Raw genomic sequence first — 144179 nt, forward strand, 5'->3', positions numbered from 1 at the left:
TAATTGTCAAAGTTCACAACGTACAAATAATCCACTTTTAGTCTACGGAGCTCATGTTTCATTATTGTCATAGCTAATTGTCAATTTTCACAAGGTACAAATAGAGCCCCTTTTAGCCTAAGTAGCTATGATTATTACTACTTACCACTTTTAATATCATTGGTACAGTATGCCAAAAAGGATATATTTTTCTACATGCACCCTTAATGCTTAATGGTATTTCTAGTTTACTTATATCATCAATACTTGTACTGTAATTTGCAAGGTAAGACACCTTGTCTATGGAAAATTCAGCCATTAATAGAGGTTGCTTTGTAATTATTATTCTTTTGTAAACTTTAATTATATTTACATTGTTTTTTGGATCATTTTATGCAAGCTTGCTCATTAAGATAAGTTTTCTTATTTTATTCACTATAATAAGCTAAGAATTAGGCTAGTTGAAAGAAAAATATTCTGGCCTTGTTTGGGAGAAAGCTGAAAGTTGAAACTGATTGAGTTAGCTGAGTTTGACTAGCTGATTTTATTAACTGATTTGACTAACTTATTGTATTAACTGGTTATATAAAAGTGTTTGGTAAATAGCTGATAGCTTAAAGGTGATTGAGTATGTGAAATGACCAATAAGCTAATTGTGGGGTAGGTAGTTTAGATAGGATTTTAAATTAAATGATATTATAAGTGTCATTTCACAATAATTAATGAATAAGCTAATTGAATAAGCTCCTAAAATGAGATTTTTCAAAAAGAGCTTATTTAGTGGAATAAGCTCTTTGAATAAGCTTTCTACCAAACACTTATATTAGCTTGTTTGACTAGTCAATCAGCTAAAGTTAGTCAAATAAGCTAATATACCCCCAATAAGCTTACTACCAAACAAGGCCTAACTTTTTGTGTACTTTTCCTTACAAAAAAATGTCTAAATTGAGAAAATTTATAACATCAATTTCAATTCATAATCACACAAACACTTGATGTATTTAGTTAGAAATTCACCTTATAAGTCAAATCCTCCTAACTCCATCTTCGTTTGTTCTTGGATGTGAGGATTTCTTACCCTTCTCCTCACATTTAAATACATATTATTCTACCTCACAAATATTGAACAAAAAAAAATCATAAGAGTTGAGGTTTGATTAGAATCCTTCTTCTTGCCATTTACGAAGTGCTAATGAGATTGATAGCCGATCGGGCGACTAAGGCCCTGTTTAATTCACCTGATTTTAGCTGATCTGGTTTGGTCTGGTCTGATCTTATCTTATCTTATCTGATCCGAACTTATATTTTCTGATCTGATCTGATCTGAACTTATTTTTTCTGATCTGATCTGAACTGAACTTAATTTTTCTGATCTGATTTGAACTTATCTTTTCTGATCTGATCTGAACTTATTTTGATTATTTCAATATTTTACTTTTATTTTAATCAATATTAATGTTGTTGTTATTATTATTATTATTATTATTATTTATTATTATTATTATTTATTATTATTATTATTTATTATTATTATTATTATTGTTGTTGTTGTTGTTGTTGTTAGGAAAATTATTATTATTATTATTATTATTATTATTATTATTATTATTATTATTATTATTATAAAATATTTTAGATCCCTTACAAATATTTTAAAAGAAACCTAAAGGTATTAATATTATCATATAGTATAAGGTAATATACTTGTAATATTTGATAATTTTATTATTTACAATATCCAACATCATAAATGAATTTGTTTATAAGAAAGTATTAAAATGGGATCCTAAAAAACCTAAATTGCAAATTAAATTTGTCATAGCTTTATAGGGAATTTTACAAATTTTTTGGTAATGTAAAATGGTTGACTAAATAATTGAATTGAAAATTATCATTTCATATTTCAATATTCCGAACAACTATGGGTAGCACCTCTATTTTCCTATATAAAACAACATCTTATTGTCATAATTTTCACACTCTAAATCAATCTCCTAAAATATTTTTCTATTCATTTGTTCAATAGGTTGTTTGTCTTTTATCTCCATCATAGGTAAATACTTCAACACTCTATGTCATTAATTTTATCATTTGTCCATTGTTTTTTTTTTTTTTGATAATGTAGGAAAATATACATTTATTTGATTTCATGAATTTTACATTTGACCTAATGCAAGTAATATCGATGAAAATGTAAAGCACAATTAATATTTTATCTTCAGTTCATTTATTTCAAAAGAATCCTTTTGATTATAATCCTGGTGCCAATTCAACATTAATGTCTATAATTTATGCATGAAATATTGATTCCAAAGTGCTCTTTATCATAGTGTAATGGCTGGTAGGGTAGCATGGTCTGAAGAATGTACGGAGATATTATTGGACATATGCTTGGAGCTGAGATGAAAGAATTTGGATATTTAAAGCTTAATTGGGATAGAATAGTGAGTACTTTGATCGTAAAATGTGGAAAGCAATTCAATATCAAACTAGTAACAAATCAATGGAATGATTTGAGATGTTTTGGAAAATTCAAATCTCAATGGAAAATACTCACAATGATGCCAAATAAACATCAATTGGCGATTATGGTTGTTGCATTCACACTTCACATAATTTTATTCGATTACATGAGTTGGATATACCCATTGATAGTGGTATAGAAATCGAACCAAGAGCAAATTATGATTTGTTTAACGAGAATCGTAAGGCTGTAATGAACGAAGTACAACTTAATATAGCGAAGGAAATTTGGAACTTCTTATGATGGAAATTATATTTGTAAACGTTTATGGTTTGGAGCTTATAATGAAAATTTAATTATTATCGTTTATTGTGTGAACAATAATAATAATAATAGTAATAATAATAATAATAATAATAATAATAATAATAATAATTTGTATTTAATTTGAACTTATCTGATCTGATCTGAACTTATTTTTTCTGATCTGATCTGATCTGAACTTATTTTTCCTGATATGATCTGATCTGAACTTATTTTTTCTTATCTGAACTTATTTTTCCTGATCTAATCTGATCTAAACTTATTTTTTTCTGATATGATCTGATCTAAACTTATTTTTTCTGAAATAAGTAAAAATAAGGTGAACTAAACAAGGCCTAAAACTAAAGTCATTGGCGCGACGCTGGCTTGACTTAAAATTCAATTGACATGATCACACACCATGTTGAAAGGTCTCCTTATCTTGAAAATGTACCCTCCTCCATCCATTCATAGTGATGATCATCATCAAATAAAAACTCATCAAGATGACATATGACATATGGCATTGCTTGTATGAACAGACTATTGATGTAAAAAAATCATGCCCACATGCACATGGGACGGTATGTGGGGGCTATGCCCTTAACTTGTAGGTCTTCTGGTATATGTCCACATCTTTCCTATACCTTACCTTATGCCTGCATACTCCAATTATATGTGCACAAATTTCCTTTCTTTGGCTAAGCATTCCTTTTGGATCATCTATTCTTGTTGCATCTTATGTTCATTTTCATTGGTATATGTTTTCACACCATATCATTTTTACTTCCATCTTTCTCTATCCTAGAAGATTGGAAAAGATATCAACTATTGGCTTAATGGAGTCACTATCTATATAGTTTTCCGGTTTGTTTCCTAAGCAACCATTATAGTTCATTTGAATTATTTATTCTTAAAAAGTGTAATATATATAAATGTTTGCAAGGCAAGTTGTATGTTTATTTAGTCATTTAGAGTCTTTGGCCTATATCCAAGTTAAATGTAGTACGAACGAGGTGAAAATTGAAAAACTTCAAATCAACGACCCAAGCTATAAAAAGGTGAAATCCAATTATATTTCACCTCTTATTATATTGTAATGTATTCACTTCTAAAGGTGGACCTTTTTTTTTCGAGCTATAAAAAGGTGAACATTTCGGTTTATCTCTTCTCACAACTTTATGCATTGATTTCTATGCTACCTTTTGATTTCACTTTTATTATTTAAATACTAAAAGAAAAAAAAATTTATTGTGAAAGGAAATATATTTACATATTTATCTTAGAGATAAACTTGAATTTTTTTTTCTCTTTTACCCTCTATCTCTCATTCAATCGACTTATTCACTTATAGAATAAGAGTTTATATTAAGTAAATACATTTTTATTTTTATTTAATTGAAAGAGTAAGTGAATACATTTAAAAAAGAAAGGAGTAACAAATAAGGTGACATGACTACATGAGTAATAATTACTAAAATTGATTTATTTGCAACACTAGTAATAAACTACTTTGAAATTAAAAAAAAAAAAAAAAAAAAAAAAAAAAAAAGGACAAACAAATTCGGCAGTTGTAAAAAAATGTAGTACATATAAAATGGACGTTGCTATCTAAACCCACCAACTTAACACCAACATGTGTGGCTAAGCCCTTCCTCTATTACGGCCTAGTCGGTTGTTAGAGTGACACCCACTGAAATATGGGCCCTCATTTGTTGTCATGGGCTTGGGCCCGCACCACCACCCATTTTATTAGGGTCGTGTTCAATTTACAAATGGGTTAGGTTAGATTTATATGGGTATAGTACTATGTTTGAGAGTGAAAATAATTAGCTTTGTGTGAAATATGCTTGTCTTCTTCAATGGATATTATGGAGAAAAGAATACTATAATTAGCCAATTTAAGAAGTTACTATCAATGACTTTTTTAATTTTGGATGTTTTCTCTCTTAAAAATATTTGAGGTTGATTATATGGTGTATTTATCAATAGTGACTCATCGTTTTTGTATTTTTTTTGCTCTTAGGCCGGATAAAAAATTTACATTTTGTATGCATGCATGTTTAAAGCAAAACAATAATTTGGTAACACTTTATAAATAAAGGACATCCGTACACTTAATTGATAAATATACTTGTTTGATGTTAGATTGGATTACTAAAAATTACAATGTTCATTTAATAGGTGGTATTGAGTGATGATAATGAAAATAAATTCTAAGATTATATATTTATATTTTGCAACACCAATAATTGAAAAAGAGCTTATAGTTAGGGTAATGTTATATGTAGCCCTAAGGGCTATATGTAAGCATTAAATATACTCTTGGAAATTGTATAAAATTAGAAATTCATGATAAAAACACGCGTAAATCAGTGTTATTAGTGTTTATATTTTGATGATTTCTTAACTTTTTACGGTTTTCAAGTGTAAATTGAAATTGACAATGTAATTGTTTAAGTGTACCAGTTGCGGAAACTAATAAGATTGATGTTTTTTTTAAATAGAAATAAGCTTGATGATTGTGTGACTTGTGTGGGTATTATTTAACTATTTGAGTAGGTAGCTGAATTTTTTATTTGTAATGACTTTTTTGAATAAAAAAGTTTTAAATACGACCAAAAATATAGTTAATTGCCTATAATTAATCCCATCCTAAGTTCTTATTTTGAAATGAAACTTACATTATTATCTAACTAGCACTATATGCATTGATGTAGTAAAGTCAACATTTTTAGCAAAACTGCCGTTATGGCTTTGATGTTTTTCCACACGTACAAAGTATAATTGCTTTTACACCTCCCGCGTCTTGTTTAATGTTTCAAATTTGTTTTTGAAGTTTAAAACCCTTTTGATTATTTGTAATCTAATATCTCTAGGTCACGTTTAGCTACGGAGTATGAATGAAAATTCTTAATTACATAGAAGTTAATATTACGTCGTAGTACTTTATTTGATTTGACTTTGTTCTCTTAATATGTTGAGTTGCCCTTTAAGACAATTTTTATTTTGAAAAGTTATAAATTATGGTTAAATTTAGGAAACTGACATTATTTCATAGAATATTATTGTATTCTTTAATTATTATTAAAAAGTTTTTAGGGGCAATTTGGAAAAATGAAAAGTTAGACACCAACTTTTTACCCCCCCAACTTATATGCGGAATAATAAAGATTTAAGTAATTTTAATTAAGATCCCTACATTTGTCAAATGAAATTGAGTATCAAGTTAATTTATCTCGATGCATTCAAATTTCAGCACTTAATCATTTAAGTTTCTTCTTAGTTGCATCTTAGTAATAAAAGATACAGAGTATCATCTTAGTTGCATATAATGTGTAATTGAGTGTGTAACCATATGTAGATTAAGGGTCTGTTCTATTACGTTGAAATTCAGTTCAGTTCAGTTCAGTTCAGTTCAATTTAGCTCAGTTCAGTTCAGCTCCTAATTTCATTCTCTTATAAAATATTCAGTTCAATTCAGTTCAGCTCCTAATTTCATTATCTTATAAAATATTCATTTTAGTTCAGTTCAATTCTGTTTAGCTCAGTTTAGTTCAGTTCAGTTCAGCTGAGCTCAGTCAATGAGAACAGGCCCTAAGTTTATGTAAGGAATTTATCATCTTTATGACCACACCATACATGCATGCATGGCCATGGACCAATGGTATGTACCATATCCCCAAACTTGTGTTTAATTATCTTTGTAAATTTTCACTACCACCCAATACTACCTTTTAAGCTGTAGTACGTGATAATTAAAAAAAATGAAAGAAAAAAGTTATTTTGAAATGAGTTAGCATTGATATAAATTAAATTAACTACGTAATTTTATTTTATTTTTTAAAATAAAACATTAGACTTTTTTTTTCCTTACAAATATGCATACAAATCATTTTCATAAACTTTAGTTAGCTTGCATGATCAATATAATTAGTGAATTAGTTGATGCAACTTCCTGTCTTCAAAAAAAAAAAAAAAAAAAAAAAGTTGATGCAACTTCCTAGTCGGTTATTTAGTTGGTGCAACTTATTAGCTTGAGATGTCGGGCTCACCATGGTCCACTCACTCAGTTTGTAAAATTAATTTTTACAGACACGTGTGAAATTCATGTCACCCACTCTTTATCTTTTTTTCATTAAAAAAAAAAAAAACCTAGTTGTAGACTTATAGTGTCGTAGTGATACTCTCTTCGTCGGAACTTAGAGATAGGTTATATGTTACAATGAAGTAAGTATTTTTTAACACAAAACACATTATTAGATGTTAAATTTTCTAGATTTTTTCATTATTATAAATTTTTTAATATAAAAGGATATGACTTATGACTTTATCGCTTTGTTTGGATAGCAAAAAAGGAAGGAAAAAAAAGGGGAGGGAAAATGGAGGAAGGGAAGGGAAAAGAAAGGGAGGGGGAGGTGAGCTCCATTTTCCCTCCAAATCTCTCGAATTTTGGAGAGATTATGGTTATTAATTATTATAGAGAGAGGAAAAATGAATCCCTCCCTCTCCTTCCCCCAATCTTTTACCCAAATAAGAGATTTTGTTCCCCTCCATTTCTCTTCTCTTCTTTTCTTTCCATTTCTTCCTATCCAAACAAAGTGTATGAGTGATAGTTACAAAATAACCACTATATGGAATCATTTGAAGTATGTAAATGACAAAAGCTGAAAATAAAAATATAATATCAATATTTCATGGGTCATGCGATGTTAATGTTTCTCTAATATAACAATACAAATTTATGAAAAATATTGTTAGCCTCATCATATCATACAAACAAATACTTGTAAAAATCATGATGAAAAATAACGTTTTTTGTGGAAAAGATGACAAAGAAGCAAAAATGTCCTTTTGTTGATACCAACTTCAGTTGTCACGATCTTTGACAAGTATAATAGCGATAATCAAAGTGCTATCAAAGCTAATTTCAATCTCTTGCCAAACTTTAACATTTATAATTTTCTCACAAATATCATGGCCTTTTGACCTACATTAATCCACATTGCGTCCAAATTTCAAAATTTTCTAATGATAATATATATTTCCTCCGTTTTTTATTAAATACATTACTTTATATACAGTATGTATAGAAGTTTTAATTTAGATGCATCATTTTTTCTTTTTATAGCAATAAATTATCTCTCTCATATCACATGGGCTCTCTTTATTTTTTTCCTCTTTGTCTCTCTAATTGTCTAGCAAATCCACAATTTCAAAAGTGATGCATCTAAAAAAACACGGAGGAAGTACATATATATAAAAAATTAAAGTCATGAAGATTTCAACCAATTCGAGGGACATACAAATATATTGTTTAATATTTAAAACTATTGTGTTGACCCAGGCGTTGTCCCAAGATGTTGCTTAGAGTTATTATTATTTATTTTTTAAAAAATGTTTGAGTTTTTTTATTATTAATAATTTAGAATATAATGTTAAAATATTGAAAAGAATTGAAAGAGTAATATGAGTTTCATTTTATTTTAGTTTGGGTGTTTTTTTTTTATTATTATTATACATTTATGTGGATAAAATGGAGCATAAATTATTGCTACTTAAAATGGCAAGACGTTAGTATTCATTCTATGAGGTTAAAGGTTCAAACCTCTTTTTATGCGTTTTTTAGTTACCATTCTCATGAAATGTTGAAATGTGACGTGGCACGTTGCCATTGATTATTGAGCACACGTGACACACAAACGTTTTTATGAACACTTTTTAATAGATGTTGAGATACACGAAATATATTATTGTTTGCATATTAAAGATTATGAGTGTAAATAAAGTGATTATACATTTATACTTAAGCTAAATGTATTATGAGATATTATTGATAATTACATAAGAGGAGAATGATAAAACTTTGTATTCGTAAACTTTATTAGAGACATACATGTATGAAAAAAGTTGATCCATGTAGTGTTATTGTACTCTATATTTGTTTATTGATAGATATACTATTTTGACTTTTATACCATTTCTTCCGTGGAATTTGGGTGAGGTTACTTATTTACACATATATATATATACTAGTTTTGTGCCCGTGCAATGCCCGGGTTGTTTATTAAAGATAAATTTTTAATCTATATGTCAAAATTTTAAATATATCATTGATACAAAATTAGTTAGGAATTGAGGTGCTTTTATAACGATTTGCTATATTTTATCGAAAATTTTGTAACAACATTTTAATTCAATTTGTACCTCTGAAATATTGGTATTTTATAGAAAATAAAACACTAAACTAACAATTTTATCCTAAAATTATATCCCAATATAATTTTAAATTAACTTTTTAATCTTATAAAGTTTATTTAAATCTATCCAACGTGGCGCGACACTTGGCGAAAAATTAAAGAGTTAAAACGCCAAGTGTCGATGCCTCGTGACCTGTCTAAAAGTTTAGCTTTATATATTAGTTAATATTTTAGCTTTATATATTAGTTTTATGATATGATTTTTTAAAATAATAATCTAATAATTTTTGTAATTAAAATTATAATTCAATTTGTACATTTGAAATATTGGTATTTTATCGAAAATAAAACTCTAAACTAATAATTTTATCTTAAAATTATATCCAAATAGAATTCTAAACTAATATTTTTTTTTATCTTATAATGTCTATTTAAATATATCCAATGTGGCACGACACTTGGCGAAAAGTTAGAACGCCAAGTGTCGCTGCCTCGTGACCTGGCTAAAAGTTTAGCTTTATATATATATATATATATATATATATATATATATATATATATATATATATTAGTGTCAATTTGAAACACCAAAAGATTTTATGCATTTGTGCAAGAAGGATTTAAGGAAAACGTCCACACGAATTGAAAGAAAATGTCTGCGCAAGGGGGTGAATTGAAGGAAAGCGTCCGCACACGCTATGGTGGCACGTCCATGCACTAGGCTTAATTGCTCACATTTGTGACGCGTGTCTTCTTCTTTGTCGTTCATTGTTTTATGTGATTAATTATTATCATATTTACCGAATTCTTATAACGACTATAAGCATATTGTTTGGAGAGAAGGGGGTATTAGAGTTTCCTTATTATTGTATATTATAAAAGGACTACTGGGATAGGTAGGTTAATTAGGTTGTTAAGCCATTAAAAGAGTACTCCTTATATATTCCTCTTGTTTTCTCTATTACAGACTTACAATGAAGAAAAACTATTGAATCCCCTCATCAGTGGAATAGGTTTGTCTAGTTGACCAAACCATAGAAAGGTAATTTTGTGAACAAATGCCATTTAAATGTTCACTTTTGAGAACAACTACAATTTAATTTTTTCTTTTGAAAAAACTACCACAAAACCTAAGCAACTTTGAGTAGCACTACCACATTTAATTTTCCGACAAGAATCTCCGGTTGAGGGAGTTTAATTTATAAGATTTCAACCAATTGTGGTAGAGAAAACAAGGGAATTCGGAAGTCAAACATTATTATATGTAGATTTTCTTTAATTTCGTATTGTAATTGTTTTAATTTCTCAATTGAATATTAAAATTAGGATTTATAGGCAAAAAATTGAATTTTGGGTTTTGAAAAAATGGGAAGTTTGGGGAAATTGATGTATAATACCTGATTTAGAGTTAATTTAGACCTATATTGTCACTTAATTTGGGTTTTTTGGATGGAAATTTTACAAAATACGCCCCTAAAACGGAGATTCTTACTGGAAAAACAAAATGTGGTAGTGCTACTCAAACTTTTTGTATTTTTGTGGTAGTTTTTCCAATATATATATATATGGTAGTTGTTTCCAAAAGTCGTCATTTAAATGGTAATTGTTAACAAAATTACCCCATGTAAATCCTTGTGTATTTTTATCATCTTCTTTATATCTTCCTCAGCCGTTAATTTATTCATTGACTATTGCTCGACTGGTTCCTTTTTGATTAAAGCCTTTTCTACATTATTCAAACGCAACACTGCCTATTTTATAACAGATATTCATCATTTTCACCCACTTACTCTAGTATAGTATCCTTAATTTTTTAGGAAAAAATAAGGATTGACTGTTCAATTTTCTTGTTTATGGTTACAAATCTTTTATTTGGAAAAAAGATAATTGAGGAGGAAGTGAAAAGACTAAGGGGTCGTTTGGTTTACACGGGGTAAACGGAATGGAATGAACAAAGGGAAAGAAAGAGAATGGAATGAAATTACCCAAAATTATGTAAGTTGTTTGTTTTAAAAACAAAGGGAAACACTATCACCACCACACAACCACCTTATTTCTTCAATTCCCACATTTCCCCGCCACCACCCAGCCCCCACCAACTCGCCGCACATCCCCAACCACCACTCACCGCCCTTCGCCCCCACCAAATGCTCCCCCTGCTCGTCGCCGTTGCTCGCTGCTGCTCTCGGCGAGGGTGTTAGCAGTGGTGGGTTTGGGTTGTAGTGGTCTCGGGGATGGTGAGTCGATCCGGGGTGTCGACGATGGTGAGCTTTGATCAGCGATGGTGGGTTTGGGTTTGTGAAATTATGAGGGTGTCAGATCTGGGTCTTATCGGTGGGCGGCGGTGGTCGGGGAAGGGGTGGAGGTGGTCGGGGAAAGGGCAGCGATGGCGGTGGAGGTGTGACTGGTGGCAGTTGGGTGGTGAGGGTAAGGTAAAAGGGTGGTGGCTAGTGTGGGTGTGGTGGTGGATGGGTGGCTAAGGAAAGGGAATAGGAAAGTCTAGGGGGGATGGAAAATGAAGTTAGAAGGATTTGGGGTAATGGAGGGGGTAAAGGGAATGAAAGAAAGTGTCTAACAAACAACAACAAAGGGAATTAGGTCAGTTGATTCTCATTCCCTTTGATGAATACCCCCAACCAAACGACCCCTAAAATGTCATCTATGAGGAAAAATCAAAGATGGATATAAAAAGGGTAAAACTTGATTGCATGCATTGGCCCGATCCACGACTTAACCGCTAGCTATGTTTTAAAAAGAAAAGCTCTAAGGCACCAAGTTCGATTCACGTATTATCGAGCCATGCATGTATATACATATTGAAGCCAAAACCTTATTTTATCATGTTTTGTTGTACTTTACTGAAAAAGGTAGCCTAAAGCCCTAAACTCAACCCACGATGTAATACCCCGTAGTTTTGAGAAATATTTTCTAATAAAATGATTAATTATTTCTAAAAAGTGTATATTTTATATATCATTTAATTATTTGAATTTTAATTTTGAGCTAAAACGATATTCAATATTTAAATTCATCTCAATTTATAACATCAACTTTTTATATAATTTTAATAAGTAATCGTGTGTAATTATAATATCAACTGTTTATGATTTTTGTATATAAATAAATAAATACAGTAGCCCTTAGGGCTATTTATAAACATTAAATATACTTCCCAAAATAGAATTAAAATAGGAATTGATGCCAAAATCACCCAAAAATCGGTGTAATTAATGTTAAGTTATTCTCGATATTTTGTTTTCTTAGTTTCTTATACAAGGGCTATGTTTATCCTTTTCCACTAAAAATAAAAAGAAAAAGATATAAGAAGCTAAAAGTGGAAAGAATAGTCAATAAATGAACATTTATTACACCGATTTACTCGTAAGTTGTCGATAAATTTCCAACTTAATACTCCATTCGTTTTTAATATTTGCTCCACTTTCCATTTACGGCCGTTTTAAATACTTGCTCCATTTCCTTATTTGGAATGCTTTTACAATAGTTAATTCATTTATCTCAACTAATGAACCTAACATAAATAACATTTTATTAATTTCATATTCTCTTTTCTGCAATTCTCTCAACTAATTTTGCTTTTTATAATTATTTACTAGATATATCCCATGCGTTGCACGGTTTAAATAGATTTTATTTGTTTAAAATAGTTGTCAATATTTTTTATTCGAAATAGTGTAATCATAATCTTATTTATTAATTTTGAAAGAAATATTGTAATTGTTATTTTTTGACAAAAAAAAAGAAATATTGTAATTGTTAAGTTTTAGAACTTAGGGGAAAAAAATAGAGAAAAAAATTATGATGTCAAAAATAGTTTTGGCGGGAAACATAAGAAATTGACAAGTGTTCTCTAATAATGTCAGCATGCTTTGTTTCAGTAATAGTTAATAGATTTTTCTACCTACTTCACTACTTATATATTTTATTATTTTCTCTAAGTTATCCCAAAACTCTACACATAAAGAAATATAACAAGTACTTAAAAACGTAAGGTTAAAAAGTAAAGTATCTTAAATGTTTATATGCAGCCCTAGCAACACTCAAAAGAGAGAAGAAAGGGGGAAAAAAAAAACCTCACAAATTCACAATTTGAAATGCAAAGAGAGGGAGTGAGGAAAAAAAAAAAATAAAAAAATAAAGAGGGGCAATTGAGTAAAGTGTAGGAGTGTTTCTTATTTCTGAATCAAACTCTTCTTCCTCACTCAATCGACGGCGGAAGATTCTTCTTCTTCGATCTTCATCCGACACTCAAATTTCAAATCAACTCACTCTTACTCACTTCACTCACTCACTTCACTCACGCAGTGACTCACTGACTTCATCCCCAAATTTCGAGGAGAGAGAAAATGTATTCAGGAAGAAGAGGACCAGAAGAACAAGACTACGTGGAAATGGATGAGAGGTCTTCGGCCAGTTTCAATGGCGACCACCCGAATAATAAATCCGGGTTCAGCGACAATTTGGATCGGGTTTTGTACAATGATCTTGTTGAAATCGTTCCTCTCGTTCAATCCCTTATCGTAATTTTCTCTCTTTCTCTCTCCTCTTTTTTTTTTTTCTTCTTCCCCAAATTTTTAATTTTGAATGTTGATTTTTTGAATCCGCGAAATGTGGAAGAAGAAGAGGAAATTATTATTATGGGGAAAATTTCGAGATTTTGTCTCGCTTTCTGTGGCAATAGTTCTTCTTCGGTCTCTTTCTTTGATTTGGGATTAATTCATTCTACATTGCCCTAATTTCTGGTTTAATTATGTAAAATAATTTGATTTTGATTTGAATTATATAGGATCGGAACGCTACCAGCTCATTTACCAGACGGGGTTCCATGATTTATACCAAGACACCTTCTAGAGATTCCAAGAAGGTAAAATTTTGAGTTTTTCGGCATATAGCATGTTGTTAAGGGCAGTTATATTGATCCCGGGACGTTGGGTACCACCCCAAAGACTTTCACGAACTAAGCTAGTTGACATCGATATTTTTTAAAATTGTAACCTTTGTGTATTGGGTTGTACATGTTTAACCTGGCATATGGAACCTGGCATATGGGGTTGTAGCCTTGTAGGGGGGAGGGGGGGGGGGGGAAGATGAAACAGCCAAATGTGTATGTTAAAGGATATTTTGTGGAAAATGCAAATGCAAGTGCAAGGATGACATCATAATTGTGCAATGTATGAACAAATGAATGAAGAAGTTGGAATATGAGAAATTGAAGAAAATGTACCAACATTGATAAGTTTTTAAGCCTGCTTAATATTCTGTAAAAAGTAGATTGATAGCACTTTAGAGAGTCTCATTGCTTGCATTCTCTTTGAATTTTATCCACTTGAAGTCATTCTATTGCGTAATTAAGTGATTGCATTTTGGTCTATGGGGTTTAAGTAATGCCATGGAGTATGAAGTTGATGTAACTCAATTTGTGACAATGATGGCAAAAGTTATGTGCTTGAGACAATTTTTAAAATAGGTTTTATTTTGCTTTCATCAGAATAATAGGAATGGAGTTAAGTCTAAGCATGCAGACAAAGTACAAGACAAGTATTCTAAGAATGATACAGATGGATCTCCAGATGATCAATCAGTTTCCTCAGCAACTATGGCTGCAGAAAAAGAAGAGTTGAACTCTCTTCGGGAGCAGGTAGAGGATCTACGACGGCAATTGGCGGAAAAGGATGAACTCTTAAAAGCAGCAGAGAAGTCTAAGAGTCAAATTAATTTAATTCAGTCACAAGTAAATGAGTTGAAGCAATTCGCCTCTGAAAAGGATTCTCTGGTTAAGTCAAGTGTATCACAACTAAATGATGCCAAGGTATTACTCTGCCTGATTTATATACTGTGTCTTGATGTCTTTGCTATTTTCTTGTATAAAATTATACTTCATCCGTTCTGTTAATATTGCAACAATGGACTTTTTGCACTATTTATCACTCTTGTTTGACCATATAATATGATTATACATTAAGCAAAATATAGTCATGTGAGATCTTATTGGATTCGTCTCATAAAACACTTTCGCAAAATCAAATTTTTATAATTTTTACTCTTACACAATTATAGATATTTAGCATATAAAATATGCATTGGGATGTGTGATTTCCTCCTTGTTGCAATATTAATAGAACGGAGGAAGTATCTATTAGGTATTCTTGCTTTTCTGCATGTTGCTAATAGATTATGCAGCTCTTGTGGACCAGTTGCTAAAAATTATTACATAATGCTACTCTCATAGTTGTGACTGGCATAAATTTAAATTGCTTGAAATTTTATAAAGTGTGCAGTTTACCTGGTTCTGCTTGAACTTATGAGCTGTAAAATCTTGGGATTCTCTGAGAACTAATAATGTAGACATTATGAACATACGTGACAAGTAGCCTTGAATGCTTGATATCTTTGGAAAAGGTTCTGTTAGACATCTTTAAGCACTGGGGCAATGGCAGGACTGCTCTCTCGTCTGTTATGTGAGACAGTTGCAGCTTCTCGTATCATTGCCCTTCAAACTCTAGCATAGTCCATGTTTAATGTTTTGTATCAATTTTCTTGTCTGTTGCCATTGTTCTGCTGTGTCTGTGTATTCTGCATCAACCTTTTTATTTGGGTACTGGCAGTGTATACTGCATCAATGCATTTACATGGCCCATCTAGACCCAAGGTATAATTGCTTGTATTTTAACCTGTATAAACTCACACAGGGCCATAGTCGGTAGACAGGTAGTCTTGTGGCTGGGTCTTTCTTTCTTCCTAACAGAAGACTTCTTTTCATTAACTACATATTGCCAACTGCCAAGATTATAAAGGGCTTAATTGTCACCAATTTGCTGGAGTTGGAAGTATGGGGAATTATGGGTGTTGTTACATTAGAAGTTAAAGTAATTATTGAATCTTGGTGGGGGGAATCTATTAATGGAAAATTGCAAGCATCAGTATAATAGAGGGGGAGGCTGGTGAGGGTTTGTCTTGTATCTGAACTTTCAGCCTTTTCATTTGAAAAATTGTCTGTGTTGAAAAAATTTCTTTCTATAATATATATATTGGAGTTAAGAACATGATGAAGTTGGGTTTGCAGGAACATTTAACATTGGACAGAGTGGGATTTAAGTAGAGGATCATTGTTAATGAGTATAGGAGATAAAATTTTGGTTCATGTAGCTGACCCTATCTTTTGGATTAAGGATTCGCTTGATGTTATTGTTCAAAGATTTGTTCATCTAGCATTTTATGTAAGTGCAGGTATGCATTTGAATACATAATATGGCGTTGTGGATAGGAAAGGGGTGTTGTTCATAGAATTTACTTGTTGCTCTAGTTATAATCTGATCAGAGCACAAGGAGAAATTACCAGGGCCCTAAAAGGCTAATTCTAAACAAGTGTCTAGTTGGAGTGATTCATATGAAAAATTATTGTAGGAGTCTTGACACTCTTAACTCTGGATACTGTTGATTGTTACTGAACTGTTTTTCTGTAGAGATATCCTTGGTCTTTCTTTTGTGAAGGGATTGATAAGTGTTTGAAAGATGAGTTAATGTTGAAGTTCATGAGGATCTCAAAGCTGTATTTGTCTTATTTGATCATCGAGTGTTGTCCTGAATTTGAACAGTTAATGCTCTTGAGACTTGAGGACACTAGGGATCTAAGCATTTACTTGCTGAATGGCTATGGTTTGTTAACATAAAGTCATTAGTCCTACCCATTTACTATTCACAAGATCATTTTTTTTACCATGTCTAATAGTGTATACGAAGTATATAAGAAAAAAAACATTATCAAGTTGAATCTTATTAGATTCATATTGTTTTGAATTTTCAATATCAACTTTGTATGACTATTAATACTCAAATTAAGGATATTAATGGCCAAAGTAGTGCATTGGAAATGGTGTAAAATGCAAAAAATGCAAGTGAGTATAACGTAGGAAATTCTATTGCTTCAATTATGCGTTTCATATATCATCAATCAATCTTCATACTCTATACTGCTAGAATTTAATTAGAAAAAAAAACCTTTAGGGTCATGTGTCGCCTCCTCCTTTAATCTTCCCCCCCCCCCTTCCCATGACTTTTTTGAGTCTTTTCCTGATCTCCTCGCCTCTTACTCTTTTTCATATCCTAATAAGAGCCAATTCTCAATTTATAGACTTCACTTAGAATCACTCACCCAACCCCCCCCCCCCCCCCCCCCCCCCCCCCATTTTTCAGGACTCTTTGATAAAGCCAATTCTCAATTTATAGACTTCCGTCAGTCTCTAATCGATGAAAGAGGCTTATTTTACCCATAGTCTCTAATCGATGGTAAAAGCGTATCTTCAGCTTTGCCATATTTTAATGCAATCAATTGTTTTTTTTATGAATATTGTCTTGTTATTTTTGCTCAGATAAAGCTGGCAGACAAACAAGCAGCTGTCGAGAAGTTACAGTGGGAAGCAAAGACGTCCAATCAGAAGGCAGAGAGGCTCCAAGAAGAGTTAGATGCCCTGCAATTGCAGATTTCATCATTAATGCATATATTTGAAGGATTGTCAAAGGACGACGCATTCACACCGAGTGAGGATTATGACACTTCACCATACTATGTTGATAATCTCCCTGACATAGTAAGTCTTCAATTTCCCACAGTAGTACAGTACTAATTAACATATATCCTGTTCTGTCATACTCGTATTTTATAGGTAGATGCTGTAGAACTGAACCCTAAAGATCTAAACAATATCAACTTTATTCAAGCATTTTAGAAGCTGTATACTAAGACCGAAATTACATGACTTGATCTTAACCCAACCTGATTTACAATTAAATATATTGATTTCAATAGGACAATGTCGATGAAACTGATCTGCAAAAGATGGAGGAGGCAAGGGAAGCTTATGTTGCAGCGGTCGCTATGGCTAAAGAGAGGCAAGACGAGGAATCACTTCTTGCCGCAGCTAGAGCAAGGTTACATCTTCAGTCGATTGTTTTCAGTGCCAATGCTGAGTCTTAACGCCCAGCCACTACTGTAATATAAAATTATGCAGGCAAGCTTGTGGTGATCACATCTTTATCATGCAAGGCAGTTCGTTCATGGAGACTCATTTGACGTCTTCAGGATTTGCTGTCACCATCACAAAATAAGATCAGGCAGCCCTCTTTGTTTGGCTTTTGAACCACATTGTTTATATGTTTAAAAAGAAAGTAAAGAGGTACGGAGTAGCACTTTTGTTTAGGAATGACCAACTCTCATGTTTCATCTGTGTGAGAGTTATTTAACTGTATGAACTGCGCGCAATGTGAATGGTGAAAAAGTTGCTAGATTTGGATTTCAATGTCTCTGATCCCCTGTATTGAATTATTCCTAAGATTTGTTTGCAAAAATTGTACTTCAGTTAAATGAAATTATCAACACCATGAAGGAGGCTTAATTTTCCAGCGATAATCTCCTAATTTGGGGTGGGAGGTTTTGAGGAAAAAGGGGGGGGGGGGTGGGGGATGTAAATTCGGGAAAATTTTCAGAATTTACAGCATCTGAGACACGCTGGGCGAGATTTGTATTTTCTGAACCCTGCCCTCCCTGATCTTGGCCATGTAACTGGACTACCCATCCACGCCCATTCCAATCTGCAAAAACATGACCAACATTCATATTGTCAGCATATATCAGTAACCAGACCTCAAATTTTTTCTTCTTTTGAATCTGAAAATTAACTTACACAGGGAATTCGAAAGAGGTTGAGCTGGTATTTGATATATTCGATGTGCTTGATTTAGCAGACTCTGAAGCCAGTTCTTCATTCCCCTCGAGTTGATCGTCTTGATCACCCCTAGAATCAGGTCCACTGAAGCCACTGGATTGATCAGACTCTATGCTTGACATATCATTATCTCCCCTCAACAGGTCATCAATCCTTATCATAACTCCCATTTTAGATTTTGGACTCAAAAAGATATCTTCCTCGTCAATCTGAAAATTGACAGAAACACACAAAATATATTGATGATTAGGGGCCAAAGAAGTTGAATTCTTGTAAGAAAATAGTTATTTATACCTCTGTGTTCGGTAACAAACAGTCTCTCCTAAAAGCTAGAAGAGCATTGACATTGTTGCCGTCTTGGTCTATCACGTTCCAGGGGGATGATGAAAGTTCTACTTCAGTGTTATGTTCAATCTGAAACTGCTCTTCATAATCCAATTTACTAGACGCTGTTGATTCAACTGATCCGTTTCTGCATTCCATTGATTCAGTCGATTCAATATCATGTACGAATTTGTTATTTTCCAACAAATGATCACTAATATCAGTTCCATTGTGGTGCAGCTTAGGACTCATCTCTTCCTCAGCCTGCAGCCAATCACCAATGTCATCATCAGATCAGTACATAACCTGCATTATCAACTAAGGTAAAACTTACTCCTAACATGTTTTAAGGGATTCATATCTAACCTCTTTATTTGGTAAGAAACAGTCTCTTCTATTTATAAGGCTCAGGTGGTTTACATCCTTGTTCTCGTCCCTACAAATGCAGGCGACGCTCCCATGTTCTTCACATTGAAGCTGTTAAAACCCCATTTTCCCATAAAAAATATTAGATCAGTCTCATCAAACACCCTCTTGTAATAACATTACTATGACTAGTCTGCTACTATGTTCCTGTGAACGTTCTCTTTCGTTATTAGACCATTCAGACACCCTCTTGGAATAAGATTGAATAAGGTTTAAAGGAAGAGGATCTCGTTCAACTATGTTCAATTGTTCACGAATCACACACAAACAATCTGTAAAAAGATTCATGTAACTTTACCTTTGGACTGTTAGCCATTGGACTATCCTCTATAACATGAAATGCACCGTCCTCTTCGAAGCAGAAAACAATGTAGTCTTCATCAGCAAAGGGAGGCCAATCAGCTTCCTCTACATCACCTGAACCACTGCTATTAGACTGTGTCGAGCCAATATTAATGCGCCTTTTAAGCTTCCTTGGCTTGAGTTTTGAGAGGAATAGTCTAGGGGTGTTGTTACCACCACTCCTAGCCTCATCCTTGGCTATCCAAGTCGTTGATTTGGCTTCCAGTGCTTCTGATTGTTGCGGTGATGATGAGCTTCTAGGAGTGTTATTAGCCCTTGACCTTGGTGATGATGCTCTTGGTGAAGAGATGAATGTAGTAGTGAAAATCTCTCTTTGTGAAGCTGATGATGAAGGGGATGAAACCGGGTTTGTAGGTGTCGTGATTCGAGAGGATGAAGCAGAGGAAGGAAGAGCAACTCTGTTTCGCCGGTTATTCAAATCTTTGTCATTGATATATGAACATTTGCACATCACTGAAAAAAGAAAAGAATGGTAATGCATTCAGAGAAATAATGGACTCTATTTTTTCACAAGTATATTGACTTATTGAGGATGAATTTACAGAATCTATCATCAATATTTTTGCTGTCTTTTCTTTCTTTGCCTTAGCTTTGAGTTGTGGGTGGCATGTTTAGAATAATGGTGTTCATAATTTCAGTTGAATTCTATTTAAAGATTGTTTAAATGAATTATAATGTATTCATCAGAATAATTTAAAGTATAATTCCTTTATAATAATAAGGTAGAAGAAATGGTTGAGGACCATAATAGTAGACTATTAAAACCCATGATGACTAAATCCTAAGTAGCAAGTATACTATCAACATTATAAAAATCCAGTTTCAAATAAAATAAACAACTACATTTTCTGCCCCTTTTACGACAATTTTCTATGTATATTCCGGTTGTTGCTTGTGTTTGGTACTTTGGTACAACCAGGTATATAAATGTTCATGTGTTTGTACCTTGTATGCATACGAGAAATATTGTACTAAGTGAAAACTCTTGCCTTTACGACTTCATTCAAATATTGTAGTTAAACAATGATTTCGTAGATAAAAATACATATGTGACATAAACAAATGGAAGTATTACAATCATATAATGCGAAAATGGAAAAGAAACTTGAATGCACATACCTTTGCCTTGCAACTTTGCTAACTTCTTGATCATCCAATGTTTGCACATTATTATTCATCATTCATTGGTTTAATTTGGTGCAATGTTGAAGAGGAAGAAAACAAAAAGTGAATATAGGAAATGGGGTTTAATTTGATTCAAACGGTAAATGCACGTGATTAAGAGGGCATGAATATTTGAATTTAAATACAAATTCATATAATTATTAGTTGGTTTTAATAGCTAATATATAATGTGTGCTTTTATATGGCCTCCATCATTACTGGGCTAAGATCTTAATTGGTAGGGAAAGAGCAAATCAAGGACTTAAATTAAGTGATTAGTGTGACATGAACATGAATTTGAATATCACCCAATCGATCACCCACTGTGAAAATTATTTGTGGGTACATAATTACTTGCAACATCTACTATTGATTTTGTGATTTTTTTTATTTATTTTTTTTAATAGCACAATCAAATTAATTAACCATAAACTTTTGTGACTTTTAATAAATTTTAACATTGTTTTCCTTTATAACGTAGAAATATAAAATATCCTACGTGTTAACTCGAGTAGATTCTAGATTTTTAAATTATGTAATTCGACGTGGAACATCTGCTGCCTGCTGGTTAAAGTGTAAAAGTACGGAGTAGTGGTGTAGTCCGACCTAATAAGGAGTTTAAGTTTCAAGCACTGGTATAATAGTGCATAGCCTTTGTTTTCTCTACTTTTCTAGTGTAATGCTCATCATAATGCAATCAAATAATTTCAACTTTGAGACTGTATGAGTACTGATGTTGGTTATTCTTATTTATTGAAATTATTTTAGGCTACATGCATGAATATATATAATATAATACTTCCTTCGTAATTTTTAGTTGACTCGTTTTAGTTACGTTTGTCAATGCTTCTTAAATTCAACCATTAATATCTTTAATTACCGATAAGTAAAAATTCCACATGACTATATTTTTCATTAGCCATAAATCACAAAACACGCTTAAAGAAAAAAGCGTAAGTAGTGCTAAAATAAAAAAATGTGTCAACTTAAAAAAAAACCATAGGACTAAGTAATAAAAATCCAAATTGTAAAGAAATGATTCTTGTTGATAATTATTCCTTCCCCTCGGAATGATGCTAACAAAGATTCTATATTATGTAACTTAAAAACAAATCCAATCATTGCATAGAAATAACGGCTTAAGATTACAATAATAAATAGATCTTTAGAATATAATTATAATTTTGGAATGGAATTTGGTATTATGTGAGCTCCTATATCATTATTCTATGGTAATGTTTGGCCTGTTTTCTTTAGCTTATTTTCAGTTCAGTTTAGTTCAGCTTCAATCAGTTCAGTTCAGTTCCTAATTTCCTTCTTTCATAAAATATTTAGTTTACTTCAGCTCCCAATGTCTTTCTCTCATAAGGTATTCAGTTCAGTTTAGTTCAGCTCCAATCAGTTCGATTCAGCTCAATTCAGTAAATGAGAACATACCCTTAAAATGTCAAAACCTTACCTGACACAATCTGGCTCGAAATTGGAAAAAAAAAACTTGATTTAGATTTTGAGTTACATTGATACATTTTATTTTTGAGGACCTTTGATACAATAATATATATATATATTTTTTAGGACCATTGATACAATAATATAGATTTGAAATACACCCAATTTGACCATAAATGAAAAAAAGCTCCATGAATCAAAGCAAATGAGAGGACTTCATTTATATAATGATAGAGGTTCTTTAAGGAAATTCTGCAAAGAACTACCTTTTAAATCTTATTTTTTTTTGCATATAACCACCTTTTAAAAAAAAAAAAAAAATTTTGTCAGATAACACCTTTTAAGTGTGATTTGTTGTGAGAAAATACCTTATAAATTTTTTGATATTGCTAAGATTAATTGACCCCCAAATAAAAAACCCTAATTCCAATTTAAAACCCTAACTTACGATGATTCACAAAATCAACAAAATTAATGGGATAAGTCTTTAATTAATGCTACTTACCTAGCTGTCTCGTGATTATGCCAATTGAGTATATTTGCAGAAATTGGAGCTCAAATTTGGAGTTCACCTTCTTCAAAGGGGGACAATGGAGTTTGGATGGAAGAGGAGGGGGGTTAATTGGGGAAGAAATTGAGAGGAGAGAGAAAATAAAGTTAGAGGGAAAGAAAGGGCAAAAAATTAGAAGGGAGGGGGGTAAGTCGGTGCACGTGACTCCCACGTGGTAGTCAACACCGTAAAACCAAGTCAACATGTCGGAAACCGCCTTAAGGTGTTATTTCACAAATAATTTCTGGTATTAGGTGTGTTTTCCCAAAAAATATTTTATAAGGTGTTTTCTCACAACAAAACACACTTAAAAGGTGTTATCTGACAAAATTTCCTAAAAAAAATGTTGTAAAAGACCACTAATTTTAAAATTTTTGTTGCAAATTACCACCATTTCAATGTAAAACAATTGATAAATTTGGCTTAAAAAGTGGTATTTTGCAATAAAATTTTTAAAATTGGTGGTCTTTTGCAACATTTTTTTTAAATGGTGGTTATATGCAAAAAAAAAAAAAAAAAAATAAAAATAAAAATTAAAAGGTGGTTTTTTGCAAAATTTCCTTACTTTAAATATTGGAGGGAAATTAAGGAGGGAAAAAAGAAGGGAGTCAAAATTGGTCAAAATTTCAAGTCATTAATCTATTACTAACATATAAATTATATAATTAATGAAATTCTTACTATATACTTTAGTTCACACCAATTGACTGTTGGTGTAGTGGTGATTGAGACTACACTTGGTAGGGAGGACCCGTATTCGATCCCGCTCAACAACACTTGGTAGAGTGAAACACCAAAAAAATATACTTAAATAGAACAGAGTTGAACTGAAATTATTTTTTATTTAATATTACTAAACTCAACTACTGTATCATTTTTTCATCGTTTGGCAGAGAAAAAAAAAAATGGAGGAGAGAGAAATTTCAGTACGTAGTCTAAGCGGAGAATCCATCACCATTTCAATTTCATCGACCAAAACAATCGCAGACCTCAAACTCATTTTGAAGAACCGCTTTCCTCCTGCCTCTTCTTCATCCGACTTTCATCTTTTTCTGAGAGTACGAATTTTTTCACTATTTTGTAATTGTTAATTCTTATTCTTATTGTTGTTGTTGTTGATATCATGTTACTTTCAATTTTAATTGGTTTATATTGAAACTATTGATTTATATGTTGTTATCAATGGTATGATAGGTTAATTGTGTGACATTGTGCTAATGTGGTGAATTTTAGTCATTTTATTGATTTATATATTTGTCAAAATTAGCATACTTGTTTGGGATTGAATGTGAATTTGCTAATGGCTAATGAAACTCGGGTTAGTTTAGGATTAGGACCTAATCCTTGATTGTGAACCGTTGTTCGGAAAAAAAACAAACAATGATTGGTTATTGAATTGGATGTTGATCCCCTGTCTAAGGGTTAGGGTATTTACACTATTGTGATGACATTATGAGCTTGATCAGTTGATTCCGTGGATTACCTATCATACCTTATACTACCGCGGTTTCATTTTTTTTAGGAAACGTTATGTATAATCAAAGATGTTTATAGCAAAGAAGGAAGTTAAGGTCGGACTGTTAGAATGGGACTTAACGAGTACTATGTTGTTTATGTATTGGATGTGTTGCTCATTTCTGTTGGGTTGCTTTGTGTTTCTCAGGGTATGAAACTAGGTGTTAAGAGTTTAATAGGAAGTCACTCCATAAACTGTGGAGAATTTGTTGCTCTTATGCCGTTTACAAAGAAAGCTAAATCCCAAAATATACACTCTGAGGAATCTGGAGTATCCTCGCAGACTACTCCACAAAGTGAACCTTCACACGTAGCAGAATCAGCTTGGCGTGATATGATGGAAGATTTGTCTTATCTAAATAACACAATGAGTTCTGAAGAACATTCTGGCTGTTTGCCAGATCATTTTGATAAAAGTAAAGGTGTCATGATAAACGAGAATCTCTCAAGTAATTATGCAAGAAAGCGTAGAAAGATATCCCAAGTTGAAAGTAAGGCAGGGCTTGCTGATGATCTTATATCTAGTTTACTGCGTTTTTCTAATAGGCATGTTCTTGATCAAGAAGTTTGTGAAAGTTTTCTCAAGATATTGGAGTCTGTGCATTGTTTATCGGATGCAGAAACTGGGAACTGTATGTTGTCTAGCAAGTTTAATATGCAGGGGAATGGCCAACCGGCCCAGCCCTCTTGTTGCCTTTGCCCAACATGGTTAACGATAATGATGCAGTCCTTTGCGTTCTTGAACATTTTTGCTGGATTTCTTCAAGTGAATCACGAAGCTGTTACATTTGACCTTGTCAAGAATTCACTTAATAAACTTCGTGAACTTGGTTTCTGTGCTAGTGTGGAAGACTTGAAGCGTCTGCCAGATCTCTGCCCTAAGGTTCCTTACCAAACTTAATTGCTTCTGATGCCAATTTAATTATGTGTTCCGTGATACATCCCCTGCTAATTTTATTTTTCTTGTTACAGAAGTGTGTCCTGGTTGATTTACCTCGTGTTTACATGTCTTTCACAGCCCACTTTAATTGCTCTCTTAGTTTGTTTATTGGCTACAGAAGGACAAGCTATAGTATGATAGCTCAAGTTCTCAACTAAGGAACTTTTGTTAAATTTTGATTTTTGAGTTAAATCAAAATGTTTATTGTGCTATACTACAATCAATGCTGTCCAAGCTGCAGGCAAATCATAGCTCTTCTGTAGATTTTATATGTATGGTCATTCTCCAAGAGGTTTGACATGAGGCTGAGGGCTTGGTGTTCTTGTTACTTTCAATATGAGTTTTATATAGTCTTCGTTGTTCACTTTACACTCTTTTTCCAACTTTGTTTTATTGACGGTTCCTTATGATGATCTATGTTAACGATTATTTTTGCTGTTGTTGTTGCTGAACATGAACATTCTGCTGTTGGATATAAAATTGTATTATATCTCTTCATTTGATCTTTCATGCATAAGTATGGACTATGGATAAATAAGTGACATATGCATTAGTTACAATGACATGGACTTTGATGCCCGACACAAGGTCTGTCTTGCTATGATGTTCTTTATAGTGTGCGCCAATTTGTTTGTTTATGATACACATTAGTACAGGATGCAGGTAGGTTTAGACCATATCTCTATTACTACCCTGGAAATTTAATACTCCAAGCTAACTTTTTGGTTGCTGTGTTGACGATCTTTAAATTTAAATTGAATTTGTTGTTTGATCCCAGGTTGTGCATTTTATTGACCAAGAAACAAAAAGTAAGATGTCACTTGATGTTATTGTAGTAAATAATTTCTCAAGGGAACAGTCTGACCATATTAAAAGTAATGTCAAAGGTAAAGTGCTGGAACATTGAGATCCTTGTCTTTTGTTTTCGTGAGTGATGTGTGTTTTTACATATCCCTAACTCCTCCTTTATGCTCTGGACTTTTGGAATGTTGTCTTTATGTGATTTTACAAGATATTTCATTGCTGTATATTTTCATGTTTACAGCTCGAAAATGGGTTCCTGTGTTAAAGATTATTAGTTCGATAAATAGAAGACAAATACTTTTCAGAACAACTTTAGAGGAAGGTTTCAGATTACTTTTGGTATGTAAGTATCAGATCCATTCCATTGCTCAATTATTTTGGTCCTGGATGTGTGTGTGTGAGTTTTTTTTTTCGTGAAACATTTTAAAAATTTAGTGTGGTATTCCTGACCAAAGAAATACTATTCATTTAATTTAGGAAAAATTGTCAAGAACTACTCACTTAATATGTTAATTTGTGAATAACTACTACGAGTAGCTAAAAAGTTTTATAAAAAAAACTACCCCAAATTTTAAAAGTTTGGGTAGCACTACCCTTTTTCATTTTCCGGCAACTAATGGCGAGTGGGGCCCATTTGTTATTTTCCCTCCAAAAAAAAATCCTCAGACTTGTTTATAATAACCAAGCCTCCTCTTTTTTGCAAAAATTAAACCCAAAAAACCAAATCGTTTTTCCTTCTTTAATTGGCGATTTTCACAAAGATTTGGTTTTTTGGATTGAGATTTTGCAAAGAAGAGGAGGGTTGGTTAATATATACAAAGGGTAAGGATGTTTTTTTAAAGGAAAAATAACAAATGAGCCCTACTCGCCAGAAGTAGTTGCTGGAAAATGAAAAAAGGTAGTGCTACCCACACTTTTTAAACTTGGAGGGTAGTTTTTTTAATAAAACTTTTTAGTGAGTAGTATTTCACAAATTGACCTATTAAGCATTTAACCGAGTGGTTCCTACCAATTTTTCCTTTAATTTAACTTGGAGGGTAGTTTTTTATGGTCCTCAATAACAGAGTTTCATATGGTACTATGGTATATGAATATTATTGTTTTTCTTGTGTTATTGTTATACTGCATACTATATGCTTTTATCCCTATAATGTTACTTTTGATCTTATATTTCTTTACAAATATAATGGCCCTTTTCCTACATCCAACCAAATTAACCATTTACATGGTTTGTTTATTAACTAACACCTTGTTCTTTTTACCTTTGAATCATAATATTCTGTAAAAAATAACTTTTAGTCAGTAACCAATAACTTTAAGTTTGAAAGCTTTTTATAAGTATAATTCAGTTTGTTCAGCAAAGTTCTGTAACTTTATACACCAAAATGGCAAAATATACATGTGATTCACAAAAAATTAGTGTAAATCAATAAAATGAATTTCTTCTCATTAAAAGTTGCATTCAATAAAAAATCAGTTTTGATTAGTAATCTTATTGTAATTGGTTAAAATATTTTTTTATAAGTAGAAATTATGCGAAAAGAACAAGGCCTAATTGGTGGATGGTTTGAGATCTATCTTTAAATTATTGAATAGTTGGGGAAGAGAGCTTTTTGCAAAGTTGTGGATTATGAATTTTGAGCATAGGAGACAAGATATAATTGGAGGGAAATGAGATGGACCATGACTATAATTTGGAGGATTTTTCCTTAGAGCCTTGGAGGAAGTTGGAGTTAGATGTGTTAGAGTTGGAGATGTTTTGTTGCTTGGTAGGAGCTTAATAATATTCCCTCCCATCCTTTTTATTTTTCCCACTTTAACTTTTTTTGTCTCACAAAAAGATTCCAATTGGGAAGAACAAAAGGGTAGTTGGGATTAATCATATAAAAAAGTAAGAGATTATGAGATCTTTTTATTGTTTTGGATTGAAGTCCTTTTTGCAATGAGCATTGTGACTGGATTTAGTTAATGAAGATAAATGAGATGGTATGATGATATTAGGATACGTGAGACCCTAATGCTTTATCCTTCCTGGAGTTTCATAATGTTGTTTAGGGTAGTTTATTTTATATGAGTTTACTATTTGTCCTTGACTTTTTTTTTTTTTCTTCTCATTTTGAATCTACATATATACTAGAGATTCAACACCCATCTGTGTACTCAGTAAGCTTTTGCACTTTAACATGATCATTATCATAAATCTACTGCTTGTTATATCTCTATTAAGATAATCAAAATCCTTGGCTACGGGGTTTATTTTGTGTAAATTATCATTAATGACATTTGATGCAGGCCACCTCTTGTTGTTTTGTGTTCTAAGTGTGTGTGAAAATTTTATCAATTGTTTTTATTACTGAATTTGAATGCTATCCTATGATACCAATTTTCTTATTATTAGAGTTATAACTCTGTTACAATCTTGTTATGCAGCCTGATGGAATCTATGTGAAAGCTATTTCACTGGAGGAGCTTATCACTTCTGTAAAGAAAACTGATCCAACCTCTTATGGAATCGCTGCAGAAAAAAGTAGGAGCTCTATTGAAGTGCGGTGTTGTGTATGTTTTTCCTCTTGTTTTTCTTTAAGGAGAACACTATGTGTACTTCTGCTGTCTTGTTTTAATTTATTCAGTTATAGGGCAGGGATTGTTTTACGAGGGGTATGAGGAGAAGCCCCTTAGAGTGTTTGATTGGGCACATGAGTCATATGCAGGTATCTTGAGAATTGGAGTGGGTGTTCCATCACTGTCTGACCCCCTTTTTCCTCTCTTTAGTGTTCTTGGATACTTCTATTCTAAGTTTAAGTAGTCTTAGAGGGATAATTAATAGTACTTCCTCCGTTTCTTTTTAGTTGATGGATTTGATTTAGGCACACATATTTAGGAGAAGTAAGATAAAAATGTTAAGGACAATAATGTCCATCACACCCCAACTTCATCTCTTGATTCTTTTCCATCACCACATTGATCTACTTTTCCGATACCACCATCCCACCTTTGTCAACACCTTCTACCTCACATAAAACCCACAAAATGCTCAACATTAACAAATTCCAAAAATGTTTACAACCCCAACTTTCAATTTGTGACCGACTGACCGCCCCTACTTTTGGAGTTGGAATTGGAAAAGAAGACAACGACAAAGGATGAAAGAACATCAACGCTTCAATCAATTTAGCGTTGAGTGATGGAGGATTGTTGCTACAGTGAAGAAAGATTGACAAAAAGTCAAAATTTTAAAGTTGAGATTTAATATGCTAAAACTTCTTGTGAACATCCATTAATGATGGTCAAGTAGTTAGGCGAAATTATTAATGGTGAAGAACAGCCAATTTGGGGCTTTGGAGGTGAATTCGTTGAAGGATATGATGGTCAAGGCTTTTATGGAGGCAGCCTTGGTGGTGAGGATCTAGCGGAGAATAAGGTTCTATGTGTAGCAGAATGGAGGCCAAGGTGGAAATTTCTGATGAGGACTCTGATGAGGGAGGAAAGAGAAAAAAGATGTTGCCATGGTTAAGGAGTATGTGGGTTACGGAGAAGAGAGATGAAGGAGGGGGTCTGTAAGGAGGAGGAAAGAGAAGAGGGATAAGGGCAAACTTGACAATATTGTACAAGACATATCTCAAATAGATACATGTCAACTATAAAACTTCCCAAAAAGAAATACGTTTCAACTAAAGACTATCTCAAATAGTCTTTTTTAGTCTGTTGCTTTTCTCATTCCCCATTTTAGATGTGCTAGTGTTTATGGAGATTTAGCTTCATAAATCTTTTGGTGGATCTTTATTCTTGTTTCTCATGCTCCTTATCACCTTCTTGACAAAGAGCTATCTTGATCAAAGGTTTGCTGTTGACTAGTTACGTCATCATAAGGGATTAAGGGCTATAAATGTTTTTTCTGGCATTTACCCGTGGTACATGTTAAATGTAACCAACTGTTTCCTTTCATCAGCTATTACAAGGTGTTTTCCGTATACTTGTTCTTCCATGACTTGTGGCTTTGTCTTAGAAAGCTTCAAGGAGAAATTAATGTGTGAACAAGTGTGATTTTGTTGTTTTGGTGCAATTGAGCAAGAAAGGTCTTTATGGCAGATTTTTTCATCAAAATTTTTCCAGTGATTTTGGTAGAGAGATGTAGGGTAGCATGTGCTGTTTTTCAATTTGCATCCACATCTGTGATAGAATTGCACTCTCGCATTCTTGATTTTTATTTGTGTTTCCAAGGAAAATTATAACTGCTTTAAGTTTCAGATCGTTCAATACTTTTTTAGAAGATTTGGTTTTAAATTTACTTCTTATGCTTGGATGCTTTTCAATTGTCACTTCTAGACCTTTCTCATCCCTAGCCTTCTCAGTTATCACTCTTGTATTTTCTTTTGTGTAAAAAGAGCTCAAAAGCCCACCCCCCACAAATTCCGCTGTTATAAGATCTTTTTAATTTTTTGGGAAATTCTTATTGGTAGCCTCGTACTTTTGCATATTTCCATTGGTAGCCACTTTTTATATGAATTATCTTTGGTAGCCGCCAACTCTTAAGAAATTACTTCCATAACCTTATTGAGCTAAAACCGTTAGTTGATTGTTAAATTTAACCGAGGTTAGTTTTATAATAATTTAAAAATACTTAACTAAGGTTAGTTATATCATAATTTAATTAATCTTACAAAAAATAAAAATAACAACCCTTCCCCTAACCAGCTAGCCACCCCCTGCCATCTCCACCTCCATCGATGGCGCCGGCGCCCACTTCCCGATACCGACCCCAATTCCCGACACCCCCCGCCCTAATTCCTAAAAACCTCAGCCCCAATTCTCAAACACCCAAGCTCCTGCACCCTTGCGCATCAAATCGGGAAACCTCAGAGCACCCTCTAGCAAACGGCCAAGGTTTTGATCTTTTGATGATAATGCTGACTAATGGAGATGGTTGGTGAGGACGAATGAAGATGGTTAAATGGGGGTAGATTGTGAGCAGGCAATGAAAGGAAAGAAGAACATGGTTGGTTTGAGGGTTTTCATGGAAAGAGGGAAAGAGAAAAGATGTGATTTCGTGGTGGATTAGAGGGGACGGGGAGGATGACTGAAGGTGGGGGACGGCAGCGGAAGCCGGAACGGTGGCAACCGGAGCGGCGGCGCCGGCAGAAGGGGAGAGGGGACTAGGTGAGGGAGGTGGCTGGGCTAGTGCGTGGGGGAGGGGTTTTTAATTTTTTTTTTTTAAAAAAATTAATTAAATTAAAATTAATACAGTTAAATTTTAACACCCACTTAACGGTTTATGTTAAATATGGTTACGGAAATGAAAATGTTAACAGTTTGAGGCTACCAAAGATAATTCATATAAAAAGTGGCTACTAATGGAAATACGCAAAAGTACGAGGCTACCAATGAGAATTTACCTAATTTTTATTAATAATCAGCTTACTTGGTTGTGTAGGTGACTCATCCACTTTCACCCATGTTGATGCTTGAACATCTTAGGAAGGGCATCGGCTCTCGTGGACAGGTACTTTCATAATGTATGAAGTTACTCTTTGTAAGAAGCTTGTAAAGCCCTTAGTTTTAACAATTGCGAGTTAGGTGTACGTAGGCACAAGGTGCAAGAGCTGGTGTCTTAGCTCTGTGAAGTACAAAGACCTACAAAAGGCTCAAACCTATGCGCTTTTTTCTAGGCTGCTTCTTGCACCTTGCGCTGTAAGGCTGTAAATAGCTAATGCGTTGGATTTTTTTATTTTATTTTATTTTTTACAAAAACACCATGTGACTTTGCGATGGTCAGTCTAGAGGAGAGAGTATCTCTATATCCCCCAGTTCAATTGGAAGACTCCTAGCTATTGATCACATAGCCTTTTCAACTTTTCTCATAATTCTTTTTTAGACTTATCTAATAGATGTTATTATAATTTTTAATATAAATAAAGGGCGCTTTACCTACAAAAAGTGCCCGCCTTGCGCCTAGGCCCTAAGGACTTTTGTGCCTTGTTGCACCTTGCACCCTTTAAAATTAAGGTTGAGCCTAAAGCCCTGCTGAGTGGGCACTTTGATGGAAAGTTTGTTACTTTCCATCTTCACTGTTTCCGGTGCTCATTCCCCCCTGCCATCCCTATTCCCCGACCACAATATTCTTAATCATTTGACCAAAAAGCATAATGAGCCAATATTTGTAGAACAAAGTGCCTATGGAAAATATTGGATTAGAAGGGTTCTTGTAAATGCTTTGGGCTATTATTTGGATGCAGATAGTACATATAGAAGAAGTTAAGGCAAGAGTTGCAGTCTACACTGATATCCCTGATGAATTATCCGAAAATGCGAAGAGTGCTCTAAAGACTCTAGAGATTACTAAGTTGTATAGCCACCAGGTCCGTATCACCGTATGTATCTTATATTTTTTTGCTTATTATTATAGCCATAAACCTAATGTGGATTAAGTTTACCTTTCTGCAGGCTGAGTCTATAAAGGCTTCTTTGTGTGGCAAAAATGTCGTGGTAGCCACCATGACATCTAGCGGGAAATCTCTTTGCTATAATATACCAATACTAGAAGCATTATCCCAAAACTGGCTATCATGTGCTCTATATCTGTTTCCTACTAAGGTGAATGTACTGTTTTTCATGTATTAACAAGCATGCACCCACTTATACACCCACATGGCCTGACTTGTGCACATACATTCACATATATGGAATTTATTTTGATATTTCCTTTTAATCAGGCATGCATATGTAAGGGAATTGGATGAATCACTGGCCTTACTTATCTTCTTGTTTTTTTCTACTGAATTGTGCTTGGCAAGATTGTGTGGACAATTAAGAAGTTTTTTCTATTTTCTTATAAAACTTCATTTCAGATGCATTTGATGGTAGACTCTCCATAATAATTGTTTGTGATTCGAGAGATTATGAATTACGTTTTCTATCTACTCCTTTTCTCTATCAACTTTCCCTTAAGATTCATATGAATATGTTACTTGGCTGCAGTGGCGGACCTAGAAATTTGACAATGGGGGGACAATTTCGATAATTCAACTAACATCAACCTTTTTTTAAAAAACGAGTACAAAATATAAATAATTCGGGTACATACTTGTTTAATACTAAAAAGTTACAATCCCAAAATCTATTGAATAATACAATTTGGTTACATACTACTAAAATATTCTCCAATCTTCATTTTTTGAAATCGATCAATGATATCTTCATCAGGGACTTGCAAAAACACTTCTTTCTCAATGTAAGTAACCAAACAATCATTCATAAGTTGATCACCCATACTATTTCTCAATTTACTTTTGATGTATGTCATTGCCGAAAAGACTCTTTCAACACTTGCTGTAGCAACGGAAAGAATCAACATTAACTTGATAAGCAAATGAATAAGAGGATAAGTCTCATGCAACTTGGTTTTGACAAGCATCTTTGAAAGAGAATTAATGTCATGCAAATCTCGAAAATTTTCATCATCTAACATGATTTGCTTGAACACTTCAAGTTGATCATCAAGACTCAACAACTCATTATGTGAAAAGTCTTCAGGGTACAAAGAAGCAAGTTTAAGCACCTTGTAAAAAAAAATAGACAAGTATTAATATATAATAACAATAAGACAAGTATCTTGTATATATGAGGTTAGCTTTTGTACCTTTTCTTTGTCAAATGACGAAAAATTATCCTTAGGACTTAAGCTAGCCATGCAAGTAAGTAGTTCCATGTTCTTCTCATTAAACCGATTATCAAGTTCTTGAAGATGCAAATCAATCACTTCCAAGAAAATTCCAACACGAAAATGATGTTCATTTGTAGCTTTCTCAACAAAACGCCTTGATCTTCCATGTGGAACATAATTAGCCTCCATATTGGGAACATCAATTTTGTGTTTATTGCAAAATGAAGTTACTTTTTTCAAGAGAATATCCCAACCTTGTTCCCTCATTTTTTGTAACACTTTCGTTGTAGAAGAAACAAGTCTCATGGCATTAACAATATCTTGTTCTTTTCTTTGCAAAGCAATACAAAATCATTCGTGTATCCAAAAATAGTCAACATCAAGTGAGCCATGAAAATAAAATCAAATGATTCTAATGAACCCAGCACAATTTGAGGTTTGAATTTATCCTCCGATGAACCATGTTTTCCAATGTGCACAAGTACCTCAACAATTGAAGGAAACAAGAAGATAATGTTTAGAACACATTTGTAATGTGATCCCCAACGTGTATCTCCGGGTCTTTTCAAACCAACTTCTTGATTCAATCCCGAACCACTATCAATTTCCCCCACTTCTAATGCTTGAGCAACCTTTTGAGCTTGACTTTTTCGAATCATTTCTCTTCTTTTACAAGAAGCCCCAATTACATTCAACAAGTTTGTAGTAATTTCAAACACCCAACCACAATTATCATTTTTTTAGTAACGGCAACGAGAGTCAATTGAAGTTGATGTGCAAAGCAATGAATGTAATAAGCTCTAGGAGTGTCATTCATAATCAAAGTCTTAAGCCCATTTATCTCACCTTTCATGTAACTAGCACCATCATATCCTTGCCCTCTAATCATTGGTGGACTCAAGTTGTGTTCCATAAGCAAAGAGATTATTGCATTTTTTAAAGATAAAGCGGTAGTATCACACATGAACAATGCCTAAAAATATTTCCATCACCGCTCCACTTTTTCTATCAACAAAACGCAAAACAAGAGCTAATTGTTCTTTTTGGGACACATCACTTGGCTCATCCGCCAATATTGTAAAGTATTCATCACCAACCTCTTCTACTATACGCCTAGTTGTTTCTTTTGCACAACAAGTTATAATGTCCTTTTGAATCTTAGTGTTTTCTTTTTTTTTTTTTTTTTAATTCTTTGATTTTTTTTGAAAGTGGGGGGACAATGGTCCCCACTTGTCCTCACGTGGGTCCGCCCCTGCTTGGCTGTCCTTATGATGTTCTCTTATGCTTAGCTGATTTAAAAATTTCTGTTTAAAATATCACCACATTAGTGGTCCCTTGTTGGATTAGGGATTTCAATAAGCTATATTCTATGCTCTTTTTATTGTCCGAGGTGAGTTGGTTGATGACGAGACAATTTTTGACATGAATCTAAGATTAGAATGGGTTCAAGCTTTATAAGGGCTAGCCTTTTTTTACAGTAATGAAGCAGTGATGTTGGGGGTGGATAACACCTTAGTTTTTGGTGTGGATGCAAGTAGGTGGAGTTAAACCTGGGCACCGTGCCGGGCCGTGCCTGGCGGGCCACGGGCTGGTTCGTGCCGTGCCGGTCGTGCCGGCGGGCCCAGGATTTCGTGCCGTGCCGTGCCCGCCATTTTCACAGTCCAGCCCACGGCACGGCACGACCCTCGTGCCTGGCGGGCTCGTGCCGTGCCGGCCTGCGGGCTGGTGCAGTTTTCAATTTTTTTTTTTTTTATTATTTTTTTTTTTATTTTTTATATGACAACATTATAAATTAATAAGTTTATAATGTATATAAGTTATAAAATTATAATTATAAGTTTTATAAGGTTATAACTTATAAGTTTATAACTTATAAGTTATAAGTTATTAAGTTATGAATTTTATAATTATAAGTTGAATATTTATGTTTTATAATTTGTATATTCAATATTTATATTTATATATTTACTTTATACTATTACTTTAAAATTTAATGTTTATGATTTATTAGTAATTGGTATAATTTTTTTTTTTTTTTTAATATGAATTTACAAATTGTAACAAAACGGGAAAAAAGGCAAATTGGACTTTGGATGTGAATAATGCGTACTTTATATTATTATTACTTGAGTTGAGAAAATTGTACAATGATAACAATGATAAAAATCATACAATGATGGTATTAAACAAAAATTGGAAAATGATAAAATTGATATTTTTAAAATCGTACAATATACAATAATTGTCTATTCTTCTTCTCCTTCTTCTTGCTCGTCTTCGTCTTCGTCTTCGTCTTCGCCTTCGCCTTCAAGGTCATCGGCTAGTTGCATAGATTGGGAACTAGCTGAACCCGAACCGGAAGCGGAGGTTCCTTCTTCGTTGTCGTTGTGGTCGTAAGAACGGTCTTGTGAGCGATTTTCCGCATCCAACCAATCTTTGAAACACACGCACATTTCTAGTGTTTCGGGTTTTAGACTTGTTCTTCTATCGTCTAAAACCCTTCCGGATGCGCTGAAAGCTCGTTCGGAGGCGACGGAGGAAACTTGGATAGCAAGAATGTCTCGTACCATTGCCGCCAAAGTTGGATGCTTCGAGCTTTGTTGTTTCCACCATGCAAGGAGGTCGAGGCTGTTTATCTCATCGTTGTCCATGCCTTTGGTGAAGTCGTAACTCAGGTACATCTGCAACTCCGAGACGTCGCTTTGCTTTCTCCTGATTGATGAATCACCTGAAAACCTTGAAATCAAGTTAGTAGCTTGTGAAATTTGGCCTTCTTACTTACGTTTTTGGATGGTTGGGAAGACCCTGAGCGAGGAACGGTGCCATATTTGGCTTCATAGACTCTATATAAAGCAAAAAACTGATCCTTCACATTAGTCTTATAGTTTTCTACATCATCGTCAAGAAACATGCATTGAAAGTAAATGTCAACTAACATAAATGTGTTTTCATACTTTTGCCTAGGATCTAATATGGAAGCAAAAATATAAATCAAAGGAATCTCACTATAATATTTACGCCACTTTTTTTCCATTGCTGGAAGATACTGATCATAATCACTTTGATGGCGATGATCAGCGAAAAGTTGGGCGAGTAAGCATGCATTAGAAAGAAAGTTTTGAGCACAAGGATTGTAAACAGTAGAAAAACAATACGTCATGTTATATAATAACTGTAAAAATTGCATATATCTTTCACAGTTATTCCAATCATCATCATACAAAGCATTTTGTGGAAATTTTTGGTTGTAAAATAATGTTAACGGGCCCTTGTACTCAATTGCCTTTGTTAACATGTCATAGGTGGAATTCCACCTAGTTGGGCAATCGGTTCTAATTTTTATTACCCTTATCTTTTGTTGTTTTAGAAAACTCTTCCATTCTTGGTATCTCATGTTAGAGCTATTAATAGACATAATAGCATCTCTGATTTTGCTGTAGTATGGGCCAATTGCCCGAACTCCATCCTGTACACATAAGTTAAGTACATGGCAAACACATCTAGTATGAAGAGCTTCACCGTCTAATAGTACATCGGTTAAGTTTTGTTTGATAAGATTAGCTGTGTATGTCATAGAGGTTGCATTATCAAAAGTCATAGACATCATTTTATCTCGAAGGTTGTATTCGTCTATTGCTTGCATTAAATGGTGAGCAATGTTAATGCCGGTGTGTGGGTATTCCAGCATTTTGAAATGTATTATTCTTTTTTGTAACATCCATTGATCATCTACCCAATGGCAAGTCACACATAAATAGTGATATTTATAACCACTATCCCAAGAATCGGCTGTTAAAGATACTCTACAGTTAAGGTTACTCAATTCGGCTTGTAACCGGACTTTGTACTCTAGGAAATTTTTCATTGCGGCGGAACGAACGGTTTTCCTAGAGATTCTTTTATGTTGGGGTTGTAGTGCTTTGTTAATGTAGGTGTTGAATGCGTCACTTTCCGAGAAAAGAAAAGGTTGTTCGGCGTGTACTATCATTTTTCCTAGTTCATCCCTATCCCTCTCATAGTTGTATGTAAAGCCGTATGGATGGAATTGGGAAATTTTGGGCTGGATTGGATCACTAGCTGGTTTTGCACAAGCTTTCATGTGTCTAGATAAGTGTCCCGTCCCGTTTTTGGTAACTGCCGTGAATACACTATTACATGTTTTACATTTTGCCCATTGTTCACCATCTTTACTTAGGACAAAATAACGCCATACCTCACTCCTTCGGTTTTTCAAAAGTAGCATCTCAGTTTTGGTTAACCATTCATGATGTGTGTGATGGTTAGTAGTGGGACTAGTGGGAGTGGCAGTAGAAGGGGTAGAACCGGAGGGAATTCGGGTACTTTCTTGGCTACCTTGGCTAGAACAATAGTTTTGTTGATCACCGATATAATTAGGTGGAAATTGGTATGGTGGTAGTGGAAATTGGTTTAGTGGTGGTGCTGGAAATCCCGACGTATTATATGGCTCATAGCCCGGGGGGAAGTAAATGGGGTCATTGGTTTGACTCGTAATTTGGGGGCTCGTTGTATGGTGGTTCCCTAGAACTACTACTACGGATAAGTCGGCCTTTTCCCCCTAGACCTAGATGATGGGTTGTTCGATGCCATAATTAACAATTAATTTTTTAATAAAAAGTGGTTAACTATAATAATAATAATTAATAACAACAATTTTAACAATAAAAATATCAATAATAATAATTAATAACAACAACTATAACAATAACAATAACAATAACAACAAAAATAAATAATAACAACAATTGTAACAATAATAATAATTAATAACAACAATTATAATAACAACAATTATAACAACAACAATAACAATTAACAACAATAATAATTAAACAAGATTATTCTAATAATAACAATAAAACAATAATAAATTTAAGATTAGTTTAGATCTTACAACCGTGCTTCAACGCTCCACTAATTACGATTACGAACTTTTTAATTTTTTCCGATATTAGGAAAATAATTAGAGAATTTAAGAGAATAATTAGAGAATTTAAGAAAATAAGGATTATTAGAGATTTAGAGAATATAAGAGATAAGAAGAAGAGATTGTGATTTTGTGATTTGGGAATGAAATGGAGGTGAGTATTTATAGAATTTTTGGGGAGCAAATTGGCAAAAAACTAGCCGTTTTTTTGGCTTATTAAGGAGCTAGAATAAACGGTAACATTACCGTTGGCCCGCGGGCCGGCACGACGGGCCAGCATGGCGGGCCATGGTCGTGCTCGTGCCGGGCCGTGCCTGGGAATTCTCGTGGCACGGGAGTTGAACTTCGTGCCGTGCCGTGCTTGAATTCGGGCCGTGCCGGGCTGCGCCGAACGGCGGGCCGTCCCGGGCGGCACGCGGGCCAATACGGCCCGTGCCCAGGTTTAGGTGGAGTTCTCCAAAGTTCATATTAAACTCCTCTAGCCATTTGTTATAATTAAATAGAATGGCCTAATCGTCTTTAATTTGCTAGAGTTAGATAGGTAGATTTATTAAATAAATCAAATTTGCAAGTAGGTGGAGTTCTCCAAAGTTCATATCCACTATAGAGAGCAACACCATCTTACCACTTTTCCGTGAACTAAGGGCTCAAACGTCCTAAAAAGTACTTAGCCTTACTATCTTAGCTTAAAATTTGTCTATCTCAACCATAAGCACTCTCAAACCGTGTAAGCCATCGTAAATTAGGAAGACAGGTATTCATTGGCACATCATTAAACAACCAATTTCAAATGCATGAGCAAATTTCAAATTAAATAGAATGGCCTAATCGCCAAACCTTTGACCGAATTACTCAAAAAGGATGTTGCTTTTAACTTCAATGAGGCTGGCCTTGAAGCATTTCGTAAACTCAAGGAAGCTCTCATCTCCTCTCCCGTTGTGCAAGCTCCGGATTGGAGCTTGCCTTTTTAGCTAATGTGCGATGCGAGTGATTTTGCAGTGGGTGCCGTGCTTAGATAAAAGAAAGAAGGAAAATCATGTGTCATCTACTATGCAAGTAGGACTCTTGATGAAGCTCAAAAGAACTATACAACAACGGAGAAGGAAATGCTAGCGGTTGTGTTTGCCTTTGATAAGTTTAGGTCCTATCTTATTTGCTCTAAGGTGATTGTGTACACGGATCATATTGCGGTACGATATCTCATGACTAAGAAGGAAGCAAAGTCTCGCCTTATCCGTTGGATTCCCTCTCTTCAAGATTTTCACATGGAAATGAGGGACAAAAAAGGAGCGGAGAACTATGTTGCGGATCATTTGTCTAGGCTACCTTTTGAGAACAAAAGTGATGTACCAATCAATGATGAGATAGGATTTGAAACTCTCATGGCTATGGCTTTAACATGTAGCCCTTGGTATGTGGACATCATCAAATATCTTGCTTGTGGAGTCATTCCCCCGGATTTTTCTTCTCAACAAAAGAAGAGGTTTTTCAAGGAAGTGAGGAGGTACTTTTGGAATGACCCATACTTGTTCAAACAATGTGAAGATGGCCTTTTTCAAAAATGTGTTCCGGATCATGAAATCGAAGGAGTTCTTGAGCATTGCCATTCACTACCATGTGGAGGACATGGGGGTGTTGATAAGACGGTGGCAAAAATTTCTCAATCTCTATTGTGGTGGCCAACAATGCATAAGGATGCCCACAAGTTCGTTTCACAATGTGATAGGTGTCAAAGAAGTGGTGGCATAACCAAAAGGGATGAAATGCCTCAACAAAGTGTCTTGGAAGTTGAGCCCTTTGATGTTTGGGGAGTGGACTTTATGGGGCCTTTCGTTTCTTCTTGTGGAAATCTATATATCTTGGTAGCGGTTGATTATGTGACAAAATGGATTGAAGCCATACCTTCTCCTACCAATGATCTCTAGGTTGTGCTTAAGCTTCTAAAGAAGATCATTTTTCCTAGGTTTGGGGTTCCAAGGGTGTTAATTAGTGATGGAGGCTCCCATTTCGCCAAAAAGCGATTTGAAGCTCTTCTCAAGAGATATGGCGTTCATCACAAGGTTGGACTACCTTACCACTCTCAAACTCAAGGACAAGTGGAGGTCTCGAATCGTGAAATCAAGAATCTACTTGAAAGGATGGTGAACAAATCAAGGAAAGATTGGTCTCTCAAGCTCGATGACACACTATGGGCTCTTAGGACGGCGTACAAGACTCCAATCGGCACGGCCCCCTATAGGTTAGTCTACGGAAAGGCTTGTCACTTGCCGGTTGAGTTAGAATACAAGGATTGGTGGGCCATGAAGGAACTCAATATGGATTTATCGTTGGCCGGTGAGAAGAGATTGCTTAAGCTCAATGAACTTTAAGAGCTTAGAGATGATGCTTATGAGAGCTCAAGATTGTGTAAGGAGAAGACCAAAAAGTGGCATGACCAACATATACAAAACAAGAGCTTTAAGGTTGGAGATAAGGTTTTGCTTTTCAACTCAAGGCTTCGTTTGTTTCCGGGTAAACTCAAGTCCAAGTGGTCGGGTCCTTTTGTGATATCGAAGACTACTCCTTATGGTTCTTTTGAGTTAGATGCGGATGGTAACAAGTTTATGGTTAATGGTCATCGTTTGAAGCATTACTTTTGCAAGGAAGAAGTTGGTCTCATTGAATGTCTAATGCTTGATCCTTTGGATCCTAAGCCTCCCCCTTCATGAATTTTTCTCACGGTCAAGTTAGTGACCTCATAAAGAAGCGCTTCTCGGGGGGCAACCCGAGTTTCTAACCCTCACCTCTATCCATGGCCGCACCGAAGAGAGTTTGAGTTTGCATGAACATATCTTGTTGGTTCTCAATCAAGCTTTGCATGCCAAGTTGCATGCTCATCATTTGCTGCTCAAGGCTTCTCATGCCTTGATGTTGTTGTTGTTGTTCTTCGACTACCAAATTTCTTGCGCCACCTAAGGCGGTGGGTAACACACCATTGTCTTGCGGAACTTTCCACACATTCCTAGCATTCTGCTCCAAAGATGTGCAGCTGGGACTAGGCAAGATGCAATGGTGTTCGCGCTCAACATACCAATCATGAAAATTGTTGGTATTGGCAGTTGCTTGGATGAACCCCGAACTTCTCATTTGTTGTATATTAATGAATAGATCCTTATCGGTCCCAACTTGAGTACAGGTGGGAAAGAAGCGTTTATACTTAAGCTTCTTAGCAATCCTAGTTATCATCCCACCAAGGGCGATTTCACCCATCTTGTTGCCCGATTTGATTGCTTCACAGCACACGACGAACTAATACCCCATGTTGAGCCGCCCTTTCAATTCCTCTCTAGTTGCAACCCGTAGAGTAAAGAACTCTTCATGTGAGAGCTTGCTCAAATCTTGCTTACTAAACACCGCATACCCCAAGATGCGGTGAAGGATACGGAGAGCAGGGTGGATGATTTGGCTTGCCACTGAATACCTTGTATTGAACTCGTCGAAATCAGTAATCGTTCGCCACTAACGGAATGCATCATACTCGGGAAAAGGCTTAAGGATGGGGCAAGGAGATCCGCATCGGGGTTGAAGTCCAACAAGGCATTGAGATCACGAAGATTCGTGGTATGTTGGTTGTTGAATAATTGGTAAGAAATTTGGAATTCATTGTTCCCATATGGTTCTTTTTCGAAGGAGGCTAGGAATTCAAAAGTGTGTTTTTTGTATGTTCGATGATGGTGGTTAATGAACTCACTCATCCCAAGGTTGTAGGAGTGACCTTAGGTCTTTATCTATCCCCAAAGCCCTCATAGAGCGAGGATTATAGTGCCTCGTGGGATTAAGCTTTCGGCTTTGAAGGTCTTTGTAGAAAGTAGAATGGAGCTTGTTAAAGAATTTCGTTCGTGGGGGAACATTGGGTGCCTGGGTTTGAGCTTGAGCACTAGGCTCCTCGACTCCCAACCGGGGCTCCTTTCTACTCTTTCTTTTACTCATTGCAGCCTCAAGCAATACAAATATCTCAAAGAACACACCGACAACCAAACCCAAGTAGGAACTCACTTCGAACTCAACCAAATTTGAACCACAACAACAACAAACTGAGCTTTAACAATCTGCAAAAGGTTAGTAGCAACAACTAACCACACAATAATAGCTCCAAGAAAAATTAGGATCAACAACAATGCACACAATCACAACATATTATGATAATAAGCAATTTTCATGTAAATAGTCGCATGATCATCAATACTAACAATAACACAAAATTACTCAAATAAGTTCCATAAAAATAGCTTCAAAATCAATAATGCCAACAACAACGTTCCACAATCACAAAATATCGCACTAAAGTCCAACCAATCCTTAGCAAAGAAATCCAAAATCACATAAAACTCACTTGAGCTAAACCATGCTTAATAACTCAAAACTTTGCATAAACTTGTGAAAATAAGCAATAAAGTAGCGAAATTTAGAGTTATACCACTAAGGAGAAGCTTGAACACCACCGAACACCCAAGACTACCACCTTCAACCGAGCTTGCACAACCATGAAAATGGAGGAAATTTGGGTATTTTGGAGAGAGAAAGTGGGTAAATTTGTGAGTAAAGTGAAAAAGTATGATGGATTTGATGGAAAATCAAGGGAATTTGTGAGTTATGGGTGAATTTGAAGGGTTAGGGTTTGAGTTTGTGAGGAGAGAGAAGAGAGCACGAAAATTTGATTGGAGAATGTGAGGGTGAAATGGGGAAGAAAAGCTTTAGCTCCGATTTACCCAGCTGTGCGCGCCCGCGCACTCACTCTGTGGCCCGCACACGGGTCGCGCAAAGTTTCTGCCTTAAATCTTCAATTTCGACCAATTATGTGCGGGTTCTGACAGGGCTAGGATGCCGCCCGCGCAGTAGTCGCGCAGAACAACTTAGCTCCTTGAAGTCCTCCCTCTTTCGGCATATGATACCTACAAAACATAAGCATGAGAATCAAAATAAAGAGTAGGCAAAAATCTAGGAAAAAGGAAGATAAAAGAGAAGAGAATTAAGTGCAAGGAAAATGATGCAAACAAGCCGCAAATGTGGGAAAATAGCCATTAAAATGAACCTTAATCGTGGCATAAATGCCACCCATCAACTTCCCCCACACTTGCCTCTTGCTTGTCCTCAAGCAAGGAAAATCAAAACAAAAAGACGAACACAACAAACATAACATGACAAGGTTTAAGAAAACCATTCAAGCTCTTAGGTAGAAAATGCTCCATTTGGACTCAAATGAAGAGATATGCACCAAAGAATACTCATCTTTCTTAATTCAATGAGGGAAAACACGTTCTAAGATGCTCATGGTTGAAAGAGACAAACCTAAGCTAAGCATAGAGAACTAGTGATTTCACTCTCCGCCCTAGCCCCATCCAAGACGGTCCACGTTCTCTCCACTAGCTTCAAGTCACCTCTTAGTTAGCTCCTCATGATTCCTCGACGGAACCGGAAAAACAAGTATTTGTATAGAACCATAAGGTCACCCCGACATCTCGACTATGCATACTCTCTCCATAGGGTTGAAGTCCATCTCCCTCCACCGGTCGTTGACCTCGCCGCATTAAAGTCCAAGGGTCTTTAGGGTTGTAATGTCATGGCTAAGGGTAAAGGTTGGGAATCAATTTGAAAATTTGGTAGCAATTCCTAATATGAACTTTGGAGAACTCCACCTACTTGCAAATTTGATTTATTTAATTATAACAATTCATTAGGTTACTGAAGGTCTGTGTAAGGAGAGCAGGTGGATTTATTAGATAAATATAGAAAGCTTCTAGTTACATATTTCAACTGATGATCAGGGTGTTGAAATGATAAAGAGAAGGGATAGATTATATGATTTATTGGATTAATAGTGGAAGTTTCCAGTTGTTACATTTTTTAAATGTTGATACTTTTTATGTGCTGATCAATTGCCCCAGTCAAGACTGCAATTTTTACAGAATGGGTGGTCCCTCATTTCAGGGCAACTCAAAATAAAGTTCTGGCTCTAATTCTTATGCAAATGTTTAGCAAAGTTAATGAATTGAGCTAGCCTCACATCAGCACTCTAGATTCTCATCTTTCTGTAAAGTGACCAATTTGGAATTTGCTCTACTTAAAGGTTGATGTTGAGGACCTTGGGTTAGCTGGAGTGTAAAGAGTTTATAGTTATACGGTGGATGTAGATTGGATGGTGCTCATTGTCTGATTGCCTTTTGATCTAGTCAATGTGTGGCCTTTTGTTTGTATCCATCCAATTGTACACCTAAGATATGATTTGCACGAAAATGGAGGGCAGTGTGTTATTATATCTCTTTTTATTTTTCCTTTGGTGGTTATTCCTTTTAGCCATCTCTTTATTAAGGGATAATATGTGAGTCTTAAGGTTGGTTGGGTGAGGAGTCTGTTGCCTATTTACAAGGCACTACTGTTTTGCTCTTTGTTGATCTAGCTTCAGTTTAATAATGTTATTGCTGTTGTTTATTAATTTTTTATTTCTTTACCGAGTCTTAGAAACAGGTATAGCCATATAGGTATAGTCTGGTATTCAGAGTAATATATAAGAGCCACTTGTGGGTACACTTGCCTCCCATTTCAATCTTGGAATTTTATATCCCATGTTCCTCATTTTAAATCCCATATCAAATTTTGCACTTTAGAGGAATCCTAGTTTGTGGGAATTCATCTTCCAATATGCTTCTGATGTCTTATTATTTCTGTAGCTCACACAATATTTCAAATGTTGAATTCTGGGGTAGTGAGGGTCTTGTCGTCCTATGGAACTTTCATTTTGAGTAGAAGCCTAAATTTTGGGGTGACAGGTTTGCTGGGTTTGTTAGAGGATGCCTCCTTCGCTATCCTGGCCTGTTTTTTTTTTTATCCATTTTCTTTTTTAGGAAGTAATATATTATCAAAATTATGCAAGTTATGGTTTTAAGGGGAGAAAAAAAAAAAAATCTGGGCTTCCATGCTTGGATGGATTCAACATTGTTGATAATCATAAAAAAAAGGGTTCAACATTCTTGTGCCTTGGTTGTGAGGAGCCTGGAATTTATAACTTTTTGCTTGTTGATTGGCTCTTATTTGTGGATCAAGTCAGATTAGTCTTGAGAGACATAGGCTTAATAAGACTTCATGGCAGGTATCTTGCATGTCTATCCCTTGGTTTTATTGATGGAAAGGAATGAGTTGCTTTTCCAGAGTATGGTTTCTAGTTGGGAGATTTTGTGGGATATAGTGTTGTTTTTTTTTTTTTATTTGTGGTCCTTTTCTGGCGTATCTTTAGCAGATATTCCTTTGGATTGGCACACTACATGAATTTTTAGAGGACCCTGGTCCCCTTAGTTTTGTATCCATCACCTCTTACAGTAATACAGTATTTCTTTCTCCTGTAAACACACTAGCACATATCTGTTTGTATGTATGACACATGCTGCATGCATGAGAATTTGACTAAGCAATATGTAGATTTGTATTGTTTAGCAGATATTCATTTAGACTAGCACAACTAGTCTTAAGGAAGTCTAGCTTTTACGAGTTCACTTTTGCACCTTTGGTACTATTAAATCCCATTTTGCAACCCTTTAGGGCTTTAAGGATTCCCATCATTCAGATATATTGGTGTGTGAATCCTCTGAAATTTGGCATGCTGCACACGCCCTTGATGGATTCCAACAATGTAATTATTTATTTATCTTAACCAAAAGTTGCACAAGAGTAGCATATGTAGAATTGTAGACACATGCAAACCCTAATACACTCATTCACTGATTTGCAGCCTCTTTTTTATTCAGTGCCACACATCTGGATTTCAGTGACATATTTTCAACTCACAATTAAATTTCTGTTCAACGTCTTTGACTGTCTAAAATGATATATTTTCTTTTTCTGATGAAAATTGTCTAAAATGAATTTACCTACTATATGTCTAATGCTGTCCAGGCCTTAGCTCAGGATCAGTTGCGAGCATTGCTGTCTATGACTGAAAATTTTGAAAATGTCAATATTGGAGTTTATGATGGTGACACTTCTCAAAAAGATAGGAATCAGCTTCGTGACAGCGCTAGACTGGTACTGTAGTATTTCCTGCGTCTCATGTTAGTTGACACGTTTTGACTTTGGACACTTTTTCATAAATTACTTTCACTTCCGTTTGTGATTTATACCTAAAAAGATACACTGTCATGTGGGGTCTTGTTGGATACGTCTCAATGTATATCATTCATATATACTCTTTTTTATACTTATTTCTTATTAATAATTGAAGATATTATCGTTTAATCATGAATTGGCAAATATTCCTAAACAAATGTGTCAACTAAAAATAAACGGAGGAAGTAATTATCAACTTTGTAAGATTGTGGATGCTACTCTCACCATGCTGTCGTGCCTAATTGAGGTCAATAGTTTTCTTTCCTTTCTACAGCTGATCACCAATCCAGATATGCTGCATATGTCAATCTTGCCATATCATGGACAGTTTCAGCGAATTTTATCTAATCTCAAGTAAGGAGTAAATCTTGTTGATTGTTGTTCTTTATCATCTAGTTATTTCTGTAATTTTCTTTTGCTTATCTTTATACTGGTGCATTTAACTTATATGTATATATATATATATATATATATATATATATATATATATATATATATATATATATATATATATATATATATATATATATATATATATATATATATATATATTTTGACGGGATTACACTTTTATATATGGATGTTGAAAGTATATGTTATAAATTCTCTAAAGCTGTGATTTCTGTTTAATCAAACAGGTATGTAGTCTTTGATGAAGCACATGCTTATAAGGGAGCATTTGGATGCCATACTTCCCTTATATTGAGGAGACTACGCCGGTTATGTTCTCATGGTATGTATATGTTTGCATACATTGTTTTTAATGCCAAATTATCATTTTCTTAATCTTATTAAGTCAAGTGCTGACTTTTATATTAATTAGTAAATTTATTGATTTGAGCTTTATAATCAACTTTGGTGCAAGACAGCAAGAGTATTTTTGTATTTTAGAGTAGCTTTAGTTTCTAAGTGTATAGAAAATTGAAATAGATGAGCTCTGTATATAGAGCTTTCCAATTTATAGGGTTCCGACCTCCAAGTAGCTACCTTGTTGGGTTTTTTGGCCATCAGCCATATACGTAGCCCAACTTTCTTTCATAGGGCTTCAAGGCCAAATTTATTTTTAAAGCCCAAATTAATTAATTTTGATTGTTTTTTTCTTTTATAAAAGCCATTAATTGACTTTACTGGATTAAAAGAAGAGGATGTGCCCACATAATAAATATATTATGTCTACAATTTCATTTAGGTATCTATCATGAATTCCGAGTGATGTCTACTAATGTGTCCCATGCCCTCGGTTTAAAGCTCCTTTATGGCATTAGTAATTTAGTATGCATAGTATCCTATTCTCAGTTGGTGTAGGTCTGTAAGAGCATCAATAGTAATCCAGATATGCCTTCCTCATGCAGTGTATGGCTCTGAACCTTCTTTTATCTTTTCTACTGCAACTTCTGCCAACCCCCGTGAGCATGCAATGGTAATTTTATCTTTAACTTGTTGGGTTCTATCAATCTGGCTGTATATTTATTCAGTTGTCAATGATCTTTTCCCTTTTATGAGAATGAGCTGGTTAGCTTGTTTTTCTCCATTCAGGAACTTGCAAATTTACCAACAATGGAGCTGATTGAAAAAGATGGAAGTCCGTCCGCTCCAAAGTCCTTTATTCTTTGGAATCCACCTTTGTTACCAAAAACAGTGGGTGCTTTATGGTTCTTTGATATTTTTATGTAGTGGGTAACTTTGTGATATGATGTTGATCATATACTTCTGAAATCCAGGTGCAGCGAACTGGCACAAGAATCAAAACCATTGTCACAAAGAGGTCTAGGTAAAATTTATCTTCATTTATAGGAAGCTAGGTATATAGTGTTCATTGTCCTAAGAAATGTTTGACATGGATTCAACATAGTGTCTTTTAACCACATTTTAAGACCTGTTATGGGCATGGCTGCAAGTTTTAGCTTTATTGTAGCTCTTACTTGTTGGATTAGACCTTAGACAGCAAACAAGAAACTTTTCTCTTACATGCGGAGTATTAGTTCTTTATTCCTGTTCCTCCCTGTATACTGTATAGCTTAACCTACTCTCAAAACTAAGAAGTTAGGTATTAACCCTTTACTAATTTCACACTGATCTTGAACGCTATATACTAAGGTAATTTGATGATTCTCTCATCTCTTTCAAGCCTCTATATTGCTTTTCGAATAGATAAGGCTGATTCAAGAGGCCTTTTCAGAATTTCAGCTCTATCTTGCCACTGGTTTCTGATTATAGCTAGTAAGAGATCAATTTTAGCATTAGAGTCTTACTGTGCTAAGCGTAGACAAGCCACAAACTCTACCAATGTGCAATTGAATCTTTAATTTTGTAAATATAGCCTTGCCCTTCTATATTTAAGGTCTGGCCTTGAATCTAATTTGAAATAATGCACGTTACTTGTTTCATAAACTGGTTAATAGACCATGTATACTGCCGGAATTAGATTTCTTCTAACCGTGTTCTATTTAGATCCCATATCCCCATGCACTTTAGAAGACCTGGAAATATATCTCTATTACAAATTTACATGAACTCTGAAAGTTACTTGATTTTCTTACTTCTAAAGATAAAACAAAACTATGAATTTTTGTATACCTGATGTTTCTAGAGATTGATGAAAAATAAGATTAGTTAAAGTTGAACAATAGTTATATGTCAGTTTAAGCTTTATCTTTCCCCTTCATTCTATATTTACTTTTACTGATGATATTAATTCTTTTGGGCTCAGTATATTACTTACTGCTCATGCTGCTGCCTTGGTATTCATACCAGCTTTTATACTGCTTGCAATCTGGTAACCATCATCTTTTTGTTGTATTTACAGCCCTATATTGGAGGTTTCACAACTCTTTGCTGAAATGGTGCAGCATGGACTACGTTGTATTGCTTTCTGCAAAACACGCAAACTTTGTGAAGTTGTGTTATCTTACACGTAAGTCAATCTCATATTCATGTGTTGATATTCGTGATAGGTTCTGGAATTTCCTTCATTGAAACACACGTGAAGTCTAAATTTTGTTGATTTAAGCTCATAATGGTCGTCATTTTCTGCTTGTTTTTATTTTTTCTGAGTATGAAGATTGATGTGAATGGTTTTTGCAAAAAGGACTTGGTCATGCATTTGATTTTAATATGATGGTAGTGCTTTTGTGTAATACCATTTAGACGCATTTTGATGTTATTGCAGTTAAGTGTGATCCAAATGCTTGGGTTTTTTTAATTTTCATCTTTATTTCTTTGGCAGACATGAGATTCTTCAAGATACAGCTCCTCATCTTACTGATTCCATCTGTGCTTATCGTGGTGGCTATGTTGCTGAGGTTAGTGTTCTTTTTATTTTGGTTTTTAATGCCATCTCTTTAGAAATTAAAAAAAGAACTTGGTTTGTTTTGAGGTATATACCACATCATTTTCCTTGCACTGATGTCTTGAACCAACCAACGCTGCCCTTGAGGGTAGAGGGTGCTAGGCTTGTAGTCAATTGAAGATTCTTTAGCACCATAAAGCTAGCCGACACCTTTGGTGTTAATGAACATAAGCATGCATTGAGCATTTTAGTGGTTATTTACGAAGCAGCTGAAGTCTAGATTAATTTTGGGAAGCATCTTGGAAATTGGATAATGAAATTTTCCATTAATTGAGTTATTGTCTGATTATGCTGCTTGGCTTTCATTTCTTCATGAACTCTTGAATGTTTGTGGGTGTGGGTGGTATATGGTGAAAGGGGGTTTATGAGACCAGTTCTAATTGCAGTTTATATTAAAATAGTGAATGGCTCTGTTGTGACTGGGCTTTGTGATAAAGCAGGATAGGAGAAGGATAGAGAGTGAATTCTTTAGCGGGAAGCTCTGTGGAATCGCTGCAACTAATGCTCTTGAGTTGGGTATTGATGTAGGACACATTGATGTGACATTGCATCTAGGTTTTCCTGGTAGTATTTCTAGGTAAAGTCTGTAACTATTTGATCTTAGTAACTCGGAATTATTTGTTTTGGTTCTGATTTATTGCTTGTCATTTTATTCAGTCTGTGGCAACAAGCTGGTAGGTCTGGAAGAAGAGGAAAACCGTCACTTGCTGTGTACGTTGCATTTGATGGACCACTGGATCAGTATTTTATGAAATTTCCACAAAAATTATTCCGAAGCCCTGTAGAATGCTGCCATGTAGATGCTCAAAACCCAAAGGTATCAGTAATTAGTAACTTATATCTTGAATTTGCAGCAACTAGTACTATATTGCAAGCTATTTTTCCTTTTACCCCAGCTTCACAAGCTAGATTATGTACTTCTTTGATCATGTCTTTCATGCAGGTTCTTGAGCAGCACCTAATTTGTGCTGCCATAGAGCATCCTATAAGTTTGATATATGATGGAAAGTATTTTGGCTCTGGTTTAAACGATGCTGTTACAGCACTTGAAAGCAGGGGATATTTATCTGCTGATCCCTCTCGTGAGTCAATAGCAAAGATATGGAGCTACATTGGGCAAGAGGTATATTTATCAGGTCTTATTTTAAAGCTCTTCTACCTCAATTTACATATTTGGGGACCATGAATTCGTCGAGGCCCCTTTTGTGCACTATTGACCAGGCAAAGCCAATATCTAAATTGTCTCGTGAATATTGTGAAAGAGATGGCAAGATCATACAAGTTACAGTGGCTTCTGTGTATGAAGGGAAAATATTGATGAAACTTTGTTTGAATGTGTGACATACATATAGTAACAGTGATTATTTTGGAAACGCTGTGCCCCTGCGATATTTTCTCTAGTTATTTCATTTGGCTTCGGGGGAAGGGGGAATTTGACGTAGACTTTGTACCAAAAATGGTTAAAAAAATTCTTGAAAAACTTGATAATGGATATTTTCTGTCGACTTTTGTGTGAGTTTATTTATTTATAATAACTTGTATTGTTGTGGAAAGAAAAAAAAAAGAGAGATGGATTGTAGTTTCAAAAGATTAGAGACAAAATGTGGAATTCATATTGTGGGAAATCTGAAATTCTGAAATGGAGTTTTTTTTGGGAGAGTAAGTCATTTAGGTGAGCAAGTGATGTGATTAGTGGTCTAGGAGGATGTAGGAACTAAGGAAACATGATGATCAGAGTAGAAAGAGACACAGTGATCTACTCCAATAATGATGGGAGGATGCCACTCATGCCAGTTGACCACTCTAATTGAAAACAGAAGCATGACAATTCTATTAGACTTCTTAACCTCTTTTAATTAGGCCTGTGCAATGGGTGGGCCTCATTGAATGCCCGGACCCAACCCTGAAATCAAAGAGTCAAACACGACCCTCCACACGGTTCAAACTGGGCCATGGAGTAAATTGCAATAAAAACTTGTAATTTAAGAGAACGGCTATATTAAAGATGGTGTCTTCTGGTAACCTAGCTATGGGCACAACCTGGAAGCTATGCAGCTATTCTACTTGCCTGCGCTCAATTATTGGTATCAAATACTGGGTTAATATAAGTTTAGGACACAAGGATACTGTGTTAGAATCAAATGAGAATGATGATAAGACACCGTTTAAGGCGCAGAATTTTGAACTACAGATACATCATTTTGACAGTGCATACTTTATGTATTTGTATTTTCATATTTTTCACCGGTAATAGGCTTTGACATCAATTATGTAGTCTTTTGTATTTGTTCTCTTTTTTTGGTGCCTTTGTTTGTGCACATTTTCCCCTTCTATATATTTTTTTCTTTCATTCTGAGAAGGTCTCACTTTTTCACTCTTGCTCTTTATGTTCTTTTCTAATGTCCCTTCGATTCTCCTCTTTGCTTTGATCTGCCCTTCATCTGTTAGCTTAGTATTCTATTAAGAATGGAAGTAATTATTAATATGATCAGGGCTTCTTCATGTAGATGCCTGTATTTTTGTTGAAAAATCCTGTGAATGACTTGACTTGGTGAGTTACGGGTTAAATAGAGGAGGAAAGGTTGCCTGAATTACATTAGGCTTTCTTTCATATGGAATATTGTTGTTGTTATTCTGCAATTTATGTTTTTTTTAAACCCTAACCATGTCTAGTCTCTGTTTTTTTTTGTTTTACTAGAAATCACCTTCTCGTTCAATTAGTATCCGTGCAATTGAGTCTGAGAAATACAAAGTGATTGACAAGAATAATGAAGTTCTTGAAGAGATTGAAGAGAGCAGGGCTTTTTTCCAGGTTAGTTGTACTTGATTTTTCTTTTCTTTTTTTTTTTTCTTTCTTTTGATGGATATTACACTATAATTTTAAATCATATTGTTCCTTAATATGGACCTGTTGATGCTATGTTGGTTACCTTTGATTTACATGCCTGCTACCTGTACTTGTGCAATTAATTTTTTTATTAAATCTTTTTAACACCCAGGTATATGAAGGGGCAATCTACATGAATCAAGGGAAGACCTATCTAGTAAAGGAGTTGGATTTATCTAGTAAGATTGCACTTTGCCAAAGAGCGGACGTAAAGTATTATACCCAAACTCGTGACTACACTGACATTGATGTCATTGGAGGTGCTCTTGTATGTTGAATTATATTTCCCTACTCCTATATTTTCAGACTGCATTATACACTTCTTAAATATTTGTGCAGCTAGTGGGACATTTCAACAATCTTTCAGCAAATTGATGTCAATGTCCTGATAGCATTGTACTCTCTATGTCTCATAACTATCATCCACTCTTTGGGATGTCCCAAACAGATCTTTTAGCTACCTATTTAGGCAATTATTTCCTTCCCCAATGCTTTGAGGATTGAGATTTGAGATAATTTTTATAAAAAGGGGTTCAATGGTTATAAAATATTGGGGTATCCATGTGTGAACATTTGAGGATCAAAAAGAAAAACTATAATTGTTAACATTAAGCTTCTTTCTTTGGGGACCTTTATATTGAAGATTGTGGTTTGAATTCCTATGGGGAGATTTAAAATGGATCTTCTTTCTAGCTATCATAGGCTCATAGCCAGTGCCTTGGGAGGCATTTTGAAGTCATAGATATTACAGATGTTGATCGCGACAGAGAGGTACCATCTTATATGATCCTCCATATTTTATTACTTGCTCCACTTTCCTTTTGTGGCCGTATTTTATTACTTGCTCCATTTCCTTTTTTGAAACTTTTAACAATATTTTACTATTTTCCTCCTACTAGTGGCCCCCTCTTTATATTTTAATATTTTAATCTGTCTCCTCCCCACTTACAGGTATAGTGTTACCTGAATAATGCTGATTAATTGCATTAATGATTTAATAGGCTTACCAAATAAGAGCTTCAAAGATGCAGTGTCATGGAACAACTGCCCTAACAAATTCCTGCACAGTAACCACCACTTGGTTTGGTTTCCGTCGCATTTGTAAACGAACCAGCAAGGTACTTGATAAAGTTGATCTTGCACTTCCCAAGTATTCATATGAGTCACAGGTACCAGACTCAAATCTTTCTGTGTTTTCAATTACAGCTTCCTGTTTCTTTCAAGTCTCTTTTTAAGAGGTTTTTTTATGCTACCACAATGGTTTTTGCGCAGGCTGTCTGGATTCGAGTTCCCACATCTGTGAAAACAGCTGTAGAGAAGGAGAGATTTTCTTTTCGTGCCGGCCTACATGCTGCATCTCATGCTGTCCTCAATGTAGTTCCGCTGTAAGTTTGCATCAGATCTGGCCATAACATTCTCTTTTTGTTCTGTGGTTTACATAGTCAGAAGTTTTGATTTGTATCCATACAAAATTAGACAAAAAACCAAGGGTTGGAATTCAAGTTTATGGTGCAATGAGTAGATTGAAACATCTCTTGAGCTGCTAGACTGCAAGACCACAAGTTGAAAGATAGAAGACGCAAAATATATGTTGCATTTATTAGTTTGGAACAATAACTCTGTAATTGCAGGTGCAGTCTGAACGCTCAAGCCAAAACTATCTATTGGCTTTCCTCATCTAGGAACCAGACACACTCGATCATCCAATTATCTTTTAGCTGTGTAAATGTTGTATTTAATCACTAAGGATTCAATACACAGTTTGAAGGGTAATGAAGGCTTCTAGCTTCATTTATCAAATTATAGACTTAAGTCACTTGTGACAATGGTCATCTCCCTTTTGTTGGTGTAAGAGCGAGGATCAAGGCTGCGCTTCTTTTGCACTATAACTTTAGAGACTTCAACCAATAGAGAATAACATTAAGGAGGTGCTGAAATTTAGTCATTCTTTCACAAAATTATTGAATAGCTCTCCAATTGGAACTATCTTGCTCACTCCTGCTTCCTATAGAAGATATTTCTCAAAGATCTGCAGCTCTTCACCATTTTTACACGATGAGCTATAGGATGATTTTTACTTACAATATTAAAATGGGATCTTGGCTGGGTAGGTGTGTGTTTTTGTGGGTGTTTAAAAAAATATTTAAGAAGGGGGCCGGGCGTGGTGTGTGGGGGGGGGGGGGGGGGTAGGTTGACTAGAGTACTAGACTGCATTATGAATAGATAGAGTGTAGATTAACTGTCCGAGAGGTATTACCTATCTTGATCTTCTTTGTGCCTTCTCGATACCTTAGGTGGACTGTATACACTAGTGATTAAAACCATTACCATGCATTTGCAGTTGTCTCTTGTCTGTCTATTATTTGCTAAATAGGTGACAATAGCATCCTGAACCTATTGTCACCAAATCTATTGATTGCTGGTCCCACACTTCCACTGCTAATGTTTCAGAGGAGCTGAATGAATTACTGCTATCGATGCTAATAGTTTTTGCAATGATTAATTAATCCAAAATTTACACCTAGAGCTCGCTTCCTTAGTTTCTCTTGTTTTCTTTGTTCCTTTTTGTATAAAGCTTTGCTCTTTCATAACTTTTCTGCTTCCCTGATTAATTCTCTTGTAAATGTGTAGCTACATAATCTGTGACTCTTCAGATTTAGCTCCAGAATGTGCAAATCCTCATGAGACCCGCTATGTACCAGAAAGAATCTTATTATATGACCAACGTCCTGGAGGAACAGGGCTTTCAATGCGGGTAATTGACATAGATTTATCTTTTAACTTCTTATCAAGAATCTTGCAGCAAACATATTACTATTAAATAATGAATAGTAAGAGTCAAAGAAGTTGAAGAGGTATCCAATATTGAGAAGATGGTGCTGTGTGTAATTTCTTGATATGAGAGGTTAACTTTAATACTAAGGAAAAGAAGAATCTATTCTTGGCGCTCAGCATGTACTGGTTTAGAAATATAATATACACTATATTTGGAACAATAGACTTGGAACTTGGAAGTGACTCCCACATCACCACTCTTTCTTGCTACATTGGCAGTTTTTATTTTGCCCCCTTGATTTTAGCAAAAACAACTGTTTGCTCACTTTCACATTCTCTTTCTCGATGAGTTTCATGTTAATGTATGATGTTTTGATGTGGGACAGATTCGACCACTGTTTAATGATATGTTGACTTCTGCTTTGGATATGCTTACATCATGCTACTGTTCAGGAGATGTTGGTTGCCCCAACTGTGTCCAAGTATGTTTAAAATGTTCTTTTCAATTCTTCATTTTGACTAAAATTTTAGATTTATCAACATTTTCACCATGGTGACTTCATATTTGCATCTTAACAGACACTCGCCTGTCAGGAGTATAATGAGCTATTGCACAAGGATGCTGCAATCATGATTATCAAGGTTAGCCCGATTTCTGTGGCCAATGAGAAATTATGTTTTTGACTATTTTGAGTACCATTACTAATAAATTTTATAACTATCTCCTTATCCACCCTCTCCCCAAAAATGGGGATAAAAATCAACTTATGCAGGGTGTTTTAGAGGCGGAAGACTTGTACTGGCGACAAAATCCTGGCCCTTTGGAAACTGCGTGAATTTGGATGTGGCAGCTTAACCTTGAAGACACTTAAAATGCTACTTTTTGAATCACATGCACAACAAAACTTCATATTTGGCTCCATTTCTCATCTCAGAGAGCTTCTCGACCTCTACTTCCTCTTGTGAAATTGGTGATCTTGAATTGTGACAGCTCCAAGGCTCTATATACTGAGAAACAACTGTGGTTTGTGGTTTCCGTCTTCAGAGCTGTGACTACTGCAAAAAAATCTGGTCATGGGTGCTTACAAATCCACCTGCAGCAGTCAATTTTAACTTATGTGGGATGGCAGTAGTGTGTATCCCATCTTCAGCACCTTGGCAAAGTATTATATGAATCCCCAACTCGTGTAGTTATTTAGCTGCTGATATTTACATGCAGCTTCAGTTTTGACCTCATGAACTGACTACATCCAGAGTGTTTCATCGGAATACATCCTTGCGAAACTACAAGAAACATACCTCTTACATGAACTGTACATAGTGTATTTCAAAGACAAATGCTCATACATTCAATTAAAAAGGGTATTTAATTGTCCAAAAGATTTTATGTTGATGAGGTGAATGTACATAGTACGTAGTTTCATATCAATCAAATACTAGTATTGTTTTGGTGTTTCAGTGTTGGTCTTTGTTTGCAAACCTACAGATACAGCACAATATGCTTAAACTAAAGTGTAAAAAATATTGGCCCATGCAGGTCTCGAACCTGCGACCTTCGCGTTATTAGCACGACGCTCTAACCAGCTGAGCTAATGGGCCAATTATGCTTAAATAGTCATTATCTAACAACATTTACAATTAATTAAGCAATAATTGGACACTGGATTTCACGAATCATTATGAGTAGTGTGTGCTAACTGCTCAACTACAAACCTTGATCTTTTGAATACCTTGGAAACCCAAAAAAAAAAAGTGAGGAGGAGAGAGAAAGTGATGGGGTGGGCGATAGCTTTGCATGGAGGAGCAGGTGATATCCCTCTTGATCTTCCTGCTGATAAACGACAAGCTCGTGAAAATGCCCTTAAACATTGTCTTGATATTGGTGTCTCCCCTCTTAAACTTGGCCGCTCTCCCCTCGATGTTGTCGAACTTGTGGTAATTTTTCTATACGGAGTATGCTTTCTTGGGCGTTGCTCGATTGATTGATTGTGTTTTTAAGTCCTGTGTTCGGAATTAATAGTCACGTTTACTATTTTATAAGATGTTGTCCCCTCTTTATATATTCTTGCCGCCAATCCGTGAGTATTTTCGTTAAATTGTGTCTATTCTAAACTATAAAGAATTGGAACAGTATCGACTAGAGTATGTATAAGATTATGTCTAATTACGGAGTATATAAGATTATATAATTATTAGATACATCAATAATTGAGTTTAAGGATGACAATTGATTTAAACTGAATGCTTGAATCATAGTTAACTTGAAATAGACATAGCTGTCTGTTATCAGATGATGCACTTAATATTAATTTATTTATTATGCAGTACTTGATCTACTATTGTCAATTTACTTTGGTTGTACTACTGGTACAGAATTGAGAATAATAAGGTCCGGTTTACTCCGCCTTAAAAAATATTGGATATTTAGTAAAAATAATTTCAGTTCAATAAAAATCAGTAACTATCAATAAGAAATATAAGAGAATCAGTAAAATTAATGTATAAATTCAGTAAAAATAATTTAAGTTCAGCAAAAATTAGGTGAAGTGAACGGGGCCTAAAAGTTGGTGACCTTAACAGGTACGTGAACTAGAAAACCATCCACTGTTCAATGCTGGCCTGGGTTCGGTCTTGACCGCTGATGGCTCTGTTGAGATGGAAGCGTGTATTATGGATGGTAACACCAAGAAATGTGGTGCTGTTTCTGGTCTCAAAACTGTTGTCAATGCCATTTCTCTTGCACGGCTACTCATGGAGAAGACGCCGCATATATATCTTGCATTTGAAGGGGCTGAGGCATTTGCCAGAGAACAAGTGAGTGCACCCCTTCTTTTTTATGGCCAAATTGTTTTATCAGGCTTTTTTTCCCCCGAATCCATGTCTTGCAAATTATTGTTAATATTGAACAATTTGCTTGAAAAAACTGTGATTTAAAGTAGCTAGTGAGGTAGCTGTCATTAAATTTGATCTACTGTCGTGTTCCAATATTATACTGATTAATGTCTTATTAAGCAGGGCGTTGAAACTCAGGAACCAAGTCATTTTATAACTCCGGCAAATGTTGAAAGGCTCAAACAAGCTAAAGAAGCAAACAGAGTGCAGGTATATATATCATGTCTCTTTGGATATGAAGTTGCATTCTTAAAAGTTAAAACATTAAGAGGAAATTCTTTCTTTGTGATAATTTGCCAGAATATTTCTTGTTAATTGGTTGCATCATATAATATGTATCCGTGCAACCCTCTCACAACCCCGGTTTAGAGTGTTATGGAAAAAGGGAATAAATTTGAAATTTGTTGGTGCTCAATTGATTTGTTTTTACCTTCATTTTACAATGGTTAATATTTTGAGTATATGCTAAGAAGAATTTTAGGTTATGCATTTTGCTAGTCTTCCAATCATGTTACTTCAGTTCAATGATCTATGAATGATACTTGTTTTTGTAGCTAGACTACACTCAGTCCATCGAGAAAGAAGTGAAAGTGGAAACACACGAAGTGAGTGGTGACAGCCAGTTAGGCACAGTTGGATGTGTTGCAGTTGATGGCGATGGCAACTTGGCTACTGCAACCTCTACAGGGGGCGTTGTCAACAAGATGGCTGGAAGGATTGGAGACACCCCAATCGTTGGAGCAGGCACATATGCCAACACTTATTGTGCTGTCTCTGCCACTGGGATAGGGGAAGCCATCATACGTGGTACCATTGCTCGAGATGTGGCTGCACTTATGGAATATAAAGGTGTTTCTTTGAAAGAAGCAGCGGATTATGTTGTGAAAAATGGTGCCCCAGAAGGCACCTTTGGGCTGATTGCTGTATCAGCTACAGGAGAGATCGCTATGCCATTCAATACTACTGGGATGTTCCGTGCTTGTGCTAGCCAAGATGGTTCCTCGGAGATTGCAATACATTGAATGGCCTAATATAATTTGAAATATGATCAATGTTTGATGAAGAAGGCATTCTGCTTGAAAATTGTGTTATTTGTGGAGTGCTTCGCTTTACTTGACAGTGGGGATTCGCTGGTGACAAAATGTATAATGTTAGAAGCCGCAGACAGATTAGCAGTTCACAAGTTAGCCAAGCAAACCAACTAGAAGCAATGAAGTTATGCAGGCTTAGATATTTTTTCAATTAATGGGAATGTAAACGATTGTGCTATCCATTTGATATTTCATTCATTGCAACTCATTTCTCCTGAAAAATTGAAGAATAAATGGTCAAACTTTGTGAGTACTAGTGGGTTAGACTTCATTAGATTATCACCAATTATTCTCTCCCACCCCTTTTTATGTCGTATAATATTTCCCGCCAAATGCACCTTTTGTCGGATTTAAATTTAAAATTTTATACGGAGTACAATTTTTTTATACATATTTGAGTTCAAACCTATTTACGTACGTATCATTTAAAATTTATACTCCTTTGTTTTAGAAAGGGTAATTTCATTTCTTGATAACCGACTTAACTAACTGTCCTAACAAACTCTCAGACTAAAGAAGAAAAATCCGTTTGGATAAATCTTGATTTTTATGTAACAACCAAAATACACTTATAAATATCAACATACCCTTATAAATAATTTTTCAAGCACTCTACATTTTCTTCATAATTATAGCAACATTTTCAGAAATACTACTTTCATCAACAAAAATCCTCAGAAATCTCTGTTTCTGTTCTGTTCTGTTCTCTTCTGCTGTTAATCACTACTTCATCAGTAGCCATGTCGGGTTCGAGTTCACAAGCAATGCTACGAAGCGATGTTGAGGAGACAGATCCCACGGGGCGATACGAAAGGTTCCGTAACATCATATTAGACCCCAACTCCAAGAAAATAGTTTATGGAGGAATTGATCAAGCTACTGGTATACAAATTAATTGGTGTAAGATAGTCTTAGGACTTGCAACAGAAGAAGATATTGATCAAGCTTTGAATATCTTCACAGTCAAAACCCTCCGATTATGCACCGTGATCTTAGCCTGGAAAACATCTTTTTTGATGGGAATACAGGCGAGGTTAAGCTAGGAGAATTTGGTGTCGCGATAAGGCTTGAAGAGATTGCTGGTAAACCGCCGTATGCTGGTACACCAGAGTAAAAGGCACCAGAGTACAATATACCAAAGGGTTATTCGTTGAACTATAGTGACACGGCTGACATATATTCTTTGGGGATGTGTGTACTTCAGATGACGAGTAGAGAAAAGTTTTACAGTGAATGCAGGAATCGCGCTGAGATCCAGTCGTGTAAAAGGGGTGTAATGCCTGCTGCGCTAAAACAAGTGACAGATGATGAAATTAAGCACTTCATTAACAGGTGTCTGTCTTAATTATATGAAAGACCTTCAGCATCTGCTCTGTTGGAACACCCGTTTATTCCATCTGATGAGGAATTTCAAGGCATGCGAATAGGGGAGAGCAGCAGACTTGAGCAGAGTTATACCAGATGCAGATGCTAATGAAGATGCAGATGAGAGGCAGCGTGGAATGACTTAGGGAGAAAGAAGCAAGCCTGTTTGGCGTAAGAAGCTGTCAAAACTGTAGTCGATTTTGCGCAAAAACAGATGATCCTAGCCTTGATTTGATTCTTTAGTACAATACTAAGCTTCTCTTAGGTATCAATTCTTTTATGTCAGACTACATATTAAAATCAGTCTTTAATTCTAGGTAGTATGTTAGTGATATGATATTACTCAGTTTTAGGTTAATGCTGAGGTTTTTACTCATGCATAGTAGTGTATGTCAGTCAGTCAGTCGGTCAGTGTGTTTGTTGATTGAGTTTCATCAGTTGTAAGTGTCTCATTTGTGCCAAGAACATTGCTGAGTTAGTTGATTGTAACAAATTTGTCAAGAACATTGCTGAGTTAGTTGAATGTAATAAATTTAGAATTAAGTAATTTGTTTTTCTTTCTTTATGCAGTTTCTGGGTTCATAAACTTTGTTTTTTCTATTGTATAACTACTGTAATGTGAGTTAAGCACAGGCTACATATCCAAGATTCCAAGTCATTAGAGTTGCTAAATCAGATGTTTAATTAGCTTGAGTCAGGTCATGTAACTAGTACGGTATAATTGACTATGGTTAGTCGTGTTATGTCATCTAGCTTCGAGTTTATTCGAGTTGAACTCATAATATAAAATGTATCTTATAGTAACACAACACTTAAAATGTAACAAAAGTTACACTAATGGAGTAATACTTAAATCTGAAAAATTAAATTATACAAAGTAAAACAATTGATTATGAATTAGTGATACTTTGTGTATTAATAAGTCTAGACCTGTAATGAAACTCAGTTCTTGTCAGTGTACTCTGTATTCAAGATGATGCCAGTTTTATTCTAATTTAGTGATTAAAATGAAGCTTGAGTTTTTACAAATTTCAAACCACCTTCATTAATGATACCATCAACTTCCATGCTCGAGTGGTGCAAGTTTTCCATCTTGAGGAAACGGGTATGATTTGTATAAAATTTAAACGCAATACAGTAGAGAGGGGACTAACAAAATGAAAAGCTTAGGTAATCTTCATAACCAACTGTGAAATTGACATCTCTAGAACAAAATAGCTACCATGAATACCATCTATTAGAGTAAAATTACAATTGAATCCAAAATTGCTATGAATTTATTACACAATGCTACAAAAATGAAAAAAAAATCTACAACTGTATCAAAGGCCAAAAAATTAAGATCCACCAGCCAAAAGTGAATAACCAGCACCATTTTTTTTCCAGTACAATTTGTGGGGCCTTATATCTGTAAAACCAACTTCCTCTATTAGAATACATATGTAATATGAGGAACAAAAGTGTACCAATAAAGGATCCTAAATGAAGACAAAAATCCTTTATTGACTCTACAATTGGTTGAATCGCAGGCTCCGGTGTTCATGACTGCATAAATTACCAGCAAAACTTCAAAGTTAAAAAAAAAAATAAGTAAAAAATAAACTATGCTTGCTGTTCAATTTGTGACACACTCCTGAAGGTATGTACTGCTCTGGTTCACATATCGATCCCACAAAGGTTTATACCGGCCAATGGCCAATTTTAGCCATGGCTTCATGTTCCCATTGTAGTGAATAACAGCTGCACTCTCTATTAGACGATTATCAATGTTTGGATCATATCCTAATCCAAGTACGTGCCATCTTCTATCAAGCGGCTCTGTTAATCCATAGAAGCTGAGAAGTCCAGGAGGGAGAGTACCTAGCTTCCACAATGACCGGTCATAGTTTTGCTCCATCCAGTAGTGATAACGAGTAGTCACATTTGCTTTTCTCCAGGCAATCAAATCGAAAACATTCATGCCAAATGCCCATCCACAAGCCTGAGGATCAAATTTTGAGCTAATTATTGAGTTGGAAAAATTGAGATATTTATAGTACCGATGAAATGCTTCAAGGCAAGTTTCAACAGCTCCATTGACATTTCCATGCAAGTCCAATGAGAAAAGTGGGGTCAAATCCTTCTGGACAACCACATCATCATCGAGAAAAACTACTTTCTCCAGCTGGGGGTAAATGTCAGGCACATAGAACCGAAGGTGGTTTAATAGAGAAAGGTATTTTGGGTTCCGAAACTTGGGTTCAACTCTGAAATCTTGTGACCCACCAAAGTAGTAGGCCTGAGAATCAGGGTCAAGCAGCTGTTTGAAGACAGGAGAGTAAGAGGAATTCAGCCAAGTGAACTCTTCAATATTCTGAACCTCTATTGTTGCACCTTTGAAGTCATTACTTAGAAACCAAGTCTGCATAGCACCATACGTGACACCATTTGTAACTATGTGAAATACAAGTTGCTTTGGATGGTCAGCATTGGAGATGGTAGAGTTGACAACCACTGACACACCAAGCAAATTATCTGAAAATATGCAGAAATGGTACAGATTGTTGTCCACGAGACGGGGAGAATTCTTGTTCTCATTTGCTAGTGGCTGTAGCGATGGCTTCTTCAACCAATCAGCCATCAGTTTGATGTTCAAGCAATGGAGAGTCTTAGGTAAGGATTCAGCTGCCAACTGCCCGAAAATTGTGCTCTGAACAGTTGATGCATGTGCACGCTCCTCTAGTGCTTGAATGTGAGATTTCATAGTCATTATTGTTGTAGCTAGGTCATAGTGTGCATCCTGCGACTTGAAGATCAGGGATGACAGGCTTTTAATTATTGGTTCTGCTTCATCCAGTGATATAGCCTCTCCTCTCATAGCAGCTTTTGAAAGTAGAAGCTGGCAACTTCTGATCCTTGAGCTGAGCTCCCAAGCAAGCTGAAGGTTGTTATGCTCTTTTGCAATGATCACATAAGCCTTGGCAAGGGTCATTTGATCAGCTAATTGCCTTGCAACTGAACTTGAACTTAATAACTGGTCTGTAAAATTCAATCGCTCCCGAGTAGGCTCTACTGTATTATCCTTTTTCTGTCACAAATCATTAGCCACTGGTAAGATACTGCCAGTAATATGCTGATTCCAGGACATTACAAGCACAATTTCAATTCAGATGTGGATTACTATAATAATATGTGCATCATTGTAGTAGTGTGTTATTCTATTACAAATTTGTACTGATTCAAGTAAATATAAGCTTATTATAGCTCGCCATGTATGAACATACAAGGTGATGCATTTCCACTAGCAAATATGTATCTTTCTTCATTTATACACAATGAAGGTCATCACCGACTAGAGGTGTGGATACAATAAATTAATGTACTCAACCTGCAGTTTCACTGCACAAAAAGTATGTCTGAATCAAACATAACCAATGCGTTTCTTACATAAAGAAAATACATTACAGTAAGATGATGGTTTGAATTAAACTCAAGATGATGTACATAGATTTTACATTGTTCAAGTATCACTGAAACGGAGGAAAAGCTCAAAAATATCTGGATTGTGAGCAAGAGTGATCTAAATGGTGCAAACGTAGATATAAAGTAAAGCTTTGTTAATATTAAGAAGTTTGATATACCATTGGTCTAACTTAGAGCGTCAAAACACATATTAGGAAGTTCCATTTTATCTAGGATTTTAAGGACATACTTTGAGATGCATAAAGGACTAAAAGTTAGATTGCTTAACTCATGTCCTCAAAGTAAAGTAGTACACAAAACCAAAAAAAAATTGGTGAATAAGCTGGAATGCCAACAGCATATACATGATGCACTGTCAATAAAACAGGAACATTGTGGGATACATAAATTTCATTCCATAATTTGGAAGTCCTACGTAGCATATACAACACAAAGGTGAGTACCCTCAAGACCAAGAACTGTGTGTGTGGTTACTATTTTTCACACCCTCGGAAACTGGAACAATTTTCAAACACATTTAAATCACACCTATGTAAGGGGGTTACAATTTCACATCCTCGGAGACTGTTAGCTGATACGTTTGCCAAATTTATTATACATGATAGTATGATACAAAAAATGGTTCAATAAGTAGGAGATATTTAAGGGAAGAACAAAAAAAGGAAAAGAAGACAGAAGACGATAACTAACACTAATCCTGACAAAGGCTAGCAAAAGTGAAGAAAAGTTTAGACTTTTATTTTCTTGTTGGCCTCTCTGTTAAAAGGAGAGTGATGGAGGAAGAACAGATCAGTTTAAGATATAAGGTTAAACAAAACAGTTTCCAGCTTGTATACTTAAGTTCAATAAGACTTGGCATTCATCAAGCTGTTATTACTAGTTGATTCCCTAGAACTTTGAAATTAGATTTTGACATTATAGAGTAATTCCCAATCCTTCTGGGATTAAAGCTTTGGCAATGTTTAATTGTTGTAACGTTATAAAGGCTACATATAATGAGCTAGAGTTCGGAATGACTACCATTCTACGGGTTTGAGAACAAAAAGTATACACTATGATTAAGCATTTCCTTTCCCATTCTTGATGGGACGTACAAAAATATACTAAACTAAAAGAGATATAGTTAAGTAAATAACTAAAAGAACTAGGGCTTCAACGAGATTTACAGAATAGAAAGAGGCAATTCCCTATTAAAATAAAGATTAGTTTACTTGATATCATGCCCATGAACATTAAGATGTTTTACTTTACTTTATCAGGAGCACCTGATCACTATATGCATTGTATAGTTAACCATTCAGCTTTGACAATGAAGGCTTTACAAAGCTTGAACTTTACATCCCTAAATGGCTATAAATCTCTTTTATACCCTTACAGACAAAATACACTGATCTACAGGATACAGCCAAATGCCTATAGGAAGATCACTTTATTTCTAAATGACTTAAATTTGAGTTCACCACCAGGACTCGCATCAAATGGTGGCACATAAGGCTCAAGATATACATTACAAAGCACAAAGTCTTAAGAATTCGAACGTGACAAAAGAAACATAAGCAAATAAGAATTTGTAACCACAAAACAGGACAACTCTCAGGAAAGCATAATGAACTATGAAGAAGCATAATACAAATATGCCCTAACAATAGTCATCATATGAGATCATCACCCAATTATGATACCAAATTTTGAGCATAGGTTATTGGAAAACGTATTGAATCCACCTTATTGTGCGAGATAGAACTTCTCCTGTGGTGCCTCAATTTTAATATGGTAGACATACAAGATTCGAGATATCATCCAAATCAAGTAATGGCCTCAGGTTATAAAAATACAGTCAAAATTCATATATTCAAGTTATACTCTCATCCATCTAAACTAGTAATTCAAACATTGACATCACACAAATGAGAACCTATAATTATATGAATCTAATGAACTTGGATATCTTACACAAATCAGGAAAATTCCCCAACGAATTCCTCAAACTTGGTAAAAACCACTGATAGATTAACACTTCAACTAAACAAAAACAACCAAAAAGCAAGAAATGAGTATAAAGTAATCCGTTACCACTTATATGACATCTCACCTACCAAGATTCTGCCAATAAAATCACCTTTGACCCACAAAATAATTTGACAAAATAACACTTAGATAAACCTCTAATCAACCCAAAATTCATCATCCAACTTCAAATGATAAGCAATTAATTCAAATATATACTATTATAACTAAATTTGATTAAAAAATATTGAGTAAATTACCACTGTCGGCTGATGAACATGATCTTGATTATGATGATTATGTTGAACAACAAACAAAATAATCCCAGCAAAAAAGAACAATCCAAGAAGTGCCCAGATCCAATTAGAAATTCTTCTTCGAACAGGGCGCCGGAAATCAGCCGCCCGCCGCCCCCGCATCTTCCGCCGCAAATAAAAATCACCCCAAAATTCAACAATCTAAGCTGAACCCATCATCAATCAAGATTTAAATATCAATTTAAAGTATAAAATCTGATTAAAAACTCAATAAAAACAAAACCCAGTTCAGTATTTTGGTAAAAAATTATGCCCACAAGTCTAAAATGGCAAAATTCACCCAGAAATGACTGATCAAAATGTGGGGTTTAAAGTTGGTTTTTTTTTTTTTACTGGGTTTATGAGCAGCAAATGATGAAAGAAATAAAAAGCAGAAAGTATAGATTTGGAATGAATGGGGTCAGTAAAAATCAGCACATTTATTTGGACAGCTTTTATATAATTAGTAATTAATCAAATTAATTAAGAGGAGAAATGAATTTTTGGTTTCTGCTTCTGCACTGTTCACATTGGCGGGGAAGGGAAGGAGGAACCGAGGAAGGGCATCTCCACATGACTACATGTGCTGATGTGCTCTTGCCCTTCTTTTTTTTAGCCTTTGCTTTTAACTTTTTTTTACTCCATGCATTTACTTGGAGGAGGCATTAAGGATAAATCCCTAATGAAGAACGGGTTTTACATTCACGCACCTTTTCTCTTTTTCTCGATATTTTGTTTGGAAATTCTCATTTTTATTTTCTAATTGAGTGGATTTTCAAAAGATGTAAGTATCATTTTATGTATGGGTGATTTATATAAAATTGATGATTATATTTATCGATTTGTATTCTGTCATATAATTTAATTGTCTACCTATTTTTTTTTTTTTTTGTGTTTATTTGTTTACCTATTGACTATATATGCTATGTATTATATGATAACATTTTAATGGATTGTATTATGAGTATCGAAGTTTTTTTTTTTTAATTTACGGGGAGTATTGAAGTTTTCCCATAGTGTCGGCATACTCTCCAAAATTGGGGTGAGCATGGATCGGATACCTAATATCCGAAACTGTAAAATCTGATATTCGATCCGAAAAGTTTCGGCTATCCGATATCCGAAATACTTTAAAGCATTGATTTACATAGAAATATCGGGTGTATCCGTATAATAAATTTCAAAATATTTTTGAAGCTTTCTAATGATGTACTGGTTGTAATATTGAAAGAACTAACGACAAAAATATATACTCTTTTTGTATTTTGAAAGGGTAATATTTGACATTTTGCATTACTATATACAGTAATTATGTAATATGTCATTGGATTAGTTATATTTTGTAATTTAATTTATACGAATAAAAAATCAAAGATATTAATATTCAACATTGCAATAGGCAAATATTCTAGTCAATTTGTTGCACTTACAAAAATCAAAGGGGTTAGTACTTAGTATTTGTCTTTTTATTTTTTTTATTTTTTTTTTATTTTTTTTTTAAAAGTCACGTATAACATAGAATAATTGAAGTTTTTTTTTTTTTTTTTTGAACGGGAGAATAATTGAAGATTTGAAGAAGTCATGTTTGCTAATCTTTTTCATCATTTCCTTAATAATGTCTCAGTATGGCCTAATTGCCTACTTAGGTAGTAGCTAGATTACACAAATTGGAACCATAATAATGGCCCATCGAAACAACCTAAAAATACTTTAATAAAATTAGTAAGGCATAAATCAACTTATTACTACAGTTAGAATATGACAACTTAAAGGTCAAGTAATTTTCTGTCTCTAGTAGGGTTGTTCCTAGGTAGTTCCTAACCCACGTAAGGAGTAGGGAGCATCTTCCAAAAAAAAAAAAAAAAAAAAAAAAAAAATCATAGGGATCAAGACAAGTTTACAAAAAAATACAAAGTAAGTGTCACTCTAATGATGTAAAATAATTTAGGCCAAGCATTGATTTACTTAAGAAAAGATCATCAATACTCGAGGATTAGAACATTGGAATTTTTTTTTTTTTGGGGGTTCAAGCTATGTCCCCCAAGCTATTTAATTTCTAAGTTGTACCATGCTTTTTCAAAGTTATAAGTTGTGCCTCCACCTCACGATATTTTATCAACAATACCCTTTGACAGTCATATTAGTTAATGAAAGTTAAGTTATTTTACCAACAATGGTGTCGTGGCATTATTAATTTGACATGTATCCCATTCTAATTGGTTTAACACTTTACAAAAATTTTAAAAATTAAAAAAAAAATAAAAAAGGTTATTGTTACTCCGTAATAAAAATTAGTGAGGTTGAGGGCATAGGTTAGACGTTTGAAAAAGCATGGGCACAGCTTAGAAACTGAAGAAGTTTGGGGGCATAACTTAGAAAACCTTTTTTTTTTTTACATAGTCAAATCCAACCAAACCATTGTGTTTCATGTTACTTATTTATTTTGTTGATTGGTAAGGAGAAGAGCCCTACCGAGCCAAAATCTCTACAGGGTCCACTCAACTCAGGTTAACGACGACTAGGCCTTTTACGTGTGATAGTGTTTAGAGGGGGGGGGGGGGAGGAAATCCCCACCTCAAAGAATCTCAAATAGGGTTTAATCGAGAAAATTTTCTCATTCTGTTACTAAGTTAATTAGAAAATATTGCAATATAAAAATGGAAAAGGATTTTAATTGTGTTATGCATTAGATTCATGGTTATTGTGTCGTATTAGGGTGATCCAAACCTTCATAACTTAGAAGCATTTTGAAATTGAGAGAAGCAAGAGAAGATAAATCCTATAGACATGAAGCATAAAATTCAACTCCCCTAATACAAATGAACATGAATAAATATTCTATGCAAATTAAGGCACAAGTGCACAACTTTGTTGTTTGCACTTGAATTGGTTGTTAAATCTATATTTTAGAGGAGGTATAATTCTTTATTAATCAAATCACATTAAATTATAATCCGCATTAAAATATAAGGTGTACCAACGCGAAAAAATTGTCCAAGTATAGATGATGTTGCTTTTAATGTTTCATAAACTTCTCAAAAAAGTTATAACATGATTAAAAAAAAAAAGAAGACTTGTTGATGATTCGTATACTTGACTGAAGTCAACATACTCTTTGATTAACACCCCCCCCCAAAAAAAAAAAAAAATTCAACATACTCCAATACTTGACATACATGAAATGCCATTAACTCCACTTAATGTCAAATTGTTTAAAAAATCTCCGCTCAACACATGATGTAATGACATGTTCACTTCAGCTTAATTTCAGTTCAGTTCAACTCCAATTAGTTCAGTTCAGCTCCTAATTTCCCTCTCTAATAAAATATTCATTTCAGCTCCATTCAGTTTAGTTCATTCAGTAAATGTAAACAAGCCTTAAGATATTAGAGTTTAATGAAGTGTTTGCTTTTTAGAGATTTCCCATGCTTGCCATAGTTTCCCAACATTGAGAAACATTGATGTTTCTCATCATGGCAAAAAAAGTATATTTATTTGAGGAAATGGCAAAAAAGTACTTCCTCCTTTTTTAAATACTTGCTCCATTTCTATTTTTTGCACTGTTCATTTGTCCTACTTTAACTAATGTTTTTTATTTATACATAAGAAAAACTATAGTCTTGTGGGTACTTGTTGGAATCATCTCATTGAATAGATTATTAATTTTCAATTGTTAGAATTTATACTTATTGGTAATTAAAGATATAAGTGATCAAATATTATCGGCATGCGTGTCCAAGAAAAATGGAGCAAGTATTTAAAACCGGAGGGAGTATATAATTATCAATATTTTATACGTAGTATTTTTTTAACTTCCCCCACCCCCTCATTTCCTTATTCTTCTAGTCCTCCTCCATATTCTTATTCAAATCTCCATTCACAACCCAACTCCATCAGCTCCTTTCAATCCCAACCCGCAACCACCTCTATGTTCATCGTTTTCAACCATTTTTGTTTTATCTAACTAAAACTGTATTGAACATATCCATCTTTCCTCTTGTGAACCACCATTTTCACCACCATGAATTAAACAAAAACCCTAAGAAATAATCATGATTAATACCAAGGGTTAGATGCATCATCCTCCTCCATTAAAGTCTCTTGCCATGTTCAATTTCTCCATTGAAGTTCTTCGATTTTCCTTATCCATTGAAGTTGCTCTGTTTTTACTTGAATTAGTTTATTCATTAGAAAAAAAAAATTACAATATTAAGTTTTCCTATTAAGTTTTAATATAAAGTTTCATAATACCGAGATTTAATAGCCAACTCGAGCCGAGTTTTGACCGAGTTACTCACAAGCTACTCAACTCAATTAGCTCCCCTATTATTAACATATGACAAAGTACAAACCCGAATTTGACCTACTGACTCGAATTGATACCAACGCTCCAATTTTGATAGCGCGGATAATTTGTGCTTCCAAAAAAAAAAAAAAAAAAAAAAAAAAAGCAGCAAAACGTCCAAAACGAGGCTAAAGGTCTGGGGCCCCAAAAAACACCATGAACTCAAATTCATGGTAAACATTACCCGTCATCCTTCGGTGGCGCTCTTCTCTTTTTCCCACCATTTTTCGTCGTCATTTGCTTCATCCCACGAAGAGGAGAGAGAAAATCACGGCGGCCTAAAATGGCAGCAAGAAAAGGGGAGAAGTTCTCGGCGGATTGGGTAATGGGAGGTTCGGCGGCAGTGGTGGCGAAGACGGCGGCAGCACCGATTGAAAGGGTGAAATTGCTGTTGCAAAATCAGGGTGAGTTGTTGAAGAGAGGTCGTCTTCATACTCCTTATTTGGGTGTTTCTGATTGCTTCAAAAGGGTTCTTCGAGAAGAAGGTGTTCTGGCTTTTTGGAGGGGAAATCAAGCCAATGTCATTCGTTATTTTCCTACCCAGGTCTTTGATTTTTACAATTTTGCTTAGAAATTTGATGGGTTTTTGCTGGAATTGGAATTAATTTGTGGGGTTTTGTGATATTTTTTTTTTTTTTTTTGGTGTTAATTGACCATTCTTTTGTATTCTGTATTGATTTATGTAGAGAAATTATGTGAATGGAAAATGAGGATGTGAGATGTTTTTGCTACTTTCAGTTGATTTTTGCCATGTGTTAATGCCATTGTTTTGTTGGGTTTGTGAAAATAGGAAGGTACATTATGGAAAATTTGTTGTCAATTTGAAATAAGGATGTGGATATTTATGTAGAACTTCATGCTTGTTAGTTCACTATTAGCATTGCAATGATGATGCAATTATTTAGTAAAGAGTTAGAGATGTATGAAGTAACAAATTTGGATTTTTGATTGGAAAGAAAACAAAATAATACTATGTGGGTTTTGACTTTTGAGGAATAGAGTGAAAATTTGGAACAAATGTAGTCTGAGAGGATCTTTGGTTTAACATTAGATTTCTACTGAAATGGGGCTCATCGTAACTACTTGTAACATATCGCTTGGAAAAGAGTGAAAATAAGGAAAACATTTAAGATCTCTCATTCAATGTGCTAACAGATTGATCGGAATAGAGTGAAAATTTGGGGATAAATGATTGAACTCTATCATATTTGGTAACAAGGAATTGCTGCTTTAAAATGATTGATGATAATTGCTGGACACTTGGGCAGGAGATAATGTCTTAGTATGGCTAAGCCTGGTTGAAGCAATGAAGTGCTGCTCAGAAACTAGTATGGCATAAGAAGATTTGATCTTTGCTATTCGGCATGGAATTTTATGGCCCTGTTGCTGTTATGCACTGGCCTGCTCCTTGATTATGTCTTACTATTAGTTAATATGGTTTTGAGAATATAGTACTGATTACTGATTATGTGATGGCATAAAAAATCCTCCCCATGGACATTGTTTTAAATTGTACTCCCTTCATCCCAAAATATTAGGCCTCTGTCTTTATTGAGTTAAATTAGAGTTCCATTTCAACATATTTTAAATAACAAATAACTTAAGCAATCGACTGTTGGCTCAACTGAAAATGGGTTAGGATTGACCTGCGAATTATCAAAATTTTCAGACTTAGGGCCTGTTCTCATACGTTTATTTTCATTTCAGTTCAGCTCAGCTCCTAATTTCCTTATCTTATAAAATCAATCTATTAGAACAGGCCCTTAGTCAGTAGGAAGTTATGAGCCACTAAATTGTTTTTAATACTTTGTCAAACATCTTGAATAAAATTTCTTATTGAAATCCATTGAACCTCTTTAAAGTAACAAAGCTTATTGGAATTATATATAGCCTGAAGACCCTGAACCCTGCTGGGAGAATAAGATAAATCACTTGATTTCCTCAAGTACTGGTTTTTACTAGTAAGAAACCAATATTCTTGAACGTACATATTTTGCAGGTTAGGTTTATGGCTGGTATGGTATTTAGTACCCTATAATTGTTTGAGGGATTCAGCTCAAATTGGGATTATGGGTAACATACTAACATGTAAGGCTTGATTTCTGAAAAGCTTCTGGATTTGAGGCCAACAAAATAACTCAAATTATTTCATACTTCTTCCTTTTTCTGGCCATCAACATCACCCAATTTCTTCACATAGGTTTTGGCTTTTTAAGTCAATATTTAAGTCAGGTCAATTTTTGCTAACTCTGGTTGCTAGTATTTGAAGGGAATAACTAAATATCTGTTTGTCCTTCCTGGTCTTCACCTAGGTTTCCAGCCTTCCTAATTTGCAAAATTTTCCATTTCTTGGAAATCCACACAAAAATAAAGTTCAGCTCTAAGCAGTTTTAATTTAGGTATGTAGATAATAAATTTTACTTTTCTTACAATGATCATCACCTGTTTTTATCTCATATTCATGTTCCTGACTTTGGTTGGAGTTTTCTTGGAATAACAATTTATTTAAGTAGTAATGACGAAATTGGAGTTGAAACATGTTTGCAACACTCATGTGCTCTATTTCCTATTTGTTGAAAAGATAGAGAACTGGAATTTTTGATGTGTTCTATTTCCTATTTGTTTAAAAGATAGAGAACTGGAATTTCTGATGCTATGCAGGCTTTCAACTTTGCATTCAGAGAGTACTTCAAGAGTCTTTTCGGGCATTCTAAGGAGAGAGATGGCTACTTGAAATGGTTTGCTGGAAATGTGGCTTCTGGAAGTGCTGCTGGAGCAACAACTTCAGTCTTTCTCTATCATCTAGATTATGCACGTACACGACTTGCTACTGATTCACAGGGAGTTTCTATGAATGGGCAACGACAATTTAAAGGATTGGTTGATGTTTACCGCAAGACATTGTCAACTGATGGAATTGGAGGACTTTATCGAGGATTTGGAGTATCAATTTTTGGAATTACACTTTATCGGGGTTTGTACTTTGGGATATATGACACTTTGAAGCCGCTTATTTTGGTTGGGCCTCTTGAGGTTGGTCACTCTTTTTTTTTTTTTTGCCCGAGTATCCTATTACACTCTTAGCTGTCTGCTTAGTTTGATTTTACTGAAAACTTTCACAATGCAGCAGTTATTTTGCTCCCACTGGGCTTTAATGCCTGGAACTTTAACAATCTTGTTAGATATCAATTGTCAAGTGGCAGAAAATATTCGTATTGAATGTTTAATGGACCTCTCTTTTTTTATTGTTATTGGTGAATTAGTTTAAATTCCTTTTCTCCCACCACCATGTCACCGTTATAGGCAGCTGTAACAATTTTTTCACGGTATTGCTATGGAAGTGAGATCTATAAAATTGAAAGGAGAGAAGACCCAAGGAATTTATTTCTTGTTGTCATTCTTTTTGACAAATGTTCTTATAGACATAGGGCACACTTCTTTTTTTGCTGTTGCTAAAACAAGGTCGAAGGGGAGTGGTTTGTAGCAATTTGTGAAATTTTACCATCTTTTGCAGGTGCGGTCATTGTTTCTGTTTAATATTTGAGGAAAAAAGCATAGGAGTAGGCCTTAAAGAAAAGAAATAATGATAGTGGAAAGTAGGCTGGAGAAATATAAAATGAGTTGTAATACAGAAAAGAGATAGAATCTTGATACTGAAGCTCCATGGTTGGTAATGCTGTAGTGGGGATAATAAAATAGAAGTTGCAGTAGACCAAGAATGACTTGGATGGAAGGGGTACCATGTATCGAGGATATTAAATTAAGGTCTTTATGATCATATTATAGAATGCAATAGGTGTGATTGCAGGAAAATGATTAATGTAAGTGACTCGTGGAATGACATCTTGCTCCATGTTGGCAAGGACCATCCTTTTGGGGTTGAGGATTTGATAATGTTGTTGGGTGGATTGGGCCTCTCCCAAGCTAGACACAACATAAATATGTCAAACACCCTTGACACTTACCTGACCTAATTAAAACCCAGCCTGTTTTATTGACCGGGTAGTTGTGTTGACCTATTTAACTTTGTTTAAATTTTGAAACATCAAGAACATTCAAATAACGGATCTCTCTCTCTGTCTGATTATGCTATATTTATAAAGCAGTTCAGGTTAGATAACTTTTAACTTTCTTGAGTATGCTGAAATTTTCAGGAAAGAATTCGGAATTTCGACTAATCTATCTCTTATCTGTACGTTGTGTCAAAATGTGGTTTGTAATTTTTTCTACTCTTTCTGTCCACAAATAAAAGTCCTCTTAGGTTTAAGTGTAAAACTAAAGAGTTTTAATCAGGAGGGAGGCTTATTGTAGACTGTGTATATGTAAAAATAAGAAATTATATAATACTTTGTATAAAGAAACATAAAGCTCTTATATGGGACCCAAATCACATGATAGAATTGAGGTGAATTTTCTGTATAAAGTAATTATGACTTTTAGAAATGGACATCTAAAAATAATATACCAGACTTATACTTGTGGACAGGAGTATATGTTTGAGTCATTCAGGTTGTAGCATATTGTATTTGTGTTTGAAAACTCATCACTAACCATAGCCATTTAATCTTCATCTTATCATATACAAAGTATGAATTCTGATTGCTTTTTATCCTTGGAATGTTACAGGATAATTTCCTTGCTTGTTTTTTCTTGGGTTGGGGAGTGACAACTACATCTGGTATCTGTGCCTATCCATTTGACACCGTGCGACGGAGGATGATGCTTACATCTGGGGAGTCTGTAAGGTATTCTAATGCATTACATGCATTACGTGAGATTATTCATCATGAAGGGTTTTCTGCTCTTTTCCGGGGTGTTTCTGCAAATATCCTTTTGGGTATGGCAGGGGCTGGAGTGCTAGCAGGGTATGATAAGTTGCACCGTATTGCTTATGGACATGGTTATAGGTTCGAGCCTTACAATAAGTTGCGAAAATGAAGTGTATAAGATTCTTGCTTTTGTACAGCTTCAAAGTATACTTAATTGTATCCCCATTGATTTTTCACAAAGGTTTTCAAATCATTCAGAAGGAAAAATCACAGCCAAAAGAGTAGGAAATATAAGTCTCATACTCATTGAATCTTCATTATTGATGCCATCAACAAATGTTTGTTCATAATGGCAATCCCAATTGTATCAACTGTATAGTTTCACCAGATCATATTAATGTAACTGCTTCTCTTTTATTCCTATGTGTTCAAATGCTTCCTTGTTCATGTTAGTATAGTCCGGCTAATTCTGTCATGGAGCTCTGAAACAGAACTGCCTGTCTGATGATGCCTGATCTTTGGCTGGGCTTTGGGTTCCAGTCTGTTTCTTCTGGTTAGCTCTAGTACTTACAGACAGGTATCAGGCTCGATTATACTATAGTTTACTTATAATATCCGTATTGCTTTCTTTATTTCCACAAGTAATCTTTTTATTTTTATTTTTTTTTTATTTTGTGTTGAGTCATGGGGTCTATTATGACAAAATCTTCTTCATTTTTGTTTCTATTTTGTAGAAATGCTCCTTTGATCAATTAAGGTCAATCTGAAGTCTGAACTATGGAATACTAATGTCTTGTTTCTTTCTTTCTAAATTGTCATTTTGTGTATTATTACTCCTGGTAGATTTGATTCTTGATTAGTCAGAATCTCGTGTTATTTTTTTATTTAATATATATATTTTTTTAATCTAAGCTTCTGGTCCTCTCCTTCAGGTAATTCTGTGAAGTATTTATTTATTGTGTTCCTCTTATTCTTGATCACTATTCACCGGTCCTTATAAAGCTGATTCTACAACTAGTTTGATATACATATACTTTCCCAATGTGATGTAAGAAGGACAGGTTTCAGATACGAAATAGCATGACTTCATTTTCAGTTACGAAGTGCGGTGCAACATACTTGTCTTCATACCAGAAATTTCTGTGATTTTTGACACACTTACTACGCTATCAAGTATAGATGTCAATGGACAATGGTTTCAAACTTGTTAAGGGTGGAGCATTTTGCATTGTCAAGGTGGATTTCATAGCTTCTTATTGGTGAATATCCTTCTTTTGTCTACATGACAGTATAATTGCTAGAGTTATACTTATACCATTTGAGATGAAAAGTGAATTTAACTAGTAGTAAGATTGGAGTTTCGTCTGTAGCATAAATTAGTACTTTATGTTTTTCAGTAGTAAGAATATGTTTTAGTTTATTTTAACTCTGTTCTCATAACACTATAAATTAATTATGAGTTTTACAATGCAGTTTTTTTCTGGCTATCTGGGTGTTGAAGGCTTCACCAGACTATTCTTCTGGCATCCTCATCTCTGGTATAATTGGTCTAAGCTTTGGTGAGTCTGTCTTTACATATTTTTCTGATATCTAAGATGCTTTCTTATTCACTCTCTCATTTTCTGGCTATATAATACATTTCCTAACTATCTAAAGTGCTAAAGGCCCATATTGATTATACCATATAGTACTTCTTGAATCTTGAGGCCCAGCTTAAGGTGCACACCCTGAGGCACACAAAAAAAAAAATTCAGAATTTTTTTTTATGTTTATTATGTGCGCCTCACTTCAATGAGGCGCGCCAAGGCGAACAGAGGTGCATTTAAGGTGCAAGGAACTCTGAAACACCTTGGTGAGCCTTGAGCTTTTTTATACATTGCCTTTGAGTTCTTATATGTATGATGGTAATGCAGAAGCTATAGGTCTTTAATAACCTAACTTTCGGAGAGACCTTACTTTTTTGGAGAATGAGAGTGATTTATGTCGAATTCACTCTTACCCACCATTCCAGCCTCACAAACTCTTGAAATGAATGAATTAGATCTTCTTTTACCACACCCAGAAGACCTGGAATGACAGTTGAAAATTTTGATTTTTAGGGATTTGTGTTTCTACAACATTATGGTTCTTCTTATAGGGCCTTTCTAAACAAGCACTTATAGTACTTGCAATAGGAGATCAATTCAACCTAGGAGATCAATGGGAGTGATGTGTTGACTATTGGATTTAACTCTTTTTAACCTAGGAACATTTGGCTTGTTGCTCATGACTGATCCTCTTGAAATCATCATTTTCACCTGTATCAATCTCTCTAACAACCAATAATGGGTCGTAATGTTTCTTCAAAAATAAATAAATATATAAATAATGGGTTGTAATGTTTGCTACTTCTTTCTACAATATACAGTGGATCTAGATGAATGACTAACATGGTCTAGTAGCCTGGTCTAAAATGTCTCCAAAGCCCTAAATACCAACTGCGAAAGAGTCACTGGTGATAGATAGCAATGCAGAGTAGCAGATCCCACCAGCCATTTTTTCCCACGCCCTAAGCTCCAAAATTCTAGTCTCTGGTATTGAAAATGAGTTGCACATTGATGAATCTTCAACTAATAACGCTATGCATAGTCTCTGCCACAAACAAAATATGACTACCCCCTTGAAATTCTGTTACTAAATCTGATGATATATTACAGGTCATACATTGTTGAAGTGTGAGGATCCTAAGGAATAGATGGAGATGTTTCTGTAGGGTTTATAGTATTTTTTTTTTTTTTTAGTTAGCCTGAACTTGTAATTTTTCATAGCCTACAACAGAACAACTATTAGATAAAGAAAGGTTTCAATACTGAAATAACTAAATGGGAGGAAAACAAAAACTTAGATACTGTACTCAAGTCTTTGTATACACTAAAAACAAATATCCAGGATGAGCCTCTTTGCCCTTTTGTCCGGCTCTATATACCTAATAAAGGCCAATTCTCAAAAAAAAAAAAAAAAAAAAAAAGGCCAATTCTCTTTTACAAAGAAATGCTAGTAGAAAATTGTGATGACCCATATACCTTATCTGTAAAGTAACATGAGAAGTTTGCTGGTAAACCAGCTTTGAATTTTGATTTCTGTAGCTGTCACTCTGTTTCTGACAGTTTTCTTGATGGAAGAATGATGAATCCAAAGGTCCCATTGATGCTTTCAAGGATAGGTACTGTTTGGCCAAATATCAACTATATAGTAAGATTGTAGGTAATTTACAGATAAGAAAGTCCTTTGTGGCTAAATTTTAAGTACACTGGCTTTGTTGACAAAAAAATCGAGAGGATAGGACATATTGATTTATTGTTTCTCTTGACCCGTAGGAAAGCAAATGATGAAAAATAACCTTAGGTTCTGAACTGCATTAACACTTTCATATTAGTAAAGCAGAACTCAATTTTGGATCTTCTGAGACCTGAGTTATATCTATCATTCTTTCAGCAAGAACAATTGGTTTTTGAGTTTTGACTGGTTATTTCTTTGAATTTCGGTAGCATAAGCTTAAGTTTCAATTTAATTACTTTGATATGAGTCATAGGATTATCCAAATCTCTTAAAGAATGCTTGGTTAGGGTTACCAAGCCTCATATTAGTGAGGCTAACCTTTAATGGGGATCTGAATTCTGAGTATATTTAGCTATTTACTTTCTTTTTAATTTTATACAAGTATTTATTTTAATTTTTGGAGGTTATAAATTTTTAATTCAAACTTTGTTTCTAGAATTGCACTTTAAAATGTGAACTGTGAATAGCCGAAACTTCATTGATTTGCCATTATTCTCAGAAATTTATCAGACTTCGGTTTGTGCTGCTCTAAAACAGTTGGTAGATTATTCTCTGATCTTTGTTGTATAGTCCTATTTACATGGTTGATTCTCTTGATCCCCATGTATATATTTTGTGCACTTGTGAGTTGTCCCATGGTAGACAAGAGAGAATTAAGGGCCTTAAAAATTGAGGCCTTGCTTCTCCCCTTGCCAATTATTACAGATAAAACCTCTCACTTAAGTTTGTAACAATTCTCTCTTTTTTCGTGAGTGTGCAGGCCCATTTTATATCTGCTTTCAAAAATTTAGCTTAGTGTCAAATTCAAAGTTGGTTTTATGATAAATTTGGGCCTTTGATCATGCAAATGTTCAACCCCAACGACAATAGCTACTGTTTACCTTTCTAGTTTGCTCATGCATAAAGCACACTTTGATTTGAGGGGGCAGGGTTGCATCATAAACAGATGTCTTGTGCATGTGAGTTGTCTCATGTAGAAGAAGAGGTGAAACATAACCAACTTATAAGCCTAGGGAGTTATTGTTGCCATGGCTAATTGGTTCTGAGATAAAACTAACTCCTGCTTAAAAGTGGTCTCTCACTTCCATGTCTCATTTTAAAAATTTAACGGATAAGTGACCTGAGACTTGAAAGTGAGACATTCACTTTTGAATAGAGTGACTATGGATGAAATTTTCAGATTTACAATAATTGAATGATTTATGAACACCAAACCCCCTTTTGAGGGTTTGAGGCCAAACCTTCATTGAACCTACTGTTTTTAAATAAGAAAGCTAGGCCAAGAGCCAGAAATTCTTATGACGCTTAGTGGTAATCAAATAGCCACCTAGTTTTTTGCTCTTCCTCCTTACAGCAACTGTCATGCAATCAGCATTTTGGATGCAGTAATCTACAACGCTTCTTTTTCTTCCTGTCCATCTCATCCAAAATCTCCATGCTTTTGATCGTTTTCTATGTCCTAGTACCAGTAATGATGCCTTATGTTCCTTTGCTTGGCTCACTATTGTTGGACCTTTCTCCTTCCCTGCAAGTGCTACTATTTCCACCTGTACCTGTTCAGTGAAAGGAACCAGATTGATGCTGTTAGAGCTTGATTTGAGGTTTGGTGTATCACTCAGTTTGGTACCCTTTAAAATTTTGTCATCTGATAAACTCTGACATTAATGTTACAAATCTCATGGAGCTTGATAGTTCCATTGTACACTTTCAAAACAATATGATGGTTTTGATCCTCATAATAATCTTTTAGTTCTGACATTTAACTTTTTATTACTCATTGATTTATTGTGATATATATTGCCAAATTTGGTCTGTTAAAAGTTATAGAATGAGGATATTAAAGTGTCATCTTTCTGCAGGTCAATTCTTTTTGTCTTTACATAAAGCTCAGTATCCTTCTTTGATTCTTTCGTGTTTTTGTTGTGAATTTGTGATTAGTGTAACTCATACTATACCAATTGATCAGAGTAATGTGACATACCCCAGGTCTTCTGGATTGGCAGACGCTTCTCAGAGAGTAAAGAAGTCCATAAGCTTTTGGATCAATTTCACTCTCAGTATGTGAATCTGCATTAATAAAAAATTTGATATTAAGACAAACTTGCTCTGCATTATAGTATGCAAGTTTCATGAAATTAATCTGTGACTTTAAAAAAATTCCCCCTCCTATAAATTATATATTATGTATCTTGTTTCTATTTCAGACCGTCCCAAAATTATAGGTCACTTTTTACATTACGAATTATTAAAGCTGAACTTTGAACTACATTAGTATGATTGAGATGTAGACATATGAATAGAAATGGATAGTATTAAAATTCTAACTAGTTTTGTTAAATTTGACAATTCAAATGTGACTTTAATGACAGGATGGAGATGAATTTACCGCATTTTGTTGGCTTGGCTAAATGAAGAAGAATAACAGTGTCCTCCTTTTGAACAGTATGGGATAATGCCCATTGAAGAGCACCCTTAGCCTGTAAGGTTGCATCTACAACAATCATGATCCTGTTTCCCTCCTTGGGTTCACCCTTTTCAGAATTTTCTTCACTGCTGAAGCTCGATCCACACTCATTTTCAAAATACTCACTCTTGTCACTTTTGATAGAATTATAAGCTGGATTGGATTGCAGCGGTGGTGAACGAATCCGAGCTTTACTTATTTTAAAGCAGGATCCCGGAATTTTGGTATGTACTCTCACCATTCTCTCTTTTCTTTCTGAAGGCAATGACAGTACAAAGAAAACTTAAGTGTTTTCAGATTTGAATATAACCAACAAGAATGTTCAGAAAACTATACTTTATATAGTTATATTCTTATATATCTGACAAAGGGGACATAATCTGTTAATTAATAATAACTAATATCATAATTATATGGTATATCTTTAGAAGGGCTTAGTCAACTTTGCAAGTGAAATGACAGAATAGGACAGAATGTGGTGAGGCATACATTTAGAGGCGTAAGACGTGCTCACCTTTGTGTTTAGATTCTCTGAAGACTTTGAGACTCCACTGTTTAAGTTAGGGTGTGATTTTCTGGTTGGTGTATTTTGTTTTTTTAGGGTATTTTCTTTAATGTGGGACATATCCCATTAAACGTGCTAACCATGAAGGTATTTAGGTGTTTAAGTGCAAGTCCCACGCCTGCTAAGATTTCTTAGTTGTATTGATTAGTTTTGAGGTGTTGCATTGTTAATTTCTGTATTTTTTTGACCTTTCGTTGATTTCCAACCGTGTGATGTGCATCCTACTCTGTCTTTAATCTTTTATATTCGCGATTTTTTCTAATCCTAATCATAGAATACATACAGGATAACCTTAATAATCTTGGTAACGACCTACTAATGTTATTTTTTTAAAGGTTAGAACTTTCAACTTGCTACAGCAGAACCACAGCTCGGATGAACTCGTTCTTGTAAAACTCACATGTAACCGTCTTCTTTAAATGCTGGTGGCTACAGACTGTTTGTTTGGAGTTTGTTCTTGCCTTTAGTTCAGACCTAAAAGAGGACTAGTCATGGTCAGCTATTGTCTACAAATTATGTGGACCGTTTCCGGGCCCGGACTTGGGTTGGATAGGTGCCAAATCAAAATCTGTTTGTTGCTTCAATTCTTACCATCCTTCCCACCTTACCTTAGCCTTTTAAAACTTGTGCAGAATTATCTTTATTATTGACATTGATCGACTTTCAAAGCTTATACACCTTCGTGGAGGGCAGGAAAGATAATTTAGACAAACAATAATAGGTTGGGTCAATCAGTCAACTGTGACTTATCACAGCAATTGCATTAAACACAAATTATCATTGTTAAGATTTGACTAAAATATAAGGTGTAGAACCTTCCTGAATTGTTTAAATTTTATAATTTTTTTTTTTTTTTGAAACAATTTTATAATTATTTAAACTTTAGTAAATTAATAGTTATCCCATTATTTTAGTTATGTCACTACAAATTTTCTAGGTAAAAAAAAAAAAGAATAATAGATTTTATATTGCTTTAAGCGCCGGTTTAGTATATGCAATGTATATTGTTGTTTCTTTGTCTTTACATGTTTTTTATTCTTAAGAATAAATTGCATGAACATAAATAATTTGATCTTATATGAGACGGCAAAACCTAAAAAATAAGTATGGCAATTTAAACTATTTTTTATTTATTTTTAATGAGTGCTTGAGTCGTGAAAAATATGTAACAAATGCACTTGCACCTGCGTTGTATAAACCCTGTAAAAATGTGCACATGTGAGACAAAACTACTTGACCACCAAATCAAATACTAGTATTCTAGTACCACTGTACCAGTCCAATATTTATTTTGGCACTCTTATGATTTAGGGCCTGTTCTGATTGACTGAACTCAACTGAACTGAACTGAGTTGAGCTGAGCTGAGCTGAGCTGAACTGAACTTATTAATTAGTGATTTTTAACTATGGATTAGTGATCTTTGATTATTTATTACTATACGTATGTGTATATACAAATGTATATATTATTATTAATATTATTATTATTATTATTAATTATTGATTATTATTATTATTATTATTATTATTACTATTGTTGTTGTTGTTACTATTATTATTATTATTATTATTATTATTATTATTATTATTATTATTATTATATTATTATTATTATTATTATTATTATTATTATTTATTGATGATTATTATTATTATTGTAGAAATGTATAATACTCCCTTGCCAGCAGCTCTTCTCATTCATCCAGTATATATAATGTGTACAACCAAGAGTATATGAAAGGACTCATAATTACAAACATAATGACATAGAATGATTATATTCACTAATGGTTCATATTCACTAACACACCCCCGCAGTCGAAGCGGGAGGAGGTCGTACGCTTAGACTGGATCGAAAATCGAGAAAGAGTTGTCGAGGTAGCCCTTTGGTGAAGATGTCTGCGTATTGAAAAGGGGAAGGAATGTGAAGCACTCGAACCTCACCCCTAGCAACCTTCTCACGGACAAAATGGATACCCATCTCAACGTGTTTCGTCCTTTGATGTTGAACTGGATTGCTAGATAAATAAACAGCAGACACGTTATCACAATAAACCAAAGTGGCTGACTGAATGGGACAATGGAGCTCCAATAGGAGGTTTCGTAGCCAACATGTTTCGGCCACAACGTTAGCAACACCTCGATACTCAGATTTCGCACTAGAGCGGGATAATGTGGCTTGACGCTTGGCCGACTAAGAGACGATGTTGTCACCTAAGAAGACACAATACCCGGATGTGGAGCGACGGGTGTCGGGGCAACCCCCCAATCGGCGTCGGAGAAGGAGACCAACGTGGTTGGAGAAGAGCGGTATAGGTGAAGACCGTGATCAAGTGAGCCCTTGATATAGCGCCAAATCCGTTTAAGAGCATTAAAATGTGGCTCTCGTGGGGCATGCATAAACAAGCAAATTTGTTGTACGGCAAATGCAATATCGAGTCTTGTGAATGTCAAATATTGCAAAGCCCCAGCGAGACTACGATACAATGTTGGGTCACGAACCGGGTCACCAAAATCTGCACTTAGCTTGGACTTTGAGTCAGCAGGAGTAGCTACTGCCTTGCAATCGGTCATATTAGCACGGGACAAAATTTCTTCCGCGTATTTACGCCGAGATAGGAACATGGTGTCCTTGGTACGAGTGACTGAAATGCCAAGGAAAAAATATAATTTCCCCAAGTCTGACATTAAAAATTCTGATTTCAACATATTGATCAGATTATTTTTTAATACGTCGGAGGAAGCAGTCAACACAATGTCATCGACGTAGAGCAGTAAGTAGGCGGTGTCATTGCCGTGCCGATAAACAAATAGAGAATTATCACTCGTACTACAAACAAAACCAATTTGCACAAGGTAAGTAGCAAACCGTTGATACCAAGCTCTCGGGGCTTGCTTTAAACCATATAAAGATTTCCGAAGTAAGCAAACATGAGTCGGAGCCTTGGGATCAACAAACCTGGGTGGTTGGTGCATGTAGATAGTCTCGTGAAGATTTCCATGAAGAAAAGCATTCTTAACATCAAGTTGGTGTATAGGCCAATCCTTCCCCATATCAATACTCAAAACAGTACGAATTGTCGCCGGTTTGACAAGCGGGCTAAAAGTCTCATCACATTCAATACCCACTTGTTGAGATTTCCCATTAACAACAAGTCTAGCCTTGTACCGTTCAAGATCACCATTTTCCCGAAACTTATGCTTGAATAACCACAGACAACGTATAACGTTGACCCCCTCTGGTCGTGGGACTAAATCCCAAGTGTGTTGCCCAATTAGAGCATTATACTCCTCTGTCATGGCTGCATTCCAATATTGGTCTTGCATGGCAATTTTTGGATTTTTTGGTATTGGAAAAATAGCCTGCAAAGAGAGATTAAAAGGCACTTTAATCTTGAAAATGCCATGCTGGGCCCGTGTGGTCATAGAGTGGGTTGGGATAATGGGCCTTGGGGGGGGGGGAGGTTGTGGTGGGTTAGGAGATGGGCTGCCAGGTGAGGTTTGCTCCAGCCTAGAACCGTGAGGGGAGGGAGTAGCACGATTGGGCTGGTTTGGGGTAGTATGTGGTGAGGAATTGGGTTGGGCAGGAGTAATAATTGGAGTGGGCTGGGCCGTGTGAAAGAGAGGGGAGAGCAAAGGGGGCTGGTCATTGCTCAAGAAGGAATAATCAGATTCCTTGAACTGATTAATGTTAGTAAAAGGGAAGATTGACTCATTGAATGTAACATGGCGAGATATGATAATTTTATTTGTAGATAATTCGTAGCATAGGTACCCACGATGATTTGATGGGTACCCGAGAAAAACACAAGGGGTACTACGAGGAGCTAATTTGTGGGAGTTAGTGGAGGACATATTCGGGTAACACAAAGAGCCGAAAGTCCGAAGATGGTCGTAAGATGGAATACGACGATAGAGAATTTCAGTAGGTGTCTTGTGTTGGAGAGTGCGAGTGGGAAGAATGTTTAGTATGTAAGCCGCAACATGGGATGAGTAAACCCAAAAAGAAGGAGGAAGAGAAGCATGAAAAAGGAGAGTTCGGGACATGTTATTGATAGTACGAATAATCCGTTCGGCTTTACCATTTTGTGAGGAAGTATTAGGACAAGAAATCTGGAAAACCATACCATGGGTTGCACAAAAGGTATGAAAAGGGGTATTGTCGAACTCTTGTCCATTATCACTCTGGAAGGATTTAATTTCTTTTTCAAATTGGGTTTTAACATAGGCCCTAAAGTTGAGAAAAATAGAATAGACTTGTGATTTAAACTTAAGAGGATAAACCCAAACAAAGTGAGAAAAATCATCCAAAAGTACGAGAAAATATTTGTGACCCAATTTGCTTACAATAGGGGAAGTCCATAGATCCGCATGGATATGTCAAAAGGAGAGTAAGTTACACTCAAAGAGGACTTAAAAGGAAGTTTAACATGTTTGCCTAAAGGAAAAGAGTAGCAAAAATGGGTACGAGCCCCCTTATTACAAGAAATTAATTTCCTGTTTTTAAGAGCTTGGAAAGCTTGATTTCCGGAATGTCCAAATCTACTATGCCAAGTAGAAGAAGAGATAGCGGCTAGAGAGACCGGAGTAGTGGTTGTAGAGGCGGAAGGCGATGAGAAAGGGTAGAGATCCCCCACACTATTGCATCTCGTTAGAATTTTCCCCGAAGTGAGATCCTTCACAGAAAAATCAAAAGGGTCAAATTCAATGGAAACGGAATTATCACTAGAAAATTTTCTAGCAGAGATTAAGTTTTTTATTATATTAGGAGTATAAAGAACATTGTTTAATGTGAATGGTGGGTTAGGTGGGGGAATATAAGCTGTGCCATGACCTTTAATCGGAATGCGATTGCCATCACCAACTAAGATAAAATTGTGATGATTAGAGGGAACTAGAGTAGAAAGAGTACCGGAGTCACGAGTTAGGTGAGAGGTGGCGCCGGTGTCCATATACCAAGAAGAATCCGGTGGCTGAAGAGACATGGAACTATAAGCTTGACCCAAGTCAGTTGGGCTCATTAGTGCCCCGAGTACTGCTGTTGAGGCCCAAAGGAGTAGTAGGCTTGAGGTGGCTGATTTCGTGGGCCAGGACCAAGAACTCCTTGTCCCCTATGTTGCTGACCAGTGAAGGGAGAAGGAGAAGTAGGATATGGGCAAGGAGGGGTAGCCCATTGACCATTGGGCTGCCATTGTTGCTGTCCGGCCCATTGAGGTTGGGAGGCTGGGCCTTGTTGCCAAAATGGCTGAGATTGCCATTGTTGACCTTGGGAATTATACCCATGTCCAGGAGTACGTCCCCCACGACCCTGGCCTTTGCCTCCACGCCAGGGCTGCTTCCCTCGGCCGCCGCGACCACCACGCCCCCCACCACCAGTACCACGGGGTGGCTGCTCTGTCGGCTGGAGAGTGCTCGCCGGAGATGAAGGAGGAGCAGACGAGGTGGCGACGAGGGCTTGTTGCGAGTGTTCTTCTTGTTTGTTCTTGCGGGTCTCTTCAAGCAGAAGTTGGGAGCGAGCCTTAGTAAAAGAGGGTAAAGGATCTGCTTGTTGGATCATTGTGGCGATTGTGTCATAGTCGCCCTTAGGTAGGCCCTTTACTAACTGAAGAACCATTTTTTCGTCGGTAACTAGGGTACCAACATTGCCCAATTGATCAGCGAGCACCTTGATCTGCTTACAATAGTCAAGCCATATTTGTAAAATTTTCCAATCGAGTTCCGGTGAATTGTTCATCGAGGTAGACAGCTCTAGTATTTTTGTTATCCTGAAAAATTTCCTCCAACCGTGTTCATAAATCAAGAGCCGATGCGCCGGGTTTCATGATGGTGTGAAGAAGATCCTTGGAGATAGTGCCATAAATCCATTGTTTGACAACCGCATCTAAACGCGTCCAAGTGGTATCATCGATGTTCAAAGGCCGGGAAACAGAGGAATCAATGTGATCTAGGACATTGTAAGCACAAGCATGAATGTGAAAGAGTTCGACCCACGAAGCGTACTGGCTGTCTTCATGATCAAGAACAAGGGGGATGAAGTTCTTGATATTGTTTACGGCAAGGGCAGGATGGAACGAGGAAGACGAAGGGGGAGGAGGAGGGGGGGGGTATCTTCAACGGCCATGGCGGGGAAGAGGAAAGGAAGCCAGGAAAAGGAAAAGATGGAGAAAAATTAAGATGGTTGTGATACCATGTAGAAATGTATAATACTCCCTTGCCAGCATCTCTTCTCATTCATCCAGTATATATAATGTGTACAACCAAGAGTATATGAAAGGACTCATAATTACAAACATAATGACATAGAATGATTCATATTCACTAATGGTTCATATTCACTAACAATTATTTATTGATTATTATTATTAGTATTATTATTTCAATTATTATTGTTATTATTATTATTATTATTATTATTATTATTTATTGATTATTATTATTATTATTATTATTATTATTATTATTTATTACTTATTATTATTATTATTATTATTATTATTGTTATTATTATTGTTGTTGTTATTATTCTTATTATTCTTATTATTGTTGTTGTTGTTGTTGTTGTTGTTAACGTCGTCGTCGTCGTTGTAATAAGAGTTTAAAAGAATGAAATTTGACTTTATATCATTAGCAATATCATTAGACGTAAATTAAGAGCTGAACTGAACTGAACTGAATTTCAACGGAAGAGAACAAACCCTTATTTTAGGGAAATTCCCATTGGTACACCCGTGGTTTTGACTTTTCTCATTGATACACTCCAAAATTTTTGTCTTCCCATCGGTACACCCATGGTTTAGTCTTTTTCCCAACCGTGACTAACACCGTTAACAAGTATTTCATTAAGTTAAAATAATTAAGGAAAAGACTATAATACCCCTTTTAAATATCTAATGTCTCGATTTGCGTGTCGAAAATTGTTCGGTTAAATTTTTGGGAGTCCTAGTCGTTAAGGATCTAAATTAACCTCGAAATTAGCAAAAAAATAACTCAAATGTCTCATTTGCGTGTCAAAAAATGTCTCGATTTGCGTGTCATTACTTTTTTGTGATAGTAATTGTTCGGTTAAAGTTTTAGGAGTCATTTTGACCCTTTATGGGTCTAAATCGAACTCGAAATTGTCAAAAAAATCAACAAAAATATCTCATTTTGCACGTCATGATATCTTTTTTGTTTTGTCATGACACGCAAAACGAGACCTTTTTGTTAATTTTTTTACAATTTCGAGTTCGATTTAGATTCTTAAGGGATCAAAATGACCCCTAAAACATTAACCGAACAATTACTATCACAAAAAAATAATGGCACGCAAACCAAGACATTTTTGACACGCACATGAGACATTTGCACTATTTTTTTTTGCTAATTTCGAGGTTTAGATCTTTAAAGACTAACATGACTTTCAAAACTTTAACCGAACAATTTTCGACACGCAAATCGAGACATTGGATATTTAAAAGGAGTATTATAGTCTTTTTCTTAATTATTTTAACTTAATGAAATACTTTTTAACAGTGTTAGTCACGGTTGGGAAAAAGACTAAACCTTGGGTGTACCGATGGGAAGACAAAAATTTTGGAGTGTATCAATGGGAAAGTCAAAACCACGGGTGTACCAATGAGAATTTCCCTTTATTTTAACACCCTTCTTTAGTTCTTTATAACAAATTGTAAGTCGCTGTCACAAAAAAAAAAAAAAAAAAAAAAAAAACCTATTGTAAGTAGTGCACATACATACATAACTGTGCTCTCAACTGGATTGTTAAAATTATATCTCGTGTACTTAAACTGCAGAAATATATACAATTTAATTTAATTGTGCGGATATAGAATGAGTGCCCCGTCAATAAGGCGGGGCAAGACAGATGTTGGTTTTCTCATCCCCATCTTACATTTTTATACCCATCCCCATTCCGACCCCGTGACGAGTCCAAAATTTATCCCCATCTCGTCCCGTCGGGTACAATTCCAAACCCATCCCCTCCCCACTTAGATATCCACCCTCACTTAATAATCCCACTCAAGACCCGCCTAATTTGCGCCTCCTAAATACTACAATTATAACTAAAAAAAATCATTATCAATGATGCACCTTTTTAAAAAAAAAATATTAGTATAAAACAATGTATTATATATTTATTAAACTAATTTAAAAAACATTTATAATATAAAAATAACATAAAAGTATACAATCTTATTTTTTAAATATATAGTTGTGGGGATGGGACGGGTACAAAGGGGGGCGTGTGGGGCGGGACGACAATGGGGCGGGATGAGGATAAAAACCATCTCCGCCCCATCACCTGCCGAACCGGGATTGATCCCCGCCGGCGGGTCTCCTACTACTGCCCCTATCGGATATGGGCTAAAGCTCTCCAACAATGTTATTTCGATTAATGGTTTGAAATGGCTTCAAAAAAGGTCAACTTTGTTAAGCCGTCATAGACTAACACTAAACTTGCAAATTCATATTCACACTATCGTTCTAAGAACCTCGGAAGGCCAGAAGAACATCAATCAATTAATAATAATAATAATGCCGGCTTATCCTAGCTGTATCTAAATTGAGTTGTGAACAATATTAAATGAAAAATGACTTGCTTTAATTCCATCAGTCTTTTCTTCTTTTCTGTTCATGAAAATTCCCTCATACAAGTATTACTTTTCCACAACCAAGTCAATATTTATAACTTTGTGTTGTAATTGTTTGATTTTTTTGGACATTTGATTGAGATTGTTTTTGTAAAAACACAATATATTAGTTTGGCAGTTTTGCATTTTGTGTATTATGCGAATAAGGATCTACTGTAGTTTATCTTTATAACTTTCTCTTATCATTATTTTGTTAAAAAAAAAAGGAAAAATTCTCGATAGTGCTCATGAAGTTTTTATTTTTCTCAATGGTAAACAACAAAATTTTTAATTATCATTGGTAATCATCACTTATTAATATATATCAATAATAGCATTAATGATATATTTTGATTAAACTCTTTAACTAGGGTTAGTTTATGATTTTTTGTGTAACAATTAAATAAAAAAAAAAAAAACAGCCACCACCAACTGCCAACCTTCCTCTCTGCCACCACTTCCTTGCCCTGGCACCACTGACGCCACAACCGTTGGCACCCAAACCCTACCATGTCGGCGCGCCGACCTTCCCAGCTGCCGCCTCGCCCCCTAAACCACCACCCATCCCCGAAACTCCCTCACACTCTCTCTCTCATCGAAACCCCTAGATCCCTTCCCTGGGCTGAATCACCTCCCCCTTATCGCCGCGATCAAACCACCCAATCCCCCTTCTTCATCAGCGCCAAACAATAATTTCCAAAACCCTCCTTCCACCCCTTAACACCACCTGCTGTGCCGCCATTACAAATCAAACAATCTAGAATCCGGCGACGAAATTCAACCCGTCTTGAAACATAAGCCGTTGAACCATAATCCATTAATCTACGAAATCCAACCCGAATAATAACTCACTGACCTGGATGTCCCGATGGTAAGTTCTGAAACTCAGTCACAATCGACGTTGATCCCGACTCGTCTGAGGAGAGATAAACCGCCCGAGTGTATCCCTTCTGCCGGCGAATTCGCCGAAGTTCAATGTGGGTTTAGGGGTTTATCATGGGGGAGGGAGGGGGTTTTGGGGAAGGGGAGCAGTGGCGGACCCAGGAATTTCCGACTGGTGAGTCACAATCGATAATCAAGTATCTAAAAAAAAAAATTTACCGAACAACCAAATAATAGTACTAAAAAATACATCCAAATATTCAAAACAGTACAAAATACAACCAAATGTTCATATAATACTACAAACGACAACTAAATAGTAATGCAAACTTATTACAAATTACAATAGTTCTCGACGAGTTTTCATGTTTTGATATCGATTCATGATATCTTCCATGCTAACATTCAAAAACAAATCATTCTCCAAATAAGTAATTAAACAATCATTCAACATTTGATCTCCCATGCTATTTCGTAGTTTGTCTTTCACTTGCTTCATGCCAGAAAATACCCTTTCCACACTTGCCGTTGCGACAGGAAGAAGCAACACCAACTTCAAAAGTAAATAGACCCTATCATGAGTTTCAGACAATCCCGTTTCAACCAATTTGATTGAAAGCTCACTAAGACCCTTCAAATTCCAAAACCTGTTATCTCCTCTAACAGAACAAATGTAACTCTCAAGTGTATGACCAAAGACTATCAATTCTGAACTTGGAAATTCATTAGGATAGAATTTTGCAAGCTTAATCAATTTTTCCTTGTCAAACTTAGAAAAACGATCCACAGGACTCAAACAAGACATACACACAAGTAGTTCTTTAGTTATTTCGGGAAATCGATTTTCAAGTTCTTGCAATTGAAGATCAATGACACCAAAAAAAACTTCAACTCGAAAATGATGTAAATTAGACACTTGTGGGCATTTACCTCGAAACAACCTCCTCCCGGGAACAACATATTTAGCCTCCATATCTGGAACTGCAATGTCATAGTCACCACTAAAGCAAGCAAAATTCCCCAGAAAAATTATTTACAAAGATCATTTTACCAAACAAACCACAATTCACATAATCACATATTCACATGGTCAAAAAGGTTCAAATTTCATCTAAAACCCAACAACATTATTACATTAAGGTCATTACTCATTAACAAAAGGTTCAAAGTTTACCAAACAAACAAGTGATTGAAGACTTGAAGTGAACAACTAACAAATCAACCAAAGTTTAATAGAATTAACTAATTAGACTTGATTAAATTGAAGATTAGAATTTTAAACTAAAAATTAGAAATCAACTTACTAGCAAAATGAGAATAGGAGATTAGACTTTAGAAGAAGCGACGAAGCGAAGAGCGGTGAGCGCAGAGCACGCTCTCGACTCTCGAGCAGTGGAGCAGGGCAGCAGGCGACTGCCGACTAGGCGAGCAGCAGGCCAGCAGGCAGTATCACAGCTTGAACAATTAACAAATTCACCATTTCACAGCTTGAAATCACAAGCTCACAGGGCAGCAGGCCAGCATCACAGCATCACAGCTTGAACAAGTATGTAAAGTGTCAATTGTCAAACATTTCACAAATTCACCATTCAGAATTTCATTGAACAATTCACAAAATCACAACAATTAGGGATTATTGAAATTGAGTTGATTATTGAACAATTGAGTTGATTATTGAACAATTAGGGATTTAGGGTTCAAAGAATCAAATTTAGTATTACTAATTCATAACTAACAAGTAATATCAATTATCAACAATTAAACAAATTTAGATGAAGACTAAGTTAATTAATTAATTTATGCGAAGAGGAACTGAGGAAGACGAAGAGGAACTAAAGTGTCAAACATTTCACAAATTCACCATTCAGAATTTCATTGAACAATTCACAAAATCACAACAATATATAACAAAATTAACAATTAACAATAATCAGTACTCAGTAGGCGTCTAGGCAGCGTCTAGGGCCACTGGGCGTCTAGCGATTAGCGAAGCAATCAAGCAATTATCAAGACAATCAAGTTATCAAGTTATCAACAATTAAACAAATTTAGATGAAGACTAACTGAGGAAGACGAAGAGGAAGACTAACCTCACCTGAATTTATGCGAAGAGGAAGACGAAGGGTCGAAGGCACGAACTGCGAGTCTGCGAAGAGGAACTGACTAACTGAGGAGTGAGGAAGATGCTTACTTGCGAAGTTGCGAGTTGCGAACTGCGAAGAGGAGGACTGGAGGAGGCGATTATGGAGGTGAATAGGTGATTGATGATGGCGAAGGATTGAAGCCTTGAAGGGAATTAGGGAAGAGGCGAATTGGCTAGGGCATGAAGGATTGAAGGCCATGAACTGAAATACTGAATTCGTGAATTTGGGAAAACTGATTTTTTTTTTTTTTTTTTTTTTTTTTAAAAAATTAACTTAAAATTTTTTTTTGGGCCTGGTGAGTCACTTGACCCACCAGGTCTAAGCCCAAGTCCGCCACTGAAGGGGAGTTGGGTGGTTCAGAAGGTTGCGACGGGGAGGGGGGTTAAGTGCGTCGCTGGGGAGGTGGTCTGAGCAGGATACAGCCGGTGTCGGGCCGGAAGTAGAGGGAATGGGGATGGGCGTGGTGGGGGTGGGGGTGGCGGGCTGGGTTTCTCTTTTTTTTTTTTTTCTTATAAAAAATTATTTTTTAAAGTATTTAATTATTAAAAAAATAAAAAAAAACTAACCATAGTTAAAGATTTTAACCAAATTATATCATTAATGTTATTATTAATATATATTAAAAAGTCATGATTACCAAAAATAATTAGAATTTTTGTTGTTTACCATTGAGAAATTTGAAATGTTGACGAACACCATTAAGAATTTCCCAAAAAATAATAATCACCCGTAATTCTTAATATTGGTGTGGTGTTACAACTTTATGACCGCTTTGTAAGCTCTCTCTTTAAAGTATTTGTATGTATATAATAAAGGAAAATTTATCAGAAAAATCCTTTTAAGTATGTCTTTTTATTGTAAAGGTTTTTTTATATATAAAAAAAAGGTGATACAGAAAGTCCTTTTATGGCTGTGAAAAGGTTTCTTTGACTGGATTTCAACCAATGCCTTTTTTTTAGCCAAAAAAAGTCATGTGTGCTATATATGACCACTAAAGATCTTTTTTTTTTTTTTTTTCCCTTTTCCCCCTCATCTGGTTCGATTTGTCTTCAATTGCTTTCAATTTTAATGTGTAGAGACTAGAATCTTAGTTTGATGATTTTTTTTTTCCACAAAATAGGTTTGCATTGAGGTTGACGATGAAGAATTAGAGTTTAATTGATGATTTACTTTTTTTTGTCACAAAAACGGATTTTTGTGCAAGACATGTGAATTTTTTTGGTAAAAATAAAAAGGTTATTTGTCGGAATAAAGTCAAAGGACACTCGTAACTTAAGTGTGATAAAAGGACCTTTTGTGCAACCTTTTTTTTTTTTATAAAATAACCTTTACAACAAAAATACCTATTTAAAAAGACTTTTCTGACAAATATTCCTGAAATAAATGTATGTTGATAATAATGATTAGCCATAATACCTTTATAAAAAATATCAAAAAATAATTATACTTGTATATATTAAGGGTCTGTTCTCTTACGTTGAAATTCAGTTCAGTTCAGTTCAGTTCAGCTCCTAATTTCCTTCTCTTATAAAATATTCAGTTCAGTTCAGTTCAGTTGAGTTCAGTTAATGAGAACAGACCCTAATACATATAATCTAATAGTGGTAGAGCTTAACAAATAAATTTCATAGCTAGGAAGTAGAAAATGGTTTTTTGACACTAGATCATGGTCTTTATTGTCTCATTGTCTCTTTTAGTAGCCTTTCGATTTTAAAGGGTCTAATGATCCGTCATATTCCATCCAATAATGATTGTAGTAACAATTTATTTTGGTAATATTCGATAACCATGATATTATACTCCGTAGGAATTTAGAACCATGACATTTGATTCCAAATTTAATGTTTATGAAATGGTAAATTGAATTTCAAATTATACAAATGTTAGTTATGATAGGAAAATTTTCACTTTTGCTACCACTCAAACACCTCTGTTTCACTTTTGCTACCACTCAAATACCCCTGTTTCACTTTTGTTACCAATCTAAAATTTTATTTTATTTTGCTACCACCTAAAATCACATAATTTAAAATTCACTATCACTATACACTTTCTATTATAATTTTCGGAAATGAGAACCAACCACTTTCACTGTCACCTTTCGACCAGCACTCCCTCCTAGCCACCCTAACTGCCTTTCCGTCAACCACCATTTTTTTTTTTAAAAAAAAAATAAATAATTGAAAACCCAGCATAAAAAAAATAAAAAAACAAAAAAGTCAGCACCTTCCCATCACCTACCCTCCCCCGGGCAGCTGGCGCCTAAGCTTTGGCCGACGTCGGCGACCCCACCCTTATCCCTTTCCCCGAAAATCGTCACCTCTAACCCTAAACGACCGGCCCGAATTCAAAACCACCCTAAACGGATTTTAGGGTTTCGCTTATGGTGGTTTAAGTGTGGTGGTTTAGGGCTAAGGGTGGCCGAAAAGGATAGGGGAAGGAGAGGCGGTTCAATTCCGGTGATGGGAATGGAGAGGGGGTCGTTCCGGTGGGGAAAATGGGGAGGTCAAGGTCGATGGTTTCTGGTTTGGGGTTAGGTTTAGACAGCAAGAAGGGGAAAAGGAAAGGGGGGTTGGCTGTGTAGGTGGGGGAAAGGGAGTGGGGTGGGATCGCTGGTCGAAGCTTTGGGCGCCGGCCACCGGCAGTGGAGAGGGTGGTTGACGGGAGGGGCTGGGTAGATGAGGTCATGAGGGTGGCTGAGTTTTTGTGTTTTTTTTAAATTTTTTTTAATAAACTTAACGGATCCTAACGTGGTAGTGAATTTTAAATTATGTGGTTTTAGGTGGTAGCAAAATAAAATAAAATTTTAAATGGGTAGCAAAAGTGAAACAGGGGTATTTGAGTGGTAGCAAAAGTGAAAATTTCCTTATGATAATGCTAGGTAAATAAGTGAGCAACAAACAGTTATCTATCCATGGCATAGCACCATTTCCACAAGACCACAACAAACCCAATTTTCCCTATTCTGCTCTCCTCCAGCCTTCATCTCCTCCCACCTTTCATGTTGCTTCACTTAGCTACTCTCTGTCGCGTCTTTTGTGTGCCTTCCAGGCAAAGCAGATGTTCCTTGTCAGCAGTGTTCTTCCTCCTATGCTGTAGCTATAAGACAAGATAAATCGGAGCTACACTATAAACCACACTAGGCATATGATCGCGTTTGTTCTCCAGTTCTGATACAAGTTGTGTGGGTCAGAACTCACAAGCTAGACGTACTCGCAACTAGTGGAAAGATAATTGAACACGAGTTAAATGAGAATCCATCTTAAATGTAATCATCTTGGTTTTATGCTTCCTTCAAAAAAAAAAAAAAAAAAAAAAAAAATCTGGGTTTTCTGCTGTACAAAATGTCTTTGTATATCAAAGCACATTCGTTCATAAACCAAACTCAAACATCATCCAAACCAATAGCTAGCTAGTTAGTCCCCACATTTTCCTAGTTTTCTTTAGTCAAAATTTTTCCGGATTTCCTGTTATTTTTCTTTTCCTTCTACGTCTACAATATAATAAAATGACCACTAATCTTTTTTTGATGCAAGATGCATTGATGTGAAAAAAAAAAAAAAAAAAACCAAACAAATAAACAAACCGAAAATATACAAAACAAACAGATGAAAAAAATTAGCCTAAAGCAGATATTATGTACATCAACTGAATACCTTTATTTTATGCTGCATCCATTTCTCCCAAACCCATGGAATTCAGAGATACTCACTGAAGTCTTCCATTGCAGTTTCAGCAAAAACCGAAAAGATACAAAACATTACCTAACCATCTTTGTTTTACCTTTATACATCAACAACATTTCTAGCCAATACTATTATACAAAGTGCACAGATGCAGCATTATCTTAACTTGTTTCCCTGATGTCTAAACTCGAAGATAATCATCTTTCTGCTTTTACTGGTCAGGCATGTGGTTGAGCATCCAGGATGGAATAAGGGTAGAGTTGTTGCTTCGCGTTGGTGGCTGTGTTGCTTGATCGTCTTCTATAGCACTTCTGCCTGTCCCTGGTCTGCATTTCAAGCATTAAATACATTCAGTTTATGGATAAAGAAGCAATCATATACCTGTACAACATCATAATAATCGCGGTAGGAACACACATTAAGGACTTTTGAAACAAATCAAAATTAAACTAGGGTTGGCTAGTTACCCTAGCTACATTGTCATTGATTTATAGCTCATTTAAAGATAATTATAACCCCATCAAAATCCTTTCCCTAAACTATTGCTTTAAAGTTCTATCATGTCGTTCCCACTAGGGTTGGCATCGTCCTCAAAGGTCAACCAAACATTTTCCATCATATTCCTACACAACGTGTGACACTCCAATACACCATATGATCAAGCTTTTCTACTAGCACACCATTTTTTTCCTCTAAATTCGGAATTTGACATGAAAACTACATGTAACTGATACAAGTGTGAAAAAGTGTGCGTTGCTAAATTTCATAATTTGACTTTAAAAGGATACATTAATAATAGAGAAAATAGCAGAAATTAACACAATAGGTCATTGAGGACTGACCCTATATTCATTGAGGGCAAAGCCTGAGACATGAGCACAGATGAGTTATTGTCATGTTTATGCTGATCCGGTTCAGGCTGCTGAGCCAACGCCTTCTCTCTCTCCTTCACCTATTTTTAGTTTAGTATACATTGTTCATCTTTAGCAACGCAACATATCAAAAGAAAGGTTACAAGAACTTAAGATTGAACATTTTTTTTAAGGTATGAAAAAGAGAGAACTTCTAATTTGAAGTCCTAAAATTGAATTGGTTCATGAATCATGATATAATACCTTCTTGGTTAGCAAGTTGTTGTGATCCTGTAAGGCTTTGTCCTGTCGTTTTAAAATGAAGTTATTAGGATACTACAATTTTTTGGAATTTATTTTCGCGATTATATGCTTTGTCTAGGGCTGCATACCTTCTTCTGAAGCTGAGAAATTGACTCATGCATGAGTTGATTCTGCAAAGATGAACAAATTTGTTAGCTTATTTGCTTATATCTTCTCTAACCAAGCAATTACAATGGAGTACAATATTTTCTTATGCAAGGAGAAAAAAAATGTTGAGATAGTCTTGGAAATTCTAATTCAAGCAATTACAATGGAGTACAATAGTTTCTTATGCAAAGATGAACAAATTTGTTAGCTTATTTGATTAGTACGAAGTATGATGTAATTAGGTCATCACTAGACTATGATCTAAACCAAAAGTGATCCAAACCAATCCAAAAATAACTCAGTATCACCAATTTTTATTCAAAGAATATGCTCACAAAGATTTGAACATAACAATCCAAGACCCAAATAATTGTGACTAGGGGTGAGCATAATAGGGTACTCTGTAAAAATTACAGGAACCGGAACCGGAACCTGTTGCAACAGGTTCCTCAAAATGGGAACTGGAACCGGAACCGGAACTGGAAATTGGGAACCGGAACCGAAACCTACAGGTTTCGGTTTTGATTCAGGGTACCCTGTATTATAATATACTCACTAACTTTTTCGCGGATTTTTTAATAAAAAACTGGTTGGTCACTAATTTATAATGTTTGCAACTTGCAAATAAGACAAACTAATAGTAGTTGTCTAACAAATTTAATATATATATTTTTATAATTGTAATTTTGATATTTATTATTTAAAAGTTGAGTAAGAATTAGTGTATAATTTGAAATTAAGTGATACTTTTATCAGGTACAGGGTATCCTACAGGTTATGATTCCAAAAAATTGAGAACCTAAACCAGAATCTGTTACAACAGATTCTCCAGTTTGCTACCCGGAACCGGAACCTCTTGTACAGGTTTCGGTTCCGGAACCTGAGGTTCCTAACAGGTTCCGGTTCCGATTCAGGGTACCCTGATTTTTTGCTCACCCCTAATTGTGACTGGACTAAAATTGAACAAAATGATTCATCATCTGAATATGATGTTCTACGTAATTAAATTACTCCATTTTAGACCTAGTCCAAACGACCACTATGCCAACTCTATATATGCTCAATCTTTTTCCATATTTACGTTTGTAAATCCCTAATTCTCTATCAGTTGGTTTTGTAGAAGTTAGAGACTATATCTAATTGATGATAAAAAGATATAGATATGCATGTTGTTTAGAAACTTCTTGAACATGGATTATTTATTCATTCTTATTACTCTTACATAAATAAATCCAAACTTAGAGGAGAAAAGACACATTTTGTTCACGAAATGATTTAGGTTAGGCAGGCATAACAACAACCCAATACTGTTTTCGCCGAGGCAGGATTTGGGAAGGCCTAGATGCAATCAGCCTTGTTTCTAACTATTCAGTTTACAAAAGATTAATACACTCCAATTTTTTTTGGCCAATGCCGGTATGGCAGTATGGTTCATCAAATCTACCAAATCTACGGTCAAAATTAGTATGTTTTAACCATTAAAGTCAAATGCGACCTATTATTTAAAGTCAAATGCGACCTATTATTTAAAGTCAAATGCGACCTATTATTTAAAGTCAAATGTCCCTAAAAATGACCAAAGTATAAAGCGAGTGTTGAATTCTCTGCACAAAGCATATCCAAAATAATGATCATAGGCCTCAGGTCTAAGATATATAACATATCAAATTTGACTATAAATTGATATACCATCAGATTGATACAAAGAACGAAAGAGGTAACTAAGTTAGCTCAGAAGATAAGCTAATGCTGCTGTAAAATACCTTCTTTGACCTGATGTGTTTAAGAGCGCTGTCAAGCTGATGCTCTAAATTTTGAAGTTCCTTCAGGTTCAAGGTATCAAGTTCTTCTCCCATGTAATGCCTGCAAAGATAAAAAGGCATGAACTTTTCGACGATAGGATGGTTTCTCCATAGAGCAGCATTTGTTCTGAAAACTTATTACCTGTGATTTTTCTGCAGAATCTCAAGCCTAGCCTTGAGCTTTGCATGCTCCAGAGTCCAGCTTACCTAAAAGTAGTAAGCATGATTTATCATCTGAAGCCCATTTATATGTGAAATCTCAACTATTATGTTTGGAACAAGGTAACTTCCATACATGGGAATCAGGATCAGGAGCAGTAAGCTGTCTTTCTGCATATGAGTATCTTTCGTAGCGCTCGAGGATCTTCTCCATGCTGCTCTTAGGTGAAACACCAACACAGACCAGGTCAACAACTTAAAAGAGATATACTTGACATCCAAAAACCATTTGAATGATATCAAAACTTATAGTCCAGTTTAATCATCTGATATCAAAACTTATATCCCAATTGTTGCTAATTTGTTGTTTGTATTTTTTGACTCGCTTGCTCTATATATGTATTCACAGTATGTTATGCAATGTGATTATAGGCTTGGATTGCTCATATAGATTTAAAAAAAAAAAAGGATTACATGTCAAACTGTCAAAGCGAAGTCTCATTTTTAAGTGTTAGGAAAACTGTTTCCTTGATTGTATTCAGTTTGAAGGTTATATAAAATGTAGTACTATTAGACTTAGCCCAATAATTACAAAAGCTGATTACACTTAATTACAATATAATTAAGCCCATTTATGTACATCAAATATTTCTTGATAGGGTGCAAAAGAGGGCAATACAAAGTACAACTAAGGGAGAGGGATTCTAATATGCGACCTATTGTACATAGGCCCTCACTGTTTGTCACTAGATTAAGACTTCATCGATACTTTGATCATGTTAGATATACATATTAAGGTTTTTTTTTTTTTTTTTTTTGAAGAAATACTTATTAAGCTAATTAAACTAAGTCAAGTTATTGGCCTTGATGATGCTTAAGTTTAAGTGAAATATAAATTTTAATTAATATAATTTTTTTATTAGTTTGATATTGCAACTATGTTCTGCTATCAATATTCAAGATCTTCATCACAAAGATCCGGTCTTTCTTTGAAATAATGGCATTAACATTCAAATAATGGCATTAACATTCAATTCTAATTGTAGTCTATGAACTATATTAATTTGTAAGATCTAAGATTAAATAGTGACAATTTTGTATTATTAAAAACAAAATTCTAATTGTAAAGTTTTTACTTTTGTATTATTCAATATTTAGCTTAACTTTCTTTATTATTGGCGGTATATACGAAGTACATAAGAAAAAAACACAATCATGTAGGATTTTGTTAAACATATTTTGTGCTATGTGAAAAGTCATTTATGTTTATTATTTTTAATTATTGATGACTGAAATCGCTAAATGATGAGTATAAAAAGGAAAGTGTTTAATTTAATAAATCGAGGAAATATATTTTAAACGTGATAAGGATGACTGTAGGGAGCTGAGAAATGATCTTTTGTACTTTGAGTTGCACTACTTGAGTCTTGGAACCCCAATTTAGAGTATGCAGATAGGATAATTTGATCAGTCAAAATTTGAGTTTAACATCTTGTAACTTCAATTTTTTCTGAGAAATGATCTTTTGTACTCCAATTTTAGCTGTATGTTACTATTGTTTTACATTGAAATCGGATTTACAACTATGGTCTTTCTCTCTCTTTTATTTATTTATTTTATTTTTTTGACACAATAGAACCATGATTAAGACTTATCATTACAGTTTTCCCAAAAAAAAAAAAAAAAAAAAAAAAAAAAAAAAAAAAAAAAGACTTATCATTAAACGACCGTGAAAATGAAATCGGTCTTACTTTAAGGCTTAACAGTTGTACTAGAGATGAAAATGAAATGACCTTGATCATTATATATTTTGATTGGGTATAAATTTTTATTTTAACAAGGTTATTTCATTAAGCATAGTTATATATGGAGATTTACATTAACTTTAACTAAATTTTATGATATAAAAAATTAATAATAATAATTTAAGCTGATCAGTTTTTTTTTTTGTTTTTTTTTTGAGAAAATTTAAGTTGATTATATATTATGGATGTATCAACTTTATTGTATTAAATTTTAACTAACTCATTTTTTTTTAACTAACTCATTGATTTCTTACAAAAACGATAAATAAATAAAATCCATATTATAAGAAAATTAAAGTTTCGACTTATTAATGAAAAAATGTTTTAATGTACTTATTTACAATTGGAAAGTGGATTTTAGTACCAATTATCTCCCCTTTTCTATGTCCATCTGAATTTTTTTCACTATTTTATCTGTCGTCGACTATGTGAATTTTTTTCACTAACTTTTATCTGTGGTTGACTATCATCGGATAACTCAGTTAGTGTTATAGGGGTTACTCGATTAGTGTTAAATGGGTTATACTATTATACCTATAGGGATTACTTAGTTAATAATATATATAAGGGTTACGCTGCCAGTGTTATAGTAGGGTTACTTTGTTATTTAATGGTTACTCAATAAATGTAATATACGGTTATTTTGTTACTACAATAGGGGTTACTATGTTGGGCTTAGTTCGCGTTTTACAAACGTCGCACGATTGTGACCAACCGCACATAAAATAAATAAATAAAAATAAAAATAAAGCTCGGTAATAAACGAAAATGTAGGTATTATTTGTATTACTCAAATATTTTCACTTAGAATTACTCTATCGATTAATTAAAATTCTGGCATGTTCTCTTCACCTTAAAAAATACTTCGTAAATATCAAGTGTTTCGGGGTTTTCTGATGTCCTGCGGGAGAGTTACAATTCCAGGACTGGTATCCTTGCGCCTGTACCTGCAAAACAACGGAGACTTCTTGTGGTGGGAGCTCCGCCTCCAACGGTCAACTTAGTACTTGTTTGAGGAGTGATAAATGCGGAAAGTAAAGGTGGGAGATCTGGTTCCTCTAGGGGAGGAGTGATCAATGTGTTTTGGTTTTCTCTAGGTGAGAGTCATTCTGCTGAATCCCCTTTAATGAGGATTAATTAAGTATTTATAGTCTTGAGAAGCGTGCCAATTTTAGGTTTAGGTTAACCAGGGCAAATTGGGCTTCTCTCGGACTTTGGGCCTTGGTGGCCATTTTGCCTATTTGGCATATGGGAGGCCACGTGGCGTGGCCTGATTAGTCCATGTTGGACCTCTTAGGGTGACAAATGGCGGACGCTGATTGGCCCACGTGGTGGACACGTGGCAGGTCCGGATTGGTCCATTTGTCATGGGTAATTTTTACCCTAAACATTTGCCCCTCGGAAGGAGTAATTTCTCTTTCCAGGAGGGATTGCTCCTTTCGAAAGTTAGACCCTCGAAGCTTTGCTAGGTCGGCATCTTGTCTAGTTCTAATGGGAGATGGACTTGATTAACTTAGAAAATTTTGATACCTTGGGCGGTATGACATTTTCAAAGTTAATCAATCATAATAATGATTGCCGCCGAACTAGACAAATGCCGATTCTTTGCCCCACTATGCAGATAGCCCCTGATCAGGTGGATTGTCAACTATTGCATAAGGGGTAAGCGTTTAGCATTATTCGGCCATTGGCCTCTTTTGATTCAATATACTAAGTTTGGTACTTAGTTTATTTCGTTGGGGGATGGCTGGTCGTCTGCTTTGGTGGCTGCATAGAAGCAGGCGTCAGACAGGACGTCCAACCAAAGTAGCTACGCCTGTTGGGTTACAGACGGCAGCTTTAAGTATAGCCAACCTCGTAAGAATAGTGGTCGAGTACCTCTGTTTACCAAAAAACAGGCGGACTCCTCATACCTTTTAGGTTCCGTACTAAGGAGGGCGACTGGTTAACCTTGCGGTTAGTCAATCACTGCCTATTTTGTTTGAGTGGTAGGGAAACCAGGCGGCGGGGGCCGGATAGTCCCCTTGATTCGCCAAGTTTTTTCTTGGCTATTAACTCAAAGGTTGTTAACCTAGCAGGAGTAGTGGTTGAGAGCCCCTGTTTGCTAAAAACAGGCGGGCGACTCATACCTTTTAGGCTCCATACTAAGTTTGAGATAGTGACTATGAGTTAACATGGGAGTTACTCAGTCTCCGTCACTCTCTAGCTTGAGTAGTAGAGGTACCAGACGGCGGAGGCCGGCTGATCCCCTTGATTCGCCAATGTTTGTTGGCTATTAGCCCAAGGAGTGGTTACCTAGTAGGAATAGGGGTTTGAGTGCCCCTGTTTGCCAAAAAACAGGCGGTCTACTCAAACCTTTTAGGTTCCATACCAAGTTTGAGGGAGTGCCTATTAGTTGACTTTGGTGTTACTCAGTCGCCGTCACTCCTGCTTGAGTAGTAAAGGTACCAGGAGGCGGAGGCCGGCTGAACCTTTTGATTCGCCAATGTTTGTTGGCTATTAACTCAAGAGGTACCCCCTGAATTTATCCCAAGTAATACAGGGGGTCATCCGACTCAGATGTCAACTACTACCACTGGTTTGGTTAGTGATAGAGTTATCCTTGTCTCAAAAACGGCTACGTGGTTGCCCTTGGGGACAGTCGTATAGGTGCCGTGTAATTAGTTTATAGAGCAATGTTCCACCCAAAAGGGAGCTGCTCTCTGCGACAAATTTCATCCGGAGGGATGCCGTCGGACGCCTGCTATGATGTTGGGACAGGTCGTATTAGTTTAAAAATTGGATCAGTTGGCTTGGCGCCTGGGCTGATCATCGGGCCTGTGGCCTTGGTTAGTTCTTGGCGAACGTAGGTGCTAAGTAAGAAGAGGGCAGCCGCTTGTTTAGGCACATGGTCGGCCTGGCCCTAATCTTTTTTAGCTAAGTATAAGGGGGGTGGCTGTGTGCTTTGGAACCAGTCGGCCCTCTTCTATGGAGAGTAGCCGACTATATGTCCAGACGGCATGCCCCTCTAGTGATAGAGTAAAGTAATCAAAGCAGAGAGTAGCCGACTATAGAGGTACCGCTGCTATACTCAATGGAGAGTAGCCGACTGTAAAGGTACATCGGCATGCCCCTCTGATGATATAGTGATATAATCAATGGAGAGTAGCCGACTGTAAAGGTACAGGCGGCATGCCCTTCTGAATTAGTATCAAGTATTGAAATAATTTCAAGTGTTAGAGTAGATAGATCACTTAGCTCCCTTCCATGGAGGATTGATGACTCTACTTTCTTCGAATGGGGACAGGTGGTCGTGCTAAACTTGTTAATGTGGTTTGCGACCTCGCTGCTCGGCCTACACATTTGCCGCCGGTCTTTAGCCCCTTAGTGAAATTAATGAGGGTCGACTGCTTTCATAGCTACGAGACTTCGTCGTATAGGGGGCCGGCTAGTATTCATGCCGCTTTTCTTGCCTGATAGACTGTCATGCAAACAAGTGGAGGTAATCCACGAAGAAAGATGGTCTTCAATAGAGTGCCGCCTATGTTGCCTGGTTTAATAACCTTAGGCAACATTTTTTAGGGCATCTTATACTTTTTTTTTTTATCATAATAATGATTGAGGTCGCCTAAACCAAGGCTACGAAACCATGATAATCATACCACCAGACATTCGGCATGCCGCTTGCTTTCATTTGGCAAGACATCCAATCTTCTCAGCTTCAAAATCACGATGCATGATCATGATGATGTTGGGCTTAGCATAATGATTCTAGTTGTACTCGTACCCATGATAATTTTCTTGATGATAATTTCTTTCGTGTAACAGCCGGCTGTTTAGAGCTGGCAGGCCGGGTGCTTAGTGGCTGGGTTGGGGCCGGCTGCCGCCTGCTGGCTTTGAGGAACGATGCCTAGGAGCCGGTTGTTCAAGCATAGGTGTCATAAAGCTGGCTGTATTGAGGCAGTTGGGAGCCTTGTATTTTGACGCCTGCTTTCATTAGTTTAGCGAGGACACTAGGTGTAGTTAAACAGCCAAAGGCTTGACTAGCTAGGTGCATCTCTGTGCTCAACCACTAATGCCGGCTGTAGCCTAAGGCCGACTTGGCTTGTGCGGGCGCCTCAATGGTGGACTGGCAATGAGGGCCGCCTATTCTGAAAATTTACAAACGACTTCTCAAATTCAGGCGTCCATACCCATCTTGCGTATCCAGCCATGCATAACATTCTCTCGTTCTCGCATATGCTGCTTTATTACAGCTAGCTTGAAGTTTGACATTGAGATATCGTCTTGCACATTCTCAAACAAGGAACTTTTTGGTGTTAAACGGTTTCGGACACCATTAATAACCAAGGTGCGCAGCCGGCAACCGAGAGTTTGAGTTCAACATTTTACTTGCATTTTACTTGAGTTTGAGTTTAAGCTCATGCCTTTTCAACCAAGTGCCGACTGTTTTAGGTGAGTCGGTGTACTTAACACATGCGCCTGGCTGGGGCTGGGCTGAACGCCATCGACTCTCAGCAATTTAGTTGGTAAGCTAGGCAAGTGATACAATTGGTGATAAGGCCGGTTTATTTTGCCATGATGTGTCGGCTGTCCTCATAGCGTTCTTGCCAATTATATATTAGCCGCTGTTCATTAAAGAGTGCCGGCATCTGGCTGCTCCCACAAGGTGAGTTTACTCGCCCATCGCCATATCTAGATGGTCTTCATACACTAAGTGTGAACGGTACACACTCAATCATACGCTTGTCGCTTGTATTAATCACCATAATGGTTATTGATGGTATGATGCTGCTGCTTGTATGAGAGAAAGGGGGGTTTGTTAGCTTCTCTTGATGGCTTAACAGCCGGTGGTACAGTGCTTCCCCTACATACATACAGCCGCCTACTTTGTACATACACACGAAATCATTCGACTCGGCATTTAGAGTCGCTTGTTCTTGGAGTGCCGTTTGATATTCTGCTGTTTGCCCATGATACTTCGAGATTCAAGAATCACTTAGCTTGAGGTTACATGTGGAGCATGTCGGCTTCTTTCATGGTTACGAGGACTTGTTTGTTAGCGTCGTACCGCAATCGGCTTTAGGAGTGTTACACAAACGCCATTTCTTCAAATTCATCTAGCTTTCTCAAGGCTATCCTCATTTATCACCGGCTGTTTGATGGCTCGGATTAGGCTGGCTGTTTTGCGGCCGTGTTGTCAAACACCTTATACTTGATGCTATACGTACACTTGATGCTAGTTGTTTAAATTTAACCAACCAAGCTATACGTACACTTGTTGCGTTTGTTGTGAAGGTCGCATGCTTTAACATGGTTGGCTGCCTCTTGCTTGATAGCTTGAGGAACGATGCCTAGGTGCCGCTTAGGATACACAAGTGAGCTGCTTTCCCATCTAACTTTACACTTGTCTTTTCTCATAATGCAAGTAAGTTAGCTTCTCTATATAGAAAATGAAAGACGAATAGATAATGGACAAGCTTGTTCCACTAATTAATAAAATAGTTAATAAACTAGTGGAGCTTTGCCGCCTGACATCATCCCCAAATTGAGTGGACCAGCTCATAAAGCATAGCAAATACTTGGGAATTAGTGATGGCGTTTATGGTGTATTGGAGTGTGAAATTAGTTGGCTTTCGTTGCAAGTAGCATAGCCCCACTCAACAGATTTAAAGAAACAAGTCGCCCTTTTTTTTTCTTTTTTTTTTTTTTAATTCAAAATCATAATAATGATTTGATAATAATAATAGCCTACAAGCTTGACCATCCGACTCCTGTTATTCGGCCGTATGGCGTTTGTGGCACATGCGGGGCCGACTAGTTTTTATGGGATCGAGACCGACGGGAGGTGCCGCCTATCTGGCTCTCGTAATTTGATTGGGTATACCTCATGGAGGTATTATGAAGACTGTCTTGAAAATCGGTAGTAGTGGCCGACTCTGACAGTTGGTGATTCTTCTTTTGCTCGATTTTCATTCGAGCATCAGAGTATGTTTTCCTTGATCCATCCAGTTGAATAAGGCGGATGGGCTTCCTCTTCCCTAGAGAAGGGAAGCGGTACTTTGTTAGGTCGATCACTGGTGCCTCTCTCCCCTTAGGTCTAGGGTGAGTAGTCGCCTCCCGATCCTTTGCAGGTTCTTCCTCCCAGATTGGGAGGGTCTTCTGGCCGACTGTTCCTTTGCAGGAACAGGCACCCTTCTATTGATCAAGTCTTGGATCTCTCCTTTGAAACTACTCATGAGGGCCATGAGTTCATTCCTGGTTATAGGGGCAGATCCCTCGGCCGCCTGTTGATGATCAGGCGACGGGCCGGCTGGTTTACTAGATTTAGCCAGGTAGTCTCCCCGTTCCCTCCTTTCGATGGGACGGGTGCGTCGAGCTCTGAGGGACCCGTCAGGGGCCGTGTGAGTCTCAACTTCATATTCTTCGTCGGTATCCTAGTCTGACTGGACCAGGGGGTCGTCCATGGAACGCTTCTCACTTAGAACCGGTACAGACTGTGATACCATCTCGAAAGTACTCTCCCCACAGACGGCACCAAAATGTTTCGAGGTTTTCTGATGTCCTGCGGGAGAGTTACAATTCCGGGACTGGTATCCTTGCGCCTGTACCTGCAAAACAACAGAGACTCCTTGTGGTGGGAGCTCCGCCTCCAACGGTCAACTTAGTACTTGTTTGAGGAGTGATAAATGCGGAAAGTAAAGGTGGGAGATCTGGTTCCTCTAGGGGAGGAGTGATCAATGTGTTTTGGTTTTCTCTAGGTGAGAGTCATTCTGCTGAATCCCCTTTAATGAGGATCAATTAAGTATTTATAGTCTTGAGAAGCGTGCCAATTTTAGGTTTAGGTTAACCAGGGCAAATTGGGCTTCTCTCGGACTTTGGGCCTTGGTGGCCATTTTGCCTATTTGGCATATGGGAGGCCACGTGGCGTGGCCTGATTAGTCCATGTTGGACCTCTTAGGGTGACAAATGGCGGACGCTGATTGGCCCACGTGGTGGACACGTGGCAGGTCCGGATTGGTCCATTTGTCATGGGTAATTTTTACCCTAAACATCAAGTACTTCCTTCATGTTTTAATAAGTGTTACTTTTTGAGCGACACATAGTTTTAAGTAATTTAACAGCATATATATAAGTGGAGGTAGTTAAACTATTAACAAATTGTAAAAGAAATATAGTGGAGTCAATAATTTATTGAAAAGTAATGTATGTGAGCGGAAAAAGATAATTAAAAAAAATTAGTAGTAGACTTGAGTGGGGACAATGAAAAGAGAAAGGAATAACTTTAAAATGGAGCTTTTTGCAAAAGAAGAAAGTGTAACACTTATTAAAAACATGATCACATCTAGTAAGTGAACACTTATTAAAATACGGATGGAGTAAAAAATAATTTCTGCAAAAATAATTTTAGTTATGTAAAACTCAGTTACTTTAAAGAACAAATAAAATAGAATTAAAAATAAGTTTTAATCAGTAAAATTAAGTTTAATTCAGTAAAACATAATTTCAGTTTAACAAATAAGGTGAAGAAAACATATCCTAAATTTTCAATAATTGAATTAATTAATTCATTATTCTTGTTTTTATTCTACAATGGGTCCTGATTTTCACTAATTGATTATTAATTTTACTAACTGTTTCTTTTAATTGACCAAAATTGTATTTTATTGAATACTACCCTGATTATAGTCCTATTTGACTTTCACACTATAAAAGCATTGACTTTGACCCGCATGCTAATAAAATTAAAGCATACTGCTTCTGTTTTTTAAATCTCGATTCACTTTTCATTTTTAATGTTTTGAAAAGTTCGACAAATTAATTTTACCATCACACTCTTCTCACTTTATCCGTCTTTGTTTTATAGTCTCTATTAAATATACTTTGGTATGTTTCCAAGACTTTCAAAACATATGCTACCTCTGTTTCATATAATTGCAACTTTAACTAAAAATTGACACTCTCATCATCACATGCATTTTTATCTTTCTCTCTACATATAACACTCAAAAACACATTTTACTATAAGTCTATATCAAGTTGGTTTTTTTTTTTTTTTTTTTTTTTTTTTTGCACATAATACAAAATGGAAGTAGACCTTTATATAGGGGTGAAAGTAATTCAGATTAAAACTGAACCGAACCATGCAAAAACCAAACCGAATTAGTAATTTGAGTTGGATTTATTTAAAATTCGAATTGAAACGGTTTGGAAAAATTAAAAAAAAATATGGATTACGGTTTGGATTCAGTTTGGGGTTTAAAATCTGAAAACCGAATTACAAACCGAAATTTTGATCTATTACCTTAAGCCTATTTTCTTTTACAAAGTATCTCAACTTCTTTCTCCTTTCATGTATAAAAAAAATAATAATAATAAAAAACCAAAACTCTAATTCTCAATTCTCCTTTCTCAATATCTCACTCTCTCACAAAGAATGTAATTAACAGGAAAAGGTTCAACAATAGTAGGAATTTTTTAGATGAAAACGGGTTTCGGGTTTGAATGTTGCGAAAGAATTTAATAAATTTCGATTTGGATTGGATTGTACTCCTTCCATTTTTAAATACTTGCTCCACTTTCCTTTTTCGGCCGTTTTTAAATACTTGCTCCATTTCCTTATTTAGAAAGCTTTTACAATATTTAATTAATTTCTCTTACCTAGTGGACCTAACATAAAACATATTTTATTAATTTCATATTATCTCTCCTCTAATTCTCTCTACTACTTTTACTTTATATAATTTTTTTATTCTTTCACCCACCCCACTACCTTCGTATTTTATTATTTTCTCTAATTTCTCCTAAAACTCCGCGCATGGAGAAATGGAGCAAGTATTTAAAAACGGATGGAGTAATTAGCAAAACCGAATTAATTCAGTTTGATTTAAATTGGACCGAATCTTAATTCTGTTTGAGAAATCCAAAACCGAATTAATTCGGATTATTGGATTTTATTTTGGCTATTATCCAAACCACAAACCGAACTTTCACCCCATTTATATATCTATAAATGTTATACTTAATTGTTCCCTCTTGCAACCGTATTTGTTTATCTTGAAAATACTTTACGAGTATTATATATGTATTCTCAAAATCTTTTATGAATTAAAATTGTTATTTTTTTTTTTTTTACCATCTACTACTTCTCAATAATTGAATACTCCTAAATGTATTTCTTCTAATTGTATTCTTATACATTTTCTTTGATAAGATGTTGTATTATATTAAGTACACAGGTTTTCCTAAGGGCCTGTTCACATTTACTGAACTGAGTTGAACTGAACTGAACTGAACTGAATTGAGCTGAAATGAATATTTTATGAGAAAGGGAAATTAGGAGCTAAACTGAACTGAACTGAATTGATTGAAGCTGAACTGAACTGATTGAAGCTGAACTGAACTGAAATGAACTGAAATTAAGTAAATATGAACAGACCCTAAGTTGATCATTTTATTAAAAAAAATAGCAATTGATGATCCAATTATATAAATTGTCTAATTTTTATTTACTTAACCATGTATTAATTTAAAAATCCGATGATGGGATAGGCATTAACTAGTAGCTTCCTTAATATATAGGGTTATTGTGAAAGCTAAGTTGTTGATTTATTTAATACAACTCATGCAATAATTCCAAACTTATGAAGCTTTTAGTTCTCAAATTAATACAACTTATTACTTTGTTTTCAACAATTACAACTTACAAGCACTTTACTCTTTTTTTTTTTTTTTAAGGTGTACTTTATTTTGTTTTACACATTTACATGTAACATACATTTAAGGACAGTTTTCAAATGACTACAATAAAATTGTGGTTATTGTAACTAAGTGAAAAACAACCCTTCGATTAATAACATTCATCATATCCATCCATTGGTTGACTATAAAATACGGTTATAAAAATATAAAAGTCAACTTTTTTAATACCAGAAAATTAGGTCAAAGGATGAAATTTTCTATATATGTTATTGTTTTCATCGTTAATGTCAATTGATTGGTTTATTGAAAGTTAGAAACAAACTTTGCAGTTTTTTTTTTTTTAATCTTATTCTTTTCCTCACTTTTTCTGGTTTTCTTTAATGGAGGATGATTCATCTATCTATCTATATTATATACTAAAGTAATCAATGGAAGGACACTTGGCATGATTTTATGAAAAATCCCTCCAAAATGCTCTTTTTTTTAAAAAAAAAAATTTAAGGGATAGACATTATTAAATTTAAATTTGAAAAAAAAAGGTGTTACCTAATTTATTTAATTTCAATTGACTATTATGATATCATACTTTATAAATATGTGCATTGCATGGGGATAAAGCTAGTCTATATATATATATATATATATATATATATATATAATTGATGCAAAATTTATAGGCTTTGTATTTTATAATGCGGTAAATAGGTTTATTGGTAATTAAATTATAATCAAATGTTGATTTTTAATGGAGATGGAAGAATAATTTGAACGTGGAAATTGCAAGAATATACATCAATGGCAAACTTCAAAAATTTTGCTTTATAAACTGTAATTTTTTTTAACTTTTTTTTTTAACTTGTAATCAAGATTTTTTTTTTTAATTTCTAATGCGGGAGCAATAGATCAATATGGGTATTCTTGAAAATTCACGGAATTTTAAAAAAGCCTGCGCTATCTATTTATTAGTATTAATTATTAGGATTTTTGAATTTTTAGGGTTTAAGAGTTTTAGCCATTAGGATATTTATTTATATATGTTAGGATAGATTTAGTAGTTGATATATTAGGATTAGATTCTTAATATTTATGTAATTTTAGGATATAATTATTAGTTTCCTATCTTATCTCTGTACGATTTGTCACCCTATAAATATTGGTGTATATCAATAATAGTTTAAGAATGAGAGAGTATTATTTTGGGAATTAATCCTTTGAGCGTTTCTTGTTTGATTATTAATCGATAAAAAACATCACTTGTTGCGACTTGTGATCATTTTCTAGTTGCGACTAGGAAGAGACCCTCTATTTTTGCGAGAATTAGAGTACTATCCTTTTGCGAGTCTTGTGAGAGTCTTGAGAGATCCACATCAATTTCATTTCATATTAAATATTAAAGTAAATTTGATGAATGGATAATATGCCAATATTAAAACTAATTACAATAGCTACAATTTTGTTGTAACCATTGAATAGATTTCAATGCACAAACAATTTGCAACAACATTATTTTTAATATCTCAACTAGGATATACATATCCGCAACATTTGGTGTGAGTAGATCTAGATGCACCCAAGGCTAATTTGCTACTTATTGATGGACTTTTTTTTTTCTTTTTTTTTTTCTAATTTAAAGCTACTTAAAGGTCCAGTGCATAATATACTTAGATTGGTCACCAATGAAAATATTGATCATATATCTACTCATATATTAAAAGGAGATTTTAAAAAAATAGGAAGATAAGAGGATTTGAACTCAGTCAAAATTGACTATTTAGTCATCTAAGCTAATTATCAAACATGTTATAAAAATGAAAAAGAAATATATTCATTCAAAGAAAATTAAATCATAAATTACAATGTATATTAATAATCAGCTAGTTTCATGTAATAATCCGAGATATCGCCCGAGTCCAAGAACTAATTAAAAAAAAAATTGCATTTTGTAAGACAAAGATTAGTGTATGCAAACGTGCGTGCATATTACAATTGGCTAATATAAAGCGACATAATTCTTTAAAAAAAAAAAAAAAAACTAATCAAGTGTGTATTAAATTAGGAGAGATTATTATATACACCCAGATGTACCGTACAGTCGTACACCCATGGGTATTTTATACTCATTTTGATGATTGTTTTTCATTTAATCATCAAATGAAGAGTAAGAATTAACCTTGGGGTTATTTACTTAGCTGGGTGTACGATACACCCGGATGTATCACCTTCGTCTAGAAATCAATTATAAATATAATATACAACTCCCACTTAATTAACAAACTAGTTAACTTATAACGTGCTAATAACGCATGAGATTTTTCAAAGCTCCTTCGTTCGTATGTTATTTGATGGTATAATTGTGGATATAATATAAAAATAAAATAGATAATCTTAAGAGATACTCCGTATTCCGTAATAGGTTTGTATGTAAGGTAATTTAAAATATATTTATGGATTAAGTTATGATGAATGATTGATAACTCTTCCTCTTAAGAGCGAATTCATAACAAATTTACAATACATCAGAATAATCTTTGCATTCTGCATCTAAAAAAACAGAATAATCTTTTTATTGAATGAGCTAAGATTTTACAGGATGAATGTTTTTTCAACCTCCATAACTTATACTTTGAGATGATTATGTAGATTATTGAGATGATTATGTAGATTATTTAGCTATCATCACTAATATTCTACTCTTCCAAATTCTTATTGAGCGAGAGTGAGAGCTTATCATCATATATAGTCATATGGGGTTCTTGAGTGCAAAGTGCTAACGAGTATAATGGTATGTAGAGGTTAGATATCAAGGGAAACAACAAGAGAAGAAAGGCAATTTTGACATTTGATAGGAAAACGACCTACCATTACAGCTAGTAAAGTGAACCAAACCATTTCAAAGGAATATAAGAAATAGATAAATTCCTTCCAAGTTAATAAATTATCTAATTTGAGAATTAATATTTATAATTAGCCGTTTTGGTAAATACTTTTGTAAAATTAACCATTTTGGTAAAAGATCCTAGTCTTGCTATCCAACCTTGCATGTGATAGTGGTGGAGATAGGTGTGGCTATATATATTTATTTGGCCAGGACCAAAGTGAAGGAGATAAATGAAGAAAGATCACTAATTTTACATGATTTTCAGGATATTGACATACTATTGTATAAAAGTTATCAAATGCAAAATATAAGGGTTCGTTTGGCATTACTGTGGTTTTGTGTTTTTTGGTTTTTTGCTTTTTAAAGTATATGATATATGCCCCATAATGAATCAAAATTTTTTGAACTTATTAAAATCATGATAATTTTGAAAAATGACAACAGAAAAGTGGAAACACCTTTTTCTTATTTCTTGTTTTTGGTTTTTGGTTTTCAAAAAAATAGGAAACTGAAAACCAAAACTGATGCAAAACAAGCCTTTGAGTTTCACAATGTAATTTGAGACATAGGAATCCCATAAAAAAAATTGTGTTAGAGGAAATATATATATTCCAAAGTTGAAAATTTGTAAAAAAAATAAATATAAATAAATAAATAAATTTAAAAGAAAACCTTTTTTTTTTAAAAAAAGAAAAACCTATTTAAAAATGCTATACAAGGATTTATAAATGATTTATACTCCGTATTATTTTATTCGAATTTAAAAATGATAGAACATGTAGTACGTGTACAGAATAAGAGATTCTTAAAAATATGGATACAAGATCTTGGGATGTAAATAATAAAAATTAAAAAGTATGAAGTACTCCGTACAATTGTCAAGGAAAAGAATTTTTAAAAAATTTGCAACTTTTTTTTGGTAAAATCCAAAAAGCACTTCGTATTCCGTACAACATGTAACTACCATTTCTTACGTAGTAGTGTTATTGTAAGATTGAATTGTAGTGCATGGGTTTTGCCTAAAAAAGCCAAACTATTAGGATCGACTTTTTTTGTATAGAAGATGTAAATGTGTAATTGATTTGTATATTGTATTCAAAACTGCAAATTTAAACCTTTTTCATAAAATAGCCAAAAAAATAATTCTTTTTTTTTAAAAAAAAAAAAACATTGATTTTGTTGAATTTGTACAAATTTTTTTTTTTAATGCATGTACCATATTGTCTCTTGTATCTTTCATTTGTGGAAAATAAAATTTAAAATTCATTTCAATGTACTTTGTATAGTTTCATAGTATTCCATATGTACTAAAACGTATTAATATAGTCAAATTGTATATTGAAAATAGTTAAAAAGAACAGTGAAAAAATTGGGGTCAAAAACAAAATTAAAGCAAATCAAATTACTCGTACTTAGTCCATTTGTTCTTGTAGCTCTAACATCTAAGAAAACCATTTTGATCAAGATGAAGGTACAGAAGTAATGATGTCTATTGTGCTTAATAGTGAATGAAAGGACTTATATATATTATTTAATTCAAGTTCAAATTTTAACCCCTGCTCATTATATAGTAGTAACACTATAGAGTACTTTGTACATCACAATTTTTTTATATATTAAATTGTGTAATATGAAATATTGTTAAGCAAAATTATGTATGCTAATATTAAGAGAAATTAATAGATGTGTTTTCACATTGTCGTCCTTTATATAGGGAATTAAATGAAATAATAAAAATAACATATAGATTGATATATATTATACACATAACTTTTGTTTAATTTGTTTAAAATAATAATAATAATAATATAAATTCTTTCAATAAAAATTATATGAGTAATACAATATTACTATTTGAGGTTCAAACTTCGAAACTTTGAAATTGTTAAAATGAAATTAATTTAACCTATATTCTCTAAGTAGGTGCCTAAAAATGGAAGAATTTAGGTTTAAACAGAAGAAAGCACCTGATCTACATAGAATTTACGAAACTAATCCATACTGTTCATGATCCCTACAAAATCACACGTTCATCCTCTTTCTCTCACCTCTATACTTAGTTTATATTCATAATTTAAATAAACACCAAATGAATTGCACCCCAAAAATTCAACACTTTAAAAAAAAAAAAAAAAAATCTCAGCTTCAATCATGATAAATATATACAAGTAGGTAAATTACATACCAGGCATCAGAAGCGTACTCGAATAGCTTGCCTTTAGTAGAGAAGATGATAAGAGCAACATCGGCATCGCAGAGTATGGAGATCTCATGTGCCTTCTTCAGCAATCCAATCCGACGCTTTGAGAACGTGACTTGTCGATTGATCTTGTTCTCGATCCTCTTGAGCTGAACCCTACCCCTCCCCATTTCCGAGGGTTTTTCTTATTTTCTCTCTCCTTCCGTACAACAATCTCTCTTTCTCCCTCACTCAATCACTTGCTGATATTAATGATAATAGGTAAGGCATGCGGAAGGAGAGAGAAAATAAGGGACGAGGGAGAAAGAGAGATGATAATAATACTAAAAAATTAGTTATATAACAAGTATGATTTTGTAGTAATGTTAAAGGAGAGATAAATCTGCAGGGAGTATATGAGGCAGGAAGGTAGACACGGGAGTAATGAAAGAGAGAGTTGAGATTTGGATGATAAAAAAGAGTGGTTTTATAAAACCAGACTGGTTTCGTCAAATGCGTTGTCGACTTTTGATTGGATAGGACGGTTTTTGATATTTGGATTTTTTTTGTGTTTTTATTACTTTAAATGAAAATAATAAGGTGGGGGTCCGTTAATAACATGGGCTTCTAAAAAAGTAAAAAGGATAATAAAAAAAAAAAAGTAAGCAAGTACTCCGTATTAACTACGAAGTATAAAGGATTTTTGGGGAGTTGGGAATTTTGGTTTTTCCCTTATTTTTTGTACCCCACCAGAATGAATCTAAGGCAGACGGTAAAAAAGGGGAAAAACTTGGAATAGTTGAAGGTTACACATGTCGATTCATAAGTATCCTGACTAATCAGTAGGTTTTTTTTTTTTTTTTCTTTTTTTGAGGCTAGAGTTGTATCAAAAATTTTGTAGTCCCCTCCTCTTCGAAACAACGACCTATTTGGCCTAATTTTATTTCCAAAAAGAATGACTCGTTATCATTAAAATATCCATCAATTTGCAACAATATTTGTGCAAAATTATTTTATTTATTTTTATTTAACTTTATTAATACCCGCGAAATCAACCCAAATGGGTTATTCTTTTGGGGACGGAGGTAGTACAAAAAAATACAAGAGCATCCTCGGGTATCGAAGGAATTGCACGTATCGAAATTCAAAAAAAGTATTGATCTGATACAAATGTAATCCATATAGGGTTTCCAAAATTATTAATAGAAAATCGACCACACGGAGTTGATGACCTAAAAATAAATGTACAAAAAGAATTGAATTGTGTAAACTGAAAACTCAATATTGATCACTGGGTCGATTCAAGTTGAAACCAGGTCATTATGAGGAATAACTAGGCTGATTGATCGGGTTCGGTGGGACTTTTAAATTAGGGTTGATAGATATGTCTTTTTTTAAAAAAAAAAATGAGTACGAAAACCTATGTTAGCCCCTTTAATTGGGAATATCTAAAACATCCTTTTGAATGATAAGGGAGAGGGAAGGCACAAAATTTTTAAAGGACCAAAATAGAGTTTTTGTGTTAGTGCCCCTTTTTTTTTTACCATGTAGTCTGTCGCCATATTCGTCTCCTTGCAACCTTGGTGAACAGAGTGAGAATCAAGATTATTCAAAGCTACCTCCGTGTCACATATGATGTTGTTCATCTCCCATGGGATTTGCCACATCCTCTTAATGACATTTAAGACTGCCAGATTATCGCCTATTATAATCAGACTAGGTTAAACCCCCGTGCAATACATGCACAACTATTCAATAATTTTACCAACAATAAAAATTATACAAACGTGAGGTTTTAAGGATCAACACACCAATTATTTAATAGTATTAAGTATATACTTTGTATATATTAATAAATAACGTCATATAAAATAATAAACAATTTAATATTTTGGAAATTCTAGTTTATAATCTAAGTAAAGCAACTGTATAATCTTGATACAATCCTTTTTTATAGTAAGAATAATTTTTTTTAAAAGCAAGTATTATTAGAGGGGATTTTTTTATTATATTGCGACCAAGTGTCTCTTTTGGTTTCGCCTTTAATAATTAACTAGCCTTTTGGCTCGTCATTGCACGGGTTGTTACTTGGGTAAATTATTTTCATATATAGGTATGCTTTTCAAAGATTGAAACTTTTGATATTATATACGAAGTAATTGTTTCATTGCTAAAACTAAAGAGTCAGAGTAGGACTCTGAAAGAAGACCAAGGAATTTGGTTAGTATATATAATGAAGATTGTGCGATACATAGATGTAAAGACAATTTTTACTATAGTTCATATGTTTATGTAATGTGTACTAATTATAGTGGAAATTAGTTTAAGTCCCGTGCAATGCACGATTATTATTAAATTTTTATAAAGAGTTATTGCATTGAATTTTATAAAAAAAATTAAACTCATAATACTAAAAATAAATATAAATTTAATTTTATATGTATTTCTATCAATGTCAAGATTAGTGACACTTAGGGCCTGTTCTTTTACGTTGAAATTCAGTTCAATTCAGTTCAGTTTAGCTCAGTTCAGTTCAGTTCCTAATTTCCTTCTCTTATAAAATATTCATTTCAGTTCAGCTCAGTTCAGCTCAGCTCAGTTCAGTTCAGTTCAGCTTAGTTCAGTCAATGAGAACAGGCCCTTAGACTTGATTTTAAAAAAAAGGAAGTCTTTGAAATTTTAATTTTTTGTACAAAAATTATAATGATAGTATCTGCACATGCTGCATTAGTATTGATATGACTTTTAAGAGTAGAAAATAAAGTGTGTATATATATATATCTTAACAAAATTATTTGATTTTTAATTGAATTAAACCTTATTGCAAAAGTAACAAAACTGGAAGGAAAAAAAAGTTAATAGGATTATCGAAGACTAAACTAATATATATATTTTTTTACGGGAAAGACTAAACTAATATGTAGCAGTATTGCTTAATAATATTTACCTCATTTTTTTACAAAAATAATACCAAATAATGAAGGAGTTCTGTCTTCAATAAGTGCAATTACTAGATATATCAAGGATCACTATTATGGAGATAATAAGTTCGTTCTTTTGGGTCGTCATTATCTGTTGCTAGACTATGATCATTGACCTTTGGGCTAGTTAAATAGTCCAAACCCCACTAGAATGGATCCTATGAGGTCACACAACAAAGGTATTGGGTTAAGCAAGTTAGAGGCCCATTTATGGGCCTCATGAACAAGTAACCAATCATGAATTGGATTGGGCTAGTATAGTTAGATTAGAGTTAGGATTTGGGCTTTGTCATGGACTCTTATTTAGAGATGAGATCTATAAATAAAGTCCATGCCTAGGGTTGTATAAAACAACACAATTAACAGTTAATTGTGCACCAAGCAACCAGTAATCCAAACCTCTCTCTCTCTGTCTGTACCACACGCCCATCTCCTCCCTTCGTGGTGGTTCGTGATTTGTTCGTTGCTCGTTCTACTCCATAGAAGGTCAATTGAAGGGTTCAATTGCAACTAACTAGCATTAGTGGAGGACTTAATCTGTGCCTGTGGACCAAGTAGAGGAATCACACTTGAGGTTATTTGTCTCCCTTGTTCTTGTTCGATCGCACGTAGAATCACGCTTCAAAGGTATTAATTCTAATTCTTTATGTGTTATGCATGATCTTGGGATTAGGTGCTATATGAATATGATTCATGTTTTCCGCATTCGTACCTATAAACTCCTACAGTGGTATCAGTTAGCCTATGCATTTACGCATATTGAATTTTAATTCTTTGATAGTCCACAATTTTAATTCAATTAGGAGGGAGAGTAATTTAATTATGGTTCATTCTTTATATTAAATGAGATTTAATTTTTGGAATTGTTTAAATATGATTTAAATTTCTCAATTATTCTAGCAAAATCCGTTTTAAGCCCTAGAATTTCGAAAATTATGATTGAAATAAAGCCCAAAATTTTGATTTTGTGATGATTTTTGAATATTATGCTTCATAAATTTAATTAGATTGATTTGATACATAAAATATGATTTTTGTACAATCAATAATTTGATTTAAGAGTTAAATTAAATTTGAATTAATTTTGTGAAGAACCCTAGATTTGAAATTGAATTATGAATTTGATTTCAAAATTGAATTAGGCATAAATGTTATGTTTTAATTCAAAAGACCTAATTTTAATTTAATTTAACAAAAGTTGTTACATTAAATTAAATCTCTCAAAAAAAAGGGAATTAATTTTGGGATCGTAGGGGGCAGCCGTGGCTGGGTGGACGAACCACCGTCAGGTGGCCACGGCGGCTGCCCAGGTGGTCGAAAAGGGTGCAGCGAGGAGGGCGCACGAGGGAGGGCGACAGCAGGAAGTGCAACCGTTGCACTGCCGCAAGCTGCTGCCACCGATCTGCTGCAGCTAGTAGACGCTAGTGGCAGGGCTACGGCCTTGCTGCGACGCGTGATTGGCGGCCCTCAGTCAAGAGCAACGGTTTCCAACTGGAATAGTTCCAGTTAGTGCTGCTGGTGTGCCGTGGCTGGGTTTAACCTGGCTGCGGTTGCGGGATACGGTGGTGTCGTGGCTGGGACATTTCTAGCTGCGGACCTTGATTGCGTTTTTCCTGTTGCTCCGTTGGCTGGGTCTTCCTGGCTGACGTGGCAGATTACCTCAAAAAAAAATATTATTTTAAAATTTTTTCAAAATAAAATCAGATTTTATTTTGAGGATAATATCAAATTTCAAAAGTTGATTTTGATAATTATCCTTAATTAATGTTGTTAATTTTGGATAAAGTTTGTTAAGATAATTTCAAATCTTAAAATTTGTTTTAATCTTTGAAAATTTTAAGGATTGTTGAGCAATATTCCAAAAAAGATAAAGATTGATTTAAATAATGTGATTATCCCATAATTAATTTTGGATATAATTGATTTAAAATTATATGATTGACTAGCAATTAGGATAGAATCTCCTAAATTAGTTAGGATAACCATGGAAGATAAATATGATTTATCTTTCATAACTAAAATATGATTTGATTCTATCTCTTACCTTAAATAAAATATATGATATTTTATGATTGGTTAGAAATAATATATGATATTATCTAATTGCAATAATAAATTAAAAATATGAGATATTTTATGCCATGTTTCCTCAATTATGATCATTCGATGTAATAGTTTAGGAAAGCATGATGAGTGATTTATTATGTGACACTTTATAATATATGATATTATTTACTGCTATATAATGACTAGTATGGCCCAGTAGATTGCTAAATACGATCTGCGCATCATGATGTATTTTTGTAATCTTAGTACGGTCTACGTACCGGTAAAGTATTTTTGTAATTTATTTTATTTATTTAAGTAGTAAATAGAATAGAATAGTATTACAGGTTGCAGTTAATCCAAGAAACCCGTGGAGTAAAGGCCCAAAGGAGCAAGATGGATGAGATCCATGAAGGTTCAAGTGGGAGCTTTTTGCTTTATTAGTTTTTCTTAGGATTAAGGGGTCATACTATGTCGTGTTTTATTTATGCATTAGTAGATTATGCATGTTATATTTTATTTATGTTGATTGATGATGCGTTAGAGTTCACTAAATAATCACAACATAATAAATCTAGGTCCCGGTAATATTGAGATAGCTTTTCCAATCAAAAACCCGATGAAACCTTCGATATTTATGATGGGTCATGCTAAAGCTAGGTGTCATATTATATCTTAGGGGAGTGGGGGTAAAACAATTTTTACACTTTTGATTGGTTATACTCAACAAGGTTACCTAAAGAGTTTAGAACCTTGAAGCTAAGGGTAATAATTAAACATGTGATGGTTAATTATTCAACCAAGAATTACAAAGAGTTGTAATCAGTAAAGAGTTTACTCACCTTGAAAATGTAATGGTTGATGGTAGGGCTAAAGTCCGGTCAATTATTGCACAAATAAAGGATCTTGGAATCATTTTATTCAATAGGGATCAATTAAAATTGAATAAATGCTTTAAAGTTACCAGTTTTATAATCGCTTATGGTACTTTAAATTTTATTAAACATAATTGAATTTTGCGTTTACTTATAAGTAACATGTCGTTCTAAAATAATCTCCTCGATTGGAAATAAAGTTGAGAAACGTTCTCAAAAAGTTAAAAGATAATCCATAAATCTATATTCCAATTTTGCTAAGATGGCTCTAAAAGGCAAGTTTTAGAAACCTATGTCATATGTCTAAGGTTAGTTTTATTCAAAATGTTTGAGTAAAATGCCAACACATCTTCATTTTGAAAAGTGTTTCAAGGGATATAATGAGATGAGAGGTACAAACCCTCTAAAAGACAAGTATAGAAGTCCAATAAAATCTCTTATCTTCAATATGATTGAATTTAAGAAAATGATTGGAAATCTCTATGATCAAAAGTTGATCAAATGACGCTATTCTTCATCCACTTTATATAAGAGTTAAATAGTTGACTAAACTCTAATATGAATGATGATTGAATAGACTTAGCAAAATCATGAAATGTGCTTAAAGTAGTTAAGCAAAGTATCATTTTGAACCTAAGAGAAGGGTTCTACGTGGATCAAATGGGAAAGGTTTAGGAATATATGAGGATTGCATAAGAAGATATAGGCCAAGAAATGCAAACAAGTTGCTACTTCTCAAACCTAGAACTGCTTACATGCTAAAAGTTATTATGAACAGCAAATGTTTCAAATTAAATGGACCAATTCCAATTGATTAGAAACTACCTCATATAGTTGGAAGGTAAAAGAATGGAAATGTTCCAATTTAAGAAGTATATTATAGAAATTGATTTAGCACATTACTACTTCTTGGACATATGATGTCTTGTTTAGTTCTCTCTTATTGAGAATGAGGTTGAACTAAATGAAGAAGTATGGCTAAAGGAGAAATAAATCTACAAGTTTAGAAGCAAATGTTACTACTTCACAAGTAGAATCTACGAGTTTAGAAGCAAAAGTTGCAACTTTACAAGTAAAAGCTATATTTCACCTTACCTTGTAATTGGCTAGAATTAAATAAATGTTATTCAATTTTGCCATTATCAAAACACCATTCAATGTTAGTAATGACTAAGCATCGAAGATTCAAAAAACGTGGAATAAATGTTATTCTATGCTTCATTGAGTCCTAATGTGTTTTGAGATTGCTAAATAGGTTCAAAGTTCTATATGATAGAAATTATTAAACTATTTCTATATATATAAATTGTCTCTAAAATGTCAATTAATTTGAATGAAAAATGAACATTGCATGCGAAAGATCCAAAGGGATGGACTTTCAATATCATTGGATTATGAATCCATTGATATATGTAAATATCATTCTAATTTGAAAGTATTGACAAAGTCACCATTTAGAGAAATGATGATGAGAACCCAAGGTCGAATACGCATCGATGTAAGAAAACCAAAGGTTCAAAGGCTAGAGACGGACAATGAAACTTCATTTGTGATATGATCACATGTGCTTAGTTATAGCATAAGAGTGAAAATTTTGAAAAGTTCAAAATGTTCAGTATGAAGTTCAGTATCAACTTGACAAGATAATGATTACATTACAATATGATTGTAATTGTGAAAATTTAAGTCAAGACATATACTTGGCAACACATTCAAAGTATTTAGATATGATCGTAATAACGAGAATTTAAGCCAAGACCTTGATGAACATCCAAGAGTTGTGAAATCATTTTACGACAAACTCCGAAAGAAAACCTTGTGAAGTGTTTATGAAGGGAGCTATCAATCTATATAAGATATATTTTGATAATGGATGAAAATTACCTATCTTCCAACCATTGTTCAAGGGATATACTTTTAAGATAAGCTACAAAACTAAACAAAGAAACATAGGTCAAATCAAAATGTAGCAAAGGTTTCATATGTGATATGCATAAGAAGAGTTCTTATAAAGTCTTTCTACAAAGCAAGGAATAAAATTTGTATTAAATAGTTTAATGCACGATCAATTCCTATACGGAACACAGGGTACTACTACACAAATCATACTTAGCACAAAATGTTTGTTGCTCAAGTAGGTGCCCTTATGGAAATTGTTCTAAAAGGCCAAGTGGGAGTAGTATAAATCTCAAAAGAGTTTGAGAAAAGCAACAAAAAAACATGGTTCAAACCATGGTTGGTTCACCCTATGCTAAAAGTGCCTCCTCAAAAAGGCAAGTGGGAGTACAAGAATCTCGAAAGTTCGAGAGCCTTGAAAGAGTTCAAGAAAAATGATTTCGAAAATCTTGAAGAAATTCAAGAAGTAATCGAATAAAAGCAACAATATGAGCATGATTCACCTCATGTTACAAATGACAACGTGTGGTCTCATTAAGTGTAATGGGAATAATAACTGTTTAGGGTAAAAATTACCCATGACAAATGGACCAATCCGGACCTGCCACGTGTCCACCACGTGGGCCAATCAGCGTCGACCATTTGTCACCCTAAGAGGTCCAACATGGACTAATCAGGCCACGCCACGTGGCCTCCCATATGCCAAATAGGCAAAATGGCCACCAAGGCCCAAAGTCCGAGAGAAGCCCAATTTGCCCTGGTTAACCTAAACCTAAAATTGGCACGCTTCTCAAGACTATAAATACTTAATTAATCCTCATTAAAGGGGATTCAGCAGAATGACTCTCACCTAGAGAAAACCAAAACACATTGATCACTCCTCCCCTAGAGGAACCAGATCTCCCACCTTTACTTTCCGCATTTATCACTCCTCAAACAAGTACTAACTTGACCGTTGGAGGCGGAGCTCCCACCACAAGGAGTCTCCGTTGTTTTGCAGGTACAGGCGCAAGGATACCAGTCCCGGAATTGTAACTCTCCCGCAGGACATCAGAAAACCCCGAAACATTTTGGTGCCGTCTGTGGGGAGAGTACTTTCGAGATGGTATCACAGTCTGTACCGGTTCTAAGTGAGAAGCGTTCCATGGACGACCCCCTGGTCCAGTCAGACTAGGATACCGACGAAGAATATGAAGTTGAGACTCACACGGCCTCTGACGGGTCCCTCAGAGCTCGACACACCCGTCCCATCGAAAGGAGGGAACGGGGAGACTACCTGGCTAAATCTAGTAAACCAGCCGGCCCGCCGCCTGATCATTAACAGGCGGCCGAGGGATCTGCCCCTATAACCAGGAATGAACTCATGGCCCTCATGAGTAGTTTCAAAGGAGAGATCCAAGACTTGATCAATAGAAGGGTGCCTGTTCCTGCAAAGGAACAGTCGGCTAGAAGACCCTCCCAATCTGGGAGGAAGAACCTGCAAAGGATCGGGAGGCGACTACTCACCCTAGACCTAAGGGGAGAGAGGCGCCAGTGATCGACCTAACAAAGTATCGCTTCCCTTCTCTAGGGAAGAGGAAGCCCATCCGCCTTATTCAACTGGATGGATCAAGGAAAACATACTCTGATGCTCGAATGATAATCGAGCAAAAGAAGAATCACCAACTGTCAGAGTCGGCCACTACTACCGATTTTCAAGACAGTCTTCATAATACCTCCATGAGGTATACCCAATCAAATTACGAGAGCCAGATAGGCGGCACCTCCCGTCGGTCTAGATCCCATAAAAACTAGTCGGCCCCGCATGTGCCACAAACGCCATACGGCCGAATAACAGGAGTCGGATGGTCAAGCTTGTAGGCTATTATTATTATCAAATCATTATTATGATTTTGAACAAAAAAAAAAAGAAAAAAAAAGGGCGACTTGTTTCTTTAAATCTGTTGAGTGGGGCTGTGCTACTTGCAACGAAAGCCAACTAATTTCACACTCCAATACACCATAAACGCCATCACTAATTCCCAAGTATTTGCTATGCTTTATGAGCTGGTCCACTCAATTTGGGGATGATGTCAGGCGGCAAAGCTCCACTAGTTTATTAACTATTTTATTAATTAGTGGAACAAGCTTGTCCATTATCTATTCGTCTTTCATTTTCTATATAGAGAAGCTAGCTTACTTGCATTATGAGAAAAGACAAGTGTAAAGTTAGATGGGAAAGCAACTCACTTGTGTATCCTAAGCGGCACCTAGGCATCGTTCCTCAAGCTATCAAGCAAGAGGCAACCAGCCATGTTAAAGCAGGCGACCTTCACAACAAACGCAACAAGTGTACGTATAGCTTGGTTGGTTAAATTTAAACAACTAGCATCAAGTGTATGTATAGCATCAAGTATAAGGTGTTTGAAAACACGGCCGCAAAACAGCCAGCCTAATCCGAGCCATCAAACAGCCGGTGATAAATGAGGATAGCCTTGAGAAAGCTAGATGAATTTGAAGAAATGGCGTTTGTGTAACACTCCTAAAGCCGATTGCGGTACGACGCTAACAAACAAGTCCTCGTAACCATGAAAGAAGCCGGCATGCTCCACATGTAACCTCAAGCTAAGTGATTCTTGAATCTCGAAGTATCATGAGCAAACAACAGAATATCAAACGGCACTCCAAGAACAAGCGACTCTAAATGCCGAGTCGAATGAGTTCGTGTGTATGTACAAAGTAGGCGGCTAGGCGGCTGTATGTATGTAGGGGAAGCACTGTACCACCGACTGTTAAGCCATCAAGAGAAGCTAACAAACCCCCCTTTCTCTCATACAAGCAGCAGCATCATACCATCAATAACCATTATGGTGATTAATACAAGCGACAAGCGTATGATTGAGTGTGTACCGTTCACACTTAGTGTATGAAGACCATCTAGATATGGCGATGGGCGAGTAAACTCACCTTGTGGGAGCAGCCAGATGCCGGCACTCTTTAATGAACAGCGGCTAATATATAATTGGCAAGAACGCTATGAGGACAGGCGACACATCATGGCAAAATAAACCGGCCTTATCACCAATTGTATCACTTGCCTAGCTTACCAACTAAATTGCTGAGAGCCGATGGCGTTCAGCCCAGCCCCAGCCAGGCGCATGTGTTAAGTACACCGACTCACCTAAAACAGTCGGCACTTGGTTGAAAAGGCATGAGCTCATACTCAAACTCAAGTAAAATGCAAGTAAAATGTTGAACTCAAACTCTCGGTTGCCGGCTGCGCACCTTGGTTATTAATGGTGTCCGAAACCGTTTAACACCAAAAAGTTCCTTGTTTGAGAATGTGCAAGACGATATCTCAATGTCGAACTTCAAGCTAGCTCTAATAAAGCAGCATATGCGAGAACGAGAGAATGTTATGCATGGCTGGATACGCAAGATGGGTATGGACGCCTGAATTTGAGAAGTCGTTTGTAAATTTTCAGAATAGGCGGCCCTCGTTGCCAGTCCACCATTGAGGCGCCCGCACAAGCCAAGCCGTCCTTAGGCTACAGCCGGCATTAGTGGTTGAGCACAGAGATGCACCTAGCTAGTCAAGCCTTTGGCTGTTTAACTACACCTAGTGTCCTCGCTAAACTAATGAAAGCAGGCATCAAAATACAAGGCTCCCAACTGCCTCAATACAGCCAGCTTTATGACACCTATGCTTGAAAAACCGGCTCCTAGGCATCGTTCCTCAAAGCCAGCAGGCGGCAGCCGGCCCCAACCCAGCCACTAAGCACCCAGCCTGCCAGCTCTAAACAGCCGGCTGTTACACGAAAGAAATTATCATCAAGAAAATTATCATGGGTACGAGTACAACTAGCATCATTATGCTAAGCCTAACATCATCATGATCATGCATCGTGATTTTGAAGCTGAGAAGATTGGATGTCTTGCCAAATGAAAGCAAGCGGCATGCCGAATGTCTGGTGGTATGATTATCATGGTTTCGTAGCCATGGTTTAGGCGACCTCAATCATTATTATGATAAAAGAAAAAATAAATAAAAAAAAAGTATAAGATGCCCTAAAAAATGTTGCCTAAGGTTATTAAACCAGGCAGCATAGGCGGCACTCTATTGAAGACCGTCTTTCTTCGTGGATTACCTCCACTTGTTTGCATGACAGTCTATCAGGCAAGAAAAGCGGCATGAATACTAGCCGACCCCCTATACGACGAAGTCTCGTAGCTATGAAAGCAGTCGACCCTCATTAATTTCACTAAGGGGCTAAAGACCGGCGGCAAATGTGTAGGTCGAGCAGCGAGGTCGCAAACCACATTAACAAGTTTAGCACGACCACCTGTCCCCATTCGAAGAAAGTAGAGTCATCAATCCTCCATGGAAGGGAGGTAAGTGATCTATCTACTCTAACACTTGAAATTATTTCAATAATTGATACTAATTCAGAAGGGCATGCCGCCTGTACCTTTACAGTCGGCTACTCTCATTGATTATATCACTATATCATCAGAGGGGCATGCCGCTGTACCTTTACAGTCGGCTACTCTCCATTGAGTATAGCAGCGGTACCTCTATAGTCGGCTACTCTCTGCTTTGATTATTTTACTCTATCACTAGAGGGGCATGCCGTCTGGACATATAGTCGGCTACTCTCCATAGAAGAGGGCCGACTGGTTCCAAAGCACACAGCCACCCCCCTTATACTTAGCTAAAAAAGATTAGGGCCAGGCCGACCATGTGCCTAAACAAGCGGCTGCCCTCTTCTTACTTAGCACCTACGTTCGCCAAGAACTAACCAAGGCCACAGGCCCGATGATCAGCCTAGGCGCCAAGTCAACTGATCCAATTTTTAAACTAATACGACCTGTCCCAACATCATAGCAGGCGTCCGACGGCATCCCTCCGGATGAAATTCGTCGCAGAGAGCAGCTCCCTTTTGGGTGGAACATTGCTCTATAAACTAATTACACGACACCTATACGGCTGTCCCCAGGGCAACCACGTAGCCGTTTTTGAGACAAGGATAACTCTATCACTAACCAAACCAGTGGTAGCAGTTGACATCTGAGTCGGATGACCCCCTGTATTACTTGGGATAAATTCAGGGGGTACCTCTTGAGTTAATAGCCAACAAACATTGGAGAATCAAAAGGTTCAGCCGGCCTCCGCCGCCTGGTACCTTTACTACTCAAGCAGGAGTGACGGCGACTAAGTAACACCAAAGTCAACTCATAGGCACTCCCTCAAACTTGGTATGGAACCTAAAAGGTTTGAGTAGACCGCCTGTTTTTTGGCAAATAGGGGCACTCAAACCCCTATTCCTACTAGGTAACCACTCCTTGGGCTAATAGCCAACAAACATTGGCGAATCAAGGGGATCAGCCGGCCTCCGCCGCCTGGTACCTCTACTACTCAAGCTAGAGAGTGACGAAGACTGAGTAATTCCCATGTTAACTCATAGTCACTCTCTCAAACTTAGTATGGAGCCTAAAATGTATGAGTCGCCCGCCTGCTTTTAGCAAACAGGGGCTCTCAACCACTACTCCTGCTAGGTTAACAACCTTTGAGTTAATAGCCAAGAAAAACTTGGCGAATCAAGGGGACTATCCGGCCCCCGCCGCCTGGTTTCCCTACCACTCTAACAAAATAGGCAGTGATTGACTAACCGCAAGGTTAACCAGTCGCCCTCCTTAGTACGGAACCTAAAAGGTATGAGGAGTCCGCCTGTTTTTTGGTAAACAGAGGTACTCGACCACTATTCTTACTAGGTTGGCTATACTTAAAGCTGTCGTCTGTAACCCAACAGGCGTAGCTACTTTGGTTGGACGTCCTGTCTGACGCCTGCTTCTATGCAGCCACCAAAGCAGACGACCAGCCATCCCCCAACGAAATAAACTAAGTACCAAACTTAGTATATTGAATCAAAAGAGGCCAATGGCCGAATAATGCTAAACGCTTACCCCTTATGCAATAGTTGACAGTCCACCTGATCAGGGGCTATCTGCATAGTGTGGCAAAGAATCGGCATCTGTCTAGTTCGGCGGCAATCATTATTATGATTGATTAACTTTGAAAATGTCATACCGCCCAAGGTATCAAAATTTTCTAAGTTAATCAAGTCCATCTCCCATTAGAACTAGACAAGATGCCGACCTAGCAAAGCTTCGAGGGTCTAACTTTCGAAAGGAGCAATCCCTCTTGGAAAGAGAAATTACTCCTTCCGAGGGGCAAATGTTTAGGGTAAAAATTACCCATGACAAATGGACCAATCCGGACCTGCCACGTGTCAACCACGTGGGCCAATCAGCGTCGGCCATTTGTCACCCTAAGAGGTCCAACATGGACTAATCAGGCCACGCCACGTGGCCTCCCATATGCCAAATAGGCAAAATGGCCACCAAGGCCCAAAGTCCGAGAGAAGCCCAATTTGCCCTGGTTAACCTAAACCTAAAATTGGCACGCTTCTCAAGACTATAAATACTTAATTAATCCTCATTAAAGGGGATTCAGCAGAATGACTCTCACCTAGAGAAAACCAAAACACATTGATCACTCCTCCCCTAGAGGAACCAGATCTCCCACCTTTACTTTCCGCATTTATCACTCCTCAAACAAGTACTAACTTGACCGTTGGAGGCGGAGCTCCCACCACAAGAAGTCTCCGTTGTTTTGCAGGTACAGGCGCAAGGATACCAGTCCCGGAATTGTAACTCTCCCGCAGGACATCAGAAAACCCCGAAACAATAACCATGTGTCGAAGGTAGTACATTCCAAGTGCAAATCCTCTATTGTCGTTTCTCATGGAAAACTAAACAAAGTTGTTGTATGAGTTTCAATTGTTGCATAAAAACCTACAATGATGACTAGAATATGTAAAACTAAGCCAAAGAAATATGATTTCATATTAACTAAGAGTTCTAAAATATTCATTTTGGAACATGATGATAATGCAAGTAATAAATATGATTTGACAAGTTATGACTCCAAGTGGTTTAAAAACCAAGAAATCTGAAATAGATTCTAAGTCTGTAAACAAGTGAATGACACTTGAATAATTTGCTTAATTGGGTGAGACCCATTATAAGCAAAACAGACAAGAAAGAAAAATGTTTTTTAAATAAAGCAAAGACTTGTTAAAGGATTCAACAAATTCATAGTATGACTATGACCACGATGAAACCTTTACATTAGTCATCTTACAAAGATCTATTAAAGATATTTTAGTGATTTCTACCTTATAAGATTTGGTAGATGGATTTCAAAACACTTTCTTGAAATTGTTCATGAAAGAAGATCTGTATACGATACAATCAGATTGATAAGATTCTTATAAGGTTTAACATTATATTGAAAGGAGTTTCAATCCCATGTAACATGGCTGTAGACACCCATTTGTGTCTCCCCAAAACCAAACCCAGTGATGAGTACCTTTCATGTCGAATCATAATCGAATGAAACGAAAGTGTGGAAAGGTCTAGTGTTGCGGAAAGTTTTTTATTTCTTTTCTCTTCTCTCTGTTTTTTGAAAACTTTATTTTAAGAAAAACAGACAATCCAGTTTGGTTGGTCCATGATATGGGTCCAATAGTGGTGTAGTTGGATGGGGCTTGCAAAGACCTTTCCAACGATATATTATAAGCCCAATTTCGATGAATATTGAGGAAGTTATGGCCAATGTACTAAACTGGGCCCGGTTTGAAATTTATATGCGGCCCAATGATCTAGGGGAGGGCCTAATATGATTTATCATTCCTAATGCAATTAGGAATAGTTTTAGTCTTCTAGAATCTTCTAGAAGGTTCTTTTCATTCCTAATTCAATTAGCATTGATAAGTTAACTTTGTTGACTTTTCAGAGCTTTAACCAAAATCAAATAGCATTTTCGAAGAAATTATATTATTTTATCCTCCAGTACGGTAAACTTATCGGATTTTCAAAAACACGTTAAAATCAAGACTGGCGTCCAACCCCAGGCCTTGGCGCCTGGGACCAGGCTTGGCGCCAGGCAGGGCTGGCGCCAGCTCTGTTTCCTAAGAGTCAGACTCTGTTTTGTTAAATTATCTTTTTTGGCTGATTTTCTCTATAAATATCGTATTAAAAACTCCGTTTTCATTCATCATCTACATCTATCATTCACCAATTCTCCTCATTCACAAGTTTAATTAGCATTCTTTAATACATTCAATTCTTTCTTACTTTGTTTTCATACAAAATTCCGCATTCGCAAGATCTAGAAACACCTAACAATATTCGAAGTTGCCTTCGCCCTAGACGTGAAAGGTTTAATTTCTGAGGGTTTGGTCCCAAATCTCTCTTTCAATTATTTAATTTAATTATTTGAATTATTATTTTCCTTGAAGTTACTAACGTGTGTATTTTGTAATTAGAAAGAGGTACGAGGCATCAAAGTAAGTACTTTAATGATTTTGATATTATGATGTAGAAATCATGTTTAGATTGTTATTATGATATTCCTAGTATCATGTCTAGGGTATTTTTAATATTGAATATGATTCCTGTGATGCTTCCTATGTTCTTCCTAATATTTATGATTGTTAGTATCATGTTAGGGTTAAAGATTTGATTTTTATTGCTTAGTGACATGCTAGGGTTTGTTATTAATCTTGTTAGTATCATGCCTAGGATCTTGCTATTTTTATTATGCTTTAATATTAACATGAACATGATTATTATTATAATGATTATGATTATTATGTTGCTTGATGATATTTATTTTTATTGCTTGATCACACCTTTTATGCATGTTTAAAGGGAATTGATACTTGTAATCACGCTTAATAAGATATTTAATAATCTTGTTTAGGGTTAATTATGATTATAATTTCAAGTGATCGCCAATAATAGGTTTATTTGTGCATTAAAATTCAACCAACATAGATAAACAGGTTTAGGGTTAATCTTAATGATTGCATGTTAATTAAAAAGCGCACATGAATACGATCAGAATAAAGTAGAGGCCTATTATTAGGGCAGGTTCAATCTCTTTTAGGTTGGATTTGTACCTTCATCTCCGAACCCTTATTTGGTTCTAGACCTTATGGAGTTGACGATCTCTTGGATCGTTAAGGGGTGTAACCTTCATCTTGTGAACGGTTTACAAGTTCCTTAAAAACTTGTTGGCGACTCTTTTGCTTTATTTTCTTCCCTTTTGGACGCCACCGTACTTTAGTGTATGATCACAGTGGGGTTCAAGCTAGTGGGATTAAGGCTTGAAATTATTCCCTACAGTTTTTGGCGACTCCACTGGGGAGGATTTCTATTTTAATTCCTGAATTTGTTTCGGCAATGGTTTAGAATGAGTGGATGAGACTCGAAAAGTTCTAAGTATTTCATGTGCGTAATTTTGATTAACATTATTGTCATATGCATAAAAAATATCTCATTGGAAAGACCATCCGTAATGAGTTAAAAACATAGGATATTACACGTAGGAAATTTGAGGAATATCTTTCACAACTAGGACTGAAATAACACCGCGCGAAACTGGAAAATTTTATCGAGCACAGAAACTGCTGAGGCATGTGGGAAGTAGCGTCAGGGGCCAGAGCTTGGCGCCAGCATTTTAGTCGTAGCGCCAGACGCCGGTATTGGCACCAGGCGCTACAGTTAAAAGCTAGCGCCAGTCTCTGATTGCTGGCGCCAATTTCCCCCAATACCGAGCCAGAAATATGCGTTCTAATTTCGACCGGTTTTTCGTATTGTTTGCTCGATCCTACTTCCTGATTGAATTTTTTCTCACTTTTATGAAACCCATATGTGTTCTACATATGGACATAACCCTCTGGGAATTCATGCTCCATCTACCCGATTGAACGCTCCGTGCAACAAAGGGTACATCCGAGATGTTGAACTCACCAAACCATGGAAGCGAGTTTTTTTTTTAAAATCGCGGTGTCCCATCCACTCGCGCCAACCCTTCACGGTTAGGCTTCCGCGTGGTGCATCCGGAAAATTAACCATGGACCCTCTATTAAATAAACCATATCCCAAACTTTAGAGAATTAGAGCCATGGTTAGGTTGCAAACTCATTGCATCATATTGTGCCTACTTGACTAATTGTGCATTATTTGTTGTGCATACTCTATGTGATTGTTCCTAACCGTTTTTTTGACTTGTGTTAAGACTAAATAAATTGATTAATGACTAAAGGACTTTGTTTAATTAATTAATTAATTAATTTGAGCTAATAAATAAACATAAAATCGAGTCATAGTTCCTTTAAGTCAACCCGAATTTTTATTCCCGTATACTGCACAAACGTCAACTTGTTTTGGTCATATCTGGAGTTCTAGAAAGAACTACGAGTCGTACAGCCTATGGATCTGTAGCCCCGAGTTTTTTCTTTAATTTGGCGTTCGTTTCATCCCCAATCAGAGTCGCGGATCAAAAGTTATGACTAAAATACCACAGTCTGTCCAGTTTAATGCATATACGTGAAGTCTTAACTTAGTCTTTGCTTGAGTCTAGTTACATAGTCTAGCCACATGGTCATGACACGAGTCTTAACATGTCACCTACACTCACTAGTCTTAGCACACACTTTGAGTATACATCACCATGGTCATGTCTTAGGTTCATGCATGAGTCGGTCTTTTCCGTCATTTGAGTTGGGGGGTACATTCTATTCCTAATTCTTCATATCCCTCCATCTAAATCTTCTTTCACATTCTATTCCAATTTTTCTTCACTTCCTCCATCCATTGCATGTTGAATAAAGTTTGAGTCAAATAATTAACAATAAATATCCCCAATTTCCTTTTCCACAGTACTTGGTCGAGGAGAGAAGGGCGATTAATCAAGGACAACCTCTTTATTCAAGTCTCGCTTTTTTATAAACCGATTCGTCAAAAGAGGAAGGCTAAGAAGATAATGGCAACTCAAGAAGAGGTCAATGATCTTAAGAACCAACTAGCTATTGTGACTGAGACACTGAAACTTCTCGCACTTAGGGTCGATGACCCCGTGAAGCAACAACAGATAAACCTCATGCAAGAGAGTCTAAGTAAGCTATCTGGTGACTATAAATTTCAGGGCATGAGTTCGCAAGGGGTCTCGCTGGACAAGGAACTTCTTCCACATAAGTTCAACGCCACTGACATCCCAAAATTCAAGGCAACAGATAATCCTTACTTACATCTAAGAGCTTTTGAAACCATAATGAGTATTAAGGGTATCGATAAGAAGGTTTTTCCCTCTCTGTTCTCACTATCTCTTGAAACCATTTGCCAACAATGGTACTTTTCCCTTGACAAGGAGAAAACCTCTACCTGGGAATCGATAGTAAACGCTTTCGTTGATAGGTACAAGTGCAATATCCAAGTTGAAACCGACCATAGACAACTTGAGATGCTAAGACGAAAAGAGAATGAAGGCTTTACTTCTTTCTTTAATAAGTGGAGGGAAACTTCCGCTAAGATGATTGAGGTCCCCACCGAAAATGAGTCTGTGAGGATGTTTATTAAGAATCTTCAAGAGAAGTATTCGAAGCATTTAAAATATCAACACAACTTGAATACTTTCAAGGCCGTTTATGACATCGGAATTGAAATCGAAGACGACCTCGCAAAGCAAAAATCTACTAACAATAGTAACCATGGTGGCTGGAAAGGAAAGAAGAGCGACAATCCTTCTTCTTCCGAAAACGCCCACTCTAGTAATAATGTTAGTACCTTTGACCATAATGATGTCTTAGCCGTAGACAATAAAGGATCTAAAAGGAAACCCAGCCGAGAGTTCACACCCATTGGAATGACCTACGATGGTGCTTTCGATCGTCTCTGTGATCGAGGATTAATCAAACCTATTGGCCCTACCGAGGATCCAACACTAGAAAATTGATCTTCAACATGGAATCCAAATTCCTATTGCAAGTACCATCAAGGAAACGGTCATACCACTGATGAATGCTACAGGTTTCAAAACCTCATTCAAGATCTCATAGAAGTAAACAAGATCCCATTGCCTCTAGCTAGCGAGAAGACCGGGTGATGATGAAGCGAACAACACAAGACAAGAGGCGAGCTGCAATGACAAGATTTCATGACCTTTTTTTCTATTTCTTTTTCATTTTTTCCTTTCCCCAATAAGTCTAGCATAGACACCTTTCTTTTCCCTTAGATTAATTTTTGTAAAATCTTTATTTATTTTCTTTTAATAAAAATGAGCATTTATTTCCTTGCATATGATCATCACATTGCATTGCAAAAAAAAAAAAAAAAAAAAAAAAATCCATGTCGAGCTAAGCACAAGGTATACCAATGATTTGAGGCACCCCTTGTAGCCACATCATAATTCTTTCGCCTTTCTAATTTACAAATCCTTTCTTCATAAACCAATTTGAGCCTCGTCTAACGATATACCTTTTCAACCTACATTTACCTAACCTTGGGATGGGATGGTGTGTAACTTTTGCAATTCTAAAAAAAAGCTTGAGTGATTGATATGTCTATTTTATATAGTATTTTACCCCCGTCCCTTGGTCGTAATTAGTAGTGTTTTTGGCTCTTTAGAGCCACTTTTATTACTAATTGGTGTTTTCCAGTGTTTTCGTAGTTTTGGTTGAGTTTTGCAGGGAATTGCACCTGGAGCATTTTCCCGGGATTTTTATGAAGCAACTAAGAGCATTGGAGGAACACGACCGTCGTTGAAGCCGAAGGCCGACTAGAGCCATCGAGCCGGTGACTAAGGGCTCGGTGATTTGGATCATGAGGCATTTGGACCATGTATTCGAGACCCGAGAGGAAATATGGATTGGGCCGAGAAATCTAGCCCAATCGAAGTCCAAGCCTCGAAGGAGAAGACCGGGCCCGATCGGGCAAGCATACGCCCGATCGGGCGGATGCACGCAAGGGCAAGATGTGTGCTGGTGCGCAGCAAACCAAGGCGCGCCCGATCGTGCGAGGCTTAGCACGATCGGGCGGTGCTGTGAGAAGACCTGTGCGAGAAAAAAGGCGGGCCCGATCGGGCGGCCTCTAGCCCGATCGGGCACGTGTTTCTGGAAGGGTCTTTTGATGAGCAATTAGTTTCTAATTAGGAGTATTTTTTAGTTTTGTTTAAGTACGTTTTTAGGACACTTAATTTGGAATCTCTTCTTCTTCTTCTCTGAACCTCTCTTCTTTCTAAGACTTTCTCTCTCTACCTAGTTCTCTCTCTCTTAATCTCTCTCTAAACCTTTATTCTTAATCCTTTCATTAATTCCATATTTATTTTGGTAACGATTTCTCTTCCCTTAATCTTAGTTATTTATTTTATTCCTTTCATCATGATTTATTTTATTACTTTGATTCGTTTAGTTTTTAATATGTGTGAGTAGTTTAATTTCTAGGGTTTATGGGGATCTAATAAATAATATGAAGGGGTAATTTATTGTTGTTGAATTATAAATGCTAGATTAATTTCCTAATGATTGGATTAATGCTCTGTGACTAGATTAGGCCTTTCTTTTATGCATGAGTTTGACAATATTGATTCAAGAATCGAGAGATGAGAATTAATGTTTAGGTCTAGTTTCAATAGGCAAGTTAATTTATAAATGGTTAAGTCAAGATTCGAGAGATGAGATTTAATACCGGTAAATTAATTGTGTGATTGTAGTAAGTAGCGAGAGCCCTTTACAATCTGGTTAATTGATGCATTGATGATTGACTATTATTGATTATTGGTATTGCATGATAATTTCTTATTGGATTGTTTTAATGTTTTACAATTGCGGCTTGTAAAAGTATAGCAATATTAAATTGATGAATCGAGCAGATGTTAATTTGATATTAAAGGCTATTTTCAATAAGAACTTAGATCTAGTAAATTGCAAGAGCCTGTTAGATCTATGTTGATTAATAAATTGCGAGAGCCTGTTAATCATGTTATTTATGCAATGTCAATGATTGATTACTATGTTTTACCCTGGAGTATTATTTATTGGTGAACCTACGCCCTAGATCCCTTTATATATCGTTCTCTCCCTACTCTTATTCTTTGTAGTTTAGTTTCATACTTAATTATAAATATTGGTCACCTAAATAATTTAGATTATAATAATTAATTAGAAGTAAAAAGACTTGTTTCCCTGTGGAGATCGACCCTACTTCCCTATCTACCTTAGTTAGTGATTTAGGTAATTATTTTTGATTAGGGGATACGACTTTGCCCTGTCAAAATTTGGCGCCGTTGCCGGGGAAACGGTTTTATTTTTATTTCTGATTGTTTTTGTAGTCTAGATTATTTCTCTTTTGTCTCAGAGAGCGTTAGTTCTCTGAGACAAATCTCATATTTGCTTCTAGTTTTTGTTTATGCCCAGGTGTTCCAGATCAGGTTACATCCCTTTCGATCCTGAGATCGAACGTTCTTTCCATAGACAGAAAAACTTCTACAAGCAAATCCTGGCGGATTCTGGTGATAATAACAATAATCACCGCGATCCTCCAACTGATTCTAGCAATTCAGAGACATCATCAGACACAGAATCAGAGATGGCGGCTCCAAAGAAGCTTAGTGATTATTCACAACCAAAGGTTACGGATTTTCCACATCTCACCCCTACTCCGGCTCTTGATGGGGTTCAATTTGAAATTAAGCCTCAATTTATAACGATGATAGAGAGGAAGCAATTCAGTGGAGCAAAGGGTGAAGACCCGAATCTTCACATTGCCGACTATTGTCAATATTGCAACACCATCAGGCAAGCCGGGGTCACTCAAGACCAAATCAGGGAGATTCTCTTTCCCTTCTCTTTAACTGGAAAAGCTAAATTGTGGTTTAATGGCTTAAATAGAACTACACTTGGTATAACTGACTGGGAAACTCTTGTTTTGAATTTCTATAACAAGTATTATCCTGTAGAGAGAACATCAGTACTACGGAGTGCGATTCAGAATTTCGCCCAAGAAGCCGATGAGTCTTTATATGAGGCTTGGGAGAGGTTGAAGGACTTACAAAGAGAATGCCCTCACCATAATTTAGCACAATGGCAGTTAATCCAAGCCTTTTATAACGGCATTGGAAATTCTTCTAGAATAATTCTAGACTCTGCAGCTAGTGGGAGACTTATGAATCTTAATGTTGATGATGCAGGTCAGGTCATTGAAGATATGGCGATACACAATTCCCAATATGGGAATCCCAGAGGATTCGCTAACAAGGGGAAACATAGTGTCGACTCTGTATCCTTTTTGCAAGCTCAACTGACCTCTATTTGCCAAAAATTAGATAATCTGAGCACTGCTAATGTAGCTAATGTTTCTGCGATTAACAATAATTCTAATGAGGCTTTATGTGAAAATTGTGGTATTGTAGGTCATTGGGAGCAGGATTGCAGGAGTTCCGTGGAGCAAGTTAATGCCTTCCAAGCTTATATGCAGAATAACCCATACTCCAACACTTACAATCCTGGGTATTGGAATCATCCATACCTTTCCTACCGGAGCACTAATGTTCAAAATCCACCACCACAAGAACCACAGGTGCCACAGCATCAGCAGCAGAAATACTATCATCCCAACGCTAGCCAGAAGTATCAACCACAACAACTCCCCTCATCTTCCGACCCTTGGGGGAAATTAGAGCAATGTTGGTCAATATGCAAAAGCACATGGAGAGCAGAGATGCGACAATTGATCAAATTTTAGCGCATAATAAAATTGTAGATAATCAAATTGCGCAACTCTCCGCTACTCTACAAGCACGCCAACTGGAAGCCCTGCCGGCACAGCCGACTAGGCCTACGGATCAAGCATTTGGAATTACTCTAAGGAGTGGTTCAAACTATGAAGGGCCCTCTATGCCCAGAGTTGATGAACCTATTTTATTAAATAATGCTAATCTTGATTCCATTAAACCAAACAATGTAGTTGATAGCCCTGCATGCAGGGCTAGAGGATAATACTAACACATCTAATTCTACATTGCAGGGTAAAACTCCAGAGAAGGTGGCTACTCCAGATAAGAATAAGAATGCTCAAAAGCCAATCATCAAACTTCCTTTCCCCAATCATCAATTGAAGACAAACTTGGATAAGCAGTTTGGTAAGTTCTTGGAGGTGGTTAAAGATTTGAAGGTAACAGTTCCCTTTACTGAATTGATCACACAAATCCCCTCATATACAAAATTTATGAAAGAAATTTTGACGAGAAAAAGGTCTATTAGCGAGGTAGAGACAGTAGCTTTCACTGCAGAGTGTAGTGTCGTACTTCAAAATAAGTCTCCACCTAAATTAAAAGTTCCGGGTAGTTTTTCTATCCCTTGTCATATTGGCAATCTCTTGATTGATAATGCATTATGTGATTTGGGTGCTAGTGTGAGCGTCATGTCATTATCTGTGTGTTCTAAGTTGAATATGGGTAAATTAACAGCTACCAATATAACTCTACAAATGGCCGACCGTTCTTTCAAATACCCCCTAGGTGTTTTAGAGGATGTCCCCGTTAGAGTAGGTAAATTTTATATACCTGTAGATTTTGTTGTTCTTGATATGGCTGAGGACATGCAAACTCCAATTATTTTGGGTAGTCTATTCCTTAACACTGCAGGATCAGTCATAGATGTAAGAAGTGGTAAGCTAACACTATCAGTAGGGGACGATAAAGTGGTTTTTAATCTGAATAATGCCCCCAAAAGTTCCATGACTGAGGAGAAATGTTTCAGTGTTAATGTGGTTGTAAATTATTCTAACAAGCCCCAAGCTCTTGAAAAAGATCCCTTGGAGGCGGTATCGTGTGTTGCATCCTTTTCAGATGAGATAGACAAATGGTAGAAGGAAGTAGATGCAATAGAAAGAGCACTCTACAATGTTGGTCTTGGTTTCGAGGATGAACAAGTGGAACCGATCGAGCATGTTGTGCGAAGCGAGCCTATGGTAAGTGTTCTGCCAGATCGAGTTGCAAGTGCTGAACGCAATGACAATTTAAAGCAACATTCGATCGAAGAAGGGTTTTTAGTGCGTAGCATTAAAGATCCCCCATTCCAAGTCAAGGAGGATCCACCAGATAAGGCGATTTGGCGCCCCACAGGTTATGTCAGGAAGCCACATTGCAGCCTAAACATCGCTAGACCGGGTGAGAAACCACCCGATCAAGCGTTAGGTAAAGGGTCCTAGGAATTGTACTAAGTAAGAAGGTCGTGCGGGACCTATATAAACCAGTGCTTTGCGGGAGGCAACCTGTATTTCATGCTTTCTAGATTAGTTTTCCTTCTCTCTTATTTTATTTTTATTTTAGAGAGGTGAGGAGAGTGATATTTTACCATTTTTAAGTGTTGTTATACAGGTATGAATTTGACAGGTAAAAAGACTTAGAAAAATTTGAAGAAGAAAAGAAATCGGAGAAACTCCAGGGCTTGGTACAGGCCCGATCGGGCGAGGCTCGCCCGATCGGGCGCGCAAGTGTGGCAAAAATCGGAGAAAAATTTGCCCGATCGGGCACGCAAGCAGAGCTGAATTCTTGGCTAATTTCGCCCGATCGGGCGCGAGAGGAGACCTGGAAACAAGTTCTCTTTTCGCCCGATCGGGCGCAAATCGAGTGAGAAGAAAAGAAATATCGGGCGAAGCTCGCCCGATCGGGCGAGCAAAGGGCGAAAATTATGTTCGCGTTCGCGCCCGATCGGGCGGAGCTCGCCTGATCGGGCGCGCAACTTGCATTCTGGAAATTTCCCCATTCGCCCGATCGGGTGAGGCTCGCCCGATCGGGCGCGCCTACAGCCCATCCCCCCTTATTTTCTTTTCTCTTCTTTCTTTCCTCACTTTCCCCTTATTTCATCTTCTTCATTTCACTTTCTCTCTCTAAAACCTCCATTTCCAAACCTTCAACTCACACTTCATTCCAAGATCTCCTCCAATTCTTCCATCCAAACTTAAATATTCTTACATTTTCCAACTCCTCTCATCTTCCTCTACAATCTACACTAAATTTTCAACACTTTCTCTCAATTTCTTCTCAAACCCTAAGAGAGGGAAAACTTCAATTCCTACTATTTTCACATTAAAATGGCTTTCAAGAGGTCTAGAACTGTTAGGGGTGAAGGATCGAGGCAACAAGCACCTGACATTGACCCGGAGTTGCAAATTCCGGGGTGGGAGAGGGTGGTCATCACCACCTAAGAGCAAAAGCAAAGGATGCTCAACCTCATCACACGACAGGTAATTCCTACCCGTTTTATTCACCATCCTACGCTTTCTAGACTAGGAATTGATAAACATGTTGAAAAACTATTCAAAGGAATTGGCATGAGTGGTTTGTTCAATTTACACTATGATACGTATGATTATTTGACTTTAGAATTCATTTCTAGTTTTAATGTCATAAAATCAAATGCTCTAATCTCTCATGTTCAATTTCGATTGTTTAATAATGATATTAGATTGTCCTTGAAAGATTTTGGAAAATTGTTTGAATTGAAAGCCGATAGACCAATTGAACCACCCCAAGACAACATTACTTTTGTCTACCGTGCTCTAACAGGGAATCCTAACTTAAACCTCCAACATGCCAAGGGCACTTGGATTCAACATCCCGTGCCAAAACTTTGGCAACGGTTTGTTGGCCTTACCATCTTTGGGAGGCATGAACCGGCTAATGTGAGGAGAGATGAACTAGAACTTTTGGGATCATACATGATTCCTAAGAGTGACAAGCTTAACATAGTTCATAGGATGGCCCAACACTTTCAGAGGGTGGCCAATGCGGCCTAATCGGGTAGGTCTAGGGTCCCAATTTACTTTGGTGGGTTAGTAACC

General features: G+C 35.6%; 8 protein-coding genes and 1 non-coding gene across 11 annotated transcripts; 4 read left to right on the forward strand and 5 right to left on the reverse strand.

The window, feature by feature from the left end:
* Nucleotides 1–12920: 12920 nt before the first annotated feature.
* Nucleotides 12921–18309, forward strand: LOC110722234 (paramyosin-like). Its single transcript, XM_021901504.1, has 5 exons — nt 12921–13484; nt 13751–13828; nt 14453–14773; nt 17334–17552; nt 17771–18309. Exons 1-5 carry the CDS (start codon nt 13311–13313, stop codon nt 17936–17938), a joined length of 960 nt encoding a protein of 319 aa, XP_021757196.1. The 5' UTR covers nt 12921–13310; the 3' UTR covers nt 17939–18309.
* A 5529-nt stretch (nt 18310–23838) lies between these two features.
* On the forward strand, nt 23839–57431 carry LOC110722235 (uncharacterized ATP-dependent helicase YprA-like). 2 transcript variants are annotated; one of them, XM_021901505.1, is made up of 27 exons: nt 23839–24020; nt 24626–25360; nt 26196–26304; nt 26463–26560; nt 28652–28777; nt 31653–31721; nt 32455–32577; nt 32663–32812; nt 46753–46881; nt 47237–47316; nt 47601–47695; nt 48315–48382; nt 48499–48600; nt 48684–48733; nt 49769–49876; nt 50189–50264; nt 50752–50888; nt 50969–51128; nt 51255–51434; nt 53010–53123; nt 53311–53466; nt 54200–54367; nt 54471–54583; nt 55830–55953; nt 56360–56455; nt 56553–56615; nt 56747–57431. In XM_021901505.1, exons 1-27 carry the CDS (start codon nt 23868–23870, stop codon nt 56807–56809), a joined length of 3645 nt encoding a protein of 1214 aa, XP_021757197.1. In that variant the 5' UTR covers nt 23839–23867; the 3' UTR covers nt 56810–57431. The 2 variants fall into 2 exon arrangements, 1 of the variants encoding a protein (XP_021757197.1); XR_002511560.1 differs by lacking the exons at nt 55830–55953; nt 56360–56455; nt 56553–56615; nt 56747–57431 and having other exon boundaries at nt 53311–53458; nt 54471–54563.
* A 67-nt stretch (nt 57432–57498) lies between these two features.
* Nucleotides 57499–57572, reverse strand: TRNAI-AAU. The gene has a single exon. It is a non-coding gene; the product is annotated as a tRNA-Ile (tRNA).
* Nucleotides 57573–57666: 94 nt separating this feature from the next.
* On the forward strand, nt 57667–60227 carry LOC110722236 (isoaspartyl peptidase/L-asparaginase 1-like). The gene is made up of 4 exons (XM_021901506.1): nt 57667–57908; nt 58554–58787; nt 58989–59075; nt 59420–60227. Exons 1-4 carry the CDS (start codon nt 57747–57749, stop codon nt 59885–59887), a joined length of 951 nt encoding a protein of 316 aa, XP_021757198.1. The 5' UTR covers nt 57667–57746; the 3' UTR covers nt 59888–60227.
* A 2244-nt stretch (nt 60228–62471) lies between these two features.
* LOC110722237 (probable galacturonosyltransferase 11) lies at nt 62472–68360 on the reverse strand. The gene is made up of 2 exons (XM_021901507.1): nt 67051–68360; nt 62472–64388 (listed from the first exon to the last, which is right to left on the reverse strand). The coding sequence occupies exons 1-2, from the start codon at nt 67207–67209 to the stop codon at nt 62937–62939; spliced, it is 1611 nt and encodes a 536-aa protein (XP_021757199.1). The 5' UTR covers nt 67210–68360; the 3' UTR covers nt 62472–62936.
* A 2472-nt stretch (nt 68361–70832) lies between these two features.
* On the forward strand, nt 70833–76623 carry LOC110722238 (ADP,ATP carrier protein ER-ANT1-like). The gene is made up of 3 exons (XM_021901508.1): nt 70833–71975; nt 74093–74464; nt 76058–76623. The coding sequence occupies exons 1-3, from the start codon at nt 71715–71717 to the stop codon at nt 76367–76369; spliced, it is 945 nt and encodes a 314-aa protein (XP_021757200.1). The 5' UTR covers nt 70833–71714; the 3' UTR covers nt 76370–76623.
* A 2425-nt stretch (nt 76624–79048) lies between these two features.
* Nucleotides 79049–83460, reverse strand: LOC110722239. Its single transcript, XM_021901509.1, has 3 exons — nt 81905–83460; nt 81500–81585; nt 79049–81071 (listed from the first exon to the last, which is right to left on the reverse strand). Exons 1-3 carry the CDS (start codon nt 82221–82223, stop codon nt 80793–80795), a joined length of 684 nt encoding a protein of 227 aa, XP_021757201.1. The 5' UTR covers nt 82224–83460; the 3' UTR covers nt 79049–80792.
* An 8767-nt stretch (nt 83461–92227) lies between these two features.
* LOC110722240 lies at nt 92228–94703 on the reverse strand. Of its 2 annotated transcripts, none has more exons than XM_021901512.1 (2): nt 94147–94703; nt 92228–93593 (listed from the first exon to the last, which is right to left on the reverse strand). In XM_021901512.1, exon 2 carries the CDS (start codon nt 93027–93029, stop codon nt 92397–92399), a length of 633 nt encoding a protein of 210 aa, XP_021757204.1. In that variant the 5' UTR covers nt 93030–93593; nt 94147–94703; the 3' UTR covers nt 92228–92396. The 2 variants fall into 2 exon arrangements, with proteins under 2 accessions (XP_021757204.1, XP_021757203.1); XM_021901511.1 differs by having other exon boundaries at nt 94152–94702.
* Nucleotides 94704–97794: 3091 nt separating this feature from the next.
* On the reverse strand, nt 97795–118088 carry LOC110722241 (truncated transcription factor CAULIFLOWER A-like). The gene is made up of 8 exons (XM_021901513.1): nt 117659–118088; nt 101246–101324; nt 101093–101157; nt 100912–101011; nt 99130–99171; nt 99002–99043; nt 98729–98838; nt 97795–98212 (listed from the first exon to the last, which is right to left on the reverse strand). The coding sequence occupies exons 1-8, from the start codon at nt 117841–117843 to the stop codon at nt 98098–98100; spliced, it is 738 nt and encodes a 245-aa protein (XP_021757205.1). The 5' UTR covers nt 117844–118088; the 3' UTR covers nt 97795–98097.
* Nucleotides 118089–144179: the final 26091 nt, after the last annotated feature.

The sequence above is a fragment of the Chenopodium quinoa genome, unplaced genomic scaffold (assembly GCF_001683475.1).
Source record: "Chenopodium quinoa cultivar QQ74 unplaced genomic scaffold, ASM168347v1, whole genome shotgun sequence".
NCBI classification, from domain to species: Eukaryota; Viridiplantae; Streptophyta; class Magnoliopsida; order Caryophyllales; family Amaranthaceae; genus Chenopodium; species Chenopodium quinoa.

Coding starts and splice junctions, on each gene's coding strand:
- LOC110722236 (XM_021901506.1), top strand. CDS start 57,747: ATGGGGTGGGCGATAGCTTTGCATGGAGGAGCAGGTGATATCCCTCTT. Junction 58,788..58,988: donor AGGCATTTGCCAGAGAACAA/GTGAGTGCACCC, acceptor CTTATTAAGCAG/GGCGTTGAAACTCAGGAACC. Junction 59,076..59,419: donor AAGAAGCAAACAGAGTGCAG/GTATATATATCA, acceptor TTGTTTTTGTAG/CTAGACTACACTCAGTCCAT.
- LOC110722234 (XM_021901504.1), top strand. CDS start 13,311: ATGTATTCAGGAAGAAGAGGACCAGAAGAACAAGACTACGTGGAAATG. Junction 14,774..17,333: donor CACAACTAAATGATGCCAAG/GTATTACTCTGC, acceptor ATTTTTGCTCAG/ATAAAGCTGGCAGACAAACA. Junction 17,553..17,770: donor TTGATAATCTCCCTGACATA/GTAAGTCTTCAA, acceptor TGATTTCAATAG/GACAATGTCGATGAAACTGA.
- LOC110722241 (XM_021901513.1), bottom strand. CDS start 117,843: ATGGGGAGGGGTAGGGTTCAGCTCAAGAGGATCGAGAACAAGATCAAT. Junction 99,172..100,911: donor AACACATCAGGTCAAAGAAG/GTATTTTACAGC, acceptor TCATCTTTGCAG/AATCAACTCATGCATGAGTC. Junction 98,213..98,728: donor TTGCCCTCAATGAATATAGG/GTCAGTCCTCAA, acceptor CTTGAAATGCAG/ACCAGGGACAGGCAGAAGTG.
- LOC110722240 (XM_021901512.1), bottom strand. CDS start 93,029: ATGGAGGCTAAATATGTTGTTCCCGGGAGGAGGTTGTTTCGAGGTAAA.
- LOC110722237 (XM_021901507.1), bottom strand. CDS start 67,209: ATGCGGGGGCGGCGGGCGGCTGATTTCCGGCGCCCTGTTCGAAGAAGA. Junction 64,389..67,050: donor ATGTTCATCAGCCGACAGTG/GTAATTTACTCA, acceptor GATTTGTGACAG/AAAAAGGATAATACAGTAGA.
- LOC110722235 (XM_021901505.1), top strand. CDS start 23,868: ATGGAGGAGAGAGAAATTTCAGTACGTAGTCTAAGCGGAGAATCCATC. Junction 48,734..49,768: donor ATTGTCACAAAGAGGTCTAG/GTAAAATTTATC, acceptor TTGTATTTACAG/CCCTATATTGGAGGTTTCAC. Junction 49,877..50,188: donor GAAGTTGTGTTATCTTACAC/GTAAGTCAATCT, acceptor TTTCTTTGGCAG/ACATGAGATTCTTCAAGATA.
- LOC110722239 (XM_021901509.1), bottom strand. CDS start 82,223: ATGGTGAGAGTACATACCAAAATTCCGGGATCCTGCTTTAAAATAAGT. Junction 81,586..81,904: donor AGCCAAGCCAACAAAATGCG/GTAAATTCATCT, acceptor TTATTAATGCAG/ATTCACATACTGAGAGTGAA. Junction 81,072..81,499: donor GCCAATCCAGAAGACCTGGG/GTATGTCACATT, acceptor TTCACTGAACAG/GTACAGGTGGAAATAGTAGC.
- LOC110722238 (XM_021901508.1), top strand. CDS start 71,715: ATGGCAGCAAGAAAAGGGGAGAAGTTCTCGGCGGATTGGGTAATGGGA. Junction 71,976..74,092: donor TTCGTTATTTTCCTACCCAG/GTCTTTGATTTT, acceptor GATGCTATGCAG/GCTTTCAACTTTGCATTCAG. Junction 74,465..76,057: donor TTTTGGTTGGGCCTCTTGAG/GTTGGTCACTCT, acceptor GGAATGTTACAG/GATAATTTCCTTGCTTGTTT.